Source organism: Neofelis nebulosa, chromosome 8 (assembly GCF_028018385.1).
Source record: "Neofelis nebulosa isolate mNeoNeb1 chromosome 8, mNeoNeb1.pri, whole genome shotgun sequence".
Classification (NCBI taxonomy): domain Eukaryota; kingdom Metazoa; phylum Chordata; class Mammalia; order Carnivora; family Felidae; genus Neofelis; species Neofelis nebulosa.
Window position 1 is genome coordinate 99275142 of NC_080789.1, and position 137580 is coordinate 99412721.

The window sequence follows — 137580 nt, forward strand, 5'->3', positions numbered from 1 at the left end:
ACAGATGTGTAGGCAGCCAGCTATGAGATTCTTTTCCTTTATAATGCAGGTATGGGTAAACCAGAATAACTTTTGACTTAGGTACAAAGCCTGGAAAATTGAAATACAAGGTCAACAAGGGATATGTACTTGTACTTCAGTGGTTTGCTGTGGACTCCATTCTGCCCCCTTGTGGACTTAAAATCCCTGTACAGTAGAATTTGTTTATTGAATGGGTTTACCTAGATGGCTCTTGCTTGGGGTGTCTAATGCAGTTTCAGTGAAACGGCGATTGGGGCTGGTGTTATTTCAAATCCTTCTGCCTAACATCTGGGGCTCTTGATTCTGACCACAGACCTTTGCAAGGTGGCTGAGTTACAAGAACAGTTTTCCTAAAAAGCCCATTTTTCAAACAACAATACAAGCTGCATAGAATGACTTGTCAACATTCGGGAAATGACCCACTGAGAGAGCTAGAACCCAAATCGGACCTCCCAGGTATAGGAAGCCAATTGCGTGGCTACCTCTCTATCTATCCCAACACAATCAGTCAGGGCCCTTTCAAAACAAACATTTGAACATTGCTACCCAGAGTGTGCTTTGGATTTATCATTTGTGCTCCCTGGGACACTTGCAAAATTCTACTTTAAGTAACTGCCACGTGGCTACAAATTCCCAGGTGCAGGCATTCAATAGGCATAATCTCTCCATGTAATTCCAATTCTGATTTCAGTTTCTCTCCAGATAGTTTGTTTCTCCAGGCTTTTATTCAGATATTTTTATTCATTAGTAATAATTTTGGGGCTGAAAGCACCAAAAACAGTATCCAATTATTAGTACTTTGTTTGGTGCTAATGAGGACATAGGATGATTTAAATTAATGATTATTTGTAAGTGAAGTGATTTTGCCCAACTAGCAATGGAAGAGTGGATCCAGAATGCAAGCTTTTGAATCACAATTCTCTCTGCTTGTTTCTTCACTGATGTGTCCCAAGAACCTAGAAAGATGTCTGGGATATGGCAGGTACTCAGTGAATAGTGCATGAATGATGATTTAAGAAGAATAAATATTTTGGGGTGCCTGGGTGACTCAGTCGGTTGAGCGTCCAACTTTGGCCCAGGTCATGATCCCGTGGTTAGTGAGTTCGAGCCCCACTTCAGGCTCTGTGCTGACAGTTTGGAGACTGGAGCCTGCTTCGGATTCTGTGTGTGTCTCTCTCTCTCTGCCCCTCCCTAGCTTACGCTCTCACTCTCTCTCTCTCTCTCTCTCTCTCTGTCAAAAATAAATAAACTTAAAAGCATTTTTTAAATAAAAAAGAAAGAATAAATATTCTATATCAGAGTTTACTTTGTAGGAAATTTGGGGTAGTTAATAAAACAATATTTAGGAGCTGATATATGGGATGTGAATGCCTTTGTTCATGCTGCTTTTCTGAGTGAATGCCCTTCTTTCCTCTTTACCTGTTGGGAACTTCCAATATTTTTAACACTCAAATGAAGTCTATCTTCTAGAAAGTGACCTGTGATTGTTTCGGCACAGTAGATGTTGTTTTCTATGAAATCTTGTACTTTCAGCCTTACCCACCTGCTTTGTATTACATATATTATCAATTCCTTTCTTCCTCAATTTTGTCATTATGCTAAGACAAATTCAGGTCTTTCGGGTCATTTATTTTATTTTCAAATTTTCACACTACTTAGGGGCTCAGCATATAATTGAACTGCTTCTGGCTTATCAGTGTTTTTTCCTGAATTAATATCCATTGCAGTTACCAAGCAGCGACAGACAAAAACAACACAGAGGAGGAATTGCTACAACCAACCGAAATAATGTCCCAAATTTCTAACAAGTTAAATCAGAGCAAAAGAATCCTCAGCAAATTATTTTTAAAATTTTTCACATTTAATTAACGGGATTATATAATGTCAAAATAGACTTATAAGAGAAACAGTAAGTACAAATACAACCGTATTTTCTACCTGCATCAGTTAAGTTTTGCTACGTGACAGATCACCTCAAAACTCAGTGGATTAAAACACAATGATTTAGTTTGCTCACCAGATTATGGGTCAGCCAGAAGCTTCTACTGATCTGACCTTGGTTTGGCTGGTCTCGTCTGGGCTCACTCATGTACCTGGGGGCTGCTGACTGACCTACTGAAGGCCGACTGGGCTAGGGGGACCTTAGTCAGCTGTGGGCCAGTTGGCTTACTGTCCACTTGGCTAATAGGCCCACGCATTTCTTATTCCCCTTCAGACTATCTCAAGTTAATCAGACGGTGGCTGGGAGAGTTCCAAGAGGTAGAAGGCTCTAGGTTTGCAGCTGGACTTGTTACTCTCCCCGCATTTGATTGGACAAATCAAGTCAAAAACTAGCCCAGATTCAAGGCGTGGAGGTAATAGACTTTTGGTCTTAATGGGAGGAAGTTCAAAGTCCCACTACAAAGGGCGTGGGTACAATGGAGGGGGACAGAACCAGTATCGGCGCTCTTTCTTTTTATTCAATTTGCATATAACCCTTTAAAAAAACTTTTAAGTGTTTATTTATTTTTGAGAGAGAGACAGAGACAGAGTGCAAGTGGGGGAAGGGCAGACAGAGAGAGAGAGAGATTGAGAGAGAGAGAGAGACACAGAATCCGAAGCAGGCTCCAGGCTCCGAGCTGTCAGCACAGAGCCCGATGGGGGGCCTGAACTCACGAACTGCTAGATCATGACCTGAGCCAAAGTCGGGCACTTAACCAACTGAGCCACCCAGGCGCCCCTGCATATAACCCTTTAAAGTGATTTCTGGTTGTACCATACTTCACATAGCATATATGCAGAATTTTCTCCTAGTAATTGGGATATTGGTACTAGATGTCCACAAAGGCATTTTTCAATGGAAGGATTCAATAATTCTATGGCTTCAGCCCCAGAAATTAGAAGTGTTGGGGGGGGGGGAGGTATAAAAGGGACTTCCGATCAGTAAAACTTGTCACTTAGTTTGAAGATATGTTTTCCCTATGGAATGGACTTGAGTTTTGAGGAGGGAAAGAGCTGCAAATGGGTTGATAATGGTGGGCATGATAAAAGAGGGAAGATCTGGCTGCTTTTGAAGCTCCCCGAAAAGATTAAAAGGACACCAGCTTCCTGGTTATAGCATGTCAGAAAAGTAGCACGGATCATGAACAAGATAAATTGGTGCAGGGTGAGAAAGACGAAATTTGCAGGATAATTTGTTCAGAGCGAGCTCTATTTCCTTTCCTCATCAAAGAAATGTATCATTTAAATCTTTCCAGATCTTTATCTTGTGGCCTATTGCCCACTCCTTCTTCATCCCTTATAGTTTTGTTCCTTTACTCTCTCCACGTGGCTTACATGTGGGGTGACAATGCACAGGAGCAGAAGAGGAGTGATTGGCTCTGATGAACTGTCCACTATATATATGTATATATGTTTTCAGAAACACCTATGCATGCATAGCAAACAGATATAGTGCACAGGAATATTTTATGGCATCTCCTATCATATATGCATATCTTTTTTTCTTAAGTTTATTTATTTATTTATTTTGAGAGAGAGAGAGAGAGAGAGAGAGAGAGAGAAAGCAAGCAAGAGAGGGGCAGAGAGAGGGAGAGAGAGAAAATCCCAAGCAGGCTCCACACTGTCAGTGCAGAGCCCCATGTGGGGCTCAAATCCGCAAACCACAAGATCATGACCTGAGCCAAAACCAAGAGCTGGTCGCTTAACCAACTGAGCCACCCAGACGCCCCTACGTACAGTATATCTTAAGAGGAACTATGTTTCCTTCTCCGTAGGAATCTAGTCTCAGCAACAGAAAGTCAGTTATCAGGCATTTCCTTCTAGCAGCGTCAAGGTCTCTGAGGAGTTAGACTCAAGAAGTTCATTATTAGTTACCATATGCAAGTTGGACCAAAGAGAGACGTGACTTTTTTGACACGTGAACAGAAAGTGAAAGATCCCTGAGTCTATTTTGTTTTTTGTTTTGTTTTGTTTTTCATTTTACACATGAGAGCTACTTATAGGTGACTTGGGTAAGGTCACAAAATTAAACATTAATTGAGCCAGGACTAGATACTGGATTTCTCCCAGTCAGTCCTTGCTTCTTCCTGTTTCCGTGTTTCTTCCACTTTCCTGCATGCCTATGTGAATGTTCACTACTCGATCTTAAGTGCAAATTTTTTCAGGGATTCTTGACCTCCCGAGATTTTTTACACATGTCATCTCCTAGAGCTAACAGTTGAGGATGTTTTGTTAAGTATTTTTTTCTGGGGACACCTCAGTCGGTTAAGCATCTGACTTCAGCTCAGGTCATGATCTCGTGGTTTCTGAGTCCAAGCCCGGCATCAGGCTTTATGCTGTCAGCACGGACCCCACTTCAGATCCTCTGTCTCCCTCTCTTCTTCTCCTCCCCGTTCACATTGTCTGTCTCAAAAATAAATAAATATATATGTTTTTAAAAGTATTTTTTTCTGGATACTCCTTTCACAGCAGGAGTGTTCTTAAATTCAAAGCGAATCTATCGCCACCTTGTGACTATAATGTGCCACTACAACTGGAAAATCAGTTTGGGGTGGAGGGGGAAGTTTCACATTCATAAAAAAGATTCTCACCTAGATTTTCCTTACGTAGATCTAATAATTGTTAGAACTTTTCCACATTGAACTTTACCTCTCTCTTCCGTTTTATGATCTTCTTTTCTGAATGATTTGAAAGTAAGTTGTACATAGAAATTAATCTATACAAAGCGTATATTGTAAGATATATTTCAATCCAAATTTTCCCAAGTGGTCTTGGAACTACCTTCCTCAATCCACTTCCTTCCTCAATCCAGGATCTAATCAAAGTTTACACTCTGCGTTTGGTTATTACCACTTTGATCTCCTATAATAAAGAATAGTCTATATGCTTTTTCTTTCTTATGCACAGCATTTATATATTGAAGAGTCTGGGCCAATTTTATTATAGAACGACCTGCATTATGAATTCTTATATTTTTTGCTTACAATATCAGTGTTAATTTTAATATGTTCCCCTTTCCCCCCCCCCCCCTTTTTTTTTAACATTTTCCATTTAGGGCAGAGGTCTGAGTTTCCCCACCCTTGAATGTGATCAGGCTTTGACGATACCAAATGTGACATCAGATGCTAGATCACAAAACTCAGGGTAGCTTCTGCTTACACAGAACAGCTCATGGGAAGCTTGCTCTTGGAATTCAGCCTCCAGACTGAGAAGTAAGACCACATGGGGGTGTTCTGGACAACTTCGGTCTAAGCCGAAGTTCCAAGTGACCGCCATCTTCAATTGCCAGATACCTAAGTGAGGGAGGCTTTGCAATGACTCCAGACCCAGTGACCTTCTGGCTGGAATTGCACTAGAAAGAGAGAACCACCTGGCTGAGCTCTGTCAGCCCTCAGAACTGTAAGAGATAATAAAATGACTGTGGCTGCTTTAAGCCACTATGTTTTGTGGTAATTTGTTTTTTGGCCACACTAAACTGGAACAGTGTTATTTACACTGCTTCATCCCCAACTTAAAATCGTGATGCAGGTGTCACTAATGCTACTTAATTATAACGACCTGATACTTTAGTTTTCTTAAAACAAATTTTAAAAAACCCTCGGTCTCTGGAGTGCCTGAGTGGCTCAGTCGGTTAAGCATCCGACTCTTGATTCCGGCTCAGGTCATGATCTTGAAGTTCATGAGTTTGAGCCCCCTGTCAGGCTCTGTGCTGACAGCGTGGAGCCTGTTTGAGATTCTGTCTCCCTTTCCCTCTGCCCCTCCCCATTCTCTCTCTCTCTCTCAAAATAAATAAACATTAAAAAAAAAAAAAAGTCTTTGGGAATGTAAGCTGGTGCAGCCACTCTGGAAAACAGTATGGAGGTTCCTCCAAAAACTAAAAATAGAACTACCCTGCGACCCAGCAATTGCACCACTAGGTATCTATCCAAGGGATACAGGTGTGCTGTTTCAAAGGGACACATACATGCAGCCCCATGTTTATAGCAGCACGATCAACAATAGCCAAATTATGGAAAGAGCCTAAATGTCCATCAACTGATGAATGGATAAAGAAATTGTGGTTTATATACTCAATGGAATACTATGTGGCAATGAGAAAGAATGAAATATGGCCTATTGTAGCAACATGGATGGAACTGGAGAGTGTTACGCTAAGTGAAATAAGTCATACAGAGAAAGACAGATACCGTATGTTATCATCTTATGTGGATCCCGAGAAACTTAACAGAAGTCCATGGGGGAGGGGAAGAAAAAAAAAAGGTTAGAGAGGGAGGGAGCCAAAACATAAGAGACTCTTAAAAACTGAGAACAAACTGAGGGTTGATGGGGGGGTGGGAGGGAGGGGAGAGTGGGTGATGGGTATTGAGGAGGGCACCTTTTGGGATGAGCACTAGGTGTTGTATGGAAACCAATTTGACAATAAATTTCATGCTTAAAAAAAAAAAAGAAAACCCAAAAATGAATAAACAGAAAAAAAAAAGATGTGGTATATATATACAATAAAGTATTACTCTGCAATCAAAAAGAATGAAATCTTGCCATTTGCAACTAAGTGGATGGAACTGGAGGGTGTTATGCTAAGGGAAATTAGTCAGTCAGAGAAAGACAAAAATCATGTGACTTCACTCATATGAGGACTTTAAGAGACAAAGCAGATGAACATAAGGGAAGGGAAACAAAAATAATATAAAAACAGGGAGGGGGACAAAGCATAAGAGACTCATAAATATGGAGAACAAACAGAGGGTTACTGGACGGGGTGTGGGAGGGGGGATAGGCTAAATGGGTAAGGGGCACTAAGGAATCTCCTCCTGAAATCATTGTTGCACTATATGCTAACTAATTTGGATGTAAATTTAAAAAATAAAATCAAATTAAAAAAGAAAAAAAGTCCTGGTCTAAAGGAGCTCCTACCCAATCATTTAAGTCATTACAGTACATATGCATTCGGTTTTTACGTGTCTCAGCAAAATGTTTCAATCTGGAAAATATTGTCCCTCAGTGTTACATATGAGCACTGTCTGATTTTTAATATCAGTCCCAATTCATTTATTTTTAAAAAATTTTTTGTTTGCTTCAGAGATGAGATAGGAGTTCTGAGAGACTGTTGGTTAGCTATTATTTTGTTTTCCAAAAATCTCTTCTAAACAGAAATGTCATATAGGTTATGCAATGAGACAATAAATGGGTCCAAGTCCTAATCCAGCAAGAGGAACTGTATGATCTTGAGTGAGTAAACCTCTTGGATATTTAACTTATTCATCAGTAATAAGAACACTCAAGACAATGACCGTCTTTCTGGGTAGGAACTTGGCCCCAATCCTACACTTGGCCCCTATCCCAGCAATGCTGTCAATATCATTTATTGTAAATACTCTGTAGTTATTGTTTGAAACTCTCTTCAGTTCAGGAATGATTTAGAAGAGTAATTTCCTTTTTTCCAAGTATTGAGTTTTTTGTTTAAAGTGTTTTAGTGGTTTCTAAAATAATGACAATACATTTAACTTTATGCTTTGCATTTTTTGAAAAAGAAATGGTGTATTCTCTGAGGTACAGAACTTAAAGAGTACATAAATCTGCCTTAGTAGTTGTATTACAGTCTATTATATCCAAAAGAGTCTTTAGTCAAGTGAACCTAAAAACTACGAAGTCTGGTGGGTCAAAGCTTCCCGGTGTCATTCTGATTCTACACATTCCACACTTATTTTTAAACATTTCTGTAGGTAATCTGTATGGGGTCCATTAAAGTTCAGAATTAATTCTTCACTGAAAAAATACCAACTGACCTACGATGACTGCCAGTTTTTGTCACTTGGGATATGTCAGTGAATACAGTGGAGAAACATCCCAGACCTTGTAGAGCTTACATCCCATAACGGTCAGATGAACAATAAATAATTGCTATAAGTAAATGCATAAAAGGCAATAAAATAAGAAAAAAGGAAACAAAGGGTGAAGGATTTGAGGGATGGTGGTGGTATAGACTGTTCTAAATAAGATGGTCAAGGGGCGCCTGGGTGGCTCAGTTGGTTAAGCGTCCGACTTCAGCTCAGGTCTCACAGTCTGTGAGTTCGAGCCCCACGTCAGGCTCTGTGCTGACAGCTCAGAGACTGAAGCCTGCTTCAGATTCTGTGTCTCCCTCTCTCTCTGCCCCTTCCCCACTCATGCTCTGTCTCTCTCTGTCTCAAAAATAAGTAAAAACATTAAATAAATAAATAAATAAATAAATAAGATGGTCAAGGGCAGATATGTTGAGCAAAACTTTGGAGAGATGAGGAGATAAGACAGGCAATGGAATATCACAGCAAAAGCAGATCTAGGTGAAAGGAAGAGCCAATGAAAACCAAAAGTATGGCCAGCATATTCCAGGAACACCAAGAAGGTGAAAATGGCCGATCTATGTAAATGAAGGCACAGTAGCAGGAACTGATGTCAGGGAGATAACAAGGTGAGATCAGGTAAAACCTGTCGGTCACTGTGGAGACTTTGGCTTTTCCTCTGTGGAAAACGGGAAGCCATTGTGGGGTTTCGAACACAATAAGGGCTTGATTTGGTTCACGTTTTAGTTTTCAGTGTTCAACTGGATTTCCGTATTGACAAAAGACTATGGAGGGCAAAGACAGAAGCAAGGAGGCAGGTGAGGAGGCAGTTGTGATAACACAGGAAGGCAATGATGGTCGCTCAGAGCAGCGTGACAGCAGTGGGGATGGTGAGAGGTGTTTAGATTCTGGATATATTTTAAAGGTAAAAGTAAGGGGCACCCGGGTGGCTCAGTCAGTTAAGCATCCGACTCTTGATTTCAGCTCAGGATATGTGGGCTTGGTGTGGAGCCTCCTCGGGATTCTCTCTCTCTCTCTCTCTCTCTCTCTGCCCCTCCCCTGCATGTGTACCCGTGTGTGCTCTCTCTCTCTCTCAAAAAATAAATTAACAAATAAATGAACTTTAAAAAATGAAGGTAAAATTTAAAGAGTTTTCAGACAGATTGGTATGGGACATGGAGAACAGTCCAGAATGGCTGCAAATTTTATGGCCTGAGCACGGGAAGGGGAGATGTGTTTTCAAGTGAAACAAGGGAAGGCTTTGGGTAGAAGCAGGTTTGGGGTAGACTGAGAGTTCTGTTTTGAACAAGTGGGACCAAGATGTTCATTAGATATACCACTAAAGATTCCCCGTAGGTAACTCAATACACAAATTTCAAATTAGGGTGAGGGCTCTGGGCTGCAAGCAGAAATATGGGGGTTATTGGCATCAAAAGCTAAGGAACTATATGAGGCCACTGAGAAAGGGAATGAAGGGTTATAGAGAAGAGAAGAGGGCTTAGCCCTGGTGGTACCCCACACTGAACAACGGAAACAGAGGACTCAACAAAGACTGTGGATAAGACGCTAATGAGAAGAAGGAAAACCACAGAGGGCGGTGCCCCAGTAGGCAAGTGAACAAGGGCATCAGGAAAGAGGAAGCGTGTCAAATGGTGACGTTTCTTTTCCACAAAAGATACCTTATGGTTTACGTTCTTAAATCGGTTAGGTAGAAACTAGATAAGACCCGGAGAAGGAACGTCCAGAGGCAGAGTCCCGAGTCCGTGAAGGGGAATGATGGAGACCTGAGCTGGGACGTAAGAATGGTGATAAATAAACTACACATTATAAGCCAGGGAGCTCAACATCCTGACCTAGTCACTTCCAAGACCTTGGGCCCGACAGATCAAAAATGGTGGGGAGCATGCGTACTCCTTTTCCACCCCTGCCCCAGGATAACCTCTAGGCTCCTTACGATTCATTTGCATTGCAAGAACAGCCCAGCCCTAAGGAGAGAGGCTGCCACTCCTGTTCGGTACCTTGTAGGATCAACCCTCCCCCCCCCCCCAACCCGTGGGAGGAACTTCCCAAAAGATTGGAAGCAGCCTCCGTTAGAGACCACTTGGGTGAGCCCCTCTTATACAACCTGCCCCCTCTGCTACCTTGAGAACGTGCTTTCGCTTTAATAAACCCAGGTGTGATTGCTGCTTTCCCTCTGGCTGTCATTGTTCCCAGCCCGATCCCCATTCACACGCCGCGGACTCTCACCCCCGACAAATCCATGAATAATTTGATAACGCTCCGTGTAGTATTCTCAGGTCAAAATCTTAATACCAGCCTACACAAAACCTCTGTGGGGGTTCACTTGTAGACTTCTGGTTATTATAGCCTCGAAATGGAGACCAGCCTTGTTTTTGTCCTTGGAAGTCAATCTGTGTGCTTCTCTGCTAGCCCCCAGTTTCCAGGCCCACCTGTACCCTTTTCTTAAAATAAAAAGGCAATTGTATAGTCTATGATTAGGCATCGATGTCTCTTAAGGGAGAGCTTTAACTGTATGCTGATTTTCAGTTTATGTCAGCGAAATCCAAAGATGGACCTAATTGCTCTGTTTTGCCGATCTATACTTGATCCTAAAATAGAGCAGTATTAGTGGGATTATGGAAGAGTCTTCTAAACATTTCCCCTGGGTTTTACTGCTCTTCTAAATAGAGACCATCAGATCAAGGTTTTTTTTGCATCTTTTTTTTTTTTTTTTTTTTTGTCTTTCGCCACTGGATCTTGTATACCTACGGAAGACAGTCTAGTGTCCACTACTCATGCAAGTTTTCTATTTTTGTTGTTCATTCTTCTTTATATTTTGAGGGTTCTGGAAGAGAATAGTTCTGTGGCCACATTTATACTTCATCTCTAGCCTCTAGCTAGCTAAATTGCTGCGTCATTTCCAGCTGTCCTATTTTACTATCCTTCAGGAAAAACCAAGAAAAAAATATCTTAAGTCTCTTTTTTCTTCCTTTTTTGTTTTTAGAGAGAGAGGGGGAGAGGGAAAGGGCCAGAGGGAGAGAGAGAATCTTAAACAGACTCCACTGTTCAGTACAGAGCCCAAATCAGAGTTCAATCCCACACCCTGGGGTCATAACCTGAGCTGAAATCAAAGGTCAGTGCCCAACCAACTGAGCCACCGAGGCGCCCCTAACAGTCTTTTTTTTCTTTTAAACGCAGAGCAATTCAGTTCTCTTTAGCTGTCTCCACGAACATTTTTCTTTTATACATGCAATGATACATTAACGTTCTCTTCTAAACTCAGCCATATGCTATGGTTCCACCCGTTTTCTCTCCAAACGCTTTGTTCAAAAAGTAAAATGTAGTATAGATATACGTTTTCCACTGATGTAACCTATGTCTGTCTACTTTAGTGCTGAGATTTCTACCCTTGATTTCCCACATTGACGTCTACCAGCTTCAGACAAGAACAAATCTGAGTTAGGGGCGCCTGGGTGGCTCAGTTGGTTGAATGTCCGACTTCAGCTCAGGTCTGTGAGCTCGAGCCCCACGTCAGGCTCCGTGCTGACAGCTCGGAGTCTGGAGCCTGCTTCGGATTCTGTGTCTACCTCTCTCTCTGCCCCTCCCCCACTCATGCTCTGTCTCTCTCTCTCTCTCTCTCTCTGTCAAAAATAAATAAACATTAAAAAAATTAAAAAAAAAAAAGAACAAATCTGAGTTAAAGCTGGGTTATTATGTGCTATTGCAAGGGATGCCCACACCACGGGTGCAAGATTTTGGACACTTTGAATAACTGAGCAATTATAAGACTCCACAGAGCATACTCATGTCGGTCTTTCACCTAAAAGCCACAGATATAGTGCAGCCAGAGAAAGAATGTGTAGGAAACATTTGGGGTCCTTGGAGACTTCCATGGTCAGTCACCCCAGGGTTCTCAGTCACACATGGCTTGCATTCCATTTCCAGATTGAACTACCAATATCTATGCAAGGGAATGTAACTCTGGGAAAGCTCAAAACGGAAGTTTCCACCTATTTCCCATCCCTACTCCATTGGTGACATTATCGTCAGGCTGCCTAATTGGTTGGACCAGTTGAAAACCATCAGTCAACACACTAGCCCTAGGGGTCACCATGGACGTTTTGAAGTTTAAACAGCACATCACAAATCCTACTGAGCTTTTTTTTGCCAAGAGTCAAAGACGGACAATCAACAGTCGTCAGAGATAAGGCTACAGTTTTCTGTTCCAGTTCACCTGTGAGTCAACTTTATCCTTCACGGCGGACTATTTTAGTAGGAAAGTATTAGGAAGGGCTTGTTAAAGGACTTGGCGTTATGCTACGTGATTTGGGGGAGGGTTCCATAAAGTTGATCTTGCTCTATATTTGATGCTTTCAGAAACTAGCATTTTGGTCCACAAATTTGATTGTTGAGCGTTGGTTTTGATTAATGAGGGATAGAGCTAACTTGTAGCTGTTTTGTGGTAGCTCTATCATTGTCTCCAGGGGTGCCTGAAGAAATTCACTAGTTTATAATTTATAATGTGAGGTTTAACGTGCCAAAAAGCACATGCATGTGCCCTCTATCAGCTCAACTACATTTTTTACTGAAAATGTACAGATTGATGTTCTGTGCTGGGTTTACCTGGTTTCACTGGTAGGTTTTGGCTATGTAACCAGTGGGAGATAAGACACCTCTCAATAGACTTGTCCCTTGATTTCCCTGAGACAGAAATATCATCCACATGTCATGGTGGTTCATGTTCCAGAGACAAAGCATGTTCTGTGTGGATGGAAGAGGACCCTGGAAGATGTGCACGGATATCTAGAATCTTCGGGGTATTTGCCTATGTTTTCTTTCTCCTGTAAGCATAGATCTTCTGTCTTTATCAAAACTTTATTTAAGTATGCTCTTTGGAGATTCCTTTCACTGCATAATTCCTGAAGGTTTCTTAACAGTCTTAATGTAGGAGGCAGGAAGAACACAGCAAGACCTGAGGTGTAATTGAGAAAGAAGCTGGAATCACATATGTAGCTGAGAGAAGGAGATATGTGATCAGTTTGCCCAATGTGCTGATCTGTGTCTGTCCGAAATATGATTAGGCCTTGCTTTTGTCTTACTTTAACATGATCCCAGAGTGATCTTGTGTAATGTTTGTATTCTGTAAAATTATTATGTTCAGCAGGAACACCAGCTAAGAGCTGACAGGGATGCTTTTTTTTTCTATCTTAAGCCCCTGCTTTTGGTTAAAGGAAGATGAATTCAAACCATAGGACATTAATCTGTGATATCCAGGTCTTTGCCATTGCTGAAATTCTGTGAATCTGGAGATTTTCTAGAGAATGTTGCTTGCACTCGTTCGTGCTGTTGTTAGAAGTTGTGGAATCACGTGATGTAATAATAACTATGCAGTAGCACCTAAGACCCAGGATAAAACGCAGTCAACCACAACACAGACTGCCAACAAAATGATATTAATCCTTGAAATAGATCACAGGGCAGGATCCTAGATAACTAAACCCAGACCATTAAAACATGTCTCAATATCCTTCTAGGTCAGTTTCAGAGAACCATGTGCTTTTTTCTGTTAGTTTAGTCATGCACTGTTTACTGACTATATTCGTGAGGTACAGAAAGAAGATTTGCCAAGGCACAAACACCCCCCACCTTGGGAGTTCCTTAAGAGGAAATCATAGGCCATGCTAAATCTATTTGTGAGTTTAAAATGGCGTGTTGGGTTTTAAGAGACGAAGTGGTATCGATGTTAAGCAGTGATGCCTTAGATGGGCACCGTCCCCGTTGGTAGTAGAAGTGTCATTCATTTTAACAGGAGTGAATCAATCATCAGTCCCTTAAGGTGGTCACATTTTCTGAGTAGAGTTCAATAATTCCTGCAAAGCCACCAGGGGTGTCTCTGAGAAAACAGAAGAGACGCTATTTTCCAATGATAGTTCTGAAATAAGCACACTTCTCATGGGCTGGATTTAGCTGATTAGAATGCAGTGACCTCAATAGAAGTATTCTGTTGGGGAATGGGAGAGTCAAGGCCCAATTTTTACAAGACTAAAGGTTACAATGAATAATGTAACGGTAATTTAAGTAGCGGACAAGTCCTGCAAAACAAAATCTACCTTTTGAAATCTTTTCACAATGTTTCCCAATCGTTCTTCAATTTTGTCCCCCTAAGGAGCCCTTTGAAGTGGTTTGTTTCTTAAATTTTTTTTTTTTTCAACGTTTTTTTTTTTTTTATTTTTGGAACAGAGAGAGACAGAGCATGAACGGGAGAGGGGCAGAGAGAGAGGGAGACACAGAATCGGAAACAGGCTCCAGGCTCCGAGCCATCAGCCCAGAGCCTGACGCGGGGCTCGAACTCACGGACCGCGAGATCGTGACCTGGCTGAAGTCGGACGCTTAACCGACTGCGCCACCCAGGCGCCCCAAGAAGTGGTTTGTTTCTAATTGTCATACCCAAGAAATTTTAATACCATAAATTTAGGTATGCTGTATATCTATTTATGCCCTGTATATATAATCATGCTTAAACTTAAAAAAGTAAGACATTTTCAACCCATTAGAACTATTTTTGCTCTCTTAGAGGTGGTGTCACTCCTGTTGAGAATGTATACTTTAAAGAAACAGCTATTGGTTGTGTGACAGGAAAACAGATGGGGGATAATAGACCCGCCAATCAGTTCTTTGCTATGGTCTGCAGAAAATGCATAAGAAAATTTTGCTTTTCTTAATGACAGAAGGCCACAGCGTGTCAACAGTAAAAAGATGTAGAAAGACTCCCTTGGCTGAGCTTGTTGGGAAATCATTCAGCCAGTCAATATGGGGTGGTAAAATACAGTCGGAGAAAACAGAAAGAAAGGAGATGGTGGGTAATCAAAAATTTTATTTTGTTTTATCGCCTTGTGTGGGAATGTTTTACTCCGGGCAGCTGTCTCTTTTTAGAGGACTTGTAGGAATCTCCAACTTCAAGTCCCTCAATGAAGAGGACAGCAGTGATCAGACCAAGAGGATATCTGGTATAAAGAGAAGATGGTGTCTGTCTTCTTGGTTGGGAAACATGGATCCAGTGATCAACAGTTTGGAGCTTTACTGCTGTCCTAGTTGTTCCAATACCAGGTAAGATCCTTTTCTGGCGCTTAACCAGACCAGGATGAATTGTTTGTATAGCGTTTCTTTGAGAGGACTCAATGTCCATGTTCAAGTCATGAAGGGATGTGTTGAGTGGTTATTCGAAAAAAACTGTTTGTACCTATTTAATAACACTGGTTGTATCTTGTTATATCTGTTCATAATAGGGAAGTCGCCTAATGCATGGGGCGGCCTGTTATTAATCTATAAGAGAGAGTCTGTATCCTGCGTACCACCAAGGTTTGTGGCAATCCCTGAGGCAAAGAAGTTCTAGACTCTCTAAGAGCTTTACCAATTTTTGGTTTTTGTTTTTTTTTTTTTTAATTCCATTTGGTCTACTTTGCACTGAAGATGGAGGATAGAACAATGAAACTTTTTAAGCAAAAAGTAAAGCCTTACAGAGGGATTTAAGAATCTCTCAGTGAGGGGAGCCTGAGGGGCTCAGTCGGCATCCGACTTTGGCTCAGGTCATGACCTCACAGTTCGTGGGTTCAAGCCCGGCATCGGGCACTGTGCCGACAGCTTGGAGCCTGGAGCCTGCAGCCTGCTTCGGATTCTGTGTCTCCTTCTCTCTCTGTTCCTCCCCTGCTCTCACTCTGTCTCTCTCTCTCTTAAAAATAAATAAAGATTAAAAAAACAAAAAGAAAAACAAAAAATCTCTCAGTGAAAGACATTTCCGAAAATAAGCAAATAATGGCCAGATATACGGGAACATGATCATTGTGTAAATGTTGATCTTTATCTTTTTTTTTTTTTTTTGACCTTGGAAAGCCCAGATGAAGATTATTAACTCCGTCAGGTGGATTGATTTAAATGCAGGAAGCGTATCAGGTTGCAAGATTGAATTTGAATCCTTAATGGATAGAGGATGATTTCAAGTTTTTGTTTTGAAGTGTAAACCACTATAAAATAAAATTAAATCAGGATTATCTAAGAGAACTACAAGAGGCCTGTGTACAGGATGGAACATTTTCTAGCGGAGATTAAACCACTGAGGAATTTCCTCAAGTAGAGAAAGGAACACTCCTGAATTCAGCATGCTACCATGGTGGATCTGATATGTAAGGAAGAATCAAATAAAATGGGGACTTTAATATAACTCCAAGTGCCTGCAACTATCAAGAGTATTTAAATCCAGAATCCTAGAAGCAAAAGCTTTTTGTAAATAATTATTATACCAGTCTTTGTGCTGAAACATGAGTGTCCTTTTTTTAATCTTTTGTTTTGTAATCCTTTTTTACAATCGCTGTTAATTCACATTAAGTTATTTGACTTTTATGTAATAAATCCAGAAAGCTGTACTTTCTTCTAGATTTACCAGGTCTTTTAAGTTCAGTAAATAAAGTGTTCTCACGGTACTATGAAATACTCAAATTTTGGGGCGCCTGGGTGGCGCAGTCGGTTAAGCGTCCGACTTCAGCCAGGTCACGATCTCGCGGTCCGTGAGTTCGAGCCCCGCGTCAGGCTCTGGGCTGATGGCTCGGAGCCTGGAGCCTGTTTCCGATTCTGTGTCTCCCTCTCTCTCTGCCCCTCCCCCGTTTATGCTCTGTCTCTCTCTGTCCCAAAAATAAATAAAAAACGTTGAAAAAAAAAATTTAAAAAAAAAAAAAAGAAATACTCAAATTTTGAGGCTGACAAACATATTTGATTATTTTTATTATTCCTGCCTTATCCCTTCCAATAAAATTAAGGAATAAATGTGTTACCCGGGTCATTGCCAGGACCCAAAAATTGATTATACATAAAAAGATATCTTAACAATTATATTATTATTCCAAATTTGGGACCTAAATTTGAGACAGGCAGATTGACTACAAGAGAGAAACAGCATACTGTGTTTTAAAAACACATCTCCACAGAAAGCAAAGATTAATAGGAACTTTTAATGTTAAAAGAAAGAATTTTGTTAGAATACATCAAGATCAAGTTTAACAGAATAGATTGGTAAACAAACTGAGCATTTGTTATCTGGGCACAGAAAAATAATCATTTAAGGGGCGCCTGGGTGGGCTTAGTTGGTTGGGCATCTGACTTCGGCTCAGGTCATGATCTCACACTCTGTGAGTTCAAGCCCCATGTCGGGCTCTGTACTGACAGCTCAGAGCCTGAAACATGCTTCAGATTCTGTCTCCCTCTCTCTCTGCCCCTCCCCAGCTCGCGCTCTGTGTCTCTCTCAAAAATAAAATAAAATAAAATTTTTAAAAAATCTCTGTGTTACAGAACACATTTTTAAAAAAATAGTCATTTTACAGAAAAAAAAATCCCAATTTTGCTCATGTATACCATGTGTGTGAAAATTTGCAGTGAAAGATGATTAACATATTTCTATTTCTAACATATTTCTATGCAGTAAAAGATGCATAAAACCCTGAGTAAAAACTCAGGGTTCGCAAGTTTGACCCCTGCGTCGGGCTCTGTGATGACAGCTCAGAGCCTGGAACCTGTTTCAGATTCTGTGTCTCCCTCTCCCTCTGCTTCTCCCCTTCTCGCACTCAGTCTCTCTCTCTCTGGAAAATAAATAAACATTAAATATATATAACACAAAGTATATTAAATAGAACATTGTCTATAGTATATTACAATATAACAATGTTACACTGATAATTCATATTATATTGAAATCACCATCTTAATAAAGTGTAAAATGTCCTTGAGGAGCAGATAAATCATATCATCTTGTGTATAAATCCATGTTTCTCAGCAAACACTGGACCAAAAATATTTAATCACTTACATTAATAACCATGTTCAACCTCGCTGATAATTCTCTATATTATGGATAGGAGTTGAGTAACTAGTTTCTGGATTTCTCTCAGAGAGAAGCGATCCACCGCCTAGCTGTAGATTTGGCACTTCCACAGGAGCAGGAAATTCAGGAACTGCCTGTGTTTCCATCTTGGTGACATCTGTCTTCAGTGCATTACTTGAGCCAAGACTTTAGAGCAGCCTTTCTCAACTGGCTTATAAGAGAGAATTAAGTCCTGGGGTGCTTGACTGATGGGAATTATTTTATCAATACTTCCAAAGATGACACATACAAAGTACCATTCTGAGTGCATAGGAGGGAAGTTAACTCATTGCTTCCAGTAGGGATTTGGGGATGACTTCCGTTACAGACGTAACAGATGGGAAAGGTTGATTTATTAAAGTTCTGGACTTGTCATCCTTTTTCTTTAATTTTCTTAGCACTCTAAGAACTAGTCAGCCCAGTTTTATACCACAGTGGTGGAAATGTGGTCCTCACTTACTTGTTCTTGATGAGTACTTCATTAATGGGGAACAGGAGATTATTTAATTAGCTTTTTCACAAGCGTGTGATACGGACTGCTGAATTTTTTTTTTTTAATTTTTTTTTCAACGTTTTTTATTTATTTTTGGGACAGAGAGAGACAGAGCATGAATGGGGGAGGGGCAGAGAGAGAGGGAGACACAGAATCGGAAACAGGCTCCAGGCTCCGAGCCATCAGCCCAGAGCCTGACGCGGGGCTCGAACTCACAGACCGCGAGATCGTGACCTGGCTGAAGTCGGATGCTCAACCGACTGCGCCACCCAGGCGCCCCCGGACTGCTGAATTTTTATCTAACAATAGCTACATGATTTTTACTAGTTTCCACCTCGGTTAGGGTGGATAAGCCATACCTATGATCTTCCTGCTAGCTTTCCCAAAGATAAGTGGCCTCATCAGAGCACAGATCTGTCTCCTGATTATAGATCCAGTTTCCAGATATGGTTATAACTGATAGGCCTAGCAGTGATTAGAACCCCCCCGCCTTTGGCTCATCGGTCTGTGAAACAAACACATTGGACTAGACGTGAAAAGGTTCTTATCTGATCCTCAAGGAACTGGAAGTTGCCTCTCACATCACATGTTGCCCCACTCCCTTCTCATTTCACTCACTTTTGATTTCCAAGTCTCACAACAGTGCCTGTGATTGGTCAAATTTACATTACCTCCCTGCTCCCTGAATTCAAGCTAATCCAGGAATGGAGCTTTCTAACTTCTTTTTTGGAAGTGAACCACATGTGTTGGAAAATTACCCAAGTCTATGAAAAACCCAGCAAATGGCCCGAAGTAAAGGTCTACACCATGTTATGAGCCTTGACAAATGTGTTGCAAGATGATTATAGAATTAGAACAAGATTTATTGGGGGATTACTGCAATTGTGACTTAGGGATGAGAAATGTTGGAGGGCCTGTCCTTTATGCCAGAGATGGAATGTGGGGTGATTCTGGGAGCCAACGTGTGAATATGGCAGTAGCTATTGCAAAATGCTTGTTTTCCATTCTTTGGGAATATGAACTTTTCTGGTTTAGATGTTTTAGGACCCAGGAAAGAAACGTATTTAATGTTTATGTTTTGTTAATGTTTATTCATTTTTCTGAGAGGGAGAAAGAGAGAGACAGAGACAGAGCACAAGCAGGGGAGGGGCAGAGAGAGAGGGAGACACAGAATCCCAAGCAGGCTCCAGGCTCTGAACTGTCAGCACAGAGCCCGACGGGAGGCTCAAACTCACGAACCGTGAGATGATGACCTGAGCCCAAGTCGGACACTTAACCAACTGAGCTACCCAGGCACCCCTATTTTTGTTAATAGGCTTAGGAATTCCATTGTGTTGGAAGCTGTTATCTGGATATTTGTTCACGTCTCTGGTATAACACAAACTGTCAAAAAACAATAGATTTCCTGACACACAATGGGAGTAGGCATATGAATGGAACCAAGATGATCTCAAGAAGCCCCCTCCATGTACCACCATGTAGTAATCACATTTAACATGTGCCCCTGGGTGCCCCTGAATCATCAATTTCAAATGCAATGTAATACAAAGGAGAAATCATAAGTAGTGCCATGGGTACAAATATTAATTAATTAATTAATTAAAGGGGGGAATTATGCTAGTTTGAAGATTTAGTTTACTAATATATTATCTTAAACCTGATGTCTAGGATAGGTTTTCCAAGAAATGAAAAATAAAAGCATCTTTGTTATACAGCATAGCATGGGTAAAAACCATGTGGTGAAAAAGACCTTCTTATTTGAGGAATTGAAAGAATTCAATTCCTTAAGGTTTTAAGAGTGGCAAATTTAAAAAACAAACAAACAAACAAACAAACAAACACGTTTGCTGTGGGGCGCCTGGGTGGCTCAGTCGTTTAAGTGTCCAACTTCGGCTCAGGTCATGATCTCGTGGTTCGTGAGTTGACAGCTCAGAGCCTGGAGCCTGCTTCAGATTCTGTGTCTCCCTCTTTCTCTGCCCCTCCCCTACTCACACTCTGTTTCTCTCTCTCTCTCTCTCAAAAACAAATAAACATTAAAAAAAATTTTTTTAATAATAAAAACACATTTGCTTTTGTTCCAGACTTTTGTTGAGCTTGGACTGTGTTATTATAAATTGGAGATTGAAAACTAAAGGCAAATTTTACTAGAAAACTTATGTTATTCTAAAGCTATGTAAATGAAATCTGTATAAAGCAAAGAGTGCCAGTTCTCCGTAACTTCGAAGAAACAGACAACCTTTGTTTATTTAGGTCCTGACCTCCATCAGTTACACTGGGTTCATGCAAGGTCAGCTCCTCCTGTTCAGCACCTCAAGCCTCAGGGTTATTCTTGGTAATATTCATAAGTACAGTAAAGTCAATAGTCCAAGATATTATAAAAGTGAATGCGATTTCACTTAAATATTGAAACAGGAAGTATTTTCGTCTATTTTTGGCTAACATTTTTTGTTCAATTGCACATTGCAAAGGCATTATCAAGACTGCATTCTTACAGATACGATGAGGCAAGACCTCGTTGAGTCAACATATTAGCTTTTTTCAGCCATGGACCAATTGTTTAAGAAGTACAAGTTCAAAGACACGGACAGAATGGGATCCAAAATACAAGTGGAGGAATATTTAATCTTCTGACATCATAAAAAAAAAAAGGAATTGAGGAAAAACGAATTCAACTGTATCTGAAAGTTTGTGAGAGATGTGGAGTGATATCATATGCGATGTTCTCAACTTTACTGATGCAATGGGATAAAACTGAAAAAGTAGAAGAATTCACAGGTAATACTGAATGTCTTGCCTACCTCCACCATTACCAGTTTTGCTCTACAGAGGATTAATTTGTGTAGTTGTGTTATTTCTTCAGAACTAGGTCATGATTAAAAAGAATAACACACTTCTCTTGGTCTAGAATAATCAGTTTTCAATTTAAAAAAAAAAAGCTCCATTTCTTTCTTTTTGTTTAAGATAAGAGATTGGTGGCTTCTCTCTTTACTTCTTTATAATAAATATATCACAGGTCAACAGACAAAAGAAAAAAATATATACACCATTCAGATCTTTAAGAGGCTTTCAACAAAGGCTTAGCGACTTGTGACTCTAGAATGTTTTCTCATTTACACAGTATTTAGTTTGCAAAGGAAAATGCCTGGCTTTCTGAAAACTCAGTTACCTTTAGATTTTTTTTTTTTTTTTTTGTCCCAGTGGATAGATTGGTAAGGAAATCTGCCCATGTTTGTGTTGGACTAGAGTAATCAAATATGGCTGTACTAATTTGCACAATTCCAGACCAACTAGGCTGAGCCCATGTCATAGCAAGCAGCTGATTCTCCTTCCTCCTTCCTGGAACAATGCAAATCACTGTCCTGGCACCAAGCAAATGACCACCTGCTGTCCTAAACAATTGATTCTATTTATTTCTTGGAATATCAATTAGTCTAACTTCAGAGATAGGATGTATAAACATAGAAGGAATGATAGACATTATGTATGGTTCAATGACCACATTCTACAAAAGCAGATGTGAAGCCAGGTCAAAGAGTTTTACTTTGCTTACGCCAAATGTGTTAGCTCACCTTCTATGTCCTAATATTTACTGAGTTTTTATTATGTGACAAGGATTTTTCTAAGCACTGTATCTCTAATAACACATTTAATCTTCATAGGAACTCTAAAAGACTGATATTCTGTGCATTTTGTCGACGAGGATGTCAGTTTCCAAGAGGTTTCAACATGTCCAATATCAATCGGTTTGTAAGTGAAAGAGCCTAGATTTGAACCCTGTCAGGCTCCATGGCCCACACTGTAAACACAATTATTCTACCTCTCTTAATACTAGCAATATTGTCTAAAGAATTTACTATATGTGTAAAATCATACACACGTATTTCCATTATTGTATCAATACAACATAGTCACATTTTACATAGCTTATTTTTCAATGGTAGGAACATCATTTAAACTATACTTACTTAAATCTACTTTAACATATATTGTTTTTATTTGTTAAGACAATCGTCAATCCCTATCCAATGTCTGTACTAATCACAAATGCGTTTGTGAAATGTAGCAAGCTGTTTACACTAAATCCATTAAACCCATTATCCCACAAAAATGTGTCTTTAGCAATTTTACACTACAGAATTTTCTCCCTTTTCTAGTCAGTTAATACCAACAAATCTCAATTACAATGAATATGAATTTTTTTTTCCTAAGGCATAAACAAAACCCAGCTTTTGTTAAGTTTGTTTACTTATTTTGAGAGAGACAGAGACAGTACAAGTAGGGGAGGGCCAGACTGAGAGGGAGACAGAGAATCCCAAGCAGGCTCCGCGCTCCCGGCTCCCGGCCCTATGTGGGGATTGAACCCACAAACTGTGAGATCATGACCTGAGCGGAAATCAAGAGTCGATCACCTAACCAACTGAGCCACCCAGGCACCCTTAGAATATATTAAAAATTTTTATCATGTCAGTGGGTGCTTGTTAATTTTGCATAACTGGATAGTTAGACCAAAGAAATGAAACAGCAAAACAAGAAATAAACCCATGTATATATGGAAGTTTAGAACTTGATATAAACAACATTCAAAAAAACACTGAGGTAATGAATGATGTTTGAACAGCTAGATAGTCATCTGGAAGTGGAAAAAGTTGGAACTAAACCTGACACCGTACATCAAAATAAACCCTAAATTGATCAAAATGTAGATATTAAGAAATATATATATGTATATATATATGTATATACATATACATATATATATACATATATATATACGTATATATATTCTAAAAGACAATAGAGGGTAATCTCTTCCTTACTTTGGGTTGGAGAGCTTTTTAGAGATAACTCAAGATCCAGAAGCCAAAAGAGAAAAGATTTTTAAAAAATTCATCTACGTAAAAATAAAGGTGGCTGCATCATTTAAAGAGGTCATTAGCAATGTCAAAAGACAAATGAAAAAAATCTCAACATAAAGAGCTAGTTCTGGTCCCCATATAAAAAAATTATGTGAGGGGCGCCTGGGTGGCGCAGTCGGTTAAGCGTCCGACTTCAGCCAGGTCACGATCTCGCGGTCCGTGAGTTCGAGCCCCGCGTCAGGCTCTGGGCTGATGGCTCGGAGCCTGGAGCCTGTTTCCGATTCTGTGTCTCCCTCTCTCTCTGCCCCTCCCCCGTTCATGCTCTGTCTCTCTCTGTCCCAAAATAAATAAAAAACGTTGAAAAAAAAAAATTAAAAAAAATTATGTGAGAGGTTATTGCAGCCCTGTTTCTAAGAGAAAAAGATTTGAATTAATCTAAGGGTCCACATAATTATATCTCTGCTCCTGCAAAAGTCAACGATGGTGCACTCCATGTAATGATTCAGCAAGATTTCTAAGACAGATTAGCAAATGAAGAAAGAAAGAAGCAAGACAATGCATGGAATGTGCAAATATTATTGGTAGGTAATTCTCCACAGAGAATTACCGCTGTGCACATTTTGGGAACAGAGACACTAACGATATTTTCTTCTGGACTGTCTGTTCAAGGATACTTGTATAGCGAACAGCCTTGGATAATACAGACGGTACTTCTCTCTCTAGAGCAGAAAGCAGATTCATTTGCCATCTGATATAATAAAAAGAATGTCTCCTTTATTTTTTTGATTTTATTTATTTATTATTATTATTTTATTTACTTTTTTTAGAGAGAGAGAAAGCATGAGCAGTAGAAGGAGAAAGAGAGAATCTCAAGCAGGCTCTATGCCCAGCACAGAAACCGATGCAGGGCTCAATCCCACGACAGTGAGATCATGACCTGAGCCGAAATCAAAAGTCAGACGCTTAACCGACCCTGCCACCCAGGCACCCCTCCATTATTTTTAAAATAATTCATTTAATCTATTTTTAGTATTTAAAAAGAATGACCTATGTCTGAAGTAAAGATCAGGTAGGCTTGTTCAAAGCCTACTGCACAAGATCAAGGTTTCTTAAGGTGGGGACTGCTGAGCTGTGACTCAAACCCATTACTTATGGAGAATCTCTCTGGGTCACTCCTTGTTGGCCCCGTGGAGCTAGGAGGGACCACACAAAACAAAGTGAACATGTAATTTACACGGCTTATCACGAATAATAAAGTTGCTTTGTCTCTGCCCCACGAATCTAATGTCTTCTGCTAGCATTCCTGAAATAGATGGCTACCTTGTTCCCCTGGAAAATAGGATAAAATCTCAGATTCTTCACAGTTTTTGACACTTTTGGAGGTTGAAATGGGATACTGACAGAAGCGTGCCTTCCTAGAAGAGAAAGGACAAGAGTTCCATGCATCAGGCTAGGGAATATCAGAAAAGTCCCTAGGATCTGCTAGTGAATGCTCTCATTCAAGTGGTCAGTGAGTAGAAAGGAGCAAGGGTACTTCACCATCCTAAATGTTAATGAATGCTTAAAGGCTGAGGGGCTAAGAGGTAGAATTGAAACAAGTCATTTGAATGGTACCTTACTTGTTGCTTACTCTCTCCCAGGTAAGAGGAGGAAGGGACGTGTAGTAAGCAGAGGTCTCCAGAGAAACAAAAATAATAAGGTGTGTGTGTGTGTGTGTGTGTGTGTGTGTGTGTGTGTGTGTGTGTGTTTTAAATAATGATGCCAGATCATATAGATAGATACATGGATCATAAATAGATAAAGTAGAGATGTATTATGGGAATCGGTTCACTTGATTGTGGAGGCTGGGATATGCCACGATATGTTGTCTCCATCTGGAGGCCCAGGAAAGGCCAGTGGTAGAATTTAATTGGAGCCCAAAGACCTGAGAACCCAGAGCTCTGATGTCTGAGAACAGAAGAAGATGGATGGGCCAACTCAAGAAGAGAGAGAACTTGCCCTTGCTCTGCAGTTTTGTTCTGTTCTGGCCTTCATTGGATCGCATGATGCCTGTCCACACAGGCCAAGGCAGATATCTTCTTTACTGATTCAAATGCTAATCTCTTCCTGAAACACCCTCACAGACACGCCCAGAAATAATGTTTACTGCCCATCCTTTAGTCAGGCTGACACATAAAATTAACTATCCGGGATGCCATTATGAAAATAAGGCCTGAAGTCTTGTGATCCCAGCCAAACTCCAATGTGGTTGTAGCTGCTAAGTCAGAGTCCTTAAAGTTGAAACAAATGGTGTCAGCAATAAATATGTCTAGCTTTGGGTGGGTAGAAGTCACTAGTACTTCCTTTGGTTGAGCCAAGAGCATTCACCATCTTCTCAGAACGGAAAACAAATGTTCCTTCCTTACTAATGCGGAACTTATTTCCTTCCATGCTCTCTGACCCCTGCCACACCTTTTACTGACCTCAGCGGCTCTAAGAGGAAAAGTGATGGGAGGTGGTGCAAAGGTCCCTCTGGCCCCACGAAGGACCAAAGACCATATGCACCTGTATGAGTATGCTGGGAACCTCTGGAGAGGGGAAGGACTCAAACTTTTTTGACAGCCCATCTGAAACCAGGCAGATACCCAGACCATCATCCTACCCAATCCTTTGGAGAGTGGGGACATCCAAAGTCAACTGATAAGGGTCGAGCCTAAGGGATTTAACCTTAATTTGCTCCAGCCATGTGGATTGTCTTTTTGGACTGACAAGGTCCTGGATTGGAAGAATAATGACCACTTGGTTGAGGATATCACTTGCTGAGTTCCCGTACAATAGTCCATGCGGGCCAAAGTACAGCACATAATAGGTCTCTGTAAATTCTATTCTTAAAATGCCCTTATTTGTCTTGTACCTGACAGTTTGGAACAAAAGATCAGGGTACACCGAAGGGATGATTGAGAAAAATATATGAGGTTATAGCTACTCTAAGGGGGCACACTTTTTGGAAGCCGAAATAGAGTATAAATTCTAACTCCTAGGGAGGACATTTTGCAGACCCCAAGATGTATGGGGAAAGAGAAATATTAGTGATCTTTGTCTTTCCAAACACCTAGGTGTTTCCTCATGAAGGAACACGCCCTGGGTGCAGCTCTCTCCAACTGCTTCAAATGCCCTAATTTTAAATCGGTGCCTCGCCTGTCATCCTCCACCAAATAGTTCTAACCACGATTGGTTGTCCTTTCCCTTAAGTTTTCTAGGAAGTCCATTGGAAATGGGAAGGGATGGCTTCAGCTCCTGTATCTCTCATGCAAAACTCCTGCCACCCCTCCAGTGTATTGCCCATGCCTGTCCAGTATCTTTTAGTAAGTGGCATCTATGCTGCCCAGCTGTCGGCTTGGACAAAGGGAAAGTTGGTATGACTTTCTTCGGGCAGTCCCTCCAAAAAGAAAGAGTAGCCTCAATTATTAGAACTCAACTAAGACTCTTAAGATATGTCCGGGGCACTGTCAGTCTATGCCTTAAGACAGATAGAAATCCCACTTGGGTGCACCAACGACGGTAAATAATACTGTCTTCTTAGGCACACCCTTAGAATTATGCCCCCTGTGTGGAAATCGGGCATTAATTTGCCTTCCTCCCCAATACACGGTGACTGTCATAAGGGTAGTTAGATAGACTGAAATGTATGGGGTGCTAAGGGAAACTTTTGCTATTTCCTATTTAGTTAGAATTAGCCCAATTATTTTCATCCCAGATATTCTAAGAATACTTCTGCTTTGATAAGATGGTCATTACATTTCCTCCATAGATGAGGACAGTTTGGATTTCATAGCTCAATAAAATAATATAAAATAAAATAAATAGGAAGTTGACAAAGGTGGCTGAGTGTTTTTTTTAATTTTGCTGCTTAAGGAATGAAAAATTAAGAAGTACGATCATTTATTTTTACCATTATTCTGTAAAAGAAAGGACATATGATACCAAACATGCAGGAAAACCATAAGCTCAGAATAAAGAGCTTAATGTTCCATCAGGTGTCCTTATCTCCCCAAGGATTAACGCACACTCTGTCCCCAACACCAGTATCTGATTCTCAGCTATCCTTGCATTATCATTTGACAAATACTGTTCCTGGTGGTTCTCAACTGGGGAAAATTTTGCCCCCAGGGGATACTTGGCAACGTCTGGAGACATTTTTGGTGGTCATGACGTACCAGCCGCTAGTCAGTAGAAATCACGGATTCTGCGAAACATCTTACAAGGCACAGGACAGCCCCCGCCACAAAGAATTATCCAGCCTCAAATGTCAGTGGTGCCGAGGCTAAGAAACCCTACTCCAGGGGATAAAAAGAGTGAAGAAATTCCTATAAAATTACTATAAAAATGGTAGTTCAGTTAGCACCACAAGGCAGCACTGTTTAGAAAGGAACGTTGATGTCTTGTTTCCTGGGATTTTATGACTCTAGTTAGGGACTGTTACCTGTCCCTGAAGCCACGTGGGTCAGAGCTAGTTATCATTGAATCCAGTTGCATTTCTTATTAGCCAACTTTCCTCAGGTTAAATTTGCAGGAGAAAGTATACCTGAAAGACTCCGGCACGATGTCTGGTAGGTAATTAAGTCTCAATAAGTGTTGCTTTCCTTGTTTTTTTTTTTTTTCTAAACCTTTTTTTCTAATAAACCTTTTTTTCATGTATAAATCCATTACGGAACTTAATAACCTATATGAAACAACTCACCAAACATCCCCTCACCAAGGAAAAATGATCATCTTCCCTGCCGAAAAGATGAAGGATGGATGGACAGATGTAAATTTGTCCAGGTTTATCCGACACGTTCTGAATATTTTAATTAGCAAATTTGAATGCTAGCCAGCCTTAGAACTTCTTTGAACACAATTTGAAACACCTGTTCCTGTCACTCCCACAAGGAAAACACTTTCACGGATTACAGTTGCCCTTTGAACAACATAAAAACAAAATGGCCACGTGATTTGGCCCCTCACTTTGCTGGCTGCCTCATATTTCACTACACCCTGTTCTCTCTTTCTGCGTTCCACCTACTCTGGCCACTCTGAATCCTTGTGCTTGACAGACTTTCCCTTACTTTTATGTTGTGCACACTTTTTACCTTCATTCGAGACCGACTACTTACCCCAACAACATATGTCTACATTACAAACATATACCTTTCACTTGTATCCTACGTTTAAGGAGGTAGACTTCCCTGATGCTCTGGTCTGTGGTGGGCACCTCTCTTACTTGCTCCCTGTACACCTTGCAATCCTATCAAGGCACTTATCACACTATATTATAACTGCTTTTTAAAATGTCTCCCCCCCCGGGGCACCTGGATGGCTCAGTCAGTTAAGCATCTGACTCGTGATTTCAGCTCAGGTTATGATCTCACAGTTTGTAAGATCGAGCCCCGTGTCTGGCTCTGAGCGGACAGCATGGAGCCTGCTTGGGATTCTCTCTCTGCCCCTCCCTGACTCTCTCTCTCTCTCTCTCTCTCTCAATAAATAAATAACCATTTAAAAAATTTTTAATGCAAAATTAATAAAATAAAATGTCTCTCCCATTAAGTTGTAAAAGCTTTTACAGTGGGAATCACACCATGTCTTGTTAATTGTTGAATTCCCAGTACATTTTTCAAGGTTTAGCAGATACTAAATGTCCAGTAATTATTTGTTAAATAAATGACAAATTCTCTTAAACAAATTAACCTGCTTTTTACAGTCTTCCTTAGTTAATTCTTTGGAGGGCTTCTCGAGCAATACTTAACTGATAGGCATTGGCAGGAGTCCAAAGACAAGAGGGAAACGACAAACTCTCACACATTATACAGAAGTAGGAGTTTGGCAATCATGCCCCAGAGGTATCCCTGAAAGTTCATGACCAGTTATGAATGGAGTGATTGTAGAATGGCATTTGAGCCAAATTACTGAAGTATGTCTTAATCTTGTTCCATGAATGTCAGAGTAGCAACTCACCTTAATATGCTTGAGATTTATCATCAGAGACACAGAGTCAGAGTTAGAAAGATATTTGGACCAGCCTTGGGCAAAACAGACTGTTAGAAAATATATTTGAAATTATAACTCAGGCCGTACCAACATATATTTCCATTTAATGTATCTTTCCTGTATTCCTGTGATATTAAGAAAGAGTAAAAAGACTGATTCACAAAATTACATGACATAATGTGGCAAGAGTCATATATAAACCTATTCTTCTATCACCATGGTCATCACTATGAGCTAGGTGTCTAGACCAGAAAGGTCTACCAGAATCATCAAGGTAGCTCGATGATTGCCCAGATAGTCACAGTGAACTAGGTCAGATCCCCTCAGCTAAGGTTATTTTACTTTACTATCTCGTCATTTACCCACTAAGGAAAGCATACACAAGAAAATAAGAATACAGCCTCCCAGGGCCTCCCTTGTTCTTTGAAAACCTTATTTGGTTTTATCCATCTTGTTGATGATAGAAGGAGAAAGAGACTGCTAGTTCAGAGGAATCCAGAAACCTGGATTTTATACCCTTTTATTCTGGGGAAGAAAGAGAAAATCATACCTTATCCCTCATGCCTACCGTCCAGGTTCCCCTAGCCTTTCATAACCTAACTTCTTCCAGGTTCCATGTACTGCTACAACTTCCGGTCTATTCAAGTTAAAATGTAACAGCAGTTCTGGGTGAGGAGTACATCTAGTTGAGGCTTCTGATTTTTAGATAATAATAAAATTAAAAGCCTGAAGATTCTTAAATAACCCCTCTTTGGTGGGATCCTCTTTGATCCTGCTCTCCTCCAGGCAGAAAGCTTCCTAAAACCCATGCTTCCTTATTATTCCATTTGCGTGGTCTGGAGTTGATTTTGCATTTATCTCAACAATTCAATCACCATATTCTTGAAGAAAATAAGCTTTGTGGTATTATTATTACTATTTGTTTCTACCCAATCACAAGACCTATTACTGATATGCAGTCATATGAAATGTATTCTGAATATTTTACAAAGCAATCAACAAGTCTCTGTGTTGAATAATGTTAGTTGGAGTCTAAATGTCTTGCTAAGGCCATGTTTCCCCAAGGACAGTCACAGAAATTTCCAGGCGGATGGTTGTTCCAGTGAAGAATAACGTAACTATGCATACTGTACTATATTGTTACCATCATTACACATCCTTTCTCCATCTCATCTACCCCTCACCGCAACCTTTTAATATTTTCTCTAGTAAAGAAAAGGGCTATAGAACTAAAGAGGTCTGAACCACCATATGGGTAGTAGCATTTGGTAAAGACTCCATTTGACATTTGTCTGCTTGGGTGGAGTGATATTATTTGAGATTGGTAGTGGGTGCTTAGGCAAACAGAAGGGCACAATTGACATTAAACAATCTTGGATAATCTTATCTTTGACACTGTTGAGTTTGGTTTGCAGAGTTGAAAAACGTGAAAAACATGGCTTTGTAAACGTAGGCACGCCCTAAGTATTCAAGTGGTCATTCATCATCCATCTGGTTTTTTCCCCATTACTTTTTTTTTTTTTTTAATCACTCATCCACAGGTGGGTATTGTGTGGTTAGAAGTTTCTTGGCCACCTTCCCAACCAATCAGTGAGGCAGGAGATAAACATCTGAGAATAAGAAAGGCAGTTTCACTCGTCAAGTAGGTTGTTCCTTTAGGAGGGAAAGGTGACTTCCCTTTCAATGGTTGCAACATCGGGAACTGAACAGCTTTATTTTAAAACGGAATTAACTGCCTATATATTACGGGTCTTGGGCAATGCTCTTATTTCTAATGTTGACTTAAACGTTTCACAAAGGTGAACTAGACGTTCAAGACTTTCTCAGAAACGCTGAAATAGGCTTTACACTTTGCACACGTAAAATGCGCCGTTATTAGTTAGGTAGCTAAGAAAATCAAGAAGTTTTCTTGCTGTTGAAAGAATTCGTAAAACGCATCGTGTCAAAACATTTTAAGGCATTGCCTCAGATTCATCTCATTCCCGCCCAGGTGAGATATATGTGATATTCCTCGGACACTCGTGGCTGCCCAAGAACAAAAGAAAGGAAAGGAAGCAAATGGTTGGTTGATAGAGATCACGGTCATGCAGGACAGGAGTCTACCTCAGTTCACGGATAACTCAGTAAACTGCAAGAAAAAGACAATCTTATCCATAGCCTAATCTCCAGAAACCTATAGTCTCCGTTGCTGGGAGCCCTAGTCTCGTCCTCATCAAGATATGAGAGGGTTTAAGTGCTTGCCATGGTGGTGTGGGAAACAAAGGCAAATGAAAAATGATATTCCCTTACTGCCTACAGGCAGAGTGACCTTTCTCAAGGAGCTCAGCTGCCTCAATGATGACACTTTGCTCCAGGGCAAAAGGGAATCTTAGCTTAACACTATCTTGACCCCCCCACCACAGCCCCAGGATCCTGTGAGTCTCCTTAAACACATAACAATTCCTTTGCAAACCTCTTTTATCTTTCACCCCCAAGTATATGTTGGCAATTATACTCCAAGCATATGGCCCCTGATATACATCTGAAGGGTCTCACGACTGAGGTTTTACTAAATGGTGATAAATGACGTCTTCCTAACAACAGCTAGCCTCTCAAGGTCCTGGAAACCTTACTTCCAAAATTCCTTAGAGATGTACACTGTCCCCAACCCCCTCCTGACCTAATCAGTCACTCTTCACAACTCAGGTGCAGCTCTTTCCGCCCATGTGTCCTGTCCCCGTGCTTTAATAAAATCACCTTTTTGCACCAAAGATGTCTTCAAGAATTCTCTCTTGGCCATCACTTCTGAACCCCACCATCACCACAAGCCCCCATCAATCTATACATTCATTTTTCCTTCCCTGTCTTGTCTAATTACAATGGCACACACGCTTTGTGTCCATCTCGCCCTCTCCCATTCCTCATCTCCATGTCAAAACTCACCAAGTTCTAACACCTGCAGTATCGAAAATGTTTCTTGAGGAGATACTGTCATCGTTCAATCCCTTACCTGTGTAACTTAGAATAGTCTTTGAGCAGACTTCCACATGGTTCTCTTACCACTATTTTGCTCACTCCCGTTTTCCAAGGAGCCCAGTCATTACGTCCGTTACCCTCCAAAGTGACATTCAATCTCCTTGGCACAAGGAAAAGACTTCTCCTAAGCCAGCCACAACCTTTTTCAATCTCCTTATCGAATGTCATGTCATACCACCACCTTGTTTTCTCACCAAAACTGAACCTATTATTTTGAAGATATGCATAATATTTTATTACAGTCTTACAATTTTCTTCTAAAAGCTGTTGCTTCAGAAATGGCAAATTTTGGTGAGGATGGGAGGAAAAAGGAGCTCTCAAAACAGTATGGAGGTTCCCGAACAATTTTTATTTATTTTTTTTTTATTTTTATTTTTTATTTTTGAGACAGAGAGAGACAGAGCATGAACAGGGGAGGGGCAGAGAGAGAGGGAGACACAGAATCTGAAACAAGTTCCAGGCTCTGAGTGGTCAGCACAGAGCCCGACGCGGGGCTCGAACTCACAGACCGTGAGATCATGACCTGAGCCGAAGTCGGACGCCCAACCAACCAAGCCACCCAGGCGCCCCTCCCGAACAATTTTTAAATAGAATTAAAATATGATCCAGTAATTCCACTACTGGGTATTTGCCCAAAAAAAACCCAAAAAAACTAATTTGAAAAGATATATGTACCCCTATGTGTTTTGCAGCATTCTTTGTGACAGCCAAAATATGGAGGCAACCCAAGTGTCTACCCACAGACAAATGGATACAGAACTTGTGGTGTCCATATATACGATGGCATATTCCTCAGCCATAAAGGAGATTAAAATCTTTCCATTTGCAACAACAATGATCAGGTCTACAGGGTATAATGCTACAGGAAATAGGTCAATCAGAGAAAGACAAATACCATATGATTTCACTCATATGTGGATTTAAGAAACAAAACAAGTGAGCTAAGAAAAAAAGGGACAAACAAACAACAGACTCTTAAGTATAGAGAACAAACAAGTGGTGGCCAGGAGGGAGTTGGGTGAGGGGATGGGTGAAATAGGTGAAGGGGATTAAGAGTACTCTTATCATGATGAGCCCTGAGTAATGTAGAGAACTGTTGAATCATTATATTGTACACCTGTTATAATCTAACACTGTACAGTAATTATACTTGAATTTAAAAAAAGACTTTTTTAAAAGCTGTTATAACAGTTTCTTTAATTTCTACTATACCTGGAAAATTCATAATCATGTTAATATTTCCAACTCAAACCTTATTAAACTTGTTTCCAGCTTTCTAATTTATCATTTTAATATGATTCCACTGAGCATTGCTCATAGTTTCAGTATAGGATAGTCTTTGTGCCACATAGCATTGTAATTTATGTTTACATTTCCTGCTGAGTGGACAGGGAACTCTTCTAGGAAAAGAAGTGGTAGTACTCAGGGCTCCTGGGTGGCTCAGTCGGTTGAGCATCCGACTTTGGCTCAGGTCATGATCTCGTGGCTTGTGGGTTCAAGCCCCACGTTGGGCTCTGTGCTGACAGCTCAGAGCCTGGAGCCTGCTTCGGATTCTGTGCCTCCCTCTCTCTCTGACCCTAACCCACTCGCATTCTGTCTCTGTCTCTCTCAAAAATAAATAAACATTTTAAAAAATGTTTTTTAATTAAAAAAAAAAAAGAAGCAGTATTACTCATCTGTTTATTACCAGGACCTAGTTTAATACTAAGTACATCCCAACATACATTCTCATGGTGCCCTATAGTTGTTTCTCCTCTGTGAGACTGACCGTGATTTTAATGACTTATTAGTTGTTAAGCCTCTGCCCTTCCTGATAGAATGATAACTCCAAAACCTACATTCACCTCTTCCTTTCTACCATCTACCACAATTCTAGCAGATAGTAGTTACTTAATAAACATGTACTGAGTGAATGAGTCAATAGAGGTATTCCCACAGCAGTAAATACCAATAACTTAAATAGTATTGAATCTGCCAAAAGATGTTGATGTAATATCTGTTTTCTATTACATATGGCTTTGCTCAGCAGAAACCTACTGAGAATTTAGAACAAAGTACACTAATCCATGTCCTTTTGTATTCTTACCTATGAACATATCCTTTGATCTCATTCAATTTATGATTGCTAAAAGAAATTCTTCCCTTGGGGCACCTGGGTGGCTCAGTCGGTTGAGCGACCGACTTCAGCTCAGGTCATGATCTCACGGTTTGTGAGTTTGAGCTCCACTTCAGGCTCTGTGCTGACAGCTCGGAGCCTGAAGCCTGCTTCAGATTCTGTGTCTCCCTCTCTCTCTGCCCCTCCCCCACTCATGCTCTGTCTCTCTCTCAGAAATAAATAAACATTTAAAAAAAAAAAAAGAAATTCTTCCCAACCCCACTTAACTGTCCAGGAGACCCTATGAAAATTAATGATATTTTCCAATACTGTATTTTTCTTATCTGTACTATGAGAATAAGTGATACATTTAAAATTGTATTTTCTGAGGATTAAATGAGATACTGTCCATATCAGCACCTAGTACACTGCCTACTATGTATCAAGTACTCAGGAAATACTCTCTCTTCTCTATCATATCCCTTCCTTCATCTTCACTCTGCCCCTTCCCTTCTCCCATGTCTTTCCCTCTCTCCTTCTCTCCCTTTCTGCCTCCATTCTTTTCTTTCTTCATTCTCTTCTTCTTTCCTCCCTTCTTCCCTTGTCTACTAGAAGGTAAACTGCTTTAGAGAATTGTGTCTTACTTATCTTTTTATTTCTAGAACTAGCACTTTTGCCCATATATAGCAAGTCTTCAGTAGATAAGTTTGAATCCATACCTGAATTCTCTGGAGGAAATGTTCATCAGATAAAATTATATTTGAGGAAAGAAATGTCGTAAAACCCTGCTAGTCTTAAGATGAATGAAAAGAATGCGAAAAACCCACATTCTTGTTAGCAGTAAATTCCCTCGATTAACGTTAAGATCAACAGGCATTTACCCAACATAAAGTTTTACATTTGGAGGGACGCCCAGATGGCTCAGTGGATTAAGCGTCCTAGTTTGGCTCAGGTCACGATCTCACGGTTCATGGGTGTGAGCCCCACGTTGGGCTCTGTGCTGACAGCTCAGATCTGGAGACTGCTTCAGATTTTGTGTCTCCTTCTCTCTGCCCCTCGCCAGCTCACACTCTGTCTCTATCCGTCCCAAAAATAAGTAAATGTGAAAAAGAATTTTTTACGTTTTACACTTGGAAAAATGCAAATATTTTAGAGAAGTTTCAAGCTCTTTGGATTTATCATCCTTGGGAGTAAAGAATTCGTTGCTTTGATCTATCAACAATCTGGGAAGCTAGTGATTTAGTTTATCTTATGATATCAGTATGGGGAGTGGAGTGGAAAGAGTGGTTCTAATAATAAGCCTAAGGGGCTATCAGAGGGAAGGGTGTTGGTCAAACACAGAGATTAACAGTCTGGGGTTCCAGTGGAAAAAAAATTAAATCTTAAAAATGATTGGACAGGTCAACAAGTGAGAATTAGTGCCGAAGCAGAGACTTTATTTATTTTTTTATTTTTATTTTTTAAATATTTATTTATTTATGAGAGACAAGGAGAGACAGCATGAGCAGGGGAGGGGCAGAGAGAGAGAGGAAGACACAAAATCATAAGCAGGCTCCAGGCTCTGAGCTGTCAACGCAGAGCCCGACACGGAGCTCGAACCAAGGAACCGTGAGATCATGACCTGGGCTGAAGTCGGGCGCTTAACCGACTGAGCCACCCAAGCCCCCCCCCTCCCCCCATGCATGCAGAGACTTTAAAAGAGTTGGCTTCCTCTGCAGGAAGAGTTGGCTTCCTTTCTCTTCCTTTTAGAGAAAAGGCAGACAAACACAAAAGTCTTAACGTAGAAATGAGGAAGGGAGCAAGGTCTCACTTGTACTGAGAAAGCAACATGGTCAGAGTTTTGGGGAACACACTTCTGCACTGGAATTCGAAATGGGGTCAACCAGGAACCCTTAGTCTCCCATTCCTGAGGGCTCTTACTACTTCATTACAGCTTCTCATCTATTATAACTGCTATTTTTTGTTTGTTTGTTTTGACTTTGCATTGCCTTTGCAACGTCATGGGCCTATTTCTTTCAGAAACGAAGACCGAAACCAGCTCCCTTCATCATACAACGTAACATTCTTCAAGCCAGATGTACTAACTCCATCAATACTTGAAATAGAAAATATGTTTAAAAAAAAAAAAAAGGAAAGGAGACAAGTGGGAAAAATAACACACCAGAGACACAAGTCAAGAGGTTGCCAGTTTCTTTGGCATGGCTCATTTTCCATTTAGAAATGCTTTGCAATCAAAATAAGGGTGAAGTGACTACTGGGCGTGTATACACACGTACATGTATTTATTACTTTTGCTTGAATTTTTTTCTTATTATATTTAAATTTTTTAAAACTTTTTATTCAGTTTGTTGAGAGATGGAGAGAGACAGAGCATGAGCGGGGAGGGGCAGAGAAAGAGGGAGACACAGAATCCGAAGCAGGCTCCATGCTCCGAGCTGTCAGCTCAGAAGCTGATGCGGGGCTCGAACTCACGAACCATGAGCTCATGACCTGAGCTGAAGTCGGACGCTTAACCGACTGAGCCACCCAGGCGCCCCTTTTTCTTATGACATTTAGGGTAGAAAAGGATATTGAACATTGTCAAAAAAATCTCCCTAAGAAAATCATCGTAAATGTTGAACACACGTCAACATTTTAAAGGTTCCATTCTGCATTTTGAATTTATAAAAGAATAAAAACAGTATCAATTATCCATAAAACGAGCCTGTATTGAGATATCCATTTCCACCTGTGTTTTGATAGCATCGGATATTGCTACTTTTCTCAGCAGCTTAAAAAATGTACCTTTTGGCAATCAGAATGATAACAGCTTTTTGGAGAGGTATTTTTCTGCCCAGTGCTAATTCCTATCTATCAACGCTTTCTGATACTGCGGTCAGCCCCGGGAGGGAAGTGCTAAATTAAATGAATGAGCTCTTAAGTGTTGCACAACTGTTTTCTTTGTTTTCTCTTGCTTCCTGTCCAACCTGTGCTGCTGATTCCAAAAACAGAGCAGCATCCAATGAACTTAAGAAGGAAGTTTTATATATAAAGCGATAACACGCCCCTCCTTGCTCCAGAAGTAATGGGAGAGGCTATTCTACGTGTGATTGATGGGTCCCAGGTGACTTGTTCCAAAAAGTAACTGATCCTTCATCGTGCCTGACTATAAAAGCAACAACGTACAGGGAAAGGCAGAGTGGAAGGAAGAAAAGAAAGTGGATAATTGGGGCAGCTAACATCGAATAAGAAGAAAAGAGAGAGAGAGAGAGATTGAATATTTACCTTGAAGTCTTTATTGTTGAGACACTGGGATAAAATGGTGCCCACCATTTTTCTGAGCACCTTCTTGCTTCATTTTACTGTTTCTGTGGCTTCAGAACCGTAAGGAAATGTATACTCTGTATTCTTACCCTGAGTCCTGGCAAAGTGACGGGGGGAAATGTGTGCTGTGTTAAAATATGATTCTACTTGACCGTTTCAACTTCTGAGACTGAGTGCTGGTGTGCCTTATAAATTTTAAACAAGCGTATGAGGGAATTAGGACCTTTTTCTTAAGATGCCTCTCTCTACATACTCAAGTTTATCACAATGCTATGAAAAATGTTTCAGAAACATTTCAATACGTTAAAATTGTTTCTTATGCCTGTTCTGCATTTCTGCTACACTTGTTTAAAGCCTTGGTTACTTTCTTTGCACAGGCAATATATCCTATGGGTGTCCTCCGTGATGCAGAGTCATTCTACAGACAAGGCTTGTCTCCACCTTTCAAACCTTAACGAATCTGTATCCTTGAGTGTTGTCCTAGAATATGATGGATACAACACCACGATTTTTGACCAGTCTGTGGACGACGATAACTTCTACGCTTGTGCAGATTTCAAGGTGAGGCACTGAACTTGCCGTTTCCGAACTTCAGCAGGGGTGAGGAAATTATTACTGAAAAATTATTTTTAGAAAGGGGTCCCTGAGTGGCTCCGTCAGTTCAACGTCTGACTTCGGCTCAGAGATCATGATGTCATGGTTCGGGAGTTCAAGCCCCACATCAGGTTCGCTCCCGTCAGCGCAGAGCCTGCTTGGGACCCTCTGTCCCCCTCTCTCTGCCCCTTCCCCAACTTGCGCTCTCTCAAAAACAAATAAGCATTAAAGCATTACTTTTAGAGAGATAACAAACCTTGATTTTGGATGCAATGTGGAAGCTAGGGAATGGGATCAGAGACTTCCTGAGAGGCAAGAAACAAAAGGAAAATTTACCCATACAACAAAACCTGTGAAATACTGCCATTATTCTTTCATAGGCAGTGATAATCAAGCACAATCACTGCCCTTTGGATAGAACCGTTTAACAATATGAGGAAAGAAAATACAGGTAAAAAGAAGCAAGATTGACAGTGAGGGCAACACACACACACACACACACACACACAGAAAATAGAATGCTAGAGGACGTAAAAATAAGTTTGTCAGAAACAGTCCTCATGCTAACTAAAGCAATTGTAAAAAGTGGTCTCCAAGTCTCCCTTTAAGACATAAGGTCCTGGGGCGCCTGGGTGGCTCAGTCGGTTAAGCGTTCGACTTCAGCCCCGGTCACAATCTCGCGGTCCGTGAGTTCGAGCCCCCCGTCGGGCTCTGCGCTGATGGCTCAGAGCCTGGAGCCTGCTTCCGATTCTGTCTCCCTCTCTCTCTGCCCCTCCCCCATTCATGCTCTGTCTCTCTCTGTCTCAAAAATAAATAAACGTTAAAAAAAAATTAAAAAAAAAAAAAGACATAAGGTCCTCTCTAGAGGCTCTCGGCCTGAGAAGCCAATTTAAGACCTTATTTACCAGCTCAATGTCTACAACTTGTTTTCCCATTCTCTGCTCTTTAACATGAACAGGTGTCTCAAAAGTCCTCTGAGCCATTGGCCTTTGTGACATTGCGGGCTGAGGGAGAGACTCTTAAAATCTTCGAGAGGAGGTCCGTAGCACTCGCTTCAGAGGAGACCGTAACCTTTGTGCAGACAGATAAGCCCATCTATCAACCTGGACAGAAGGGTAAGTCAGTGTTCTTGTTTCCTTTGTTTCACTGGCCTCAGGAACACATTCCTCAAATTTAGAACACCCCGAACGTGTGAATGTCAGTCTCAAGTTTATTCTGAATGGTACGGGATCACGGATTTCTCGAATTTCTACTGGCTGCCTAGGTCAGTTACGTAACAGTGCCCTCCAGCCCCAGGAACTGAATGCTTTGCTTCTTAAACACGTGCATGCCACTTTAAAAGTTTAAAAGTTCTAGTGACAGACTTTCGTAATAAAATGGATACGAGCCTGGGATGCAAAACGTTTGGTTTCACTTCTTGCTCCATAATTTACCAGTTGGGCCAGCTAAGTAAATCTCTGTGTAGAGTCAAGTCTTTTCATCTGTAGAATGGAGGGAATAAAAATGCCTCCCTTCCGGAAATAGTGTGAGAATAAAATGAGACAGTCAATGTAAAATAGGACCTAGCACAAAGACTCCTTATTATTATTATTATTATTCGTGCCAGTAGAAATAATCACTAATCTGATAACCTAAGCCGAGTTCTTCTATTTTCTTTAGTATTGTGGTAGGTAAAAGGTGGCAGAAAGAACACCAAACTAAGATTCTGAACTGGGGTGGTTTTTGTTTTGGCTGTACCAGTAAATTATTGGATTTCGCCAAGGAAATTCTGCTCTTTGAGATCTTTCGCTTTCTCATTTGTAAAATTAGGGGGTTGGATGACAGCATCTATGTATTTTCTTCTAATATTACATATTTGTATGATTTATTTTGAAAAGAAATAAAAGAATTAAAACAGAATTCCTATACTGAGATTTTTTTCCCTGCATTATATTCTCTCTGTACTTATTAAAATGTTATCATGACAGTTATGTATATAAAGGTAGTTAAAATGATCTTTCTGGAATTCTGCTAAAATTAATTTAATGTTTGCTAACGTTACTATCCTTTTCCAGAAAATTATGTTTAACTTCTACTATACATTCTTCACATTTTTCTTTCTACAATTAATTCTGGCACCAATTTTTTATAACATTTATTTATTTTGAGAGAGAGAAAGCATGTGCGTGCATGCGCACACATATTGCAAGCCGGGGAGGGTCAGAGAGAGGGAGAGAGATGCCGAAGTGGGCTCCACACTGTCAGTGCAGAGCCCCATGTGGGGCTTGAACTCACAAACCGTGAGATCATGACCTGAGGCAAAATCGAAAGTTAGATGCTCAACTGACTGAGCCACGCAGGTGCCCCGAGGCTCCAATTTTTAAGGTGTTCCTGTGGGCCATTTAGGGCAAAACTTTCCAGTTGGTGGTAGCAGCTTTGGTAATAATAGAGCATCGTCAACAGTCAACAGAGGAATTACAAATGTGTAACGAGAGCTCTTTCCAAATAGGACCCAAATTTCAAAGGGTCACATCAGAGCTAGGGGACACAGGGCAGCATTCCGTGACAGCAAGACAATTAATTGCTATGTCTATTTACAAGCATTCGTAGACATACCTATGTCTATTTACAAGCATTCATCCCTTCTTCCTCTTTTCTTTTAGTTCAAATTCGCATCGTGACACTGGATACCAAGTTCAGACCTGTTGAGGAATTGGTGAGTTCATTAATTTCTAACGGTACAATGAAATCGAAGCAAAGTAAACAAATCCATTACCATCTAAAGTGTCACCAGGAGGCTTTGCATAAGTACGGAAATTGATTCTAACATGGAATACTGTACAGGTGGAGTTTCAATGCTGACCCCCAAATTTAGAACTTGTCTTTACTGGGAGTTAGTTTGTACTTCTTTAGGTCTTTTCATCATATAAGGGGGAAAAAAATGGGTTGCGTGGAACCTGCTTTCCACTTCCCTGATGAGGTTCAGGATCTCTCACATTTGGGGTTTTCTTGGCACGCTTAGCTACGGAAACTTGGTCTTCTGCGAAACTTAAGGCCGTCTCAACACGAAGCCAGACGATCTTAACAATGCAATATCTGGCAAAAAAAAAAAAAAGAAAAAAAGAAAAAAAAAACACTATTACAATATTAACCTGCATTTTTTTCTTTTCAGTATCCATTGATCACACTTCAGGTAAGCGATCTGCTTTATCACACTCATTATTTTGAATATTCAGATAAATAAGGATGTGTGTGTGTGTGTGTGTGTGTGTGTGTGTGCGTGTGTGTGTAGTTTTCATTACGTGTAGTCAGAAAGTAAGGGAACTGAAATAAGGGGAAGAGAAATGTTTATCTACTTACAATGTAAGGCATCAGCCGAAGATGTAAATAAAAAGCTGCCACTTTGGTATTGATCCTGTGTGGCAAATGCAGTAATGGATTTCCACAGAAAATGAAAGATTGGGCTCCTTCTAAAGGAGGTTTATGTTTAAAATTGCTTCATTTTGGCTACTGGCCCTTCTCAATGTTAATTTAACCATATCTTATTTTAAGGAAATAGAAAACACAAACACCTAAAGATTTGAAATAGAGTCGGTGATATTATTACAAAATGGACCCTTTGCTTTCAGAAAATAGTTAATGGAGTCTCCTTCTACAGTTCAAAGCTCTAGTGCAGTAGAGTGTGACTTAATTTCAGATCTTAAGTCTGTCAGTAAATCTTTTGTGCCCATCAACTCCAACATATGTACTTTAATTTCTACGTGCAATATGTATTATTACTATTAAATAAGTCTAAATGTTAATATACTGAGGGGCGCCTGGGTGGCTCAGTTGCTTAAGTGTCTGACTTCGGCTCAGGTCATGATCTCGTGGTTCATGAGTTTGAGCCCCCCGTCGGGCTCTGTGCTGACAGCTCAGGGCCTGGAGCCTGCTTCGGATTCTGTGTCTCCCTCCCCTCAGCTCCTTCCCTGCTCACACACTCTCTCTCTCAAAATAAATAAAGATTTAAAAAAAAATTAAATGTTAATACACTAGGATCTAGGTTCATTGTCATTATATATGTATATAAATATTCCAAATTGTCTTTATAATACGAATTTTTTTGTCTTTATAATACGATATATAATTTTGTATATATATAATATATATATAATATAATTTTGTCTTTATAATATGAATTCCTTCTTACATGGGTGGCAAATAGCTCATCCTTCCAGTAGGATAAATATCAAGTCAGCCATTTTCATGTTTTCCGCATCATTCGTAATCTGTAAATCTGTAAATCTGTAAAAAAAGATAAATAGCATTATCTTCACATCCTAGTGTGAACACTAGGATTCTACCTTCACAGTTACCTTCACAGCTAGTGTTCCACTGAAAGCAACAGAAAGCTTAACCAACATTGGTTTAAATGAGTAAAAGCTTTATCGTTTTCACAAACCACTAAGTCTGAGTGCAGGCACTTTAAGGTTGGGACAAGAACAACATAATATTACGAAGGATCCGGGCTTCTTCTACGTAACCTCTCTGCCGGCCTCAGTGTGTTGTTTTATTCTCAAGGCCAGCCGCATCTGATTCTTTTAGAAATAATGTCTACTCGGTGACTTCTACCTACATTTCATTGGCCAAGCTGGTTACATTGGTCATTTCATTGGCCAACTTGGTTACATTGGTCATATGGACAATCCTTACTGAAAGGAAGCCTGGAAAATTAATTTAGTTTTCTAGGCTTTATTGTAGAGGAGAGGAAAAAAAAATTAAATTAAGTGAGTAGTAAATAATGTTTTTGTTTCTTTGTAGAAATCTTTTTATCAGGAATTCTTTAATCACAACTGGTTGATATCTTTAAATAAGCTTATGGAAGCAGGCTCACATAAGATGCAATGTGCTAAAAAAACAAATAAAGGAGAAAATGTAGAACTCCCATTAAACAGCTCTTGCATGCAGTGTGTAAATTCATAACCAGTTTATTTATAGACCAAATAAACACCAGTGACAAATAGAAGTATTTGTTAGAATAAATCCCTCCTTATGCATCTGTTGGAGTGGGTCCACTCTACTGTGGAAAGCACTACTCTGGAGCAGGCACGTTGCGTTTTATTTTTTTTAATTTTTTGTGTGTTTAATTTTATATTTGAGAGAGAGAGAGACAGAGACAGAGTGTGAGCAGGGGAGGGGCAGAGAGACAGAGACAGAATCGGAAGCAGGCTCCAGGCTCTGAGCTGTAACGCAGGGCCTGACAAGGGGCTCGAACTCATGAGCAGCGAGAGCATGACCTGAGCCAAAGTCAGATGCTTAACCGACCGAGCCACCCAGGCGCCCCTGTGTTTTATTTTTTTTTTTTAATTTTTTTTTAACGTTTATTTATTTTTGAGACAGAGAGAGACAGAGCATGAACGGGGGAGGGGCAGAGAGAGGGAGACACAGAATCCGAAACAGGCTCTGGGCTCTGAGCGGTCAGCACAGAGCCCGACGCGGGGCTCGAACTCACAGACTGTGAGATTATGACCTGAGCTGAAGCCGGCCGCTCAACCGACTGAGCCACCCAGGCGCCCCGCCCCTGTGTTTTAAACTTGTTAACTATGGAAGTCTGGTTCAGAAAGACAAAAATCCAAAGCAATAGTTAGAGATTGTTGTTCTTATCCTTTTGGGGCTTAACAGAGACATACTGTAATATTGAATTTGTATACCCGAGGAAGTTATGTTATTGTTACAGTGCGAGATATTAGTGCAATAAAATGGTAGTTTTCTTTACTTCCAATAACTATAGAAGGTACTCAGAATAAAGAAGGAAAGGATAATACTCTTCATGACCTCTAATTTTATTTCTTCTTTATTTCTAGGATCCTCAACACAATAGGATTTTTCAGTGGCAAAATGTGACCTCCTTTCAAAACATTACCCAACTCTCATTCCAACTGATTTCAGAACCAATATTTGGAGATTACTCTATTATCGTGAAAGAAAAATCAGGAAGGACATTGACACACCAATTTACTGTTGATAGATATGGTAATGAATTACTACTTATGGTTGTTTCCTTATAAAGGAAGAGTTCAAAGGGCTGAACAAAACAATTTTTATGTTAGATTTAGGCAAAAGATTTAGGTGAGGCTTGATTTGATTTTCTGCCATTTTCCTTTCTTCGGGTTTTCTGCTTTATCATCCTTCCTTCTTGCCCCATATCCTTATTCTAACCCCGACCTTCCTACCTGGGAAATGTCTCATCTTCTAGAATCCAGACAATCTTCTAAGACGATCTAAATGATTACGATAAATAACATGTGAAGTTCTGAGAACAGGGAAGATAAAGGAAAGGCCCTATCACTTACTCGTGCCACACACAGAATTGGGGGCAGTTGAAATGTGGGCTATCGAGATGCATACATAGGAAAATGTGCACAGAAACCTACCTAGTTACATGATTAGTTACGTGATTGCCATAAGTTTTTCTCACCAGTGATTGTAGGGGCTGAAGTCTATTTCTTTTTGTTTCCAGTGTTGCCCAGGTTTGAAGTTAAGGTCAGTGCACCACAAACAGTAACTATTTCGGATGATGAGTTCCAAGTGAATGTATGTGCTACGTAAGTATTCAGGAGATTTGACTCCAACGGTCAATATAGAGCTCAGAAAGAATGAGAAATGAGATTAACCATGTAACTTTATTTATATGCTTCCTTTAAGATTGTTAGAGAAAGAGTGAAATCTCGTTGTAAAATATTTTAAAAACAAAGAAAACCATAAGAAATTACCTGTAATTAATTCTGCCGATTCCCATTTACATTGTAAGGTATTTTCTTCTAGTCTTGTATGAATCTTTTCATATTCATCAACTGCAATCATCCTTTTCTATACACTATAATTAAGAAAACACGTCTTCATATTCAGCTCATCTTTTACGAATTCCAATTCCTTACTGCATAAACATAACTCTATATGGTCATACCAAATTAACTTTTCTTTATTATATAACATGGAGGCTATTCAGCTTTTTTCCATACTATTATAGTATATGTCTTTGTGTATAAGTGTATAAGAAGTATCTTTGGAATTAAAAACGATTTACTTAAGAAAGATGTCCAGAACTGGAATTGTCAAGACAGAATGTATAATATTCTTTTAGTTTTTTGATTGCCATATTACTCACTAAATTCGTTGCATCAGTGTAAAGTTCCAGCAGCTGATACAGAAGTACCTGCCTCACTGAATCTTCACCATCATTGATATTTTCATTTTAAATAAAAAAGAAACTCTTCAAAATGTCATAGTGGGAAAAAAGGTATTTTTAGCAATTAGAATTAATTTGAATCTTCCTCGTGTGAAAAAAAAATCCTGTATGATTTGAGAAATTTTAGTTTTCTTTTTGGGAAATGATTTCGAATGCCTTTTACATTTTTAAGAGTATGATGCCTTTTCTCAAATTTCTAATAATAATTAATATAGTTAATATTTATTGAATGCCAATTTCTGTGCTGAGCATTGCCCTTATTATATTCTTACCCCCATGCTATGTGATAGGAGCTATTATCATCTTTGTTTTAGAAAAAAAAGATAACAAGACACAGAGAACTGAAATAATTTATCAACAGTAATGGTGCCTTTTGATGGCCGACTTAGGATTTAGACCAATACTATTTGACTTCAGAAGTACTCTTCTAACCAAGACCTCTGTTATAATTTATATAAACAATTAAAAATTGTAATATATGACATATTTGTTCCAACTTTTTATTTAATTGGCGACATGGAAATAGTTTTCTTTAGAGCATTTTCAGAGGGTTTCAAAGTAGATTTTGACTTTCAAAATATTCTTGAGTAGAGTCAAGGTACTTTAAAGATATATTGGGTGAAAGGCTGACAGTATCTACAATGTTCTTTGGACTCTAGTACAACTTTACGAATGTTTTCTTGTTTTGGTGAAGAGTAGCTGACACGTGCTAGAATTTCATAAACGTAATATATGAAAGATGTAGATATGTGTGCTAAAAATAAGGAGGTAATCAAATACGCTTCAAAAAATCCAGGCTCCTAAACTAGTTTCACTCATAAAATCCCACACAAGCCAGAATTGTCAGTGGGATTAATACCTATAATTTATCTGCCAGGGGTATGCTAAAAAAAAAAAAAGTACGACACAGATATCAGGAGAGCCAAAGTATTTATCAAGTATCGCCTTCATAGGAGACTTGCTAAACTAACTGTTGATACAGAATTGGGAGTTCTCAAAAACTTCTTGAATGTTACATTTCATTTAGATTTGACATGACATGGTATTCAGTTATCAGCAATCATGATGCCCTGCAACAGGACCAGGCAGTTGAGACAGAAGCTCTCGTGGCTACAGAAATATTTCTGGGCAGGTTACAGGAACAGGATGAATAAAATCAGTATGTCTAGGAGTGAACATCCATGCATGAGTTGCCTACTTCAGGTCGCACGCACTACGTCTGTGCCTTGTTTCTTCAGGACTCCCTGGCACTTAACTTGAGAAAACAACAGCAAGCCAGGGTATTTTGGCAAACGACCTCCTTTTAGCAAACAGGGAAGAAAACGCACCTATAGGCAAAGACACCTTAATAAACCGCATTAGTACCCACCAAAAGCTTTTCAAATCACAAAGGGAAAATGTTTATTCTTTCTGATCTGTACGAACATTTAAGCTACATATTTCACAGGCATGTGTTAACCCCTAGAAAATACGACAATGAGAGTTTTATTTTGTAAGCAAAAGACAGTAAGAAGCAATAATAAGATATGTTCAGTTGTGTCACCTGTGGCCTGATCTGAGTCTTGCCGCTGTGTTATATGTAATTGATCTTTAAAGCTCACGGATGATTTTAGCGATTTGGCTCGAATCGAATTCTCAGAAGCATTGACAATTTTTTTTTTTTAATTTATTTTTTATTTATTTTTTAATATATGAAATTTACTGTCAAATTGGTTTCCATACAACACCCAGTGCTCATCCCAAAAGGTGCCCTCCTCAATACCCATCACCCACCCTGCCCTCCCTCCCACCCCCCATCAACCCTCAGTTTGTTCTCAGTTTTTAACAGTCTCTTATGCTTTGGCTCTCTCCCACTCTAACCTCTTTTTTTTTTTTTTTTCCCTTCCCCTCCCCCATGGGTTTCTGTTACGTTTCTCAGGATCCACATAAGAGTGAAACCATATGGTATCTGTCTTTCTCTGTATGGCTTATTTCACTTAGCATCACACTCTCCAGTTCCATCCACGTTGCTACAAAAGGCCATATTTCATTTTTTCTCATTGCCACGTAGTATTCCATTGTGTATATAAACCACAATTTCTTTATCCATTCATCAGTTGATGGACATTTAGGCTCTTTCCATAATTTGGCTATTGTTGAGAGTGCTGCTATAAACATTGGGGTACAAGTGCCCCTATGCATCAGTACTCCTGTATCCCTTGGATTAATTCCTAGCAGTGCTATTGCTGGGTCATAGGGTAGGTCTATTTTTAATTTTCTGAGGAACCTCCACACTGCTTTCCAGAGCGGCTGCACCAATTTGCATTCCCACCAACAGTGCAAGAGGGTTCCCGTCTCTCCACATCCTCTCCAGCATCTATAGTCTCCTGATTTCTTCATTTTGGCCACTCTGACTGGCGTGAGGTGGTATCTGAGTGTGGTTTTGATTTGTATTTCCCTGATGAGGAGCGACGTTGAACATCTTTTCATGTGCCTGTTGGCCATCCGGATGTCTTCTTTAGAGAAGTGTCTATTCATGTTTTCTGCCCATTTCTTCACTGGGTTATTTGTTTTTCGGGTGTGGAGTTTGATGAGCTCTTTATAGATTTTGGATACTAGCCCTTTGTCCGATGTGTCATTTGCAAATATCTTTTCCCATTCCGTTGGTTGCCTTTTAGTTTTGTTGGTTGTTTCCTTTGCTGTGCAGAAGCTTTTTATCTTCATAAGGTCCCAGTAATTCACTTTTGTTTTTAATTCCCTTGCCTTTGGGGATGTGCCAAGTAAGAGATTGCTACGGCTGAGGTCAGAGAGGTCTTTTCCTGCTTTCTCCTCTAAGGTTTTGATGGTTTCCTGTCTCACATTCAGGTCCTTTATCCATTTTGAGTTTATTTTTGTGAATGGTGTGAGAAAGTGGTCTAGTTTCAACCTTCTGCATGTTGCTGTCCAGTTCTCCCAGCACCATTTGTTAAAGAGACTGTCTTTTTTCCATTGGATGTTCTTTCCTGCTTTGTCAAAAATGAGTTGGCCATACGTTTGTGGGTCTAGTTCTGGGGTTTCTATTCGATTCCATTGGTCTATGTGTCTGTTTTTATGCCAATACCATGCTGTCTTGATGGTTACAGCTTTGTAGTAGAGGCTAAAGTCTGGGATTGTGATGCCTCCTGCTTTGGTCTTCTTCTTCAAAATTACTTTGGCTATTCGGGGCCTTTTGTGGTTCCATATGAATTTTAGGATTGCTTGTTCTAGTTTCGAGAAGAATGCTGGTGCAATTTTGATTGGGATTGCATTGAATGTGTAGATAGCTTTGGGTAGTATTGACATTTTGACAATATTTATTCTTCCAATCCATGAGCAGGGAATGTCTTTCCATTTCTTTATATCTTCTTCAATTACCTGCATAAGCTTTCTATAGTTTTCAGCATACAGATCTTTTACATCTTTGGTTAGATTTATTCCTAGGTATTTTATGCTTCTTCGTGCAATTGTGAATGGGATCAGTTTCTTTATTTGTCTTTCTGTTGCTTCATTGTTAGTGTATAAGAATGTAACTGATTTCTGTACATTGATTTTGTATCCTGCAACTTTGCTGAATTCATGTATCAGTTCTAGCAGACTTTTGGTGGAGTCTATCGGATTTTCCATGTATAATATCATGTCATCTGCAAAAAGCGAAAGCTTGACTTCATCCTTGCCAATTTTGATGCCTTTGATTTCCTTTTGTTGTCTGATTGCTGATGCTAGAACTTCCAGCACTATATTAAACAACAGCGGTGAGAGTGGGCATCCCTGTCGTGTTCCTGATCTCAGGGAAAAAGCTCTCAGTTTTTCCCCATTGAGGATGATGTTAGCTGTGGGCTTTTCATAAATGGCTTTGATGATCTTTAAGTATGTTCCTTCTATCCCGACTTTCTCAAGGGTTTTTATTAAGAAAGGGTGCTGGATTTTGTCAAAGGCCTTTTCTGCATCGATTGACAGGATCATATGGTTCTTCTCTTTTTTTTTGTTAATGTGATGTATCACGTTGATCGATTTGCGAATGTTGAACCAGCCCTGCATCCCAGGAATGAATCCCACTTGATCATGGTGAATAATTCTTTTTATATGCTGTTGAATTCGATTTGCTAGTATCTTATTGAGAATTTTTGCATCCATATTCATCAGGGATATTGGCCTGTAGTTCTCTTTTTTTACTGGGTCTCTGTCTGGTTTAGGAATCAAAGTAATACTGGCTTCATAGAATGAGTCTGGAAGTTTTCCTTCCCTTTCTATTTCTTGGAATAGCTTGAGAAGGATAGGTATTATCTCTGCTTTAAACGTCTGGTAGAACTCCCCTGGGAAGCCATCTGGTCCTGGACTCTTATTTGTTGGGAGATTTTTGATAACCGATTCAATTTCTTCACTGGTTATGGGTCTGTTCAAGCTTTCTATTTCCTCCTGATTGAGTTTTGGAAGAGTGTGGGTGTTTAGGAATTTGTCCATTTCTTCCAGGTTGTCCAATTTGTTGGCATATAATTTTTCATAGTATTCCCTGATAATTGTTTGTATCTCTGAGGGATTGGTTGTAATAATTCCATTTTCATTCATGATTTTATCTATTTGGGTCATCTCCCTTTTCTTTTTGAGAAGCCTGGCTAGAGGTTTGTCAATTTTGTTTATTTTTTCAAAAAACCAACTCTTGGTTTCGTTGATCTGCTCTACAGTTTTTTTAGATTCTATATTGTTTATTTCTGCTCTGATCTTTATGATTTCTCTTCTTCTGCTGGGTTTAGGCTGTCTTTGCTGTTCTGCTTCTATTTCCTTTAGGTGTGCTGTTAGATTTTGTATTTGGGATTTTTCTTGTTTCTTGAGATAGGCCTGGATTGCAATGTATTTTCCTCTCAGGACTGCCTTCGCTGCGTCCCAAAGAGTTTGGATTGTTGTATTTTCGTTTTCGTTTGTTTCCATATATTTTTTAATTTCTTCTCTAATTGCCTGGTTGACCCACTCATTCGTTAGTAGGGTGTTCTTTAACCTCCATGCTTTTGGAGGTTTTCCAGACTTTTTCCTGTGGTTGATTTCAAGCTTCATAGCATTGTGGTCTGAAAGTATGCATGGTATAATTTCAATTCTTGTAAACTTATGAAGGGCTGTTTTGTGACCCAGTATATGATCTATCTTGGAGAATGTTCCATGTGCACTCGAGAAGAAAGTATATTCTGTTGCTTTGGGATGCAGAGTTCTAAATATATCTGTCAAGTCCATCTGATCCAATGTATCATTCAGGGCCCTTGTTTCTTTATTGACTGTGTGTCTAGATGATCTATCCATTTCTGTAAGTGGTGTGTTAAAGTCCCCTGCAATGACCACATTCTTATCAATAAGGTTGCTTATGTTTATGAGTAACTGTTTTATATATCTGGGGGCTCCGGTATTTGGCGCATAGACATTTATAATTGTTAGCTCTTCCTGATGGATAGACCCTGTAATTATTATATAATGCCCTTCTTCATCTCTTGTTACAGCCTTTAATTTAAAGTCTAGTTTGTCTGATATAAGTATGGCTACTCCAGCTTTCTTTTGGCTTCCAGTAGCATGATAAATAGTACTCCATCCCCTCACTCTCAATCTAAAGGTGTCCTCAGATCTCAAATGAGTCTCTTGTAGACAGCAAATAGATGGGTCTTGTTTTTTTATCCATTCTGATACCCTATGTCTTTTGGTTGGCGCATTTAATCCATTTACATTCAGTGTTATTATAGAAAGATACGGGTTTAGAGTCATTGTGATGTCTGTATGTTTTATGCTTGTAGTGATGTCTCTGGTACTTTGTCTCACAGGATCCCCCTTAGGATCTCTTGTAGGGCTGGTTTCGTGGTGACAAATTCCTTCAGTTTTTGTTTATTTGGGAAGACCTTTATCTCTCCTTCTATTCTAAATGACAGACTTGCTGGATAAAGGATTCTCGGCTGCATATTTTTTCTGTTTAGCACACTGAAGATATCGTGCCAAGCCTTTCTGGCCTGCCAAGTTTCAAAGGAGAGATCAGTCACGAGTCTTATAGGTCTCCCTTTATATGTGAGGGCACATTTATCCCTTGCTGCTTTCAGAATTTTCTCTTTATCCTTGTATTTTGCCAGTTTCACTATGATATGTCGTGCAGAAGATCGATTCAAGTTACGTCTGAAGGGAGTTCTCTGTGCCTCTTGGATTTCAATGCCTTTTTCCTTCCCCAGTTCAGGGAAGTTTTCAGCTATAATTTCTTCAAGTACCCCTTCAGCACCTTTCCCTCTCTCTTCCTCCTCTGGGATACCAATTATGCGTATATTATTTCTTTTTAGTGTATCACTTAGTTCTCTAATTTTCCCCTCATACTCCTGGATTTTTTTATCTCTCTTTCTTTCAGCTTCCTCTTTCTCCATAACTTTATCTTCTAGTTCACCTATTCTCTCCTCTGCCTCTTCAATCCGAGCCGTGGTGGTTTCCATTTTGTTTTGCATTTCGTTTAAAGCGTTTTTCAGCTCCTTGTGACTGTTCCTTAGTCCCTTGATCTCTGTAGCAAGAGATTCTCTGCTGTCCTGTATACTGTTTTCAAGCCCAGCGATTAATTTTATGACTATTATTCTAAATTCACTTTCTGTTATATTATTTAAATCCTTTTTGATCAGTTCATTAGCTGTTGTTATTTCCTGGAGATTCTTCTGAGGGGAATTCTTCCGTTTGGTCATTTTGGATAGTCCCTGGAGCGGTGAGGACCTGCAGGGCACTTCCCCCGTGCTATGGTGTATAACTGGAGTTGGTGGGTGGGGCCGCAGTCAGACCTGATGTCTGCCCCCAGCCCACCGCTGGGGCCACAGTCAGACTGGTGAGTGCCTTCTCTTCCCCTCTCCTAGGGGCGGGATTCACTGTGGGGTGGCGTGGCCCGTCTGGGCTACTTGCACACTGACAGGCTTGTGGTGCTGGGGATCTGGCGTATTAGCTGGGGTGGGTAGGCAAGGTGCACGGGGGCGGGAGGGGCAGGCTTAGCTCGCTTCTCCTTAGGTGATCCACTTCAGGAGGGGCCCTGTGGCAGCGGGAGGGAGTCAGATCCGCTGCCGGAGGTTTAGCTCCGCAGAAGCACAGAGTTGGGTGTTTGCGCGGAGCGAGCAAGTTCCCTGGCAGGAACTGGTTCTCTTTGGGATTTTGGCTGGGGGATGGGCGGGGGAAATGGCGCTGGCGAGCGCCTTTGTTCCCCGCCAAGCTGAGCTCTGCCGTCCGTCCGGGGGCTCAGCAGCTCTCCCTCCCTTTGTCCTCCAGCCTTCCCGCTTTCTGAGCAGAGCTGTTAACTTATGACCTCCCAGACGCTAAGTCGCGCTTGCTGTCAGAACACCGTCCGGCCCCTCCGCTTTTGCCAGCCCGACTCGGGGGCTCTGCTTGGCCGGCGAGCCGCCCCTCCGCCCCGGCTCCCTCCCGCCAGTCCGTGGAGCGCGCACCGCCTCGCCGCCCTTCCTACCCTCTTCCGTGGGCCTCTCGTCTGCGCTTGGCTCCGGAGACTCCGTTCTGCTAATCCTCTGGCGGTTTTCTGGGTTCTTTAGGCAGGTGTAGGTGGAATCTAAGTGATTAGCAGGACGCGCGGTGAGCCCAGCGTCCTCCTACGCCGCCATCTTCCGGAACCGCATTGACAATTTTTAAGTAGGGAGAGAAAAGCAACTTAGTGGAAGAGCCCGGACTGTGGGAAGGGAGGAAGACCAGAGTTTGAATTTCAATTCCGTATCTTACAACGTAGACGAGTTGCTTGACCTCAGTTCACTGATCTGTGCGATGACATTATACGCCGACGTCTCAGGATCACTTAAAAAATAAATTAGATCATCTGTGTAACCACCAGATATATAGTAGTGCCCAAAAATTAGAAAAAAAAAAATTATCATTGATAAATTTAATTATTTTCAGTTTTACTACTTACTAATTTCACAGGTGCTATGTTTTTCTAAATGAAGCAATCCTCAAATAACAAAAAATTTCAAATCAACTGTATTTGCCTTTGATTGAAATTAAAAAAAAAACCCACCTTGTGTTGTGGTTTTTTGTGTGTTTTAGGAGAAAATGAGATATTTATTTAATCTCACCCCACAAGACATACTTTTGATCAAAATTTATCTAGTTTATGCCAATCTCCATACCTGCTGCATTTGTTGGATGTACAATGAGAATTGTTGTTTAAAGTATTGATCTGGGGGTGCCTGGGTGGCTCAGTCGGTTAAGTGTCCAACTTTGGCTCAGGTGATGCTCTTCGGGTTCATGAGTCACCGACCAGTGTCAGGCTCTGGGCTGACCGCTCAGAGCCTGGAGCCTGCTTCAGGCTCTGTCTCTCCTTCTGTCTCTGCCGCTCCACTGCTCGCATTCTGTCTCTCTCTCTCTCAAAAATAAATAAATATAAAAAAAATTTTTTTAAGTATTGATCTGGAAGTATTTTAAGATCCTAAATAATCCAGGAGCGCCTGGGTGGCTCAGTCGGTTAAGCCTCTGACTCTTGGTTTCCGCTCAGGTCATGATCTCACGGTTTCTTGAGTTCGAGCCCCACATCGGGCTTCAAGATGACAGTGCAGAGCCCGCTTGGGATTCTCTGTCTCCCTCTCTCTGCCCCTCCCCTACTTGCACTATCTCTTCCTCTCTCAAAATATAAATAAACTTAAAAAAATATATCCTAATAATCCACATGTTACTTAGATCCATATATATTTTCTGCTAAAAAAAAATGGTGCTGCAGACAAATTTTATAATATTTCTATCAGGCTAAAATGTAATTTAAAAAACTCGATGTGATCATTAAATCCCTTTTGCTGAGACTTTAGGTTCTACATTTCCCTGAATTTGATTTTTGTTTTCTTTTAAGTAGGCTCTGCGCCCAACGTGGGGCTTGAACTCACAGTGCTGAAATCAGCCGACACATGCTGTATCAACTGAGCCAACCAGGCACCCCTTGAGTTTGATTTTTAAAAGGCAGCCGAATCCTCATAACAGATCACATGCCTAATTGAATTCAAATTCTGTGGGGAAGATAGCACTAATAGATGATGATTGCTAATAGAATTCAGTCATTGGGGTAGCCATACGTTCCAGATTTCATATACAATTTCTGAAAAAGCCTATAAAATAGGCCCATGGTATTGATCATCTATAAATGTCACTACACTTTCTCCTACCAGGTACACCTATGGCCAGCCGGTGCAAGGAAAAGCTCAAATCCGGGTGTGCAGAAAATTCTTTTCCTCCGAGAACTGTGAGGACAACAATAATGAAATATGTGAACAATTTATTGCGCAGGTACAGATCATCATTATTATTGTCATTATCATTATATTTCATTATTATTCTTTCTTCGATTCTGTAGAGAAGGAAAAATCCTCCCTCTACCCTTTAAAGTCTTCCACTGGACTAAATAGAATTAAGTTTACATGAAGCAGGTTAACAGGAGAAAAAAACCCAAAATTTTATTAGGTACATACAGCGGTCCCATAATGAAATTGAGGTCCAAAAAGATGACCAAGACAAGCAGCTTTTATACTTTTTGACAGAGGGACAATAAATTTGTGAGGAATTGACAGGACAAAGAAAACAGGTGTTTGTAAGCTTTAATTAGTAAGGAATTCGAATTGGAATTTGGGTCGAGGTAGTAGATTAGAAAAAAACCAGCAAGGTTTTTTGGGGGGTTTTTTGGTTTTGTTTTTTTTTTTTTTTTTTTCTAGGGCTTTCTTGGCTTTAAAGTCCCTGTCTCTGGTGGTAAGGATGTCTTTTTACTTTTTAGTGCAGCGAGGGTGTCTTTCACCTGGGAGTTTTTTTCCCTTCTTTCAGGGGGACCAAGGAGGACACTTAGATAAGTGTCCTTGCACCGGCTCTTCCTTAAGTAACTTTTATGTAAAATAATCAATATGCCTTGGGGCGCCTGGGTGGTAAGTTAAGTGTCCGACTTTTGATTTTGATTTTGACTCAGGTCACGATCTCATGGTCGTGAGATCGAGCCCACATCAGGCTCTGTGTTGACAGCATGGACCCTACTTTGAATGCTTTCTCCCTCTCTCTCTATCCCTCCCCTTCTCTCTCTCTCTCTCTCTCTCTCTCTTTCTCAATAAGTAAACATATAAAATAAAATAATAAAATGAAATTAAATGATAAAATAAAATATCGATAAGCCCATGTGGCATGTTTGGGGGGAACCTGCCCTTGGCCCCTACAATTCCATTTATAAAAGGGACTTAAAAACATTATTTTCATTTCGTGGGTAATGGAGGCTGCAGCTAGATAAGGTGAAGAATAAGGAGCAAATACAACGTCCACCGATAGTCTCTTTCTCTAGGCCATGTAAATGGTTACCCACCTATGGATTCATAGAATTTTTAAATTTGAAAAACCTTATTGGTTTTCTTGTTTTATATACTGTCTAGATGATCTCTCTGGTCTTCCCATGTGGAATCATTAGTCATCTGTTAAATTAGCAAATCCCTAATAGGACCCACCATGCAATCTAGAATTGTCCTTGTGAAAAAAGTTCATTCGCACACACCTGCGATTCGGAGTATCTACCTGCATTGCTTTAAATTTGAGGTTCATTTCTGAAGCCGCCACCTGCTTTCCTGATCTGTGGCATCTTAATCTCAGTAAACAATCCTGCCCATTTATTTGAGGATCAACTTAGGACCTCGAAAATGAGATTTGCATATATTTCAGTTTATAATTTAAGCCTGATCGTCCTGAAGTTACTCACCAAATTGATGAACATCAATTGGTAAATATCGAGATTTGCTAAAGACAAGCAGAACTCCTGTAGATAAGAATTGCAGGCAAAGAAAGGCTGAGTCGACTTCTTCCATATCAGCAGTGCAGTTTTCTGTAGTGTGATTTTAATGTAATTTAGTCATTTTACCAAGTGATGGGTGTTCTCTCAGCGAATGGCTTTTTGCTCCCCAGTGTGACAAACATAGCAATAAATAATCTGCTAAAACTATCTTTCTATATCAGTGGTTTTATGTATTTCATACAGATTCCTTCGCTTGGGTCTCATGAATCAAAGTAGATGATAGATAGATAGATAGATAGATAGATAGATAGATAGATGATAGAATCACACACAATTTTACATTTAAAAAATATTGTCAAAAAAATTTTTAAGCATTTAAATTCCTGTCAGCAATGTGTGAGAGGACTATAGTTCCCAAGTTACTGCCGGCAATATATATAGCAGGTTTTAAAATGTTGCCATTTTGAAAGAAGTTTCTTTTGCTTTAATTGGTATTATTTGTGAACTTGAGTGTATTTTCATATTTTTGTTATGAGTTTGAATTTGTTCTTTCAAGAATTCTTAATGATCCTTGTTTTCCCTGTTTGTGTGAAACTGAAACTTTCTTTTAGTATAAATATTGCCCTCTATCCCCTAAGCAAATATTTTTTCAAGTCTGTTATTTAAATATTGACTTTGATTGTGTTATTTTTGAAATACCAAAGTTCCTGATGTTTACAGGTTCTCAGCCTTAGAAAAAGTTCTCACCTATCACCATGTTGTACGTGTAGCTATCTAAGCGTGATTTTAACATTTTAAAAATTTCTCTAATCAACATAAAGTAGTTTTTATTATGTTGTAAAATAACACATTTCGTTTTCTTCTAAATGGATACTAAGTTGTATTAGCATCTAATCTTATACAACTTTGGTCTCCCTCTTTATTCTAAATAGTGCTTGTAAAAGGTTATTCTGTTTTCTTGGACTTCCTCTGACTTTTGTTTTAATATTTCCTTTCCGATATTATTTTTTTGTTCCTAAATCATTTTTTTTTTATGTTTTATTTCTTATATTTGAGAGAGACGGACAGAGGGACAGAGCACAGGTGGGGTGGGAACAAAGAGAGAGGGAGACACAGAATCTGAAGCAGGCTCCAGGTTCTAAGCGGTTAGCACAGAGCCTGATGAAGGGCTCGAACTCATGAGCCATGAGATCATGACCTGAGCCAAACAAAGGAGGATGTCCAACCGACTGAGCCACCCAGGCGCCCCTAAATCATTTATTTTTATAGTCATCATATTCTTTCTTTTCCCTGAAATTTTAGTTTATTTTGGTAGTTTTAAAAAATGTTGTTTCTTCTCGTTAAAAACACATTGTGTTTTACTTTTTCTTTTAACCATAGCTTAATACCATAGATTTTGATGCAAAACACTTTTTTCCTTGTCTTTAATGTCGAGATTCTTATTGATTTACATTATATTTTCTCTTTGACTCAGGTATTACTGAAAAATGTTTTTTTTCTTAATTTCAAGGCATGTAAGATTCTTCTGATTACATTTTATTTTCATTTTTTTAATTTTTAATTTTTGTTTTTTTAGAGAGAGAAAGAATGCATGAATGGGGGGGGAGGAGCAGAGAGAGAGAGAGGGAGGGAGAGAATCTTAAGCAGGCTCCACATCCAGGGCAGAGCCCAAGGTAGGGCTCCATCCCACGACCTTGGGATCATGACCTGAGCTGAAATCAAGTGTCAGACGTTCAACCAACCGAGCCACCCAGGCGCCTCTGTCATTTCTTTGTAATTTGATTGTATTATAAATAGACAAAGTAAAATTGCCTGTTTTTGTTGTTAACATTATAGTTGATGGTTCAGAGGAGCACATGTTCTGGGATCAGAATGCCTAGCTACCACTTTCTATCTGTGTGACCTTGGGCAGATTATATATTTCAGTTTATTCATCCATATAATGGTGATGACAATCGTGTCTCCTCATGTGGTAGTTTTGAAAGTCAGATGAATTGATCTATCCCTCTACCATTTTAAATTTAGAATTAATAGTACCGTTCATTTTAAAATATAAGCACATCTACGTTTCTCTCGTTCCTGATGTCACCAATGAAAGATCATCTATAGATTTGTTCTTCATTTTAAATAACAATTTACCTTAAAAAGAGTTCTTGTGTGACACACTTGAAGACTCAAGATGATTTTAGTCTCTAATTCTTAAAATAAGATTCTCATCTTTAATTTATTGCCATCTACATTGTTGTCAATAGAATATCCCTGAAGTCTATAAAATACACATTACCTCCTTCACTTGTTGTAATTGCTGATGGACTCCCAGCCCTTCTTTTGGAATTCTTGGTCATTTCAACAAGTTTGTGAGATGAAACCATAGGGTGGTGGGGGAAGGTAGAAATCTGTGCTAAAAGTCTATATCCCTTTAAGACTTTTGAATCCCTAATCTTTTCATTATACCTTCTCTTCATTTTTCAGTTGAGAAATGGTTGTGTGACTCAAATTGTGAATACGAAAGTCTTCCAACTCTACCGTTCAGGATTTTTCATGTCATTTCAAACCGCTGTAACAGTTACGGAATTTGGAACAGGTAATGATCATGTTTTATGGGCAACCTGGGGTATATGCAGCTTCCTAGGGAGAAGTGTATCTAGTAAGCAAGATTCACCAAATAGAGATCAATAATTGTTCCACATAGTAAAGTGGAGTACATTTACCAATAGGTCAACTTGAAGGTTGCTTCTGAAAAAAGATTTTCCTCGTAATGTTTAAAATAAACTTATTATGTAAATGTTACAGGTTTGTATCTACTTCTGTGCCTGCATCAATCAGACAGAGATTTCTTCTGAAGTAGCAAGCTAAGCTAATAAAGTAGGCACTCTTTTTAATTTTGGGTAAATCAGTTGATAACCAATTGTCCGGGTCTGAGCTTTGATTTAATACAAAAGTTCACAATCTACAGCTAGAATGTCAAACCCAGCTCCACGCTTCTTTATGTAAAGTTTACTAGAACATGACCCCATTCGTTTACCTTGCTTAACAGCTAAAATGCCAAAGTTGTGTAGCTTATGGTTCACAAGCTTAGAATAGTAACTGTGAGGTCCTCTTCACAGAAGTTTGTCAACTTCTGATTTAATACAAATGGAGATATTTGCGGGTATAAAATATCATTGAGAAATTTACAAGATGGGACATGAGTGCTCAATAAATAACTGTTAAAAGAATAACAAAGAAAAAGAGGAAAGTGGAATTTAATTTGGAGTGGAGAAAGCCAGATTCAATTGCTATTTTTGTAGCTTAAAAATGAGTGAGATATGGGCGCCTGGGTGGCGCAGTCGGTTAAGCGTCCGACTTCAGCCAGGTCACGATCTCGCGGTCCGTGACTTCGAGCCCCGCGTCAGGCTCTGGGCTGATGGCTCAGAGCCTGGAGCCTGTTTCCGATTCTGTGTCTCCCTCTCTCTCTGCCCCTCCCCCGTTCATGCTCTGTCTCTCTCTGTCCCCCCCCCAAAAAAAAAAAACCGTTGGAAAAAAAAAATGAGTGAGATAATATTATTTATAAAGTGCTTTGTATAAACACACTTGATCAATAGCGTGATGGCATTTGTTATGGGTATTTGTAGCATTGTAACTTAGCTAGGTATGTTTACCTCTGCTTATCACAATCCATTCCTATTTACTTTGCTTTCAGATATTTTTCTTATCTGGGAAAAGTCTAACAGCATAGTTATCTTGACAAGCTAAAGAAAGATTTAAAGGAAGTGAAAGCCTTCTCTCAAGAGATGTCTGTGACATTCTCTGCTATAAAAGGAGTTACAAGCCAGAACTGAGTAGAATGGTCAGAAGAAAGAAATTAAAAACATTTTCTCCTGCTTCTGGTCCAAACATTTTCACATTAATTATGTTAAGTTTGATGTATATTATAACCAGATAGATACAGAGTATTCTGAAACATACTCCAAAGCACCTACGCTTTCCTTTCAATGTCGAACAAGAATGTAATTCTCTGCATAGAAGTTTGTACATATCCCCTAAGCTATTTGTTCTTTTGAGATTCTAGATTAAACAATTCATCCTCCCTCACACTATTTTTTTTATTTCTTACAGGTGTGCAGATCAGTGAAAAGACTTCCATTTTTCTCACTCAATTGCTTGGGAGTGTGAGCTTTGAGAATATGGATTCTTTCTACAGAAGAGGCATTCCTTATTTTGGAACTGTAGGTTTGACTTAAAAATACATATTCTCATTTCATTTTCTTGGATCATGGATTGCCCTTTGAAAATTTCTGGACATCTTTTTCCTACTTTTATAACACACTTGTAGCCTCACGATGTCTGATAGATGAGAGAAAGTCCCCCACGGGGGAAGGAAAGCGATCAACACAATTATAGCTGTTTCCATTTTATGTATCTATTTAATAGACCATCTTTCTGTCTATTGGATTTTAATAAAATTACAAATAAGCGATCACATTTATGAATAGAAAATTCTCTATAGAAATGTGATGTTTTGAGTTTTAAAAATTAATGCCTTTTTTTTTTTTTTGGCACAGCTTAAATTTTCTGGACCTGATAATGTACCAATGGGGAACAAGCCATTGCGATTGGAGCTAAATAACAGATTTATAGGAAACTACACCACAGACGACAATGGGGAAGCTCTGTTTTCCATCGACACTTCAGATATATTCGATTCAGAGTTCAACCTGAAAGTAAGACACCAAAGAGTAGACAAGATCCCACAAAGTATTTGAGTGTTAGGAATTTTGAACATTAGGAATCTCTTAAAAGATCATTTATATTAAGAATATATTTTAGGGTCACCTGGGTGGCTCAGTCGGTTAACCGTCGACGTGGGCTCAGGTCATGATCTCGCGGTTCATGAGTTCGAGCCTCACGTCGGGCTCTGTGCTGACAGCTCAGAGCCTGGAGCCTGCTTCAGATTCTGTGTCTCCCTCTATCTCTGCCCCTCTGCCACTCGCACTCTGTCTCTCTCTCTCTCTCTCAAAAATAAATACAAACATTTAAAAATTTTTAAATATATATATTTTTAAAAAGTTGCAAAATTTCACGTATTTTATGTGTCTCCTTGTTTATTAAATAATATGTAAGAATACTTACTCAAGAGGATGAGATAATAGCCTGGTACAGTTGTTATAAAGTCTGTAACATCCAATATTTTCCTCTGAGACACCAGAAATAGTTCATGAAGATGATTTGGCCTTTTTATCCCCTTTGATTTCCATTTTTCTGCTTCTTGAACAGAATTTTTGAGTTAAACAATTCATCCACGTTCAAATATAGCTGAAAGACACAGGGTGTAAGACTATTCCCTGACTTCAGTTACAAAGTAAAAATAAACTAGCGTAGGCCTAATAAAATATACATACAACTATGGTCATGTTTTGTACGCCAAAAAAGAAGAAAGCGTAATTATTATTTTACTTCCAATAACTTGATATTTGAAAACGTCAGCCACAAACTAAGATTCCTCTCTACTGTGAAGAGATAAGAAGCCTTCCATTCTGGAATAATCCCTGTCCTTAAAAGTCTTTATAGCTCTAACATCCTTTACTTCTCTTTTCCTATTAGGCCACGTATATTCGACCTAAGAACTGCTATCCTCCCAGCTGGTTAGCGCCTGAGTATGTGGATGCTCATTTCTCAGTTTCACGCTTTTACTCCCGAACCAACAGCTTCCTGAAGATTGTTCCTGAACCAAAACAGCTTAGATGCAATCAACAGAAAACTGTTACTGTGCATTACACCCTAAACAAAGAAGCATATAAGGATGATTCCAATATCAACTTTTTTTATTTGGTAAGTCTCCACTGATGGATCCTTGGGTCTTGTCTGATTGTCTGCTTAGCACAGGGCGGCTTGGAATGGGGACATCAATCATGTCATTGTTCCTGAGTGTGCAGACCCCACATGGCTGTGACTACCCTTGGATCTGCTAAAAACAAACACAGAAACAAGTAAATGAACACATAAAAACATCCAAGGCAATTTCAATTTCCCTAAGGTTGAAAAACCTGCTATTCAGAGTCCGCTCTTTTAAACATTCGGTTATAATTCACATCGAGTATCCGTGACCCTTCATGAGAGTACAACATTAGGCAGAGACAAGAGAGTAAAGGGGAAGGCTAATTTTGATAAGCAGTAAAAGGAATGAGCCCTTTTGGCTCTGTCTCCATATTTATCCATTTTGTCCTTATGAGGCAAAGGGAAAAAAAAAGTTACACTTTTCAGTTTACAAATAAGGGAACAGTGGTGGAGAAGTGACATGACTTGGCTTCCTTAAAGCGAGACAGTCCAAATAATTCAGGGCTTGGTACACTCCCTTGCCTGGTGAATTGCATATTATTTACCAAGTTTCTAGCACATAATAGACTTTCAATTCATCGTCGTCAGTTTCTGTGTTCTTTTCCAAGTGGTGCAGTTTTGCATTTGTTCGTAGAAGTTTCTGTGTTCTTTTCCAAGTGGTGCAGAGTTTTGCATTTGTTCGTAGAAGCTACCTTATCTTTGGAACAGAATTATCATCAGACCGTCATTAGCAATTCTTCAGATTCTGTTAGATAGCGTGATGTTACACGTCGTGTTTCCTGTGTTCCGTCCAGGTGATGGTAAAAGGGGCTATCTTCCTCAGCGGACAAAAGGAAATCAGAAACAAAGGTAAACATAATACATTCATTTTTCTTTTTTTTTACGAGGTACTCTGCCTTCATTTTTCTTTCCTTCTAAGAAAATGTTATAGGGATAGAGTCAAGAGCACTTAACGTTAACGATTAGTGGGTGGAAAGCAATAGTATGACCCCAGGGTATTCTTCCAAATATTGCAGAGAAAGTGATTTCAACTCCTTTCAATCGTTGCCAGGCTGTCAAGCCCATTATAGAAACGTGCTCCGCCAAACCCAAATATTGTTGCCGCCTAAATTATGCAGTCTTTTTTATCTGCCCACGTCGTTCCCACTATTTAACTTGTTTGACTTTAACACAAAGCCCAATTCGCTCCCGCTATCCATCAGCCATTCTCTTTTATCCAAGTGTAGCCAGTGAGCCAGGAAAGTTTTGGCACTAAAGTTAATGACATCTCCTACTACACAGCCTGGAATGGAAACTTCTCATTCCCGATCAACGTCAGTGCCGATCTTGCTCCTGTGGCTGTCATGCTTGTCTACACCCTTCATCCCAGTGGGGAAATTGTGGCTGACAGTGTCAGATTCCAGGTTGACAAGTGCTTTAAAAACAAGGTGATGTTTCTTCTATTTCTTTCCTGTCCTGAGAGAGAGGAGCGAAGCAGTTCTCTCCCCGCTGTCTCCTTCTTTACATGACTACTATCGCCTTTACGCGGTGATCTCACAATAAATGTCGGTGTGATTAAAACAGGAGGGTTGAGGGGCGCCTGGGTGGCTCAGTCGGTTGAGCGACCGACTTTGGCTCAGGTCATGATCTCGCGGTCCGTGAGTTCGAGCCCCGTGTTGGGCTCTGTGCTGACAGCTTAGAGCCTGGAGCCTGCTTCGGATTCTGTGTCTCTCTCTCTCCTTGCCCCTCCCCCCCCCAAAATAAATAAAGATTGAAAAAAAAATTTTTTATAAGTATCTTACTCTCGTTTTCTTCCTCCACTTTAGGTTAGCATGAAGTTCTCTAAGGAGCAGGGGCTACCTGGCTCCAACACGGATCTCTACCTTCAAGCAGCCCCTGACTCATTCTGCGCACTCCGGGCTGTGGATAAAAGTGTTCTTCTGCTGAAATCAGAACAACAGCTGTCAGCCGAAAGTGTAAGCTCTCTGATCTCCTCCTGTTCCTCGTTTTCATCTGGACTCCTTGCCTTTCAGCCGATGTGCTTTATTTGAGACGAAACAAGTTTTAGAATATCAAGTATTCTCCTCCTTTGTTCTCCCAGGGATTATACACTTTATTTTTCTTGAAACTTAGAGTTAAATCTCTGTGTTGGAGGAGATGCTTGGATACAGTCTACAGTTGTCTATTACCTATTAAGAGATCTTATATTCTCGTAAGCATTTCCAGACCAGCAATTCTAGAATTTCACATCAAAATTGTTTCCATTAATAACTATTGGCTATTTTCCCTTTTTTTTTTTTTTTGGCACGAGGACATATAAATATTGAAAGGTATGATCCCATTTATAACTAATTGAATAACTAAAAATTTTTCTTATGATTAAAATTATACTTATTGTCTGAAGCTATTTGAACTGCTACAAGAAAATACCCCCAAACTAGGTAGCTTATAAACAATAGAAATATTTCTCACAGTTCTGAAGGCTGAAATTCTGACATCAGGGAGCTGGCATGGTCAGGCAAGGCCCCTCTTCTGGTTTGCAGACTTCTTGTGTCCTCACATGGTGGAAGGGACAAGGGACATCTCCCAGGCGTCTTTGATAAGGGCATTAATCTCACTCTCTACCCACTCCACCGAATCACCTCCCCAAGGCTCCACCTCCCAATTCCATCACTCTGGGCATGAGGATTTCAACATACAAGTTCAGACCACAGCACCTGTGTCCTGCGGAAAATGTGCAAAATACACAAAGGCAGAAAGAAGGAAATCTTTAAAATCATTCATAATATTAACACTAAGATAATTTGTTTTAATTTCACAAAATGGACTTTTATTATATAGATATGGACATTTCTGATGTAATTTTTTAAATCTCTTTTCTGAAGGCATATATATTTTACAAATAAGATCTCACTGAAAAACACAATTTAGTATTCTGCTTTTAACATCTATAGTACATCCAGCTTTAAGTATAAATTATAAAAATTAATGACTTAATATACTAACAATTAATCATGACATAAGCTATACATTTTTTCCCAATGTCAAAGTTGAATACATTTAAATTTCTTATTGGGGTTGAGAAGCTTCTCTTTTTTTTTTTTAAGTTTATTTTTGTCAGGGGAAGGGGCAGAGAGAGACAGAGAATCCCAAGCAGACTCTGCACTGTCAGCACAGAGCCCAATGCAGGGCTTTCGAACTCAAGAACCAGGAGATCGTGACCTGAGCCGAAATCAAGAGTCGGATGCCTAATGGGCTGAGCCACCCAGATACCCTGGAGCTACGAAGCTTCTAACTGACTTCAGAGTCAGAAAAGTATCAACAAATAAAGGATATCTATATATACTTTTCTTCTAAGAGTTTCATGGAGCCAGAGTAAATCATTCTACTCATTCTTCCTACAACTGGAGGTAGCAAGGTCTTAGAAAAACCACCTTGAGAGGGGTGTCTGGGTGGCTCAGTCAGTTAAGCCTCCGACTTCAGCTCAGGTCATGCATTATCTGTGGCTTCTGAATTCTAGCCCCGCATCAGGCTCTGTGCTGACAGCTTGGACCCTGGAGCCTGCTTCGGATTCTGTCTCCCTCTCTCTCTCGGCCCCTCCCTCACTTACACTTTGTCTCTCTCTCTCTCAAAAATAAACAAACATTAAAAAAATATTAAAAAAAAAACACCCTGAGGAAAAACCATCAAGCGTCCACCAATAGAAAATTCCAGAAGCATTTCACCAGACCAGAAGATTCAAGTGAATCAGAATATATCAGAGCCAAAGGAGGTTGCCCTTGTTTATTATCTATGGCCATATTAACAGTGTAAATCAAGCGATGTTATATAAAGGAGAACGTTCCTATTCATATTAAGTTTATAGTGCTTTCAATATTATGTTATATAAGTTTAATTTTTAATTTTAAATAATGTTAAAAGATATAAGGATTGTATAGAGAACTCTCATGTACTCTCTACCCAGATTCACCAGTTTCTAACATTTTGTCACATCTGTTTTCTCTTTCCCATTCTCTCTCCACCCTTTCTCTCTCTCTCTCTCTCTCTCTCTCTCTCTCTCTCTCTCTCTCACACACACACACACACATATGTATATAGCATTTCAATTTTTTTTCTAAACCATTTGAGAGTGAGTAGAAAACTTCATGCTATATTATTCCTTAATATATCAGTGTTCATTTCCTAAAAGCAAGGATATTCTCCTGCATAATTACAATACAGTTATCAAATTTAGGATACTGCACATTGTTTCAGTACTTTCGATCTAATCTGCCAGCTATGTTCAAGTTTTGTCAGTTGTCCTCTATACCACACATTTTTCCTAATTTAGTGCAAGATCCAGGGCAGAATCGCATACTGCATTTGGTAGTCATGTTCCTTTAGTTTCCTTTAACCTGGAACAGAATCTTTCTTTGTCTCTAATGAATCTGACCTTTTAGAACAACATAAGCCAAGTAGTTTTTTAAATAGGATGTTCCTCATTTTAAGTTTGTCTGATGTTTCTCATGTTTGGGCCAAGATTATGCATCTCTGTCCGGAATACAGCGTGTAAGATACTGTGTGTTTTTCAAGGTACACAAGATTCAGCCGCACATTTGGTGATGGTAATTTTAGTCACCTGATAAAGGTGTTTCCATATATCTCCACTGGCTATTTTGTTCCTTAAACTAATGAGCAATTTGTGCTTATTAAGACTCTTTGTACATCCTGCTTCTCATCAGAACTTCCTTGGAGTTAGCATCCATTGATAGTTTTTGCCAAAACCAATATTGGTATGAGAGCTGGAACATGATTTTCTAGTTCTCCCTCTTCCTCTTTACTTATGGATGCAGGAATATTTATTTCTCAACGTTTATAATTTTGAATTAATAATTCACAATTCAGGGGTGCCTGGGTGGCTCAGTCGGTTAAGCGTCTGACTTCGGCTGAGGTCATGATCTCATGGTTCAAGAGTTGGAGCCCCGCGTCGGGCTCTGCGCTGAGAGCTGAGAACCTGAAGCCTCCTTCGGATTTTGTGTCTCCCTCTCTCCCTCTTCCCCTCTCCCACTCATGCTCTGTCTGTCTCTCTCTCTCTCTCTCTCTCTCTCAAAAATAAAAATAAACATCACAAAAAATTTTTAAATAATAATTCACAATTCATTACTATCCTTTATTTTTATGTTACAATTATCTTAAATTTTCCCAGTGGGAGCATCTTCAAGTCGGTGCCCGTGTTCTTGTGACGTGCCCACATCATGGTTTCAGCAATTGCTGATTTTCTGGTTCAAGATGCTAGAGGCCCATCTTGTACTTTCTTTGCTCCAGCCTTGATAATAACTATTTTTCCAGGGATCCTTAATTCACTAGACAATGGAATAGTACTTATTTTATTTCTCTCTTCTTAAAATTTAGTATCTATCCAGTTGATACAACATTATCTTTGCTGTGCTGGTTTGTAATGCTTTTCCATAGACTGTATTTCTATTTGCAATTATATTTATTTCTGGAGTTTATATTCTATTCCACTGGTCTGCCTGTCTATTGATGGGTCAGCACCACAGTTTTAATTATGGAAGCTTTGTAGGGTGCATTAATTTTTGGGTAGAAATCAACTCTTCTTTCTCATCCCCCAGCTCTTATATTTCAGAGTTTCCTTAGCTATTTTGCCATGTTTGATTTTCTGTAGCAATTTTATCTTCAACTTGTCTAATTCCAGAAAACGTTCACTGATATTTTTTTATTGTGATTGTATGGAATTTATAAATCACATCAAGTACATCTTGATGGTGAAATGTCACATCAAGAACATGGAATGCCTTTTTCATTTGTTCAACTGTACTTTTACGTCTTTCATGAATTTTAATTTTAAATAACTTTTATGTACTTTCCTGTTAAGCTTATCCAGAAGCAGGTTAACTTCTTTTGTTGCTATTGTGAATGAAGTTTTCTCTTCTATAATAGATTCTAACTTGTTATTATTTGTGTATATGAGAGGTATTTGCAGAATAATTTTACAATTTTGCTAACTTGCTGAAATCCTTTAATGATTTAGTTCTAGAAGTTGTTCTCTAGGCTTTCTAAGGATACTGCCATATTACCAACAAAAATAGCACAGAGCGGGAAGCAGGCCTCGAACTCACTGACCGTGAGATCATGACCTGAGCCAAAGTCGGACGTTTAACTGACTGAGCCACCCAGGCGCTCCCCTGATGATCTATTTTTTTTTAATTTTTTTTTAAACGTTTGTTTATTTTTGAGACAGAGAGAGACAGAGCATGAACAAGGGTGGGGGGGGGGGGCAGAGAGAGAGGGAGACACAGAATCCGAAACAGGCTGCAGGCTCCGAGCGGTCAGCACAGAGCCCGACGCGGGGCTCGAACTCACGGGCCGCGAGATCATGACCTGAGCCAAAGTCGAACATTTAACAGACTGAGCCACCCAGGCACTCCCCTGATGATCTATTTTTAAAAAATTGTTTGCCTAATTGCAGTAGAATATTAAATTGCAGGAGGAATAGCATCCTTGCCTTGTTCTGGACTCTAGCAGAATATCCTGTGCCTGGTGCTTTGTGCATGGTAGCTTCTTAATAATTTTATTTCTTTTGTAGAAATTGGTCTGCTTAAGCATTCTCTCTCTACTGGTGTCACTTTTGGCAATTTATATTTTCCTAAGAAATTAAGTCTTTCTATATAGGCTTTCAAATTTATTTGTACTGAGAAGTGCAAAGAAATCTCATGATATTTAAAAACTCTGCTGTATATCAATCGTTACACCCTTCTTTTCTTTAATTTTTTCCTCTTTATGTAACTTTTATTTTGCATATTTTTAGTTTCTTCCTTTTTTTTCTCCTTATTAATATGTTAGTGGTTTACCTGTTGTGTTGATTTTTTCAACTTCAGATTTTGATTGATTAATTTGATCTAATATGGGCTTTTTGAAGTATTCTAACACATTAATTTTTGCTTGTGTCCATATAACTTCTTTATTGTTGCTTGTTTTGTTGATGTTATTTGTAACTTCTTTTACTTAGAAATTTGCATAATTTTCATTTACTTATATTTATTGGTTTAAGCGTTAAGGCCTATGAATTCTTCTCTGATCTCTACTTCTAAAGTATCTCTTAGATTGGATCTGTAGCAATTACATCATCATTTTTCAGAAATTCTATACTATCTGCATTTAGCCTTTCCCTGAAAACTTACTTAGTGAAGCATTCTATAATGTATATGTAGACAGGCCTACCTATATGGGGATTTTCGTTTTAATTTCAAGTTATCCTGCCTCGTGACCAGTAATCTTTCTACTTTATGGAAACTACTGATTTTTTTTCTGCGTGCCCAAATGTATCAACAGATTCTGAGAATGCTTCACTTGTATTCAAAAGATGCAATCTCTTTTATCAGTTTGTTTTCTATCCGTAAGATCTAATTTGTTTCCAAGTTTTTATTTATATTCCAGATAGTTAACATACGTGCAATATTAGTTTCAGGTGTACAATATAGTGAGTCCACACTTTCCTACAACACCAGGTACTCATCATGGCAAGTGCACTCCTTAATTCCCTTCATCTATTTAACCCATCCCCCATCCACCTCCCCTCTGGTAATCGTCCGGTTGTTCTCCACAGTTAAGAGTCTGTTTCTTGGTTTCTCTCTCTCTTTTCCCCCCCTTTGCCCATTTGTTTTGCTTCTTAAGTTCCACGTAAGAGTGAAATCATGTGGTGTTTATCTTTCTCTGACTTATTTCATGTAGCATAATACTCTCTAGCTCCATCCACGTCATTGCAAATGGCAAGATTCTGTTGTTATTTTTTAAATACACTTGACTTGTCTTGTACTGAGAGTAGTGTGTTAAACTATTCTGTAAAGAGTGTTTCTGTCTACCTCCCCTTGCACCTTCTGCTGTTTCCACTTTGCATAAATGACTGCTGTATTATCTGGTGCACAGATATTCATTACTCTTGTCCCTTTATTGTGCAATGGGGGTAAACAAGTTCCCTTTTCTATCTTATTTGATGCCTTTTGTCCTTAATTCTACTTTGTCTAATATCAAGATAATTACAACCTCTGCTTTCTTATTAATTTCATTTACCTACACTTTAGTTTTAGTATCTTGAAATATTGTATTTTATAGGTTTTTTCTAGAAGTATAGTGCTGGATTTTGCTTTAAAAAAAACTTTTTAGAAAAGAATTAAGTCTATTTACTTGTATTGATATGAGTGATATCATCAACTCTATCATAACAGGCATCAACTCCATCATAACATTTTTGTTATAATTACTGTGCAACATTTAAATTTACTTTATTTCTTTTTTAAAATGTTTATTTTGGAGAAAGAGACTGAGCGAGGGAGGAACAGAGAAAGAGGGAGACAGAGGATCCAAAGCAGGCTGTGCGCTGAGAACAGAGAGCCGAATGAGGGGCTCGAAATCACAAACTGAACCTGAGACCATGACCTGAGTGGAAGTCGAACGCTTAACTGACTGAGCCACCCAGGCACCCCAAATTTATTTTATTTCTTTAGTTTTTTGAGTTTTTCTTTGCTCTAGATGGTTTCAAATTTCTTGCATTTAACTGAGGTTTAATTTTCATTTTAGTGATCGTCTTTGTGTTTATATCTTTTATAATACTCTAATCTCACTTTTTTCTTGCCTAACCTTTAAATCTAACCAGTCATTTTTAAGTAGTATCTTTTGACTCCTTCCTATTATCTCTACCACAGTCAATAATTTTATTGTACTTTCACCTTTTCTCTCATGTTAAAGTTGGATCTTTACTTCTTTGTCAAAACATCCTATGTTTACATTCTACTTTTCTCTTCAAACGCACCGAGTTTCTCCCATTGCCTTAGCCATCCTTTGGTTGCCCAAAGCTCTTTTATACTAGACTCCTCAGAAGGTCACCTGGGTAGAGAATTCCCTGAATTTCGCATTCACAATTCTTTCACTAAAGCTTTGTTGTGGGAAGGACAAGTTATCTATATTTTAAATTCTTGGTTCCCACTTTCTTTAAATTTCTTGAAAATGCTGCTACCCTATTGGAATTGCTTCAAATCTTCCTTTTCAGGACACTGACATAAGTCTAATTCGTGTGCTCTTGTAAATTATTTGATTTTTTTTTTTTTTTTTTGCCTGAAGGGCTTGGCTTTTTCCCTTTATATTTAAAATCTAATATTTTTAGTAAAACACCTCTCAGAATCTGTTTGGGAGATGTTTTACCAGCCAGTCAGTAGACCCATACATTGGGTAAACTCATTTTTTATTTCCAGAATTTGTCTTGAATTATAATTTTAAATATTAGTTTTTCCATTTTCCTCTTTCTAGAAAAACTCTGTAAGCAATATTGGATCTTCTTTGCCTGCTTTCCAAGTCAACTGCTTTGCCTATGACTCATTTTAATTTATTTTCCTCTCATTTTTATTCTTTTTTTTTTATTTTTATGTTGCTTTTTAAAGTTTTCTTTCAATCTATTTTTTCTTGAGCTCTGTATAATTTGGAGTTTATATCTGATATTAATTTGACTATTTCTGACTTTAATAAATTATCATTTTATTTCTTCCTAGGTCTTTCTCATTTCCTTTCTTTCTTTATTGAATTTCCAATTCATGGTGCTTTTTTTAGTACCCCCAGTGAATGTTTAAGAATATTTGATTTAGGGGTGCCTGGAGCCAGTTAAGCGTCCAACTTTGGCTCAGGTCATGATCTCACCGCTCATGGGTTCGAGCTCCATGTGGCACTCTGTTCAAGCCCCGTGTGGGCTGACAGCTCAGAGCCTGGAGCCTGTTTCAGATTCTGTGTCTCCCTCTCTCTCTGACCCTCCCCTGCTAGTGCTCTTTCTCTCTCTCTCTCTCTCTCTCTCAAAAATAAATAAACATTAAAAAAATTTTAAGAATATTTGATTTATATGAAGTGGTTTTTTTTGGGGGGGGTATAGCTTTTTCTCTATTTGTTCAGTTAGTGACTTTATTTTTTTTTTATTTTTTTTTTAATGTTTATTTATTTTTGAGACAGAGAGAGACAGAGCATGAACAGGGGAGGGTCAGAGAGAGGGAGACACAGGATCTGAAACAGGCTCCAGGCTCTGAGCCGTCAGCACAGAGCCCGATGCGGGACTCGAAACCACAGACAGTGAGATCGTGACCTGAGCCGAAGTCGGACGCTTAGCCGACTGAGCCACCCAGGCGCCCCCAGTTAGTGACTTTAGAAGACAAGTTGCATCAGGTGAAATGTTTAGATTTTCATTTTCTCCTTTATCTTATAGCAGTTTGGTATGGAATTAATTTTTTCCAGTTCTTGATATGTTTGTGGACAGTGTTTATTGATAAAGAGTGCCTTTTCCAGTTATTTTAATGAAACGCTATTTGTTTAATTACAAATATTGTTGCTGATGGAAATAGGAGTGGAGAATGCTACCCTACATGCTATCCTAAATCCTGAACCAAAGCGGAAAACTTTATGAACATGACACTGACCACCTGAAACAAAATTGAAGTTTCCCTTTTCTGGAAGGATGAGTTGACAAAAAATGTTGGATTAAATATTATGGCTATGCTCTTAAAATAAAGAGAAGATTATTATGGAACAAAAAAGTATTTAAAATACTTGCCAATTTTTGTAAAAATAAAAGAAGAATGCTTAAAACCATTGGGAACCATGTGATTTTTCTCATAGGTGTACGATCTGCTTCCACGTGTAGAACTGTATGGTTATTTCTATCATGGCCTCAACCTTGATGATGGCAAGTTTGACTCTTGCATTCCTCAGAAGGATATATTCTACAATGGTTTGTATTATATACCTGTAAGCAACTATGGGGATGGAGACACCTATGATATTCTCAGGGTAAGATCACTTAAGACTTTAAAAATTATTTCATTTCAATTTTAATTGTAGTATTCATAATGCATATCTGTGTTTTATTAAATGTGTCGTTTTCTTCCTATTCTTGGAGACTGGTGTCAGTAATCTCTTTCAAGATGACTCAGAAACTATCTTATAAAAAGATATTAAGGGGTGCCTGGGTGGCTCAGTCAGTTAACGGTCTGACTTTGACTCAGGTCATGATTTCATGTTTCATGAGTTCGAGCCCCACATCGGGCTCTGTGCTGACAGCTCAGAGCCTGGAGCCTGCTTCGGATTCTGTGTCTCCCTCTCTCTCTGCCCCTCCCCTGCTCATGCTCTGTCTCCCTCTGTCTCTCAAAAATAAGTAAAAGATTTTTAAAAAGGTATTAATTTTTGTTGATTTTCTCCCTCTTTTGTTAAAAATAAGTGGCAGTGAAATTATAAAACTTTGTGTTCGAAGTAATGAGCCAGTCTTCAATTTATTGCAATAAATGTTACACAGAAATTACCAAACCAAGAAGCTGAGATATAGTCCAGGCTCCATCAATTAGATCCGCTGAAGTCTCCATAAGAGGAGTCAGAAGGCATGGAAGAAAAAGGGCTAGACAGACTTTAGTTTAATCTACAAGGGACTGTGCATTGCATGTGTATATATGTATGTGTTTGCACCTGTTTGACGTTAATTAGGGTGATGATAGTGCTTACCTCATAAGTATTTTTCCCTTTGCATTAAATGGAGAATGACTTAAAATACTTAGCAAAATCCTGGCACATACATGCTAGATAAATCATAATGCTTATCATTTTTGTTCCAAATTAAAGACTTTCCATACATCAAAGAGAGCTGACTTGACTTCTAAAATCCCACACCCTTGCTGGCAGAGGAAACATCTATCATCTGTTTATCATTATAATATATAGTTGGTAGGCCTTTTTTAGGTCTTGCATGAAAGAAACGCACAGCTTTCTTTTGTTGTTTGTTTCTTTGAAGGCTATGGGTCTGAAAGTCTTTACCAACCTTCATTACCGGAAACCGGAAGTATGTTCAACGGAGGGAAGGATGCCATTCCTCAGGCCATTGCATCTAGACGCAGAAGGATATGGGCCAATATACAGTGCCCCACCTAGAATTGCATGTGGGTATCACCTCACGCCAGTCAGAGTGGCTAAAATTAACAAATCAGGAGACTATAGATGCTGCGAGGATGTGGAGAAACGGGAACCCTCTTGCACTGTTGGTGGGAATGCAAACTGGTGCAGCCGCTCTGGAAAACAGTGTGCAGGTTCCTCAAAAAATTAAAAATAGATCTACCCTATGACCCAGCAATAGCACTGCTAGGAATTTACCCAAGGGATACGGGAGTGCTAATGCATAGGGGCACTTGTACCCCAATGTTTATAGCAGCACTTTCAACAATAGCCAAATTATGGAAAGAGCCTAACTGTCCATCAGCTGACGAATGGATAAAGAAATTGTGGTTTATATACACAATGGAATACTACATGGTGATGAGAAAGAATGAAATATGGCCTTTTGTAGCAACGTGGATGGAACTGGAGAGTGTTATGCTAAGTGAAACAAGTCATACAGAGAAAGACAGATACCATATGTTTTCACTCATATGTGGATCCTGAGAAACTTAACAGAAGACCGTGGGGGAGGGGAAGGGGAAAAAAAAAAGTTAGACTTGCATGTGGGTAATCTAGAATTTTGTGTCTTAGAGATGGCTAAAAGAGTTTGTGGAACTGGGTGTATTTGTGATAAAACTATAAAAATTGGGATTTATATGTGAATTAGGCCATGTTTTTGACTACAACTAGACACCCTGCAGGATAAGGCAGACTAGAAATGGTTTTTGGGTTTTGGTTTGGGGTTTTTTGTTGTTGTTGTTCAAAGGAAGAATTAGCTTCGGATGTACAAGGAAGTTTATTTTTATCGGTAGAACACAGAATCAGAAGTGTTTAAGAGCAGGCAATGTGTCATGATGCGGGAGGGACAATCATTGTAAGTGAGTGTGATACAGGAGAAGGTGTCCTGATGGGGGCCCTTATACCTGTATTACGTGTAAACCACAATCCACAGGGTTCAAGACAGAAGGCATTTTGATTCCCAGGTAGCCAAAAAGCTGGCATCAGAGACGTGAGTTCAAATAGTAGTCCGTTTTCTATTGAAAGGGCTGTAAACACAAAAATCAGCCATCATCTTAGGCGAATGAGGTAATGAGACAGATGTTCAAAACGGGAATGTAGTCGGGAAAGCAAATGAAACAAGATCATCGGAATGGGACTAAAATCAAAGCTGAATTCCAGATCTGAAAATACGTGAATGACACCCACAAATCCCCCTACACAATATCGAGTGAGTCCAGTAGTCGAAGTGGGGCTGATCCTGAAGATGAGTACCAGAAACTACTGGAGAAAAATGAAAGCCCTAACAACTTCATGCAAGGGTGGATTCAGCAGGTACTCAAGAGACCCTAGAAGTGTAGAGTTTAAAACCGCTTCCAAGTCCTAGTCAAGAGGTTGAAGCTCTGTACTTTTTTTTCTGCTACTCGATGACACTACATTCAGTAATCTTTATTAGACACATTTAAACTGCTTAGTATCTTTCAATGAAATATACTGAACCCCAAAGTCATTCCCTGTAATGTCCTCCTTCTTCAGTTATTCATTTGTTAACTCACTCAACAAACATTTATTGAGGCCAGGTACGGAGTTACGCATTGTAAAGGCAGTGGCTTCATCTCGGCTTTTCTGGAAATTTTAGTCTCACAGGGAAGCATGACAAGTGAAGCAGGAACACCAAAAACCTGGGAAGAGTGCACGAAATGGGAAGAATATAAACAGGAGACATAAATTCCTCCGGGGCCTGTTAAATCCTTGGCATTTATGCCAAGACCTGAAAGATGAATGATTGTACATCGCAAAGGAGTTAGAAAGCGCATTCCAAGCAGTGAGGGAAGCACTATGCAAGACCAGCGAAGAAAACAAAAGTGTTTCAGGGTGGCAGAAGGATGGCTCAAAGGCAAGAGTAAAGATAGGCCAAGCAAGAGGGATAGACAGCTCAGGAAGACCTTGTAGGGCATTGAAAGCGCTTACAATTCATTTCAGTGAAATAATACACGATTGACAAGTTTTCCGCCATCTAATATGTGTTTTTAAAAGATATCTCTGGCTGCTCTATGGAAAAGGGGATTGGGATTTGGGCTGCTTGTATGAAATATTCTAAATGCTAGTAATTAAACTGAGAGACGGCAGTGCTGGGACTACCATAAAAAGGCAGTGGAAATAGAGAAACATGGATAGATCTGAGAGCTGTTTTCAGAGATTGGTTAGGATAGAAAACGCAGAAAGGGGGTCTGGGATCAAGGGCAATTCTTAAGTCTCTGATTTGGGTAAGTGAGTGGATTTTGGTACTTTTCAGGGAGACAGGAAATACTAGAGAGGAGAAGGGGGTGTATATAATGAGTTTACTTTTGGAACAGTTTCATTTGAAATGCCTGTAAAGTATCCAAGAAGAAATGTCCAGGTTGGAGATGCAGAGGTGGGGGGGGGGGGCGCTGGGGGAGACCTCAGCACACGTATTGTAATGGCACCATGTGTGGGGATGTCAATGGGGAGACAGTGCCTAAAGAAGAGAAGAGGTCTTAGAAACCAGAGCTCTTAGAAACCAGTCAAAGAGGGGGAGATCACAGAATAGGGAGAATGGGAGTGGCCAAAGAGAAGAAAACTAGAAGGATGTGGTGTCACAAAGGTTAACAGGAGTGTCTATTTAAAAAGGACGCAGTGATTAAGAATGCTGGTTACAGCCTAGAGGCCAAGTAAGTGCAAGATACCAGAATGTCAAATGAGAAGCTCAATTCAGGAACAAACATCACTTTCTCTAAATCTGGCCCTGGAGGCACAATGTAGCCCGGTTGTTATTGTTGTCGGTTTGTTGTGGTTTTGGATAATGGCAGAGATTTGAACATCAAAATGCCGATGCCTAGGTGTAGATATACATTTATTGGCAATGAGCCCCGGGAGCAAAGCCCTATTTTGCTTCACATTAAGCATGTGTGATTAATGACATAGCTTATAGGTGTGTGCCTTTGAAACACATACCTTTATTCTCTTGTCTAAAGCATTTCTCTCGTCTTTTAGCTGGTGGAGGCCTGAAGGAGAATTTTGACTATGTAGAACAGGCTATAATAGAAACGGTAAGAACAAACTTCCCAGAGACGTGGATATGGGACCTCGTCAGTGTCGAGTGAGTTTTTGAGTTTTCTCTCCTGTGTTTATTTCTATTTTCTTTTCGTTGTTATTTCTTAAACTTCACCATCGGCTGTATAAAGCAATACCGTATTTGTAAAATAGAGACGATCATTCATTGTTATGTCCTGATCACGTTATTTTTTTTTCTCTAGCATTGTTTCTCATTTATTAATCTCATGCAGGCAGATGCAAGCTGCTTCAACTTTTTTTTAAATCGTGCAGTGTTCAAAGAAATTTGCCATTTTTAAAGATAAATTTGATAAAAATACGGCTTTCAAGATTGTTATCTAATGCCCTGTCTAAACATTTTAACTTACTTTTAACCTTCAGTTAATACGTTTTTGCTTGCTCTGCACGATGTTTAGCTTCCTTGTTTAGACAAGGAATGCATTTTATCAATGATGTCTCCTTAGTTCCTCAGGTTCAGCAAACATGTCCTTCCTCGTCCCTGATACCATAACCCAGTGGCAGGCAAATGGCTTCTGTGTGAATGGTGACGCTGGATTTGGCATTTCATCAACAGTCACTCTGGAAATCTCCCAGCCTTTTTTTATTGAAATGACTTTGCCCTTTTCAGTTGTTCGAAATGAACAATCCGATTTGGTTGTCAGTGTCTTCAGCTACCTGAGTACATGTGTAGAGGTAAGTTGTTCCCTTTGATCTGGACACGAAATCTACCAACGCCAAAAGATCTCTCAATATTTTCCTTGAATATTACCCTAGTCTCTTTATTCTCAAATGCAAAAATGGCACTATCAAGTTATAAGACCTGTTCCCATATTCCTCAGGGAGAAATACTTACTTTAGGGGAGCCTGGATGGCTCAGTCTGTTGAGCAACCAACTCTTGATATTGGCTCAGGTGGTGATCTCCCAGTCGTGAGACCGAGTCCCACATTGGGCTCTGCGCTCACGCTCTGCTTGGTTTTTTTTTCTCTCTCTCTCTCAAAATAGATCAATAACCATTTAAAAATTTAAACAACAACAGCTGTTTTAATTCACAGCAATGATTTGAATACAACTCTGAGAATATCATAACATACTGCTGTGTGTTTTACCATTGTTTATCTTCTTGTGAGAAGTAATTTGGTGTCTTTTGTTTTTGCTAGCAAATTGGTTAATTTTCTCAAGATGGGAAGAGGAATCGTAGCAACAAAGTTTTTAGAATGCCACCCTCATTGCTTGACTGTTTTTTTTTTTTCAGATTTCAGTTCGGCTGGAATCATCTCAGTATTTTGAAGCAAATATCAGCACCCCTAAAAACAATGGCAGTGAGGTTATCCAAGCTGGAGAGAAGAAAACGTATGTCTGGACTCTTCTACCGAAGACATTGGGTAAGTCAATGGGTATGCCAAACCCTCATGGAAAACCAGCCCTTTTGTTTTTCAACTTTTTTTTTCTTTACTTTTATTTCCAGTATAGTTAACACAAAGCATTATATCGGAGTCAGGTTTACAACAGAGTCAACAATTCTATACATTATTCAGGTCTCATCATGGTAGGTGCAGTCTTAATCCCCAGGATGGGTGAAATAGATGTAGGGAAAAAACAGCCTACTTTTATGGCCTTCATTTATTTTCCTTAAATCCTCTATACAAACATAGTTTTCTCTCTCACATTTTGTAAGTCTCATTTTTGTAAATTTTCTTTTAAAAATTTTTTTAAATGTTTATTTATTTTTGTGAGAGAGCACACAAGCAGGGGAGGGGCAGAGAGAGCAGGAGTCACAGAATCCAAAGCAGGATCCAGGCTCTGAGCCATCAACACAGAGCCCGATGTGGGGCTGGAACCCCTGAACCATGAAATCATGACCTGAGCCAGAATCAGACGCTTAAATGACTGAGCCACCCAGGTGCCCCTCCTCTTTGTAAATTTTCAATTAAAAATCCTATTTTGATAATCTCTTTTCCAGTTGCTAATGCAAAGCCACCATTCATTTATATAAAAGAATAACATGATTTAAATACAATATAAATGCCAATTTCCATGATCTATCAAATCCATATGTCATGTCCCAAAAGGAGGTTATATTGTTATTAATGTTGCTCAGGTCCTCCACTTCTAACTTGCTCCTTCACCTATCATCAAGGACATGTGTCACCTATACCAAAATTACTCCTCGATCATGATGATTGCCAGGACTTATAAATTTGCTAGATATATCATGAAACATCAAAAACAGTGAACCCTTGGATGGAGATCAGACACTGAGAAGAGTATTTTCTTCATGCATGTGTTATCTGCAATATAGAAAAATAAATTTGCAAGTATCTTGTTGAAAATATAAGGGAAGGGAAAGTTAAAAAAAAAACTAGTAAACAAAATGCTAGATGTGATAGAGCCGTGATACTCGTTATCACTGATGTAAAAAATTGTCATTAAAATTTCCTTTATTTCATGTTCCATGTTCATTGTGTTATTGCAGGCAGCAAAGAGTTTATTTATGAGATCATTTTGGTTCACCTGTGATGTTGGTGTGACTAAAACTACTTTCCCTGTTAGATTTTGTTTCTCGATTTTTCTGACTACACTTAAGTCTTCAAAAATCTTACCCTGGCAATTGAGATAGAATACTATATGGCATTTTTTATGGTAAGTTTTATGGCATTAAGTGGGGGACACAGTTCTAAGAATAGAGAATCAAAGTCGTTCTTAAAAGGAAACAAATGAAACAAAACACAGCAACAAGTAAAAACAAGAACAGTAATTGGTTATATATATTGGTATATAGGCATACAGTAATAGGAAGCCAAAAGAATTATCTTTTTCAATCTTCCAATTTTTACAATGAAACTGAAGATCAGTGTTAATTACATGACCCATGATTCACGGGGAGTTAAAAACAATGGATTCCTTGCTAGCACTGACTTAAATCCAGTGCCCTTTCCACTATGTCATATTTTACTATTTGTGTTTGTTCAAACTTGGGAAAAGTGAGGATCCCTGGTTATTTGATGTTCTGTCCCCATATTGGTATACGTAACCTTTATCGACAACCAATTATCAAGGAATTTTCTCTGGTGGCTTTGCAAATTATTATTTTTCCTTAAAATATTTTACTTTTTAATTAAATAAATGAATCATTTATTTTTTTGTTGGGTTGGTTTTTAACTTCTTTTTTATTTGAGTAGAGGAGGCACACTGTGCGACATTAGTTTCAAGTGTAAAACTTAGTGATTGAACATCTCTATGGTATAACCACCATCCGTCTCCATACAAGGCTACTACAGTGTCATTGACTATACTCCCCATCTTGTGCCTTTTATTCCCATGACGTATTCATTCCATGACTGGAACCCTCTCCTTCACCCATTTTGCCCATTACCCCACCCCCTTCCCTCTGGCAACTATCAAGTTGTTTGTATTTAGATCTGATTCTTTTTGTTTGTTTCTTTGTTTTGTTTTTTAAATAATGAATCGTGTATTTAACATAAGGATCTTGAAACAGCTAAAACAGAGCATATCAAATCATCTTCAGGCAGGAGAAAGAATAAATTATTTTGGTCAAGCACAAACAAGATGATAGTATGTATTCAGGTCATCCAATTCAAGATGTGGTTCGTAGAGTCTAACCATTTCCCATTACAGAAGAGGCCTATGGTCAACAATTTAACTTACATTCAGGAATGTTTTCCAGGTAAAGTGAATATCACGGTAGTTGCTGAGTCCAGACAAAGTAGTGCCTGCCCCACAGAAGCAACTGATCAGCAGAATCTAAACTGGAAAGATACTGTGGTCAAAAGTCTATTGGTGGAGGTATGAACATGCAAAACTGTCAGGCTCTTTCAGATAAGCAATGGGTTAAATACAGGGAGGCATTCTTCTTGAATATACTTAATGAATTGAGTATGGTGACTTTTGACACAAAACATATCATTTTAGATGAATTAAAGCAGCAGGAAAATTCATCCTTTCTTTAATTCATATCTGACCCAGGATAGTAAAGCTTAATATTTGAAACAGGCTTGATGATTTTTTGCTTGCTCCCAACTCGTGGTTCCTGTAGACCTGTTGTTCTTCCCTTCCTTTTTTTTTTTTTAATTTTTTTTTTTTTACATTTTATTTATTGTTGAGAGAGAGAGAGAGACAGAGCACAAGTGGGAGAGGGGCAGAGAGAGAGGGAAACACAGAATCCGAAGCAGGCTCCAGGCTCTGAGCTGTCAGCACAGAGCCCGATGCGGAGCTCGAACCCACGAACCGTCAGATCATGACCTGAGGCGAAGTCAGTTGCTTAACCGACTGAGCCACCCAGGTGCACCTTCCCTTCCTTTTTTTTAGCCGACTCTTAAATCCGAGACAAATCTACTTGTCCTACACTCCGGTGTAGATCCCATCATCCTCAAAAAGAATTAACAATTCTCAGTAGATAATTCTCACCTCGCCTCTTGGTCCTACTCCACAAAACACTGTCATTTGTCATTGGAGATGCTGGACGGGATCGGGGGGTCGACAGTGTCCCACGATGATATCGAAGTTATCTCTGTTCAAACAACGGGAACACAGGGTCTAAAGTAGGTCTTGGTACTATACAGTGACTTCCAAATTTAAACAAAAGGGGTCAATGAATGGATCATCTCCCGGGGACAAACATGGGCCAGTCATGCCTCTCTGAGCTGAGTCTGGATTACGTTTCCTACATGGAAGGTGCCCCAGACTCATTACTTTGTGCTTGTCTTTGTTTACTCTTTGACAGCCTGAAGGTATTGAAAAAGAAATGACTCAAAGTTTCCTTATCTGTACACAAGGTAAGAGACTCTTTTAGGTGGTCAAATTAGTCCCAAAGAAAATTTGTCAACAGAGTCAACTTATTTCCTTTCCTTACACATTAGTTCCCTGGCCACACTGAGTAATTTCAGTGATTTCATGTTAAGTACCTAACGGGGGATGATTTTATTTCATCCCTTATCTTCATTGTACAATTTTGGCTGACCAAAAGTATAATTTGTGAGAATTTTTTTGTCAGTTCATCTATGACATTGGTCTGCCTCAACCCGTTTTCCCATTTTACATATGTTTTGGCTCCTCTTGCCATATGATGTGCTGCACAGCATTGGACAGAGGAAGATCAGGACTGGGAGAAAGCAACCCACAGACACATCACCACCCCTCAGTCACCTGCTTTGTGGCCATCTTGTTGATGATGATCTGATGTTAGTGGGAATCTCCAAACTTTGCCTTCTATGTGTGCTGTTTTATATGTCATAGTCAGTAGCTTTTTACATTTTTTTTCACACATAAGGAGTTTAGGCACTCTACTAATGGAAACTAAGGGCCATTATCTAATACACACACACACACACACACACACACACACACACACACCATTCTCTGAATGTATTATTATTCTAAATGAGATCAGAGATTTCAATTTCATCTTTCTAATAAGCAACTTGCAAAAAAGAAGTCAATAATGAAATCTATTTCCTAATATGTTTGTCCCACGTATCTGGCTGCTATTGTCTATAAAAGAAAGTTATCACATTATCTTTTTTATCAATATTTTCCATCTAGGGACCAAAGTCTCCAATCAGGTCGTTTTGGACTTGCCAAACAATGTGGTAGAAGGATCGGCCAGGGCCTTTTTCACTGTTGTGGGTAAGTTGGCTAAATCTTGTCTTTCACAATAAGTTGAAAATTTTGATTGAGGTGATCTTAAAAAAAATAATCCTCAAAATAACAGAATGGAGAGATTTCTCTAAACTATTAGTTGGAGGGAAGGATTGTTGAAGGTCATTCTCTATGCTTATTTCCATGTGGGATCTGAAAGGAGAATGGTACCATTTTCTTTTTTTTCTTCCACATTTTTTATTTAAATTCTAGTTAGCTAAGGAGCACCTGGGTGCCTCAGTTGATTAAGTGTCCAACTTCGGCTCAGGACGTGATCTCGTGGTTGATGGGTTCGAGCCCCACATCGGGCTCTGTGCTGACAGCTCAGAGCCTTGAGCCTGCTTCAGATTCTGTGTTTCCCTCTCTCTCTACCCCTCCCTCACTAGTGTCCTGTCTCTCTCTGTCTCCCTCTCTCAAAATAAATAAACATTAAAAAAAATTCTAGTTAGCTACGTATAGTGTAATATTGGCCAGGAGGAGTAGAATTTAGTGATTCATCACTTACATATAACACTCAGTGCTCCTCACAAGTGCCCTCCTTAGTACCTATCACCCATTTAGCCCATTCCCCCCGCCCCCACCTATGTCCATCAACCCTTAGTGTCTTCTCTATTGTTAAGAGTCCCCTGGGGCACCTGGGTGGCTCAATTGGTTGAGCATCCCCCTTGGGCTGAGGTCATCATCTCCCAGTCTGTGAGTTCGAGCCCCACATCGGCTAACAGCTCATAGCCTGGACCCTGCTTCAGATTCTGTGTCTCCTTCTCTCTCTGCCCCTCCCCCACTCATACTCTGTCTCTCTGCCGCTCTCAAAAATAAACATTTTAAAATTTTTTAAAAAGAGTCTCTTATGGTTTGCTTTCCTCTCTCTCTCTCTTTTCCCCTTCCCATATGTTCATCCATTTTTTTTTTCCTAAATGTTACACATGAATGAACTCATGATATTTGTCTTTCTCTGACTTATTTAGCTTGCTTGGAATAATACACTCTAGCTCCATCCACATCATTGCAAAGGGCAATATTTTATTCTTTTTGATGGCTTAGTAATATTCCACCATATATGTATATATACGTATATGTGTGTGTGTGTGTGTGTATATATAAATATATATATATATATATATATATATATATATATATATATATATCTCCACATCTTCTTTATCCATTCATCAGTCGATGGACATTTGGGCTCTTTCCATATTTAGCTATTGTTGATAGTGCTGCTATAAACATTGGGGGAATGTACCCTTTCAAATCTGTATTTTTGTATCCTTTGGGTAAATACTTAGTAATGCAATTGCTGGATTGTGGGGTAGTTCTGTTTTTGACTTTTTGAGAAACCTCCATACTATTTTCCAGAGTAGATGTACCAGTTTGCATTCCTACCAACAGTATAAGAGGGTTCTATTTTCAAATCTATGCCCTTAGGAAACACTTGTTCTGCTGGACGTTAACCGCCATTTAGAAAACAAAGGCTTCTATTATAGCTCATCAATCAGAAATATTATACATATTTATGTATTTCCCCTTTGAAAAATCAGAATAAACTTTGCTTGGTAAAGATGCTGAGAATTTCCTCAGTAACAGGCAAAATCTATTTTACAAAAGGCAAACTTCTTTTTCTAACATTAATGCTTTTGTGGGAGGGATGGATTGCAGTTATAATTCACAGGCTCAGTTTCTCAAAAAGCTAACAAACAAACAAGCAAAGACACACTTTTCTAACTTCCCTCTGTCTCTGGTAAGGAGATTTTCAGAAATATTTTGTATGCTTTGGGGCACCTGGGTGGCTCAGTTGGTTAAGCACCCAACTCTTGGTTTCGGCTCAGATCATAATCTTGCAGTTCGTGAGTTCGAGCCCCGCGTCGGGCTCGGCGCTGACAGTGAGGAGCCTGCTTGGGATTCTCTGTCTTCCTCTCTCTCGGCGTCCCCCCCTCTCAAAAATAAATAAACATTTAAACAAAAAAAAAACATTTTGCATACCAGAAACTCCTTTAACTTCACCGGCTACGCCTATCTCCTCTTTAGAATTACCTCAGGAGAATGTTCCTTGTTTCCACCATTTAAATGCAATTTTAGGGACACCGAGGTGGCTCAGTCAGTTAAGCATCTGGCTTTGGCTCAGCTCATGATCTCAAGGTTCATGAGTTCGAGCCCCGTGTTGGGCTCTGTGTTGACAGCTCGAAGCCAAGAGTCTGCTTCAGATTCTGTGTCTCCCTCTCTCTCTCTGCCCCTCCCCTGCTCGTATTCTGTCTCTCTCTCAAAAATAAACAACCCTTAAAAAACAATTGTAATGCGATTTTTAATATTTCCTACTTCCACTGTGTGCCTTTTATCTGCAGTTGTTAATGCTGAGGTACCAACCATAAGCGGTGGTAACCTTCTGCTTTTCTTATTTTTAGGGGATATTCTAGGACTTGCGATGCAGAATCTGGAGAATCTTCTCCAAATGCCCTATGGATGTGGAGAGCAGAATATTGCCCTACTCGCATCAGATACCTATGTCATAGACTATCTACAATCTACTAAACAGTTGACCGAGGAAGTTAAATCTAAGGCTTTCTTTTTCTTGTCTAACGGTGAGGATATTTGCGTAATTTCCACCCATAATAAATAAAATCAATTGTCCCTGATACCAAGATGTCCTAAAGCTATTATTATGAGGTGGTCTCGTGGGGGGGGGGGGGCAGGTAGGTATTTATTTTTGACCCATAATAGTGGGTCTGGACTCCGAACTGAGGTGCTCTGAGTCCTAGCTATTTTTTCTTTTTACTTCAGTATCTATGCGGTCATTCGGCTTCACAGATTAGAACAATAACTTTTAAAATTATGAGCCCAGTTTTTTTTTCATCTGAACATTGTGCCACCCTACCTAGTTTGTTATGCTTGTTACTAATAGCTATAAATAGCTCACTCATCAAGGTCTGTATTCGTTTGCCCAGTTGTATTCCATTGCAATGAAGTGACTGGATTTGTATGTAAAAAAAAAAAAAAAAAAAAAGGATATACAAACCTTGCAAAATGTGACACCAAGGAGAGATCCAAGGGGATAACTTCTCCAGGTTTACTTTTCAGAAAGATATCACAGAAATAAATTAACCTTAAGGAAAAGGTATTAAATAGTTAAGTGCCACTTATTAAACTAGGCATAGTCACATGTCATATCTGGTCATTAAAACCCTGTAAAGCATGACTTACTTTTTCTCACTATGGATAGAGAACCCAAACTTCAGAAATTATACTTGAAATGATCCTCCTAGTAATTTCTGTCTAAAACCCAAACACAGGGCTTGTGCTATGCCGTTCTTTTTTTTCTAATTTTTGTAGCTTGAAAAACTAATTTCCTATTTTTTTTTTTATTTTAGGTTATCAAAAGCAGTTGTCTTTCAAAAACTTTGATGGTTCATATAGTGTGTTTTGGCAGAGTAACCGGAAAGGAAGCCTATGGTAAGAGATGAACATTTTATTTTAAATAATGTAAGAGTGATCCGAAGAAGGCTTGTGACAGTCTGAGGGGGCTGAGTTCGGTGGGATTTGGAAGCAAAATGAGTTTCAAAGTGACTTTACAGAAATGAATCACGTTGACTAAAATGTTTGACTATTCTATCTCTAATACAACCATATACCTAAAGTACCGTGGCAATTTGCCTAGCAGTCTGATCATTTAATGACACCCCCCTGTACCGCCACAGCCTAACATTGTGGCAAATGACACAGGTTGGTCTACACTTCTCAGAGAGCCATGTAGATTCAGGAGAGAGGAAAGTAAAACCAGAAGGCCCCAGAGCATCTAATTAAACCCATTCTGTCTCCGTGTATAGATAATCCAATGAACCACAAAACAAGAATTTTGAGTGGAAACACGCTGGAAATTACCTACGTTTATGTTCACATATTGACGTTCACAGCATTTTACTGACCCAGTGGAAAAATCCACTCTCAGTAAATGTTCTTTGCGGTCAACATGAGCCAAATCAGACGCAGCCACTCTTGAAGGGGAACAATGCTGATGAACCTGTTGGAGAAATGACATCTCTTTCTTATCTAACTGTTGTCTAACTAGTGATTTGTATTACAGGCTCAGTGCCCTTACTTTTAAGACATTAGAGAAAATGAAGGAATATGTTTACATTGATGAACAAGTTCAAAAACAGACCTTGCTCTGGCTTTCAAGCAAACAGCAAATCAATGGCTGCTTTAAAAGTGATGGCAAGCTTTTCAACAATGCGTGGGAGGTGAGAGATGAACAGAATTAGGCCTTCTTCGTGTCATTGCATTGCCTACCTTTCCTACTTCTGGTCTAACTCATCTAGAACAGGAATATTTTTCCTGGGAATATTACCCCTCCTGAGTCCACCAGAGTCGTAGGTCCCTGGTGTACTGGTCAACAGCCTCATTCCCCTGCATGCATGTTAGCCACAGCTAGACTAACTTTTCCTGAACCTGCTGTTTGCCTCATGGTCTTTAGTTCTTCCATAGAACTTCCATAGAACTAGTCTCCTGCAGTGGATAAACTAAAAATAGGAGAGAAGGAAGAAAAAAGAAACCTAGAAGGGAAACATTCATAAATTTAAAGTCAGACAATATGTTAAAGAATGGGGCCCTAATTAGGGAATTCATTCCTATTTATGGATGGCAAGAACGTTCAGGAAGAATATCCAATCATTCACAGCATTTCAGTGAAACTCTTTCAATGTTTTCTCGAGTCAAAGGATGAAGGCTTAGGTTGCTGTAGGTCAAAATACAAATGAGATGAACTATGTCCTTGAAGGTACCCACCCCTTCCCTTCCCCTGTGCATATGTAGGTAAATCACTAGGCATTTTCCCTTCTGGTTTCCCTTCTTTGAGGATACCTGTACATCTCCATTCCATCCTCTACATTCTTTTTTTTTTTAATTTTTTAATGTTTATTTATTTTTGACAGAGAGAGAGAGAGAGCATGAGCAGGGGAGGGGCAGAGAGAGAGGGGGACACAGAATCTGAAGCAGGCTCCAGGCTCTGAGCTGTCAGCACAGAGCCCCATGCCGAGCTTGAACTCACAGACCGTGAGATCATGACCTGAGCCGAAGTCGGATGCTCAACCGACTGAGCCACTGAGGTGCCCCTCCGTCCTCTATGTTCTTTATTCTCCTAACCTTTGTATTTCCCTCTGAAAACAAGCCCTGATCATGATTTTTTTAGCATGCCATAGTATCGCCTAAAATATTCGGGGCTTTCCCTCTTCATTGTTCAGAGTCACCACACCTATTCTTGGATTTGAAACCTAAAGCTAATCCACTTCAAAATATGGACAAATGGCCACTCTGTATGGTATTTCATTTTAATGCAATTTTCTTCAAATTGTTATACTGTTTGTAGTGTAGAAAAATGTCTTTATCTTTTTACTGTTTTAAAGTTTGTTTTTGAGAGAGAGCATGCACGCAAGCATGAACAGGAAAGAGACAGAGAAAGAGGGGGAGAGAATCCCACAAACAGCCCTTGCGCTGTCAGCACAAAGCCCAAACCTGTGGCTCGATCCCACGAACCGTGAGATCATGACCTGAGCCGAAATCAGGAGTCGGACACTTAACTCGCTGAGCCACCCAGGCTCCCCTAGACAAATGTCTTTAAATTATTTCAAATCTCTTCTTCACAATAGGAGCACCCTGGTAGAGAAGAGCTCTTGTCCTTAGATGTTTCTAAAACATCTCTGCAAGCTTTCTTCTTACTGGGCTCGTTACTGATCACTGCTTCCGTTTGTCTGATCTTACCCAATCCCTTTTCCAGGATTCTGTGTCTGTGTGTGTGTGTGTGTGTGTGTGTGTGTGTGTGTGTGTTGAGTTGGGAAGGATTAAGCAGCAACAGAAAAACAAGAACCCATACTGCAAGAGAATGGTGATAGAACCTGTTATAATTTAAATGGATTCCCACAGCTTATTTTGGTGTTCCTTTCTACAGTTATTTGCACCTTGCAAACTGAGCTCCTCAGATGTTCATTTTCTGAGGAAGAAAGAGGTCACCTTTTGCTTAAATAGAGAAACTGAGAGGTTTATGCCAGATCAGAGGATCTCAAATGCCATCTGAAGGCTATGCACCTATATCATTAGAGCACCCATTCATTTCCCTGTGTCTTATTCCTAACTTTTTGAATCAGAATCTCTTGTGTGAATGCTGGTTTATCTAATGCTTAAGTTCCCCACTGCATTTTTATGCATTGTCAGCTTACAAATTGCATAATTTATAGATGCTTTTCTGGTTTTACACTCTACGAATCCTTGAGACCTGACTATCGTTACCTCCTAGGATACATCCCCAGGGATGTTCAGGCAGCTTCGCAGCAACCTTCTGCTCGAGGGCAGCAGAAATTCTGTGTTTGTTTTTCTAAATGAACAACAAATAAAGGAAAATAGAGCCATGGGAGTTATTTGGAATTCATGCTCAATCCTGGGTCATGTAAACAGATTGTCATTTCGTGTACTTGACATTAATTGTATCTTTGTTTATTTCATTAATGTAATGAATCTTGATGGATTCTCACTCCGATAGCATAGTTATTAACCATCTCATTTTAAAATTACACTTAGGATGTTTTTATAAATAAGAGTATTGGTTCCAGTGTTTCTAGCATACTTAGTTTCACTTCAGAAGAATAGCTCTTTTTTGTGTGTGGTCTACTATCCTGTGCGATTAATTGTTCCCTTGTGTTTAGGGTGGAGAAGAAGAGGACGTTTTACTCACTGCCTATATTGTTGGAGCGTTCCTTGAAGCTGGACTCAATTTCACCGTACGGATTCTTATCATCCTTGAGTCCCAGCCAGTTGAATGCACATTAAATGCATTATGGGTTCAGACCGATTTGAAATCCTTAGACTGAATGAAAATCGGGAGAGCATTTAACTCATTACCCCTCCTTAAGTTAAAGCTGCTCAAAGTTTTTCTGATTCATAGAAACCTCTGATGAACGCTTGCGTTTCTCTCTAGGGAAAATACACATAGGCACACATCCACAAGCTTTTCATACCATTTCAGGTATTGAGATATCTCCTTATGTCCAGCCATGAATTTCAGGTTAAGAAGTCCTGTTTTAGGTGTAGACGTAACCGAAGAGTCTGTTTGTCAAACCAGTTTAGTATGTAAACATTTTCAACTTAAGTGTGATCATATTGGCTACCCCCGAATCCCAAATTCAGATTATCTGACTGAAAAATCTATTCCTGAACTAAGTGAAATAGCAGGAATTTTTAGTCACTAGTATATCTCGAAAAGCATCCTTAGAAATATAATGCATATTACTTAGCTTTTATTTCCCAAACACTAATATTGTCATTAAAACTGAATTTTAACAATATTTATGAACTATCATACATATGTGTATATGAATAAGTTTATATGTAAAATATACTTCAAGGACATATTGTATACATTTTACAGAATGATTAGTTTAAATAGTCAGCAAGCTTATAAAGTATTCAGGTATTATTTTAAAATATATTATTCTTCGCCTTGACTAGTTTCCTGCTCTACGAGATGGGCTCTTTTGCCTAGAGGAAGCACTTCAACACGGCGTCACTAATGGCTATAATCATGCAATTCTAGCTTATGCTTTTGCATTAGCTGAAAAAGAGGAACAAATGGAATCCTTACTCCAGATCCTGGATCAATCTGCTACCAAAACAAGTAAGTATTATTATTCACTCCTACTAATGAGGATGGCCTTGAGAATAAAGAAATGAAACTTACTTATAATCATATAGGAACCCTGTCTTCACTGGTCTGCTTCCATTTCTCTTGTGGAATTTCTCGGCTCCCCTTTATCTTTAAAGAACATTCCATAGGGCACCTGTTGGCTCAGTCAGTTGAGCATCCAACTCTTCATTTCGGGTCAGATCCTGATTCTGGAGTCAAGGGATCAAGCCCTGCTGAGCGCAGAGCTTGCTTAAGATTCTCTCTCTCCCTCTCTCTCTCTCTGTCTCTCTGCCCTTCTAAAATTAAAAAATTAAATTTAAAATTAAAAAAGTTTTAAAACAATAAAAATAAAATCAAGAACGTTACATGTTTTCTATTTCCCTCTTTCTCCTTTCTGTTAGTTTCTATTCCAATGAGTAAAGTAGAGAAAATCAAGCATGGTGACCATGCCATCGACCAAAATTACTGTTTGTGTGACTTAATCACATACTGCTTTTAACCTTAGGGAATTGCTGTTGGAAGCTATATGGGTTTTCTAAGACTGCCATAACAAAGTACTGCAGGCTAGGTGGCTGAAACAACAGAAATTTATTATCTCACAGTTCTAGAGGTTTAAAGTCCAAGATCAAGGTATCAACAAGTGAGGTTTCTCTTCTTGGCTTATAGATGGGCATCTTCTCCCTCTGTCTTCTGCTTTCTTCTGTGCACCTGTCTGTCTGGTGTTCCTTCTGTGTATCCAAATTTTCCCCTCTTATCGGAATACTAGTCATACTGGAGTAGGGCCCACGTTAACAGTGTCATTTTCACTGAATCACCTCTTTAACGGCCCCATCTCCAAAGAAAGTCACATTCAGAGGTACTGGAGATTAGGGCTTCAATATATGAATTTTGAGAAAACACATCTCAACCCACAGCAGAGGTCAGAAATGGAATTCGCACTGTTCTTATGTGTAATCAGCGGTATTTATAGGGACTATGTGAAAATTCTTCCTTTTCCTTAGATAATGTCATATACTGGGAACGAGCAAAGAAACCCAAGACAGAAGCATCCCGGTTCTTTATTCCTCATGCACCTTCTGCTGAGACTGAGAAGACTTGTTATGTGCTCTTGGCTGTTCTTTCCAAGAAAACTCCTGATCTCACCTATGCGAGTAAAATTGTGCAGTGGCTTGCCCGGCAGATGAATTCCCATGGGGGTTTCTCCTCCACTCAGGTGATTGACATGGGCCTGATATTAATCATATGTTTCATGCGAAAGATGCTAGCCTTCAATAATCTAGATAGCAAAGGTAATCATAGAAAATACCTTCTGAGATGAAGAATATTTCATATTGTGTATGCCCAACGATTTGTTGGGCAGTTCTTGTGCAACAGAGACTCTACCAAGAATTCTTCATATACAGATGAATAAACTAAGGCCTCTGTTCAAGGAATTTGTGACTGATTTTTACCTCCATTTTCACAGTAAAAGTAGAATATGAGTCTAGAAGGGATTGTTACCGTAAGCACCAGAGTCTTGATGATGTTAGATATCCAATAATACTATGATACTACATATAGGCCAAAAAAAAAGATTTCTCTCTATTTATGTGGTGTACACATTGGGAAAAACAAATGGAAGTAATGAGTAACAAAAGAAGCGGGTATAAAAAACAGTGGCTTATGTCTTTCCTTAACAGGAAAAAAAGTAAAAGTCAAAGAAATGCGGTTTCATTCCTATGAAGAAAATTGTTACTTCCCTCCTTATTTTCTTTGCTTTAGTCTTAGTATCTGAATAAAATCATATGTTAGTGAATCTCCCAACATCCTTTTCTGATTCTGACTCCTTTTCTTGAAGATTGTTGGGCATAAGCATTATTCAAGGCAGCCAAAGTACATAGAACCTTAATTTTTAGAAAAGATTTGACACTATTTTCAACAACAGAGACTACATTTCATTAAATCCTTTAAACTAAAATCTAATTAAGATGGGTTGAAGAAGATTAAATGGCAATCATTGCTTAAGCAAATGTATCTTCCTATGACTTAGGATTTGTTTCTTGGTCCGTTGACCTGTCTTAGGGATATTTTTATGGATTGATTTAAAGTTCATGGTCAAGTGATGACTAATATTGCAACATAACAGAACTTAGATCTTGGCTTCTACTGTTCTTTGCAGGACACTGCAGTCTGTCTTCTTGCCATGACCCGCTACATGAAGTTAACCTTCTCTGATGACCAAAACACCGTCACCTTTCACAGTGAAGAATCCAGTGAGATTTTCCAGGTTAACAGTGACAATCGCTTACTGGTCCAACGTTCCGAACTAACAAAAGCGCATGGACAATATACAGTAGACGTGGAAGGACAAGGTTGTACATTTATCCAGGTAATAGAAATCTACCTGAGGCAGAAATAAATATTTGCCAGTTAAAAAGCCAGACTATCCTTTTAGTTATAGATAGAGTGTTATTTTACCGTTGCATATTTTCATTATTATCTCCATTCTTTCTCTCATTGATATTTTCTAATCAAATGCTGAAAATGCAAGTTATTTTATGAAGAGACACTTACAACTAAAGATAGCTGGGTAACTGAGAAGTTTCTCGAGGAATGTCACTGTTAGAAAGAATTCCGATATTTCCATTAAATTATGTAAAGGTTCTTACATCTTCTGAAAACTGAACAATTACATTTAGCTTTATTCCCTGATGGTAAAGATACAAAATAAAGTGCATTAGAAATAAATATAGAAGAGGGGTGCCTGGGTGGCTCAGTTGGTTGAGCGCCTGACTTCAGCTCATGTCATGAACTCACAGTTTGTGAGTTTGAGCCCCACGTCGGGCTCTGTGATGACAGCTCGGAGCATGGAGCCTGCTTTGGATTCTGTGTCTCCCTCTCTCTCTCTGCCCCTCCCCTGCTCATGCTCTGTCTCTCTCTCAAAAACAAATAAACGTTTAAAAAATTAAATTTAAAAATGAGGAAACAGAAGTCCTTCAATTTTTACTTCAGGATAAATTTGTCTTATGATTTTCTTATGATTTGCTTTTCTTTTTAGGCTACCCTGAGGTATAACGTACTCCTACCTAAGAAGGCATCTGGATTTTCCCTTTCCTTGGAAATGATAAAGAAAAACTCATCGGATACATTCCAGAGCAATTTTAACCTGACCGTAACCCTCAAGTGAGTGTCCCATTTTGACATCAACTCCCAGCTTAGACAGAGGGCGATAGATCAAACAATAATTATTTTAAATAGTAGCAAAATAAATATTAATGATGGCAACCGCGATGAGTTCATACGTTGGTGGTGATATTTCTACAGCATAGTTACTTTATAGCTCTCTCTGTACACACCAGTTTAATACTTATGCAAGTATGATTTGTATTATAGGCAAGTATAAATTTGAAAGCTTCTGCTGGAAATATATTCCAGCAATGCTCCCATTTGTGTGTGTGTGTGCGTGTGTGTGTGTGTGTGTGTAAGATCTGTCAGATTTGGGCAACAGAGATACTATTTTTTTTTTCCTCCTGAAGACCACACAGTGGGGCCAGTACAAGGAAACTTACAAATACTGGTTCTCTAACTATGCAGAGCAAAATATTAGATTTTTATTATTTGGAGTAGACAAAATCATTCTCTTGAATTAAAATATAATTTATCGATGCCAGAGAGCTTTAATCCTAGTTAATATGTGGAGAAACACCGAGTAAAATTAGTTTGGGGGATTTTTCTTAGGATTTCTGAATGAAAATCTCTTAAACATCAGAGCTAAGATAAGAACTACATACGCTGTAGAAGCCTCAACTTCATGTCCCAACGATGCTGTCCAGAGTCAGGGACATAATCTATGTCACTTAAGGGCATGACTACTCTAAGATTCTGCCAACATCTTGCTTTCTAAACAAAGATATCCTTTAAGTATTGTGCAAATCTAAGGCTAACATAAGTATATGTCATATAAATGTATCAGCTTTGTTTAAAATTCATGATTTTGAGGCCTCAGGTAAACTTAAAAGAGATTGGAGAGATTCTGGGTCCAGATAATTCACTCTTTACTCCAAATTACGCTCCTTTGTATCTTCTCATCCATTATTATTCTAGTTGTGCCTATTCTCAGATGTTTGAGAATGACTTTCTTCGCCCTATTCCCTCTTCAGTTCTTGCCTTTGCTCCAGACGTACAGACAGTTGGCATCTGCGTCTCCATCATCCTTGCCTTAATATAGGTCACTTTTCCAGACAGTTGCCTCAACTTGTGTTTGTTTTTAAATTTCAGATATACTGGAATCCGCAATAACTCCAATATGGTCCTTGTTGATGTAAAAATGCTGTCAGGATTTACTCCAGTCATGGCATCTATTGAGGAGGTAAATAATAGAAGCCTAAAACTTGAGCACGGGAAAGGTTATAGTGTATACACGGAATAATTCATTAGCAAAACAAAATAGTGCAATTTTTCCTTTAAACAAATATATTCAGAGTTCATTTGTTTATTTTTGCTGTCACATTGGAGGGACGGTGTTCTTAATTTGTAGCAATTAGAAGTCATTTTTTCCCATAGTTCATAATTAATTTCTTTATTTAGTTCCTACTTGTGTTTATAAAAATATCATGGCATGGAACACCTGGGTGTCTCTGGTTAAACATCTGGTTTCAGCTCAGGTCATGATCTCACAGTTCATGAGTTCAAGCCCTGCATCGGCTCCACGCTGGCGGTGAAGAGCGTGCTTGGCATCCTCGCTCTCTCCTTTCTCTCTCTCTCTCTCACTCTCTGCCCCCCCCTACTTGTGCTTTCTCTCTATCTCAAAATAAATAAATTTTAAAAAATATCATGGCATAAGGGAACATCCATAAAATGGATTCCTGACAATCAGTTAAGTAAAAAGCATGAAACATTCAATACTAGAAGATATTCTTTAATATCTATTCTCCATCCCTCCCTGCCAATTTCTTTAAAGCTTGAAAATAATGGCCAAGTGATGAAGACTGAAGTCAAGAAAGATCATGTTCTTTTCTACTTGGAAATTGTGAGTTGAGCAATAATTGTTTTTTTTTTTCTTCCGTGGCTTTCTTTTGATTTCTGAAGGTAATTGGATGCTTGTATTTTATTCATACATATCTGAATTTTTATCCAGTTGACCTTTGAATGACACAGGTTTGAACTGCATGGGTCCATTTACACAAGGATTCTTTTTTTCATAAGTGAAATACAATACTGTAAGTATATTCTCTCTTCCTTATGATTTTCTTAATAACATTTTCTATAGATTTAATGTAAGAATACAGCATATGATATAACATACAAAATATATGTTAATTGGTTATGTTATAGGTAAGGCTTCTCTTCAACAGGAGGCTATTAATAGTTAAGTTTTGGTGGGGCGACTGGGTGGCTCAGTCGGTTGAGCGGCCGACTTCGGCTCAGGTCATGATCTCATGGTCCGTGAGTTCGAGCCCCGCGTTGGGCTCTGTGCTGACAGCTCAGAGCCTGGAGCCTGTTTCAGATTCTGTGTCTCCCTCTCTCTCTGACCCTCCCCTGCTCATGCTCTGTCTCTCTCTGTCTCAAAAATAAATAAACGTTAAAAAAAAATAAAAAAAATAGTTAAGTTTTGGGGAGTCAAAATATATATGCAGATTTTCAACTGCACAAGAGGTCGGTACCCTTAACCTCCATGTTGTTCGAGGGTCAACTGTATATCTGATGGGGTTTATTAGAAAATATGGGACATTAAAGATGCTCAGTGTTCTTCCATTCCCACTTCTCCCTCTTAACTCTAAATGTCATTAGATATTTAAGATATTTAATGATATCTAAATATCAGTAGATAATAAGAGTTAACAAGCATGTTCATATATGCTTTAGCTACTTTACTAGAATGACTCAAGTCAACAATATCATTTTCCTGTTTTTCATTCCTCACAGCATCTAACATAGTATGGACACAGAGTCGATGTAGAATTCATGTAGAGTTTAACAGGAACTCCTAACAAAGGCTGGCATGAGTTTTAGAGTCGTCCCTTCTATGTGTACATCATTACCTTTCACATAAATGCCTGCATTACACTAATGCTCTGAACTAGATTCTTTTCACTTCAATATAAGCAATGGGACTTCAAATTTCTTATAATTTAATGTCACCTAACACATTATTTTGTCATTATGTAAGATACTGATACCCTAGTTCTTTTTTTTTTCAATATATGAAGTTTATTGTCAAATTGGTTTCCATACAACACCCAGTGCTCATCCCAAAAGGTGCCCCCCTCAATACCCATCACCCACCCTCCCCTCCCTCCCACCCCCCATCAACCCTTAGTTTGTTCTCAGTTTTTAAGAGTCTCTTATGCTTTGGCTCTCTTCCACTCTAACCTCTTTTTTTTTTCTTCCCCTCCCCCATGGGTTTCTGTTAAGTTTCTCAGGATCCACTTAAGAGTGAACACATATGGTATCTGTCTTTCTCTGTATGGCTTATTTCACTTAGCATCACACTCTCCAGTTCCATCCACGTTGCTACAAAGGGCCATATTTCATTCTTTCTCATTGCCACGTAGTACTCCATTGTGTATATAAACCACAATTTCTTTATCCATTCCTGATACCCTAGTTCTATTTAATTGGGTATATCATGAACTTCTGGATATGATTTGCTCAGTGATTTTCTCTTTGCAGAACTGCTGATGTATTTGTACCTAATGTATTTATCATTTGCGTCTTTGTGTGATGTAGACCTGATGTATTTACCATTTGTATCTTTCTAGGTTTTTAGTACAGTGAACAGTTTTACTTTCTCTGTTGAGCAAAGCAACCTCGTGTCCAACATACAGCCAGCCCTGGTTATGGTCTATGATTATTATGAAAAAGGTAGGCAAGCAACGCCCTTGCCCTAAGGCTCCTGAACATGACCATGATATCTAGATCTAAGACTCCCTGAGCCACTAAATTTTCCAAAATCAACCTCAGTCATCAAATACTAAACAGTAAATGGTTTTACTTTCTATACTGCTTTTTTGCCTTCCCTGTTATATCTTTAGACTGGGCCATTTTCGAGTTACCAAAGATTTTCGGCACCTAGAATCTTTTTGACATAGTGTGAGAAAGCCCCCCTTTAACTTAAAATACAAACCATTCGACACTTCCAGTCTCTTTGTTGCTCTTACCATATCATGCTACCTTTATGGACTTTGATTTGAGAAGAAGAGTGGACAATACTCTGAAATGTTATAGAAAACTCTTGATAGATTAGGTTCCAAAACAGTCGCTAAGATGTTGTAAGGACCATAAAAATTTTCCATGGAAGCTCAGTGCTGTTAGTTTCTCATTGAATGACACATGAAATTTGTCAAGTAGCATTTGAATTCCTGCTCTTGTCACTTACTAATTGAATGTACTTCATCAAGCGCTTTAAACTTTAATACGATATTTTTGGATTTAGAAAATGGAGAAGTGATTGACTGTCTTACAAAAGTATTGGAAAGATAAGACCTAATGTATCTATATAGTCTGACATAATCTGATTATAGAAAGTTGGAAACTTAATAAGGGGCGAACTTTCTCTTTATTTTCCAGATGAATATGCCCTTGTTACTTACAACATCAACAGTGTTTCAGATTCCTCGTGAGAAAAAACGAAGCACCGGAAAAGGTAAGGAAATTACAAATACTGAAAATATATCTGCAACGAAAGCCTAAAAAGATAAAAACAATAGATGAAACAAAGGGAAGTCTGCCATATGTCACAGGGTTTGAGTAGCTATGTGTACTAAATGAGTATCCTGATAGTCAATAAGATTTTATTTCTTTCTTTAAAATAGCTTTAAAGAATTTCCAGCTGTATACGTGGCTTTTGTACATGACTCATTTTTTTAAACCTCTCATCTTTGTTTTATAAGTTGATAAGTCATCAAATATAGATGCACATACATTTATACACATTCACGTATAGATTAGATGTGTATGTGTATTTGTGTGTGTGTATATATATGTATGTTTGTTCAGCAATGTCTATACCTATCTATCCATCTATCATCTATCTCTCTCTCTCTCTATGCACACACAGTTATTTATTGTTTAACCTATGTTTTTAAATTCCAGATGGAAAGCTATTTACTTTGAATAAACTCATCTTTCTGTATCAAACTTGGAAGAAAGCCATGCATCACCTCCCATATTGAAGAGACCACAGTCTTCCGTGACTTCTTATCAGACTGTATTTTTTATTGTCCCATAAAATGCTTTCATTTCTCATCTGAGTCTGTGAGTTTCTCTTCTTTCAGTACATTATATGTAATTTTCATCCTGGGAAACTTAGGACTTTCTTTGATAGCGGCTCTCATAATTTGCTTTACTGGTGTCAATTCTGAAGTCAAGTTTCTAGACGCTATGGTGTACAGACTATGGGATCCTCCAATATCCAGAGAAAGGGCAAGAAAGCCAGGGTCAGTGGACGTGAGGGAAAGAGATGAAGTTAAAGAGGACTTCATATGAGCTCAAGGAAATAAAAGAAACACAGGCAACACAAAACACAGACTCTTCTCCATGAAAGATCATCAGAGAATAAGAGGAAAAGTACTTAGAAAGTCACAAATTAATTGATGGATTTATTAATTTCCTTTATATAATTGAGAGGGAAGTCCAATGGCATTTGATCTTTTGAAAAATTAATTTATTATACTGATTAATACAGGCTTATGACTCTGCTGAGATACTACTACAAGTAAGAAAAAGATACAGATAAATTCTCCAGTTGCTGAGCTGAAAAAAAAATGGAAACAGAGTATCCTGGACTCTACCAGTACCCCCAAAATTAAAAATACAGTGTTTGAAAAGAAAATGGTTAAACTTATTTTTGTAGTATCTCTGCCCAATGTATATTGCTCACAGGGCGTCAATTACAACTGGGCCCTTACTAAACGTTTATTAATTGATTCATCATAGATACACTGTTGGGGTGAGTCCACAGGTGGTGCCACAAAAGTTTATTTGATTGGGTTAAGAATTGCTTTATACCTTCTCAGTTCGCTTATTTTACCAAAACATGGCACATCAGATGTGTAGATACAACATCAGTACTCCATGCTTTTGAAGACACCCTAGGCTCTATTTAAATTCAAGAGTTTCATTCAAGGAAAATATGACTCCTTGGTACATGGTAAAATAAGGGGAATTTACTTTGTGGTAAATAATGTCCCTATGTGGGAAACTTTTTTTTTTTTGTGCCTAAATAAAGAATTCTCAATCCTCATTTTACGTGGCACGTATTCAATAGTCTGCGGACATAATAAAATCGTTTCCCCAATTCTAAGGAGGCAAGGAGGGCATGATGAAGTCTGCTAATGGCTGTATTTCAAGGCACAGAGAAATTCTAGAAGTTAATGTTTACTTTTCCAAAATGTCTTGGTGTCACAGTGAGGATGAGAGGTAACAGGGAACTGAGATCTATGTATCTTCTAAAGAATGAAAGACTATTGATGAACAATATAGCTCTGTTACATGCCCTTTTCATTGAAACCTCTGTCCAGTTTATGTTGGACAGAAAACCAAAATAATTTTCCTGGTCCACATTTCAATATAAAATGGGGCCTAAAGGAGTACTTGGGTGGCTCAGTGGGTTAAGAGTCTGACTCTTGATTCTGGCTCAGGTCATGATCTCACAGGTTTGTGAGATCGAGCCCCACATTTGGCTCTATGCTGACAGTATGGAGCCGGCTTGGGATTCTCTCTCTGCCCCTCCCTTGCTTGCACACGTGGGCATGTGAACTCTTTCTCAAAATAAATGAATAAACATTAATTAATTAATTAATCAATTAAATGGGGCATACCAGACATTCCAGTTTAGGAGTATTGAATGGGAAATGCCAAGTTTTGATGCGATTGTGTGTGTGTGTGTGTGTGTTTAAGAAAAGATCTTTAGTAAACTAGACCACCATGGAATATTTAACGGAGGATATACAGCTTTGATCTAGGTGACACTTGCATTATCAAAGCATCATATGACACTTGTCCCTCTTGCTCCTCTACACAAAAGTACTTGGACAACAGGAATAATTCATTCCATCATGTTTTTATGTAGCCATCACACTTTTTTGTGTTTGCAGTTTGCTATGTTGTGTTTAACTGGTACATGAAATACTTAACCCTAACATCCCCTTTACTGTCTTCTAGAAATCTCATCCTCTTTGGCCTCCTCCTCATTCTATCAATTTTTTCTTATTTCTCTTGTCTTGGCCTCTTGCCTTTTATTGTTTTATTTTTCTCCCATCATCTCTTAAGGATTTGATCCCCTCCCATAATATACACCTTTTCCTTCTCACTCTCTAGATACCAATTGATCTTCTTCTTTTTGGCCCCACTTTCTTTCTCCAAACATTAAATAATATTTTTCATCATGATTCTAGCAAGCCCTCTTCTCTTCTCTTTATACATACTAAAAATCCTGTGATTTAATTTGCATCTATATTTTTTATGATTCCCAAATATATGCCTCTCTTTCTACATTTCAGCCCCGTGAATCCCACTGCCTACTGTACTTCGTTAGCCACATGTCCCACAGGCGCTTCAATAACATTCATTATTTACCCCCAAACTAGCTTATTTGACAGAGATCCTTATCTCAGTGTGTGACAATATCATCGCTAAACAATTATCTAAGTATCAACCTTAACTCCTTCCCTGTCTCATCTCTTTCATTTTACTTATTTACTGTTGGTAATGGACTTGTGTTGACCTATCACATGAATGATTCACTGATCCATTTGCTTTTATCCACATTGCCATGTCGTTTTAGGTCAGACCACCAGTCTTGAGGGCCCACATGTGCCAAAAATCTCTTCTAGATGGTGGGGCTATAGCAATGAAAGAAAATAGTAAGAAATGTCTATCCTGGGGCGCCTGGGTGGCGCAGTCGGTTAAGCGTCCGACTTCAGCCAGGTCACGATCTCGCGGTCCGTGAGTTCGAGCCCCGCGTCAGGCTCTGGGCTGATGGCTCGGAGCCTGGAGCCTGTTTCCGATTCTGTGTCTCCCTCTCTCTCTGCCCCTCCCCCGTTCATGCTCTGTCTCTCTCTGTCCCAAAAATAAATAAAAAAAAAAAAAAAAAAAAAAAAAAGAAATGTCTATCCTTGTGGAGCTCACATTTGAATGGGAGATATACACAATATATGTAATCCAATCAAACAATATATGTAGGCATAAAATTAACATCACAGAGAAGCAAAATATAGGAAATAGGAAGGTGATAAGTGTTAGGGAAAAGAAAAACTGTAGAGATGAGTAGGAGGACCCACAACATCCAAGGAGACAGGAAGAGGAGAAGGACTGAAATACTGAGTAGATTTAGGTTCGAACTCCTTAAGGCAGTGACATTTGAAGAAGGGTCTGAAGGAGGTGAGGGAGTTAACTACATAGATGCATTGGGGAAGAATCTTCCAGGCAGTGAGAGCAACTAGAAAAGCAGGAAGGGAGGAACATGTGGTGGAAACGTGTCTTCTGTGTTCACAGAGCAGCAACTACTTCAGTGTGACTAGAATTGAGAGAGCAGAGGGGAGCATATAGCAGGGGGGAAGGAGGTGGGAATCATAGTGGGGAGTTAGATCAGGTAGGGCATTGAGGGTCACCATTGGGACTTTAGCTTTCCCATCTCTCACAACTTTTCTTTCTTTTTACAAAAAGCATGCATATATACACAAGATATGGTGGTCCTGGGGGAGACCCCCCCAACACACACACACACACACACACACACAGCTTTCGGATGTAAAAGTGCAAGAGTAGAAGTGTGGAGATCTGGTAGATGCAATCATGTAATCCAGACAAAAGATGACAAAAAGTGGTTTGGACCAGAGTTTGTAGCAGTGGAGACGGTAAGAAGTGATCAGATTCTCAGTGTATTTTGAAGGTAAAACCAGTAGAATTTCCTCCCGGGTTGTATATAACAAATGAGAAAAAGAGCGGTCAGAAATTATTTCCATGCCTTTGGTCCGAGCTACTGGAAAAAAAGAATCGCCATCACCTGAGCTGGCTGTGACTGAAGGTTGAAGGAGGAATTCGTGTTTGAACTTGGTGAGTTTGTGATGTTTATATACTCAAGTGGAGATATCAAGTTGGAAACTGAACAATCGATACAGGAATTTGGGCGAGAGCTCTGGGTTAAAAAAAAAAAAACTAATTTGGGAGAGATTAGAACCTAGAGAAGAGTCAATGAGAAGAGATTGCTCAACAGTTAAGTCTGCTGTGAGTACTCGAACCTTAAGAGGTGGGTTAGGGGCAGGTTAAGGAAGAATCAGTAAATATGACTCTGAAAGAGAGACCAGCGAAATAAGAAAACCAAAACAGTGTGCTCATGAAGGCCAAATGAAAAAATGTATCAAGGAACAAGGGGTGATCGACAGTGTCGAGCGCTCATGATTAATCAAGTAAAAGAAATATTGCAAATTGATCATTTACCGACTTGTAAAAAAACATTACCCACAAAGGGACATCATAAACCAAAGTAAATTGCATTCATTCTTTAGGACAAACGTCTTAGAAGAGTCATGTTTTGGGAGGAGTAAATTTTTCCTAAACTTCCTAAGAGTCTGTGGTGTTAATAAAAATATATATATATATATATGTGCTGATCTCTTACCTAGACCAATTTAATTAGAATCTCTAAGGCAGGAGTATTGCCAAAAGTCTATTGGAAATGCAGAATGTCATGTTTTACCCAAACACATGGAAACAGAATCCACATTCAAACAAGACCGTCAGAGGACACACGTGCATCTGAAGGTTTGCACAGACCATCCCTGAATTCTTCCCTTGGAGAAATCTGCAAAAGTTAGGATAGCAATCATTCTTGCTGGTCCTCGATGTTTGAGAGCTTTCACTCTCTCCCTGCTGTGCCAAATAACATCTCATCACTTATCTTGCTTACAACTGTCTTACTTCGCCTCTTCCCCAACCATCTGCAATATCTGAAATAAAACATGTTGGAGAATGCACCCTTCTGTGTTTGTGGCTGCTCGCCCAAGAGTATCCTTCCTTCTTCAATTTAGAGAACTTGTGTTTTGCTCCGGCCCCGGCGTGGTTTGGGATGAATCATAATTTTAAGCCAATCACATTATCACAGTTCTCACTGTGAGTGAGTGGTGTCCGTGGGTCAGGTTCCCTGGGTGTAGACTCTGGGTGGAGGGGGTTTACTGAGGAGAGCTTTAAAGAACAACACCCGTGGAGGAGAAGAGAATCTGGATTGTATAGAGAGAGCGGTTGAGCTGCGATGGGCCCCAACAAAAGTTTCAGCCCACAGAAAGCTTTGGTGCTGGGATCGGCTTTTAGAATTCTCCCACTTAAGGCAAGGGAGCCAGGTCTTGATATCACCACAGTAGTGGTTATTGGATACCAAGCTTACCCTAAGAAGGGGGAACTTGGATGAAAAGTCTCTCTGACACTGAGGGAAATTTTCAGAGCTGAATTCATCGGAGAGCCAACGGTCGCCAACACGTCTAGAAGCTGGGATTAGGAGTATTTCTGTCATAGAGAAGAGTATCTAAAGGACACATCCCAGGTCGCTACTCTGGTCTAGCAGTGAGATACAAGAACCAGATCTGACTAAGGACCTACTACGGGGATGTCTCCTGGCACAGCATCTGGGATGGTTTTGCTCCTGGGTAGAAAAAGAGAAAGAGAGAGGGAGGGAGAGATTCAGGAGATTTAGGAGAAGAAAATTCTTCTTCTGCTGCCCCCTCCCTTTAAGATCGAGATATTATTGGGAATAAATCACCTTCGGTAGCGCAGAAGCCAAACTGGGACTAGAAAGGCAAGACGATGTTGACCCATCAAGTGGCAGAGCAGAAAGAATGACAGAAAGGGACGAGCTGCTGAATCAGGGCCAATACCACCTTCCTCAGAATTTGTGCCACATGAGGTAAATGTTTGATATTTTTGAAGTCTCTGTTAGTTAAGCATTCTGTTCCTTGCAGCTGGTGAAGATTTTCTCATCGTTTTTTCCGGAATTCTTCATCTTTTTTTCCCCCTGTCGTATCTTTCTAGAGAACTTGTGATATCTCCTTTTTTAAGTTCTTTCTTGATTCCTAATCCCGGGGAGATCATGTTGGAGAGGGGCCAGTACAAGGCTGACTGACTGACATGAATCATCCGTTGTTCACAGTATTGTTCTTTACAGCTAGAACTTGAAGGATGGCGGGGCGAGTGCATGTGTGTGTGATATTTAGTCTCGGTAGGGACTTATCCTATGTTTTCTCTGTGCCAGGCACTGGGCTAATCACTTTAAATATATTAATTTAGGGGCACCTGGGTGGCTCAGTCAGTGAAACGGCCAGCTCTTGATTTCCGCTCAGGTCAGGCTTTCGTGGTTCGTGAGATCAAGCCCACATTGGTCTCTGTGCTGACAGCACGGAGCCTGCTTGGGATTCTCTCTCTCCCTCTCTCTCTCTCTCTGCACCCCCCCCCCCCCGCACTAGCTCTCTCATCAGAAGTAAATAAACTTTAAATTAATTAATTTATTTATTTATTGAAACCCCCCCACAAGCTTATAAAGTTTCGTTATTATCATTCCCATTTACGGACAAAGCAAGAGAAACAACAGGGAATCTAAGTGACTTACTCAAGGTCACTCCTCTAGTAAGAACCAGGATCGAAACACTGGCTTGGAGGCCGCAGAGCCTTCGCACTGTAACCGCTTTGCAAAGAAAGGGAGGAAAATTCCACACACAACCCAAGTCCTTAACATACGACTATTTAAAAGACAGGGTGTGGGGGCACCTGGGTGGCTCAGTCGGTTGGGCGGCCGACTTCGGCTCAGGTCATGATCTCGCGGTCCGTGAGTTGGAGCCCCACGTTGGGCTCTGTGCTGACAGCTCAGAGCCTGGAGCCTGTTTCAGATTCTGTGTCTGCTTCTCGCTGACCCTCCCCTGTTCATGCTCTGTCTCTCTCTGTCTCAAAAATAAATAAAACATTAAAAAAAAATTTTTTTAAATAAAAAAATAAAAGACAAGGTGAGTAAATGGAGTTTCCCCTGGGCTACAGCAAAAGTAGAACTTCATTTAGGCAAAGGGGTTGTAGTTACTGCAAACCGGTCCCAGAGGGGTGCGTTTGCTCCCAGTCCTGCTCTGCCTGAAGGAAAAAGTCGGCCGAGGCTGGCAGGAACCTTCTGGAAATTTTTATAACTTGCTTGCAAAACTTTGATGCCAAAATCAAAACAAGTTTACAGACACCTCGTTGTTTTCAGGAAGGGCAATTCAGAAGAGAACACCGTGAGCTCGCTCCCCCTGACAGAGGCCCACCACAGGTACATACTCTGGTTCTGCACACAAAGAGAGGTCTGAAGGGAGAACAGGGGTGAACATCGCTTACCATCGACTGCCCGAAATGTCTGCCTGCTGGGGTTGTGGGTAGACTTCCCCTCAAGAACAGGTTCCACAGAGGAAAGGACAAGTTCTCATTTGTTACCTGACTCATAGCAAGTTCCTGGCAGATCTCTAAGCCTTTTGGCCTCTGTCCTAACACTCGACGTTATGCAATAATGACAGTCAAGGTTTGCAAAAATGGTTAGGGTTCTTCCCAGAAGTTTCATGTTTTACCATTAAAACTTATAAACAACACCTGAGGAGCCCCACTTTAAAGAAAGTGAAACAGGGAAGGTGCGAAGGACATAGCACAAAACAGAACTTATACTTCACAATCAGCTTTGGAACTGAGAATATATTTTCGCTAAGATGGGAAACATAATTTCATCCTTTTCTTTCTTATTTTGACTTTTTCTTTAAGTTTATGTATTTTTAGAGAAAGAGAGAGAGAGAGACCAAACGAGGGGGGGCAGAGAGAGAGGGAGAGAGAGTCCCGAGCAGGTTCCACACCGTCAATGCAGAGCCTGACGCAGAACTCGAACTCACAAACTATGAGATAATGATCTGAGCCAAAATTGAGTCGGACACTTAACCGACTGGGCCACCCAGGCACCCCTTATTTTGACTTTTCATGAGTATTTATTACCTGCTTACTTTTTAACAGTATCTATTGCCTATATATTTTAAATCCAATATAACTGGATTTAAAATGTCCTTGTATGTCGCATACATAAATATATTGAAATAAAAGCACACAGTATCAATTAATAATATTATTATAATATATTCAAAAACATACAGACTTGGACTTAAGTCTTGTTTATATCTCATTTTGACAATTACTGGACTCATTTTCTTGCTTTCGTAAAGGAAGTTGCTGCTGTTCTTTTGAAAACATTTCCCATAAAGGGAATCCCAAGATGCATTTTAGACCAGAGCCATGATCTTGAAATTAACGGCATTAGTTTAGATTCTGTTCGCACCTCTTTATTAGTAACTACAAGGAAGCCTTATCCCAAATTTACTCTTTTATACTTCATGATGATTTCATCTCTGCTTTACAGGATGAAAAATGAAAATTTCTAGGTAAATAGAAAAAGAGGGAGGGGTGCCTGGGTGGCTCAGTCGGTTAAGCGGCCGACTTCGGCTCAGGTCATGATCTCGCGGTCCGTGAGTTCGAGCCCCACGTCAGGCTCTGTGCTGACAGCTCAGAGCCTGGAGCCGGTTTCGGATTCTGTGTCTCCCTCTCTCTGACCCTCCCCTGTTCATGATCTGTCTCTCTCTGTCTCAAAAATAAATAAACATTAAAAAAATTTTGTTTTTTAAAGAGGGATTTCCCACATGTTGGAAAGATTACACCAGTTTTGCCTGATGCAAAACCCAAGCCATCATTTTCTCCACTTTCTCCACACCCTGAACTTTACAAATGAAATCCTTCCTTGCTGGCAAAAGCTTTCCCAGGATAGAAGGGAATTTCCCCATGCGATGAACTGAAAATCAGAAGCCACCGTTCTGCATTTCCTATGTAAACAACATTCTTTTTTTTTTAATTTATGTATTTACATTCAAGTTAGTTAACATACAGTGTGATATTGGTGAGTGCATATGACACCCAGTGCTTCTTAGTCATTGAATTTATCCTAAAAACCTTGTGTGTATCTGGTTTTTTGTGGACATACATTTCTGTTATTGTTACTGTTTCACATTTAAATTTCACACTTAAAAATCTAGGTAACTTTTACCAAATTTAGGGGGTGCGTTTGAGAGAGATACTCATGTACATGTGCACGCGCACACATTTACACACAACGTCTACCGTGCAAAATTCACTTTGGAGGTCCGCGAGGGACATCTCAAAGCAATAAGCAATCATAGTCTCAGTCAGATGCAGCTGAATTACAATCACAGGCAAATATAAATAACATTAAGAGGATCATTTTCTAAGTTATTATAATTCCATGAAGAGAGAAAATAAACCATAATTCCAAACATGAGCCCCAGACAAGAAAATTATAGGGTAGATACTACAAATTTTAGTTGCTAATTGTCAATCTAGAGAACTCTCATATGGGGAAGTCAGTTGAGTGGGCTTAATGGTAGATATGTATTTATTTATCAGAGGGGTATGTATTCCAATGTTTCATAATTATGATTGTCTCCACCAAATCAGATCAGATTACATGCATGGGTGTAAGTATAAACTCAATTCACCTTATTAAAAAGAAGTGTTATGCGAGGTTTTTCTCTCACTTAACAAACTTAAACATTTATAGCAATTACCTTGCGTTTTTGAAACTCTTCATGTTGAATTTCCTCTTACCGATATTAGATTTCAGGCATCCAAATTATAATATGGTAAAAAAGTCTTAGAAAGCATTTGACTTCCAGGTATGCTGGCTGCTGCTATGATTGTGTTCTGCATTTTGATTAACAAAGGTGTTCTAAATATAGACACCACTTTGGAATCACAGCTTAGAGTGAGTGTTATAACACGGGGCAAAGAAATCCCAAGGAATCAGTAACGGAAAAGCATGGAGGGAGGTAGATTTTTGTTGTCGCTTTTTATAAGGGATAACATAAAGGATCACCAGTCCGAAACTAGATCCCATCTGTGATAGAAGCATGAGGTTAAAGGCATAAAGACAGTCTTCATCAACTAAATGGGACCAAATTTCTTTAGGTTTGGCCAAAATCTTTAAGGTAAGGAAATATACAATACAAGGCTGTCTTTTTTTAGAAAGAGGTGAGTGAAAATATAACAAGAAGAAAACGCAAGTCGATGCCTCATGAAGTTGACCATACCGTGCGTCAACCTTGTAAAAGAAAAAGGTGAGCGATTCAGCCAGCAGAATTGAGTTTATTAAAAAAAAAAAAAAAAAAATGAGTTTATTCAAGAATAGCAGAGGGATTGCAATTCGAGACAAGCAAATTATGGCCAACCATAGACAAGTCCAGAGAAGAAAGGAGGAGAGCATCCTTTTATAGAGGAAAGGAGGAAAATGGAAGGAGTCGTTTTGAGCAAAAGTGTATTGAAGGAAAATGAGAGTTCAAAACCATGATGACTTCTCATTGCCGCCAAAGGAAATGATCCTACTTCCTGCTGGACTATGCAAGCTGGGACAAGTGCAGGTGCATAAAAGCCCTCTTTTCATGGCTTGCCAACTGCCATTTGACTTAGGTTTCCTTAATATATTTTTATATCTGAGCTCTAGATAATTACTGGCTTTAGTCCTTTTCATTGTCTGGAAGGTGCAACAGTCAGAATCCAGCAAAAAACACTATTGATTGGAAAGGTGCATCTTTCTGCATTAAAAGGACAGTGTCTAACTCTGGATTACACTGTCTAACCACTATAACACCACTGTCAAATGGGTTTTTGCTTTTAAAATTGGGGGATCAAGAGTGCTTCCTTCATCGTGATATATATATATATATATATATATATATATATATATATATATAGTGAAACATTATTCAAAAAAAGAGAATGAAGAGAATCCTGCCATTGTTGGACCCTAAGGGCATTATGCTAAGTGAAATAAGTCAGAGAAAGACAAATGATGTGTGGTCTCACTTATATGTGGAATCTAAAAAAAAGAAAGAAAACAAAAAGAAAAAAACACAGAAAAAGAGATTAGATTTGTGGGTACCAGAGGTGAGGCATAGGGGATGGGGGGTTGGAAGAAGGTGGTCAGAAGGTACAAACTTCCAGTTAAAAGATGAATAAATACTAGGGATGTATTGTACAACATGAGGACAATAGTTAACGCTGTTGTACAGTGTATTTGAAAGCTATTAAGGAAGTAAATCCTAAGAGTAAGAAAATAAGGACGTTTTTCTTCTTTTTCTTCTTTTTTTGCATTTATATGAGATGATGAATGTTAATGAAACAATATGGTAACCTTTTCATAATATATGTTAAGTCATATCATTATACTGTATACCTTAAGCTTACACAGTGCTGTATGTCAATTATACCCTAATAAAACTTAAAAAAAACAAAAAAGTACTTACTTCAAACACACATAAGGTGAGTTCAATGAATAGCAAGAAGTTTTCTTTCTTGCTAGAATTAAACTCTCCTACTTTACTCCCTAAGAATATGCTCCCTTGTGAGCAGAGGCAAAATTCTATGGAAAATCTGAAACTGACTAAAAGCCATAAGTAATTCAAAAGGGGCTTTTATTATACAGAGAAAGACAGATACCATGTGTTTTCACTCTTATGTGTATCCTGAGAAACTTAACAGAAACCCATGGGGGAGAGGAAGGAAAAAAAAAAAAAAAGAGGTTAGAGTGGGAGAGAGCCAAAGCATAAGAGACTCTTAAAAACTGAGAACAAACTGAGGGTTGATGGGGGGTGGGAGGGGGGGAGGGTGGGTGATGGGTATTGAGGAGGGCACCTTTTGGGATGAGCACTGGGTGTTGTATGGAAACCAATTGGACAATAAATTTCATATATTGGGAAAAAAAATAAACATTTAAAAAAAACAAAAGGGGCTTTTATTAATTTATTTTAATTATTATTTATTTTAACTAATAAAATATTAACTATTTTAATTATTTATTTTTATTAATAAAATATTAATAACTATTTTAATTATTTATTTTAATTAATAAAATATTAATTAACTATTTTGATTATTGTTTGTTTTAATTAATAAAATAGTAATTGCATATTTAAAATAGCATTAGCATTTATTAAAGGCTTGTGATAGTCTAACCATTGGAAAGTTAGCCATGAATGAAAACATACCAGCTGTGCGTTTGAGATTCTGACAGTCACGTGCAGACATCACATAAAAGCAATCATTTATACGGGAGTATGATATCCCATAATGGAGATATCTACCTGGAGCCTAAAACAGTGTCAACTAATTTCATCTGGAGAATCATGAAAGTAGAGCTGGCAGAAAGAAATTCATAGGGAGACATTCTAGATAGAGGATTTGGCACATTATACATATTCATGGAGAGGTAGAGTGTGTGGTTCATGTAAGAAATTGCTCATGTTTTCATGGAAATTAGCAAAGAGTGTCTTAAGGGAAGTGGAAAGTGCTGAAGGGTGGGTAGTTAAGGACTTCTTAAGAAGAAACTTGCTAAAGAGTCTGGGATTTATCCTGTATGTAATTATGGACCATTAAGGAGTTTTTAAAGAGGACGTGATATTATTAATTTACCTTTTTGGGGGGAAAGTTGATCTATTGGCAGCATAAAATGATCTCCTGCTGTTTTCAATAAAAAGGCAGTATTCGAGGCAGAGCCCAGCAGAAGAAATCCTTCGTGACCCGTGATGACATCACAGCCATCACGTGAGTGGCTTCCAAGAGTTTCTTACTTGGCAATACTCTTGGAATGGAAAAGAAGATAATAGGGGCGCCTGGGTGGCTCAGTCGGTTAAGCGTCCGACTTGGGCTCAGGTCACGATCTCGCGGTATGTGAGTTCGAGCCCCGCGTCGGGCTCTGTGCTGACTGCTCAGAGCCTGGAGCCTGTTTCAGATTCTGTGTCTCCCTCTCTCTCTGACCCTCCCCCGTTCATGCTCTGTCTCTCTCTGTCTCAAAAATAAATAAACGTTAAAAAAAAATTAAAAAAAAAAGAAAAGAAAAGAAAAGAAGATAATACAATGCAAAAAAAAAGGGGGGGGGGGGTAATGCTTCAGTGTCCTGCCAAGATACCTTTATTTCACAGATCACGAGGCCTTGATAAGGTTTACCTCGCTCCACTGGGATTCATCTTTCCATGTTTCCCTAACTGTGAATGCTAAGGTGATGTCTTTATCTCCCAGAAGTCTTCTTATGGTTCTATGGCACAATGTTCCCACGACCTTCCTGACCTCTGTCTACTTACCAAGGAATAAAAAGAGATGTACCTTGAAAAAGTATTGGGGTGGGGGACACATTTAGACTGCCGTGACCTCGTACGTGACCACCATCTATCTGGGTTTTGATATTTGGACATTCATCTCGCCCTCTTCTTCTGCAAAATTACAGAAGACATAACATCAACCCACACTAAAGATTTTACAGGAAGTTACTGATAGCGAAGTAGTTGCCACTTTAGCCATTTAAAATTCTTAAGACTCGTAAATCATCCAGATGCTTCTTCTAAGTTTACATTTTCCAGCTTCACATTTGACATTTAGCATACATGGAAATTCCCTACGTTTGTAATTAATGAATTCTTGGAGAGCCGGTTTCACTAGAATCATCTGCCTGGCTGAAAAACTGAATATGTGTTTAACTCTTCTGGAGTGTTATCACCGCTTCTGCCCAAATTTGCCAAGGACAAGGAAAAAGCAAACAATGAAATTTCACTCAGCGATCAGAAACAAGGACAGGCTGACTAATGTAGTTGCCTGTACTCTTACAGGCAGTGACAACAGGGTAGGCCTTGAGAAATTTACAGTCTATTTCACCTTGTATAATTTCCGGTTGCAAGGCCCTCTGACAAAATGATCACCACTACTAGTCCTTGAGTCCCGAAATTCTGTAGCAAGAGCTTCAGTGCATTTATTTAAAGTGTTTATCCTGCTAGAACACAAACTTAAGACAATGAGCTATTTTCTTTATGGAAACTCAACAAATTTTAGTGTTTTTCTTAAAAATACATACTCACAGGTAAAGAGAGAGAGAGAGAAAAGAAATGCTCATCAAAAACTTGAAAGATGTTTTAAGCTCCGAAAACAACCATCTAAATGTCATTGAATGAGGAAGGGAAGGTTATTTGCACTTACCCCTAGGAGCCCAGAAAAAACAATAGGACTGCCTAGAAAAGAGTATTATGTTTATACTGACAAGTATTGTCATTCTATCAAGAGAGTTTTACCCTATTTTGGCAATTTTGTGCTATCTGGTTGTTATCTCACTAGAAATATCTGTGAAGTATATGATTTTGAAAGTGTTGAGGTGAGTGTGTGTGTGTGTGTGTGTGTGTGTGTGTGTGTGTCTAAATCCCACTCTATCTTCATAGTCTTAGTGAATGAAAATACCCCCTCATATTTTTCAACTGACAAAAATGTTTCAGTTCTCATAGTTTTAAAGCTGGCAAACTGAGTGTTCTATAAGCTATTTATGCTATGGCCAGATGGGGACTAGAATTTATTCCACAAAAAACACATGTCATGAGATCATGACCTGGGCGGAAATTAAGAGTCAGGCACTTAGTCAGGTGCAAGAGTCAGACTGAGTCACCCACGCACCCCCTGAATGAGTTTTAAATTGAGATTTTCAAGAACATATCTCTTACAAGAAGGGTGCCCTCTTATAAAAAAAAAACAGTAATAAAATGTATCTGTTGTGATCTAATATTACGTAGCTGTCTCAAATGTTTCACACAGTGTTAACACAATTCTAAAACACCTATTTTATTCTGTTGTAAGTTTTAAAAGAAAGAAAAATGCAGTATCATTAAGGTGAGTCTACATGGAAAATATACACACAGGTGTAAGCCCCCAAACCATGAACCAGTTTAGATACTATTTCTATAATTCATTCATAATGAAGTTGTTTTTATCTTAGGATTTTTCTCTTAATTTTCTTTAAGGAGCATGTGTTATGTAATGTTAAACTTCTATAATAAAATATAAATATCACCTAAACCATTTGACACTATAAAAAGCATTTATTCATTATTCAATAGAAATCTGTCCTTCAGGGGCGCCTGGGTGGCTCAGTCGGCTGAGCGTGGGACTTCAGCTCAGGTCACGATCTCGCGGTCCGTGAGTTCGAGCCCCGCGTGGGGCTCTGGGCTGATGGCTCGGAGCCTGGAGCCTGCTTCCGGTTCTGTGTCTCCCTCTCTCTCTGCCCTTCCCCCGTTCATGCTCTGTCTCTCTCTGTCTCAAAAATAAATAAATGTTAAAAAAAATTAAAAAAAAAAAAAAAGAAATCTGTCCTTCAAATCAACCGTGAATAATGCAGTAATAAAATACCTGGTAGAATTTCCATTTTTTAATATGGTTAAAAAAATCAACGAACTGCTTGAACACTTGTTACATGCTGGGTAAACCGACATATGGTAGCAATACAAAGGTGAATTAGCGATACAAAACTCATAAGCAGGAAACTGATCAGGGAGCCCAAATAAAAATATTTATAATTTATAATTTACCGTGGTAACTGCTGTATACTGGCATGGACAAATTATAATGGGAAAAGTACAGTTGAAAAAAAAATAAAATGACTAATTCTTCAGGCAATAAAGAAATGTGTTAATGGGGATGTATAGGAGTAAATTTGGAGAGATAAAGGATAAGGCGGTTAAGTAATACACAAAGTCTTCAACAGTGCAGATTCCAGTTGTGTTTCGGAGAATTAAAGGGGCTGTCCCATGCTTCCAATGGTAAAAGAGAAAGTGGCCCCTTGTATGGAAGGAAAAGGGCAGAATACATCATATTTATAGCAATGAAAGGAGTAAAGCTAATTCTAAAGAAGGAATAACTATAAGAAAGACGTGCCCTGTGGCGTCAGTTTAGGTGGCATCCTAAGGAATGACTGGATAGGAGCTTTCGGAAGACGGCCAGGCCAGGACTCGAACAACAAACAATGTGTGACCGGCTCCCTATCAAGGTATGAAGACACGGACATTTACGCAATGGGAGGCTTTCATCAGAGAAGAGATAAGATCAGGAAGTTAGTTTGTGAAAGGTTAACACTGATAACTATGGAAGAATTAGCTGATCCAGTTAGAGACTTTTGCACGAGACCAAACAAGAGAAGATTATGTCTTAAACAAAGACAATGAGTAAATGGTGTTAGAGCAAAGGAGAAGTCGATTGTATGTCACAGATGACAATAATCTAATGCCTTCTGATTTATCTAATTAATTTCGTAAGAAAGTTCTTAAGACACAAAAAATAAACACTTTCTTTACCTTACCTTTATTTCCTTCTCAGGGGGTGTGTTGTGTTGTGTCTCTAGATGATCATTTGAAGCCTGTTGAAGAAATTGTAAGTTATAATTGGAAATACGTAGGTATTCATTATGCACATTTTTGTTTCTCATGTCTTAAAAGTAATTCACAAAAAATGAGGTAGGCTAGTCTAAATTATTGATTCTGTACTCTTAGTAGCCTTAGGGCCCATTAGTCAGTGGAGCATGTGACTCGATGTTAAGGTCATGAGTTGGAACCTCATGTTGGGGGTAGAGTTTATTTTAAAATAAAAACAAATAAATAAGTAAATAAATAAAATTCACTCCTTTCTTCTTTCTTTCTCTCTCTCTTGGGTGAGCAAAGTTAAATATATTTCCCAATTCCTACAAGGTTCCTAATTTACTGAACCCTTACTACATACAAAGCAACGTGCTAGGTAAGGTGAAATCAAAATATAGGGAAGATACTGTTTCCCCCTCAAAATGATGTCATAAGAAGTACATGGAGACGAACATAAATAACCACAATCAAAGTGACATTAGGAAAGTATAAATAAACAAAATGTATTTCTGTATCCTTGATATCTGGAAGAATAGGACTTGGCATATAGTAGTCTCTTAATATTATGTTATGAATAAATTATATAATGAGTAAATATTACATAGTGATTGAATTATGTGATAAGTAAATGAAAGCCCTAGGGATGCTTCATATTTTAGTTATCAAGGAAGTTATTATCTTAGGTCTGTGTGCCCAGAGTCAGATTATGAGACAGAAAGAAATAAGCCAGTGAGTTATTAAGAAAATGCTCCCAACAGAAACCAAAAAGAATGCGGAGGAAAGCAAGACAGGGACAAGAGGAAGCCAGTCAAGTGGGCAGTTGATTTTGGACAGTGTCTTAACTTCAGCCTGATCTGGCCGGAAGCTCCAAGGCATAAATTACACTTCAGTTCATTCCACATTTAGGTAAGGTAGCTAGGTTTTTATACTGTAGCACCAGGCAATTACTAGTGATGGGCGATTCCCAAGGTCGAGGTAAACCCTTAGGGACTTGCCAACGGGCCCAAGGACAGGCCTCTTAAAAAAAAGTTCACAGATGCAAGCTGTTAGAAGCAAGCAAAGCACAATGAAGCTGGGAGTAGGACAAAGGGCTAGTAAAAAGGGATCTAGGACATGCGGGTGGGGGATTGACCATAACAGCTACGTGCATCACCGGGCAGATGAAATTTAAGAGACCTTAGAGAATACAGATGATCAGTGTTTAAATTAGGGATAGGAGGATATTGTGAACAGAGGAGCAATGTTAGTGAAGGCACAAGGGTGGAGAATCAAGAGAACCTTGGGACTAGTAATAATCCAGCTTTGCTGAAACATACAACAAACAGGAAGTCACGGTGAAAAAAATTTGGAAAGGAGACTTGGTGCCGTGTTGTGAAGGCTCTTGATTTACAGTTAGTCATAAAGGCACCCTTTGAGATTAGAGAAGAGGGATAAAATGATTGGGGAAGTGTTCCGATGGCATTACTCATTATTTATGCTAGGATGGTAAAAGAGGGAAGTGTTTTTATTCATTCAGGAAAGTGACCCCACCTTACAGAAATACTGGGGAATTATTTTAGAGATACTGATCCACAGTTAAGGGACTAAATAACAAGAATATCGTGAGGATAGTCTAAAACGAGATTTTTGTCAATGGGAGAGTACTATCCAGCTAGGGGGTGGTAATAATGAAAACGGTCAAAAGAACATGAATCATGACTAAATGAATCACGACCTCGAAGAGATAAAGTTGTGGTAACAGGATACCTGACGTGTTTTACAATCCAGTATGTTAGACATAACCATTGTACTTTGGTCTCCCATGTCAATCTGTCAGCTGAACACAATTACATAGATGCCTGCTAAGCTCGCTCATAGACTTAAGCAGAAAATAGGCGTGTAAAAACTGGAAGCTTAAAAATATACCAAGTGTTATAATATGTAACTGTGTGAACCCAGACAGGAAAGTCATCAATTCTCCCTGGGGAATCAGAGGACATCCCCATGGTTTCAATCAGTAGGCTGGAATCTTTTTTTTTTTTTTTAATTTTTTTTTTCAACTTTTTTTTTATTTATTTATTTTTGGGACAGAGAGACAGAGCATGAACGGGGGAGGGGCAGAGAGAGAGAGAGACACAGAATCGGAAACAGGCTCCAGGCTCCGAGCCATCAGCCCAGAGCCTGACGCGGGGCTCGAACTCACGGACCGCGAGATCGTGACCTGGCTGAAGTCGGACGCTTAACCGACTGCGCCACCCAGGCGCCCCAGTAGGCTGGAATCTTAATAACTGGGAAGCTCCTTACTGACATTTTCCGATAAATTAAAAAGTCCAGCATGCAACGAAATACACCTTCTTTTTTTTTTTTCTCCAGATCCACACGTTAATCAAATTCAGCGGGCGAATGGGGAGCCTCTGAGAGGCAACTCTCCTTCCAGTTACCCTCAGAGCCCATCCTTGGCTGGTGTGAAATCACCATGGAGATGCTCTCGGAAAAGAAAACACGTAATTGCTTCTCAGGGGGAGGGCCAGATGTAGTAAATAATAGCTATGGAGATGTTATCCACCAATGATAAGAAAAATAATGAAAATCTGTCCCGTTTTGGAAGGGCATGATTATTAAATAGCACTTTTACATGTGCATTTCTTCCTTGCCTCCTTCCTTACCCTTTGTTATTATTTCAGCATCCTTCACCCGGTATGTCTTTATCCCCTAGTTCAGCCTATAATTTTCGTGTAGTTCTCTGCTAACCTAGGATCCCCATCATAAGTTCTTTTTGTGGTATTTGGAATCCCGTTTATATGATGGTTTCTAAAGCTTTACCTCTCTTTTAAAGGCAAGTTTATGCTTCAAAGCACTCTGTATAAAAGGACTGGAATTAACATTAGTTATGGAAGAATGTACTCCCTTTTTGTTGTCTCATAAAATCCTCATAAAATTTCTATTTTGGTGTCATTATTCCCATTCTACAGACAAAATATTGAGACTCACTTTGCCAAGACTAATACCTGAGAAGTGATGGATTTGGAATTCAAATACGCAGTTTTCTAAGCAACTCCAAAATTCACGTAGTGTCCTCTGAACATCATTTATTAATAGCAAACATAACAAAAGCCCATGGTTTGTTAAGGGGAAAATAACCTCTATATGAACACTTATGTTATTTTTTTTCTTTTTACTGACGGTGTCCCCCAAATGACTACGGATGTGCCAGAAAATGTCTCCGTTGTGGACCCTGAATTCAAAGTTGATGTCTGTGCCTTGTCAGTTTAAATTGCACACGGTAAAATAACGCATTTACAGAGTAAGATGAAGACAACTAAAAAGAAATATAGAAATATGTAGCAGGCAAGGGGGAAAACGCGTGAAATGGTAGTGCTGATTTTATGAATTCTTGCTATATGTCAGTCATTATTTACATATGGGTTGTGGCACATGGTTTTAGGTAATAGTTTAAGACTATCGGGGCACCTGGGTGGTTCAGTCGGTTAAGCGTCCAACTTCGGCTCAGGTCATGATCTCACAGTTCGTGAGTTCGAGCCCCGCGTCGGGCTCTGTGCTGACAGCTCGGAGCCTGGAGCCTGCTTCACATTCTGTGTCTCCCTCTCTCTCTGCCCCTTCCCTGCTCATGCTCTGTCTCTCTCTGTCTCAAAAATAAATAAACATTAAAAAAAAAAACAACTTTAAAAACAAAAAGACTATCAACTACTCTCTGATTTCCATCACGACATAATACAGTGATTTGCACTGTCTCACACAACTGAGATTCAATTAATTAAAATTGAATAAAATTTAAAATCCAGTCTCTTGGTTGCACCAGCCACATTTCAAGTACTCACTAGCCACCTGTGAATTGGAAAGCACAGGTATAGAACCCAGAACATTCTCATCATTCTAGAAAGTTCTATTGGACGGTATCATGTGATTGACTCCTTGATTAAATCCTTACACGTTACATGATTCAAGAACAAAACTGTAGCTCAGAATTCTTAGAAAAAGCCATGAGCAGAGCTGGAAGTGACTCTTGGGTAATGCTGATGCACTGTGTGGAGGGGATTAAAGGCAGACAGGGACTTTGGCGCAAATAACAGGGCATTTTATTCGTGTATGATGGAGTACTAGCCAGGTAGTTCGAACTGATTTCTTCCCCCCTCCTCACTAAGTGCAGAAGCATTCGCAGGGCCTGTGTAACCAGCAATGACAGCTAACTAGTGTGCAAACAGAAAGCATTGTCTCCTCAGACCTGATGCGAGGATTAATTCTTTCTCTACGAATCAAATCTCATGTCTATTACATTCCTTTTCCTTTTCCTTTTGGATAATTAGAAATAAAAAGTACCTGGTGATTGCTAGTGATAAGGACAGTCTCATTCTAATAATATAAAATTCCATGCTAAACTTCCAGGTTAAAGCCTTGCCCCCTCTCTAGCTTCTCTGCGTTAGGCTGGAAGTCCGTAACGGTCAAGAAGGGGCATGGCCGACCTTTTTATATCCCTATCGTGTGCTTCACCTCCAGAGTTGGAGCCACAGGAGGCAAAAGAAGTACCGGAAAGGAAAGTCCCATTTTAATCAGGTGGAGAAGGCAGGACATTACCAGCTTTGCTGGAAATACCCCTGGGCAAAGGAAATCCCCAAAGCCCAGGACGAGGTACCACCAACCATGCTTGTCTGAATGTGAGCATCTGTGTGGTCTTGTTGGAGAAATCTTGCAATTAGCAGACAGGTACTCTGAGACGGGCTCCAAACATAAATGGTTGAAGACTCTAACAACTTGAAATAAAAGTATTTAGCTGAAAAAAAAAAAAATTGAGGAGCTAATACCTGAGAAAACGGTTGGAGACCAAATAGAACAAGAACTTAGAAATAAGTAAGATTTGTATACTCAGAAATGAAGGGGCGACGTATCTTTTTAAAATACTCAATGAAAGATCTTGGAATTCAGCATATCGGTTTTTAAAATAAAAATGTATAGATGGACTGATTAGGAGAATGGATAGCGCTGAAGAGAGAATTAGTTCGTCGGAGGATGAAAACAGAGAATTGTCACAGAATGTAGCCCAGAGGAATCTACTGTTATTCCTTACAGACAATTTTGTTCTTTGCCTTTTCTACCCATTATTTAAATTTTTTAACAATTAAAACATGTATGTAATCTGTGTAATTAAAAATAAAGGTAATTTATACCTTTTTAAAGTAAACAAGAAACAACGTATGCTCATTATAGCATATTTTGGAAATGAAGAAAAGCTGAAAGGAGCGCCTGGGTGGCTCCGTCAGTTAAACGTCCGACTTCAGCTCAGGTCATGATCTCACGGTTCGTCGGTTCAAGCCCTGTATCGGGCTCTATGCTGACAGCTCAGAGCCTGGAGCCTGCTTTGGATTGTGTCTCATCCTCTGTCTGCCTTTCCCCCACTTGTGCTCTGTCCCTCTCTGTATCTCAAAAATAAATAAATGTAAAAAAAAAAAAATTTTTTTAAAAAAAAGAAAAGCTGAAAGATGCAAAATATTATCCTAAAAACTTAAAGCCAATGATCATTTTCTTTCTTTTTTATTAACATTTTTTCTGTTTATATTGTGCTTTAGCTACTTAGACATATGGGCTCTACATGTTATTGCTAACTTTTTAATTAAAATCTATCTTTGTCTAAGGCATTTAAGTCAATTTAAATCACATTGTTTTAGATTTCCTCCAGAAAAATAAAACTTAAAGTAATTAGCTATTTAAATATAAGTGCACTAATGGTTTTAGCCACCAAAGAAAGGTTTCACAACAGGCTGCACAGATTAGTAACGCCATTAATCTCTGTAATTTTATCGTTTTTATTTTCCTTTGTTAGATATATAACAAAGGGCAAACCTGCAAAGGGAAACATTCAGCTTAGTGGGTGCAAGGAATCTACTTCTTACTGAAAGTAGCTCAGATGGGGCGCCTGGGTGACTCAGTTGGTTAGGTGTCTGACTTTGGGACAGGTCATGATCTTGCAGTTCGTGAGTTCAAGTCCTGCGTTGGGCTCTATGTTGACAGCTTGGAGCCTGGAATCTGCTTCAGATTCTGTGTCTCCCTCTTTCTCTCTGCCCTGCTCTCCCTTGCTCTCTCTCTCAAAAATAAACATTTAAAAAAAAAAAAACTTAAAAAAAAAAAGAAAAAGAAAGGAAAGTAGCTCAGAAAATTGAAAATAAAGAATTAACCAAAAAGTATTTATGTCAACAACTCAGAGATAACCATGATTAATTTTTGGCATATTTTTCTTGTGTCTTTTTTGCTTAGCTGTATAAACATAATTTGAGATCATCCCGTACTGAATTTTTAGTCTACCTTTTTTAAAACCTCACGTTGACTCGAGTTCGGCGTTTCGTCTGTGAGAGCTCACGCGGTTTCAACATGCGTATTGAGAAGTGTTATTTCTGTTCGGGGCCCATTTACCCCGGCCACGGCATGATGTTTGTCCGCAACGATTGCAAGGTGTTCAGATTCTGTAAATCCAAGTGTCATAAAAACTTTAAAAAGAAGCGCAATCCTCGCAAGGTCAGGTGGACTAAAGCATTCCGTAAAGCAGCTGGTAAAGAGCTTACAGTGGATAATTCATTTGAATTTGAAAAACGTAGAAATGAACCTGTTAAATACCAGCGAGAGCTATGGAATAAAACTATTGATGCAATGAAGAGAGTTGAAGAGATCAAACAGAAACGCCAAGCTAAATTTATAATGAACAGATTAAAGAAAAATAAAGAATTACAGAAAATTCAGGACATCAAAGAAGTCAAGCAAAACATTCATCTTATCCGCGCCCCTCTTGCCGGCAAAGGAAAGCAATTGGAAGAAAAAATGGTGCAGAAATTACAACAGGATGTGGACATGGAAGATATTTCTTAAAGATCTCACTATTTCTATTAGTGCATTTGAAAATCTCCTTAGGAGACCAAGAACTTCTAAATGATCTTTTATATTTTACATAAGGTCACTCAAATGAAAGGTATTTAAAAATACATCTCTTCTACGTTGCTCATTGCTGTCTGTAAAATATCAGATATTATGGATGTTAGATTGCATTTCCATTGTTAAACCTTCACTGATACTTACATTTATGTAAGTCATGCAACTTCTCTTTGTAAATATAGAAGTGAAGTGTAGACATAAAATGTTCCTGCCATTTGGGTAATGGCACTATGCAGTGCCATTATGGCACTATGGAAGAACTAATGACAAAAATATATTTTACATATCCCTAGCCATAAATTTTCTTTGCAGTAAAATATTAATTTTACTTTATTAATATTATAGAAGGGGGCTTAAAACAATGAACTAAAACAACCTGTATGTATGATAATTAGCCTTAAGTAATCTTTTATTTTGATTTCAGTATTTGTTTCAGTTTCTTAGAAGAGTATATGAAGCCTAATTATGTTGGAGGTGAGAGCTGAATAGCTTTTTCCTGAAATGGCACTCTATACTTTCATTTTGGAGAACACTCAATTCTGAGATTCCTGATAGAACCAGATTTTTTTTTCCAGCTTAGCAGTGGTTTAAAAGTGGAAGAATCCCAGTGCCTTTTAGGATGTTGTGTGGTTCCATTTAAAAAGCTCCTAATTGTTTTTGGATAATAGAATTTACGGTTTTTGTGTCACAAATTATTTGGACCTAAGTTCATATTTTTTGTTTAAAAGCTACTAAAAAACTATTCGTTAGCAGGAAGAAAATAACTCCCACATAGTACTGAAGTAGGAAATACAATTAAAGAAAAATATATACTGAATAATGTTTTTATATTTCTACATTTTTTGCAACTTTAAGGATATTAAGTAACTCACTTTTCACATTTTTAAGGCAGAACTTAGAATAAATTATAATCTTAGGGTTATAAAATTATAAAGTAATGGCTAAATTTTTACTTCAGTATTAGTGAAAAAGTGATCACTGGACAAAGTGTTCAGGACAAAGATCTGAATTCCAGTGTGATTTTTGCCCTTGTGTTCTTATTTGTTAAATATGAGTCATTGGTAGACAACATTATTGATAAAACAATTAGGGGAAATGATACGTGAACTCAAAGACATTTGTTAAATTATTTGAAGTTTGTACTCCATACTAGATTTATGTTTGTTTTAATATCAACATGTTTAAGGGGTGACCAGGTGGCTCAGTCGGTTAAGTATCTGACTTTGGCTCAGGTCATGATCTCACAGTTCATGGGTTGAACCCTATGTCAGGCTCTGTGCTGACAGCTCAGAGCCTGGAGCCTGCTTCAGATTCTGTGTCTCCCTCTCTCTCTGCCCCTCCCCCACTCATGCTCTGTCTCAAAAATAAACATTAAAAAAATTTAAAAAAATAAAAAATAAAAAAAATAAAACCTCACGTTATCTATAATGACTTTGCCATATTATTAGAATAATTTAAAAACAAGAAATTTATACCTTTGTGATATAGTATCATATGGATAAGCCATAACTTAGCACTCGTTGAACTTTCCGTAATGTTAAAGGAACTCAAAATTATGTTGTATAAACATTCTTACAAATAATTTTTGCCCCTATGTCATTATTCACGTAGGATAGGTGAAATTTTTTAAAGTTCTAAGATGATGTCACCAGACTGATGTCTAGTAAAGTCATGCACGTGTATACTCCCATCACATATGCAGCGTCTATCCGACTTATAGCACTGTCAGCAGCATTGAGTAATGTAGGTATTAAAACAAAAATCTTCACAAAGAGCAACAAAGGGGATGCTTCACATCCCTTTTTATTTCTAGGACGAGTCCAGAAAACAGATGTTTTTTTGTACAATTATTTTCAGTTTTAATTTTCTCCTTTGTAATTGCCCTTGAAACTTTTGCGTCTACTTTGATTTTATTTATAACTAATGCTATGGACCTAGAATTTATTTCAGTGTATTGTACGATCTATACATGATTTATTTCTAAATAAACCTCTTGTTCGTTAATGCTGTCTGTCCCAACTGAGTTTTGAAGCCAACTTTATTATGTTGCTTACTAGCTTCTCTACCAGTTCTGTTGTTTGACCTGCCTTTCTATTTTATACTCTACTCTTTTAATGACTGTAATAACATAGCACACATTTCCTGCACTACTTTCTACGTTATTTCTAGGGTGAGGGTGAGGATGAGGTTGGATGAGACCTTTGCAGAATATTCTGTGCTTCCTTTGATTCTAAAGATCTCCATAAGCCCATAGTTATTTTTAAAAATTGGGTTCCTGCTCCTATAAATTCCCTGGACTTTTGGGGTTTTTTTTAAATTTTTTTTTAATGTTTTTATTTATTTTTGAAGGACAGAGAGAGACAGGGCATGAGCTGGGGAGGAGCAGAGAGAGAGGGAGACATAGAATCCAAAGCAGGCTCCAGGCTCTGAGCTGTCAGCACAGAGCCTGATGCCGGACTAGAACCCACGAACTGTTGAGATCATGACCTGAGCCAAAGTCAGATGCTTAACCGCTTGAGCCACCCAGGTGCCCGTTTTTTTAATAAATAAAAGACAAAATAAATTTTAAAATATTGTAATGAACAAAATCCTATTTTCCTGATGTTATAAGCAGTACCTTTTGAAGACATGAAAAACCTCAGCCCGAAAGTGTGGAAAGAAAGCAACCAATCTGAGTTTTCACGATTTTTCTTTTATTACGATGAAATGTAGTCCTTCCTCTGAATTCTGTGTTACTGGCATGTCACCCCTATGCTTTATTCAAGGGGAAGAAAATAATGAAATCTCTCTCATGGCAAATGTTATCGATACGCTGCTGGAAGCTGATTAGCCCAAACTCAGCACATAGCCCACTGGCGATACTCAAAATTTGCATCCTATGACTGAAAACATTTTACCCCAACAAGCAGTAACCGGAACTAGAACTAGATGTTTGCAGCTACCACAAAATAATGCTCAATCAGTATCTTTCTTAACAGTCAAATCACACTTTGTAGGGGCAATAGTACAAAAATTAAAATGTATATGTTGAATTTGCCCTTTGAACTTTTCAGCACAGACAAGAATCATTGCTGATTTGTCTCCGGTGATGAACCCATCTTCATATGTGTTTGCACGTTAGTTTGTGTGCATGGTGGGGGGGGGTGGTCATCGAGAAGACATGACCACAGGTTGACCTGTAAGCTCAACCTCCTTGGTTGGAAACTCCTCAACCTTTCCTCTGTCCAAAGACATGGCCTTGAGACAGTCATGTGGTGTTGAGAGCGTCTGGCTGGTATACAAGACTGAACCCAGGTAAAACCTCCACATAAACTTTTGGGGCGCCTGGGTGGATCGCAAAGTTAGGCGTCCGACTCTTCATCTCAGCTCAGGTCATGATCTCACGGTTCGTGAGTTCAGACCCACAAAGGGCTCTGTGCTGACAGCGCGGAGTCTGCTGGGAATTCTCTCTCCGTCGCTCTCTGCCCCTCCCCCCCTCATGCTCTTTTTCCTTCTCAAATTAAATAAATAAACTTAAAAAAATTTTTAAAAAAGAAAAAAAACGCCACATAAACTTTTAAGATTTGGTGGATGGGTGTGGGGACTCATCCGTCTTGCGGTTACCCAAGACAAGCCTCGTGTGTAAGTCCCCTTGTTTATTAAACCTACCACCTACAATCCGGAGTGGCTTGCCTTTTTCTGTCGTCTCTCTGTGCCCTCCACGTATGAGGGACTGGTTTCAGATTTTACCCGAGAAGTGCCCGAGGGGATTGTGAACCAATTGGTGAGGCAGCCAGGAGACTGAAGAAATGGGCCTTGGGAAAGAGGCATCTGTGGGTGAAATCCCATAATGGCCACCTACCTCTGTGTGGGAAGGGGTGGCTTCTGTGTTAGAAGTGTGAGTCCTGGGACACCGTATAAATACCAGCTCCTGATACGGTACACTGATACCCACGCTGAGTCCCACTGTGGGACAAGACCTTACGATGAGGGGTAATCTTTTGCTGATCTGGGGGAGCCCGACAAATCCTGGGAACAGACACAAGCTGTGAGAAAGACCGGAGACATAGAAGGAACTCAGAAAGGCAAGGGGCTATCCTGATCGACTGTAAAGGGCCAGGTGAAACAAATAAAATAAAATGTGGTTGACCTCATTGCTGTGGGGACTCCATCTGAACAAATGGCCAGACAATCTAACGCTGTGTTGGTTGTCCTGTGGGAAGCCTTAAAGCCTGAACAACAGTTCAGACCCGCTGCACCTGTCTCTGTCATCTCATCTGCTCCAGCAGGGGCCTCAGGGATACAGTGCTATTCCAGGTGGGTGCCTCCCACACCCTGGGTATAGACTACAGGCCGAGACTGCCTCCGGATGAGGGCCGTTAAGGGTGACCAGAAGCCTCACCGAGGGCAGGAATAAACAAAAGGTGATGGGTGTGGCAGACACTGGAGCTGATACTCTAGGTATACGGTAACCCTCAGACGTTTAGTGGCTTCCTTGTGCCATTGACACATATGAAGGACGCACGGTTATGGCCAAGAAGTTCCTTCTGACACTTGCAAATTGGGTGTCCCCAACTCCCGCCCAAGAATATGAGATGTGTATCTCCCCGATACCAGAGACCACATTGGGCATTGATATCCTCCAAAGTCCAACTCTGCACCCTTGTATCAGTGGATCTGACAGCTCGGTCAAAGGAATCAAACCAGTGCTGACAGGAAATGCCTACCGGGAGCTGGTGAGCTTGCCACTCCTGTGAGGGGTGGTAAAGGTCAAGCAATGTAAATTCCCTGGGGGCAAAAAGAGATAGGAGAAACTATCCAAGAACTGCCCTGAGTGAGCATTGTGTGCCCTGCCCACGGTGTTTTCAATAACCAGGTAGGCCCTATAAATAAGCCTCATGGCAGATGACAGTGAACTACTGAAAACTGAACACGAAAGTGCCCCCCCCATCCGTGTCGCCGCTCTATATTGTCACCATCTTAGCTACCTTGGCCAGGGTCCTATGTTATGCTGTGCTGCACTTAGCAAATATCTTTTTTCAGTATACCCCTAGCCACTGAGTCACAAGACGAATTTGTCTTCTTCGCGTGGGAGGGACAACAATTTTCCTTTCAAGTGCTTCCCCAGAGTTACCTGCACAACACCTATGTCCTAGGACAGTAGCCCCAGATCTGTCCCTGTTCTCCCTTCCCACATCAGTAAAATGGGCCCATTGTGGGGCGCCTGGGTGGCTCAGTCAGTTGAGCGGCCGACTTCGGCTCAGGTCATGATCTCGCGGTCCGTGAGTTCGAGCCCCGCGTCGGGCTCTGTGCTGACAGCTCAGAGCCTGGAGCCTGTTTCAGATTCTGTGTCTCCCTCTCTCTGACCCTCCCCCGTTCATGCTCTGTCTCTCTCTGTCTCAAAAATAAATAAACGTTAAAAAAAAAATTAAAAAAAAAATGGGCCCATTGCATTGATGGTGTAATAGTAACATGTGAAGACTTGTCTCTGCTGCAGGACCCTCTGAAGTTTTTGCTGGAACATCTGTGAAGAAGAGGTTGGACAACGCACCTGCAAAAAATTCAAGGGCCAGGCACCACTGTAAAGTTGAGGGCGTTGCTTAGTTGGGTGAGACCCATGTTGTCCCAGAAGCTGTGATGGATAAGGTGCAAGCCTATCTGACACCCAAGAATGTGAACAACCTCTGTAGAGATCTAAGGGTTTGGGAGGACTTTTATTTCCTACTTGGTGCCCATCCCTTATACTGTCTGGTAAATAAAGGGCGTTTGTGGTACCAAAGATAAGAGCAACAAGCTGCCTTTGAGAAGGCAAAGGTACTAGTAAAACAGATGAAAGCTTTGGGCATCCCCCAAGCAAGGCTACCATTTGAGTTAGATGTTTCCATGACTCCAGAGGTATGGGTTGGATACTGTGGCAGAAACAGAAGGAGTGAATACTCCCAGGTTTTGGTCTCAGCTCTAGAAGGAGGCAGAAACCTGATATACCCCATCAAGTTCCTAGCAGTGCATACAGCCCACCGAAGTAGAGCCTCTCACTAAAGGACAGCACATTATGGTAACTTTCCGGTCGATGGGTTGACAATATGTTCCACCAATTTCCCTTTGCTATGGCTCAAACCCCTACTTTGACTAAACGACACGTGTCTTTGCAGCAGAAGAGCACTGTCTCTAGAAAGGGCAGTGCTACTAGCCCCTGTAAATTATGTAGATCTTGCAGAAGGATCAGGATAAATTCCTTCTGATGCCTGGTATACAGTGGGGTCTAGTCAAGGAAGGCTGTCCACGTGAACTAAGGACGCTGTTCAGCCCAACACTGACACCATCTGGGTGGAAACAGAGACCAACCATAGCAGTCCGTGAGCTGAGAGCTCAGAGTTGTCTGACTGGTTCATGGATAGGAGCCCTGGCCATTAACCCTTAGTACTGACAATTGGGTTGTTCTAAAGAGATTAACCGCATGTCTTTCTTGGTCGATGGAAAGCCACAGGGTAAATGATCATGGGTGGGCCCTTATGGGGTCAGGATGTGTGCGGAGACATTTGGACCTGCAAGAGCCTGAAACAGTCCTCATTGTCTTCTATATCTTGGCTCATAAGGCCCTGACACCCCTTGGTGTCACCTAAGGAAGTTGACACCCTAGATCAGGTAAGAGCCTTAGCAACTAACCCTCCAGTAGGTACAGCAGATTGAGTGCCTAGAAAAAAGCAACCACTGCAGTACCCAGGTGGGATGGCATATCACCAAGAATGCCAGACTTTCCTTGAAGTAGAGTAACTTGATTCATGAAATGTCCCGTGTGTTGTAAACAATGCCCAAGACAACTGCCAAAGTAGTCAGGGACATTCACAGGAGTTCCCAACCAGTAAGAGATTGGCAAAACGATCGTATTGGCTCCCATCTTCTAAGGGAGGCCTCTAAATATTGTTTGGTTTGTGTGGGCAATGCATCACAACTAATTTCAGTTTATTATGAAATTATTCCAATATCAGAGCAATGAAAGCTATAAAGGCCATGATAAATGTTTGCAATAAAATACATTTTTACAAATTTTTTGTTAATTGTTTATTTATTTTTGAGAGTGAGAGAGAGACCGAGTGTGACAGGGGGAGGGGCAGAGAGAGAGGGAGACACAGAATCGGAAGCAGGCTCCAGGCTCTGAGCTGTCAGGACACAACCCAACACGGGGTTTGAACCCAGCGAATGGTGAGATCATGACCTGAGTCGAAGTCGGATGCTCAACCGACTGAGCCACCCAGGCACCCCTATTTTTTTTTAATCTTTTTTTTAAAGTTTAATTTATTTATTTTGAGATACAACCAGTAGGGAAGGGGCGGAGAGAGAGGGGAACAGAGGATCCAAAGTGGGCTCTGTGCTGACAGCAGAGAGACTGATGTGGGGCTCGAACTCACATACTGAAAGATCATGACCTGAGCTGAAAACAAGGGTCGATCAACAGAGCATATTTTTAAAACTCACAACAATTAATTATTCTTCGTAATTCTATGGATCAGCCAGACTGACAGGGCTGGACTGGCTCGACTCTGCTGTTTAAATTACTCCTTGTATCTGATAGATCTGGTTGTCTGTTTGTGTAGGTAGCTATTATCCATCCTTCCAAACATTTCCCAGTACACTGGGACTTATCAACTAAAATAATTTTTTTTTTAATAATCAGGGCTACTTTACCAAGTAATTTGGAGTTTCTGTTTTCTTTTTTCACCGAATTTTTATCATGTTGTTTGTTTTAACCAAAGCTCAACAATGATTTCTTACTTACATCACAAAACAAGTAAATGACAGAGCAAGGGCTCCAGATTGGGTATTTTGACTTGAAACTGAAACTTATCTGTACAACAACAACACTTTGCTTTCCTTAGACAAAAAGTTACGTGTATGAAATCTCAGATTTCATTTTTAATATTTTTAACTCCTTAAAACTGCCAGTGGATACTTTTACTAGTAGTTTTTCTTGATGAACACATTTAAGATTAGGAACATTCCTTGAAGTATTGCTTTCTCTTCTCCCCTGTAGATTTTGATAAAAATGTTAGTCATTTTTATTGTATCGTAAATATTTTATAACTCGGTTTTGATTATTACTTTTCCAAGGATTATCCATGAATGCATTTCTTAAATTCTACAGCAAATGATTGCTTGCTTGCCTGTTTTTTTTTTGTTAATTTGTTTGTTTTTTTGGATCAGGGAACAAAAGCCTTTGATCATTTTTTCTATTATATTGATTATGACCAGAGACTGTGGACAGTAAAATCAACACTTTATAAAACCCGTTAAAATTACATTTATGACAACATAAATGACCACTTTTTACAAATGTAGACTCTTGAAGGCATGTGAGAGTCCTTAAACTTATTGTAAATCAATGTGTTGCCCATATCATTGACTTTTTCTCCCTGCTTACTCAATGCTGTTACTATTTTTAGTAACTTATGTTTGTAATGTTCGTCTGATGTTTACACACTTATGTTCTCTGATTTAATATCTTCTTGACAAATTACAACTTTTATTGCTGCATATTATGTTATGTTGATCATTAACCAATTTATTGTTTTTAATATTAAATAGCATCTTGTATGCCGATGATACCACAAGTCCTAATTTGTTTGGGTACATTTTCCAGGTCCCTCTGCATTTTTCCCTTTCCTTTACTTTTGACTTTCTTGAACATTCTTGTTTTCAATGTTTCCTGCAAACTGTTTTAAGTGGAATGTTCTTTTTTAGCCCTATCCCATAGTCAGTGTTGTGTCGTGTTGTGTAGTAACCTATGTATTCGATATTATTTCTGGTTTACTTCCCATAAATTAGCAATAAAAGCACAGACTCAGGAACCACACTAAAATTTCAACCCTACCATTTGCAATATGGACATATTATTTAACGTCTTCTGCTTCAGTTTTCTCATCTGCAAAATATGCACTATCACAAATGGGTGTTGGTGAGAGAGGAGAGAGGTAGGGACAATCTTTGGCAAGGGAGGTCAGGCTCAGAATATTGCAGGAATGTATGTGAAATAAGACGCCAAAGTCAAGTAAGCATGGCTAAAAGAGTCAGTCAACACAGGGTCAGGAGGATATTGAGGAAGCAGGACCTAAGCATGGCTCCTGTTTCAATTTTCGGAACACCGTGAACTTTCTGCTTTTGTCAATTGCAACTTGTCAGTTATACCTGGACCACCTTGTGGAACGCATCCTCCTACTTTGGAGTGAAACAGAGATAATGTAGCTTCTATTAGAGAAATAGCAATTGTGTCTCCGATGGTCTTTTTAACTCTATCAGCACCAATCCTAATTCCTTCAAAACAAGTTCTGTAACCTTGTGGTTTTTGCCTTTACAAGCCTGTACTCTCCACTTGAAATTCAGAGCACGCTTTGGATTTAGGTCCACTCTTGGTCTTTGGAATTGTAATCCATAAGACCCCAAATACATGCTTTTGGTTGCTTTACAATCTCTTCTTCTTGGTCAACACCTACTGCCAGATAGGAGTTCTCCAGGTACCCACCCCTGCCCTCTTGGACTTCCATGGTGGCCTTGGCTGCCCAGATGTGAATCTCAGCACTCTTGAGGCACTAGCTACAAATATCATCTCCCCAAGTCCCCTCACCTCCTTCCAGCAACTTCCTGGAAAAAAGCCTTCATGATTGCATTAGGAGGCCCTCAGCTTCCCCCCAGGTTGTACTATCTCCAGTAGCCTGAAACAGAGAGCAGAGAGCCCTGAAACAATATTTGGCCTCTGGACTACCTGGGGGGGGGGGGGAGGGCAGGGAGGGGGTTTTGGGGGGAGGTGTCAGCTGTTCACAGCTGTTCAGTCTTCTGGTCACCCCCTTCCCACCCCTGTGCCCTCCTGGCTGCTCAGACAAAATTTCTGCATCCTCTGCAGAGCGATCTCCACATCCTACAGTGCCCCCTGTGGAACCTCTCTCATTTCGCCATTATCTGTACCCTTCTCATTTGTCTAAGAGTGCGCCATTGGTATTGAAACAAGCAGGTGTGAATTTCTAACAACAAAAATCTACCCAAGAATAACACACCAAGAATAATCTATCCAAGAATAATTGATCATTTTTGGAGTTTGGAATTAATTGCTTATCTAATAACCTGAAGTTTTCCATCTGTTGAGTAGTCTTGGCTGTTCTCAGCCCCAGCATAACTGATGCTGTTTGAAACCACAAACAGCAGTCTGGAGGTAAAATCTGAGATACACCCCCCGTTGGCATCCTAGGCCTCTGAACCCACATGGAGGGGAGATGGTCCTACCGTTGTCTACATTAGTTTGCTAGAAATGTTGTGACAAATACCACACACTGGCTTAAACAATTGAAATTTATTTTCTCACGGTTCTGGAAGCTAGAATTCTAAGATCAAAGTGTCCGCAGGTTTGGCTTTTTCCAAGTCCTTTTCCTTTCATTCGAATGTGGCCACCGTCTTTCTTACTATATACTCACATGGTCTTTCCTCCAAGTACTAAATTCCTGGTGTGTCTAGAGGCCCCTGGGTGGCTCAGTCAGTTAAGCGTCTGATTTTGGCTCAGGTCGTGATCTCACGGTTCATGAGTTCGAGCCCCACGTCGGGCTCTGTGCTGAGAGCTCGGAGCCTGCAGCCCGCTTCGGATTCTGTGCCTCCCTTTCGCTCTGTCCTTCCCCAGCTCACGCTGTCTCTCTCTGTCTCTCAAAAAAATGAATACATGTTTAAAAAAAAAAATTTTTTTTAACTCCTAGTGTGTCTTTGTGTGTCCAAATTTCCTCTTGTAAAGACACTAGACAGATTAGATTAGGCCTACCCTAAAATCTCATTTTACTAGCCCTCTATGTAAATACAGTCACAATCTGAGACACTGCTCAGCCTATAATACATCACCATAAATAAGCTTCTATATTGCAATACAATATCTTCTCCACTCTCCCTGTAACCATTTATTTCTTAAAAAGGGGGGGGGGGGGGGGGCAGAGAAGATAATGCTAGTACTTTTCTTTAATATTCCATAAAATTGTTAAGGTAGGGTTTTCCACCCCCCTGTTTGCTTTGAAGCCTAACTTTTATTTTCTTAGGCGCTCCTAGAGAAGAATGAGAAGGATTGTCTCTCCAAATGACCAGACAGTAGAATCTTCAGACAGTCTCGCAGTCAGTTGCAAAGATTTTGATTTATTTGATAATAACTGAGATATTTTGTGAAGACTTACTTTCCTTCATAAAGAATTTCGTGTCTGTGACCGCAACTGCTTCTATTTCACCGTAAAACTTTAGTAATCGTACAAGCATGTTATTCTCCATAACATTATTCTTAATTAAAAAAAAAAACCTGTTTTTGTAAACTGCCCTTTATTTTTGCTTGTATCTGTTTTTTGTTTTTTTTGTTTTTTTGTTTTTTTGTTTTTTTTATTTTAGTATATTAAGACTCTTGGCTTGAGTGTATTTATTTTTGATCAGATAATTTTATGGAATCGTCTTATTAACTCTAGTATTTCTTTTCCCATTGCTGATGTCAGCTTTACCTTTAAATGTGGAAGTTAAAAACATCATCTTTGAAATGCGTCTGACTAGGCTCAAATCCCAGTCTGAGCAATTTGCCCGTCTATCTGTGCCTGAGATTTCTTGCTAGTAAAACTGAGATAATAGTATTAACGACAGCATTGGCCTACTGTAGGATTAAATGTGTTAATAGTGTTACATTCTTAGGAGAGTACCTGTTCTATGGCAAGCACTTAGCAAATTATCTTTGTAGAGTGCTATAGCAAAATGACGACAAGTTAATCTCTTCCTTATTAATTTTCTGCTGAAAAACAGATACATTGTTTGAGAGAAAAAAAGGCTTTTCAACTAATTATCTTTCTTACAGCTCTGAATAAATAAGAAGTGGATGAAAGGGCATTTATTGCAGAAGCTACTTGTTTATCCTGTGACCCTCTGTTCTGCAAATCGAGCAAGTCTGTAAGAGTCTGTTTCGTTTGGTTGTTTTCTGTTTCTGTTTTTGCTTGAGTGTTTGCTTTTCACTTTCAAACTGAGTCTAATGTGTTCAGCAGATGTTTTTAAGTATGGTAAGGTTAGATCTCAGAAGTTAAACTATTTATTTTTAGAATATTTCCCTCCCCTCTGCTTTTTCTCTGGCACCTTAGATCATTCCAAGACCAAGGCAAAAAAGAAAACAGACTCAAAAAAATTTGTTGACATAAGAGCAGGGCAATAAGATCCTCATGCAGAGCCAGATTTTTCTCTCCCAATGTCTCAATAAGAGTAGATACCCTAACGGGACGCCTGGGTGGCTCAATCGGTTAAGTGTCGGACTTCAGCTCAGGTCATGATCTCATGGTTCGTGAGTTCGAGCCCCACATCAGGCTCTGTGCTAACAGCTCAGAGCCTGGGGGCTGCTTCAGATCCTGTATCTCCCTTTCTCTCTGTCCTTCTCCTGCTCATGCTCTGTCTGTCTGTTTCTCTCTCTCTCTCAAAAATAAACATTAAAAAAAGAACAAGAAGAATAGATACCCTAGAGTGACCAACAATCCTGATTTACCAAAGTCTGTCCTACTAACAGTAATGGAAATCCTGTTTCCCAGGCAGTCACTCCCCAGAATGGAAAAACATCCAGAGTTTGGTTTTTTTTTTTTAATTTTTTTTTAATGTGTATTTATTTTTGAGAGAGACAGAGAGAGACAGAGAGACAGAATACGAATGGGTTAGGGGCAGACAGAGAGGGAGACACAGAATCTGATGCAGGCTCCAGGCTCCGAGTTGTCAGCACAGAGCTCAACGTGGGGCTTGAGCTCACGAGCCGTGAGATCATGACCTGAGCCGAAGTCGGATGCTCAACCGACTGACCCATCCAGGTACCCCCAACATCCAGAGTTTTAGAGATGAGTGTGAGAAGTTGGAGAGAAAGTACAAACCACATATGATGATACAAAATATAGGGGTTGGAAGCAACGCTATTTTGAATGTCAAGTGGGTAAGGCATTGATTATCAGCCTTTTGTTGTTACTGGTTTTTCCCAACCACTGATCTATAAGCAACCATGATCCGTGGGTCACAAAAAGGGACCCTCCATTTTTCTCATCACTCCAAGCGATGCTACTTAAACATACAACTTAAGTATGTTGTAATCATAAACGTGAACCATCCATCTTTAACTTGGACGGTGAACATCAAAGTTGTGCCCTGAATTAAGGTAGTGCTACTTTAGTTTTTGACATTGTGAATACTTTACATATCATAAGAGCTCAGATAATGAAAATGAAAATGGTTATAGTATCGTCTTAGTCAGTTTGGGCGGCTATAACAAGACATCATAGGCTGTAGGGTAGACAACAAACATTTGTTTCTCATAGCTCTGGAGGCTGGAAGTCTGACATCAGAGTGCCAGCGTGGTCCTGTTCTGGTGAGATCCCTCTTGCTGGTTTACGTGGATGGTTGCCTTCTTGCCATGTCATCACCTGGTGTAAAGAGAGATTTGGTGTTTCCTTCTCTCTTAATAAGGGCAGTAATCCCACCATGAGGGTCCCAGTGTCATGAACTAATCTAACGTAGATGCCTCCCAAAGGCCCCACCTCTTACAACCATCTCACTGGAGATGAAGGCCTCAACATGTGGTCTTTGGGGAGACACATTCAGCCCAGGGCGTATACCAAGGCCGGCATCCCCCAGACGTTACCAAGAAAAATAAATAAGTAAAAGCTAAATGTGTTGTTTTAATGACAGACAAAAGGATACATGCAAATGGATTAGGGAGTCGACCGAAAGAGTGTGCTGCACAATATCCAGAAAAAGGATGTGGGATTAAGCATGGAGGAGATAAGTATATAAAAGCACATGAACTGAATCTCTCAAAAAATAAAAAGAAGAGGGTGGGAGGAAACTTTTGGAGGTGATGGATATGTTTACGGCACAGACTCTGGTGATCATTTCACAGGTGTATATTCATCTACAAGCCCCTTACTGTATGCATTAAATATATACAGCTTTTTGCATATGTTCATCGTACCACAAAGTGATTTTATTTTATTTTATTTTTTAATGTTTATTTATTTTTGACAGAGAGAGAGAGACAGAGCATGAGCGGGGAAGGGGCAGAGAGAGAGGGAGACACAGAATCTGAAGCAGGCTCCAGGCTCCGAGCTGTCAGCACAGAGCCCGATGAGGGGCTCGAACCCACAGACTGCGAGATCACGACCTGAGCCGAAGTCGGACGCTCAACCGACTGAGCCACCCAGGCGCCCCCCGCAAAGTGATTTTAAAGAAAAGACTGAATTTCGCAGTAAGACATGTGCCCACAAAGCGATGGTCATTTTTGCTGGCCATGTCAACATGTGGAGTGTTGGCTTGTCATAAACTTTTTTTCAAAATTACAAGACAAAAAGATTGTCCTTCTCTGGCTTGGAAATACATTGAATATGAGAATGGAGAAAGAAATAACAGTACGACAGAAATTTATATGTGATTTCTCCAAAACTGTTTGATGATCCTTGAAGAAGCCGTATACAGCACAGAAAAGGATAAACCGACTGAACCCAAATAACTCGGTGTTATAGGTACATTGCAATAGAAACTCACACAGTGAGGCCCCTGGGTGGCTCAGTCAGTTAAGTGTCTGACTCTTGATTTTGACTCAGGTCATGATCTCCCAGTTCCTGAGATCAAGCCCCTCCCACTCCCACCTGGGCCAACAGTGACAGCTCAGAGCCTACTTGGGATTCTCTCTCTGCCTTTTGCCCCCCTTCCCCCCACCCAACCCCCATGCATGCTCTCTCTCTCTCTCTCTCAATAAGTAAACATAAAAAAAAAAAACTCACACAGTAGAAAAATTACTTCATTTCAGAAATTAGACTATTTCAGAAAAACAATGACAAAAAGTCACCAGAAGAGAGCAACCAAGTAAAACTGGACTTAATTACTAAAACTGTAACCTATTTGAAATCACCAGTTGGGATGAGCACTGGGTGTTGTATGGAAACCAGTCTGACAATAACTTTCATATAAAAAATAAAGAAAGAAAAAGAAAGAAGGAAAGAAAGAAAGAAAGAAAGAAAGAAAGAAAGAAAGAAAGAAAGAAAAAAGAAAGAAAGAAAGAACTGTAAAAAAATAAAGTCATCAATTTCAATTTTACAAGTTCGAATTCTATCTGTGTTTTAAAACTATTTCCCTGAGAAAAGAGGTTTAAGTTCGATGACATCCAGCGTGCTTGGGAGTGTTTTAAAATGCTGGACATTTGGGGGTGCCTGGGTGGCTCAGTCGGTTAAGTGGCCGACTTCAGCTCAGGTCATGATCTCGCGGTCTGTGAGTTCGAGCCCCGCGTCGGGCTCTGTGCTGACAGCTCAGAGCCTGGAGCCTGTGTCAGATTCTGTGTCTCCCTCTTTCTGACCCTCCCTTGTTCATGCTCTCTCTGTCTCAAAAATAAATAAACGCTAAAAAAAATAATAAAATAAAATAAAATGCTAGACATTTGGATATGAATATCCTATATGAAAAGTTTATACATGCACAGAACCCTATTGACAGCCAGTGATGTTTCCAGAAATCATCAAGGAAAAAAAAAATTATAGGCAGGTTGATTTGGGATTTGAAAAACTAAAAGGGCATTAAAGGAGGGTAATCAATGGCGTCTGAGTGGCTCAGTCAACTGACTGAGTGTCTGACTTTAGCTCAGGTCATGATCTCACAGTTCCAGAGTTCAAGCCTTCCCATCAGGCTCTGTGCTGACAGCTCAGAGCCTGGAGCCTGCTTCAGATCTGTGTCTCCCTCTCTCTATGACCCTCCCCAGTTTGCGCTCTGTCTGTCTCTCTCTTTCTCAAAAAAAAAAAAAATACTTAAAAAATAAATAAGATGAATAAAAATAAATAAAAGGGGGTAATGGAAACTTCTGAAACATGGATTCTAGAAAGATCTTTTTGCCCAGAGATCCACGGAACTGCATGAGAAACACATCTTCCCACAGGGGTAGAGAAAGAACTGAAAAGCATAACTGAACAAAAGGCCTGATGTCCCACTCAAGAATAGCAAGAGAGAAAAAGAGAAATTTAAACCTTGTTATGCAGATTAACAATATGATTGACACAACTAAGTTTGCAAACTATTAACAAGAAAAGAAAATCAATGACTCTTCTTACCACAACCACCAGACAGAGAAAAGTAGCACTCTGAGGAAAAGGTCTGATAAAAACTATGCTAATAAAAGAAAGACTATAAACAATTACCTTAATAATACACGTTATGATATTAAAACTGTTAACAGGGGCATGAGTTATGACATTAAAATTTTAACAGGG

The 137580-nt window shown here is 39.4% G+C and overlaps 2 protein-coding genes across 3 annotated transcripts; both read left to right on the top strand.

Annotated features, from left to right (window-relative positions):
- The first annotated feature begins 37251 nt into the window (after positions 1–37251).
- LOC131520038 (ovostatin homolog 2-like) lies at positions 37252–98396 on the top strand. 2 transcript variants are annotated; one of them, XM_058743745.1, is made up of 36 exons: positions 37253–37555; positions 37873–38056; positions 39048–39204; positions 40732–40784; positions 41241–41261; positions 43912–44080; positions 44568–44652; positions 54440–54557; positions 58501–58612; positions 60127–60236; positions 60573–60731; positions 61612–61839; positions 62640–62694; positions 63127–63272; positions 63651–63800; positions 72475–72645; positions 73637–73781; positions 76789–76894; positions 77313–77541; positions 78102–78231; positions 80535–80653; positions 81591–81642; positions 82409–82492; positions 84907–85083; positions 85870–85951; positions 86583–86739; positions 89194–89268; positions 89996–90161; positions 91172–91383; positions 92329–92538; positions 93208–93332; positions 94428–94518; positions 95110–95178; positions 96911–97013; positions 97719–97794; positions 98244–98396. In XM_058743745.1, the coding sequence occupies exons 1-35, from the start codon at positions 37491–37493 to the stop codon at positions 97769–97771; spliced, it is 4368 nt and encodes a 1455-aa protein (XP_058599728.1). In that variant the 5' UTR covers positions 37253–37490; the 3' UTR covers positions 97772–97794; positions 98244–98396. The 2 variants fall into 2 exon arrangements, with proteins under 2 accessions (XP_058599729.1, XP_058599728.1); XM_058743746.1 differs by lacking the exons at positions 95110–95178; positions 96911–97013; positions 97719–97794; positions 98244–98396 and adding an exon at positions 95238–95475 and having other exon boundaries at positions 37252–37555.
- A 22335-nt stretch (positions 98397–120731) lies between these two features.
- Positions 120732–121383, top strand: LOC131520039 (probable ribosome biogenesis protein RLP24). Its single transcript, XM_058743748.1, has one exon. The coding sequence runs from the start codon at positions 120779–120781 to the stop codon at positions 121268–121270; it is 492 nt and encodes a 163-aa protein (XP_058599731.1). The 5' UTR covers positions 120732–120778; the 3' UTR covers positions 121271–121383.
- The last annotated feature ends 16197 nt before the right edge of the window (positions 121384–137580 follow it).

Bases quoted from the DNA above. Each gene is read 5' to 3' on its own strand.
- LOC131520038 (XM_058743745.1), top strand. From the start codon at position 37,491: ATGGTGCCCACCATTTTTCTGAGCACCTTCTTGCTTCATTTTACTGTT. The intron at 40,785-41,240 runs GTGAGTTCATTA...TTTTCTTTTCAG, and splicing joins TCAGACCTGTTGAGGAATTG to TATCCATTGATCACACTTCA. The intron at 63,273-63,650 runs GTGATGTTTCTT...CCTCCACTTTAG, and splicing joins ACAAGTGCTTTAAAAACAAG to GTTAGCATGAAGTTCTCTAA.
- LOC131520039 (XM_058743748.1), top strand. From the start codon at position 120,779: ATGCGTATTGAGAAGTGTTATTTCTGTTCGGGGCCCATTTACCCCGGC.